The 144,179-nt window shown below is 47.1% G+C and overlaps 1 protein-coding gene across 2 annotated transcripts; it reads right to left on the reverse strand.

Moving 5' to 3' along the window:
• Positions 1-18,203: 18,203 nt before the first annotated feature.
• LOC119448295 (uncharacterized) lies at positions 18,204-58,499 on the reverse strand. Of its 2 annotated transcripts, none has more exons than XM_037711677.2 (3): positions 58,342-58,499; positions 38,952-39,498; positions 18,204-20,026 (listed from the first exon to the last, which is right to left on the reverse strand). In XM_037711677.2, the coding sequence occupies exons 2-3, from the start codon at positions 39,482-39,484 to the stop codon at positions 19,819-19,821; spliced, it is 741 nt and encodes a 246-aa protein (XP_037567605.1). In that variant the 5' UTR covers positions 39,485-39,498; positions 58,342-58,499; the 3' UTR covers positions 18,204-19,818. The 2 variants fall into 2 exon arrangements, with proteins under 2 accessions (XP_037567605.1, XP_049522057.1); XM_049666100.1 differs by lacking the exon at positions 58,342-58,499 and adding an exon at positions 39,779-39,850.
• Between the last annotated feature and the right edge of the window lie 85,680 nt (positions 58,500-144,179).

Raw genomic sequence — 144,179 nt, forward strand, 5'->3', positions numbered from 1 at the left:
TGCTGCAGCTTCCCGCGCCCTAGACTCAGGATCCGCTTGTTGTCTGCGTCGCCGTGCTGCAGCAGGTTTGCGAGCCCGCGACTGCGCTTGCAGTTGAGCCGCCACTCTCGCCTTTTCATCTATAGCAGGTGCACCGTTATCAGATGCGACCGTTATCATCCATGGCTGAAGAGAGAAAAATAGCGTGCGTCGGTAACGAGGGCTTATATAGCCCTTGTGCACCGCAGCGCCCCTAGCGGACTCCATGCAAACCAGAGCTACGGACGACGAGGGAGGGACAAGGCTCTGCCCTAAGGTGCTTCGCCCCTAAAACGAAACTACTGTTCTCGGCAACCGCTGCGGAGAAAGCCGCGCCCTCTATCGACGCGATCGTGGATGGCGACTACGCAGTTACGAAAGCCCGCGGCCAACGCGGTGTTATGCGCTGTGGTAAACGCAAGAATACCGGCTTTAAAGACACATAGATTCAAAGCGTTCCGGCGTTGCTGTCATTCACGTACGATTTCAACTGATGGCTGTGGCGATGTGGACTCCGCCGCTTCGTTTCGGTTGGACGCTAGCGCCGTTCTTGCTCTTTTGCGTCGCACATTTGCAGCGCTCCTCAGTCACCGAGCTCCGAAAGTAGTCCGAATTAACCAATGTGCGGCCAAATAGATCCGAATTAGCGAGAGTTTGATTGCATTGAATAATGCATACGCCGGCCGGGACTAGAGGACGAGTCCGAATTAACCGATTTTCCGAATTAACGAGGGTTGAATTAACGAGGTTTTACTGTATATATAGCTACAAACTAAATTTGCGGAACACTGCTTAAATTGACAGCGTCGCTCGCGCGATATCTGCACTTCACGACACGCATCGCGACGGGTGCACAGAAACTGAAGCCGCGTTCAGTGCAAAACGCACCGCCGATAAGCAGCCGACCAAAAGGTTTCTCCGTCGCATAGGCAACCTACGCACGCATTTTTTTTCTGTTCGTTTGCTCCGCGTCTCATGCTCCTCCTCCGCATCGCCCTCGTTGATTTCCTCTGCCATCGGTGGGCACACCTTGTTGAGAAGCGTGCTCGCTGCCGCCCTTGTCGGCGAACCGCGGAAGCCGCATTATAACCGGTATTTCGTCTCACGCGGCTGCACTGTAAGCGGTATGCGTATACATGGAGTTCTATGGGAGGGTACACGGAAGTCGGAAAAGGCCGCGTTGCAACCAGGTCTTTACTATAAACGGTTACATTATAAGTGATCTATACTGTATACGAATATAGGCGCGCACTTTAAACATGCTTGCAGCATTTCCTTACTTAATTACCTCCAAACTTTCAGACAACAAGGCGTATCTTCATATATGTGAAAGCCAGCCACAGGTTAGAAACGAAAAAAAGTGTGTTTTTACTGAAAGCACTTGGGCCAACTCTACACGAAAATTGTTATCAGCCACTGCACAAAACGTTGAGAGGTGTCTGAAATGTGCTACAGCCATTTTTAGCACGAAGTTAGCTCGTTATTTTTTGAGTTCCCACCATTCAGTCACTCGAGCCGCATGTGATCGCTCTTGGGGATCAGACCCATGGGTCCTTTTCTGAATATTCCGTCATCATCCTCTGGACGAAACATAGGCGTGATGCGCTCATCATGGCGCAATCGCCAAACGTCAACATGCTATTCGCTTTCGTACCGTGAAGCAGCCTTGACATTTCGCCAAACGTTTCCTTAATAAGCTGTCATGGGAGCAGCGGACCATACGCTCTTCATCGAGGAAAGCTGTCTGGCTATTCACCAAAAAAGTGTGCAGTTTCACCCGAAGGGCGACGCATTAACAGCAATAGCAATGTGTAGCGTTGTCATTGAACTGCTCGGACGGTGTTCTCTTCATACGCGAATGCGACGTGTTGGTAGTGACGCAACACGACAGGCAACTCCTGCTGGGTAAAAGGGACAACGCTCTCGCAACTAACAAGCGTCTGCCAACGCTGGCGTAAAACCCCTGCATCTCATAAATGTAGCGAGAGCTGCCGGCAGCACCTCGTGGTTTTTGCAAAGAGAAAGCGTTGCCCGTGCCTCATAGCACCGTGTTAGATTAAAATACCGTGGGACATAAGGCGAGAAATCCGCTCGTTCGGCATGTCTTTCAATGAAATTAGCTCCTTTCCCTTTTTCTTCGCGTGAAAAAGGGGAGAACCTTCTAACCTTCCGCGGGGGACGCTGTACGTCTAGAACAGCAGCGCCCAGCGCTCTATACGCGGTTGTACGGGACTGGCGGCCAAGCGTCGTTACGCAACTTCCCAAATAACAATAGGAGTTGGTTTTGGCACTTAACTTGGTAGAGCAGTAAACGAGGGATCCAAAACAAGTGCGATTGTTCGGCAAATATGTCTTTCTCTATAGTCCTTGCAGAGCTAATTAAAAAAAAAACGCTACTAGAAATCGTTATTTTACACTTTCGCTTGTTTACTTTTTCTTGGCAGTGTCCTTCCTGCGCTTCTTTCCTGTGTGAGTCCATTTGACATGGTTCTTTGTTTGCCAAGTAAAGGAGAGGGGTATCTCACAGGCGTACCTGTGAGATACACTATATTTCGTTTCTCTTTTGCAGGTTTACGCGCCTTTATGGCAAACGGTGGGCATTATTCATGTTTGTGTTGGTAAAGTTATACCCAACCCCCTCATTTGCAAAGATAGAAACTTTATTGATGAAAAAGGAATGAGGATTTGGGGAATGGAGTCCTCTAGTCCAGGGTCACGCTGGCTTTGGCCACCCGCTGTTCCTGATCCAGGAGAGCCAGCTGCTGCTCCAGGTTCGAGCTGGCCAGTTGCACCTCCCAGTGCTCCGGGCTTAGGATTTTCTATATGCTTAACTGTGTGTTAATTGTCTGTGGCTTCTGTGTGTGCAGCCCCATGACACGTGACGTAAAGTGAGGCTACTCACGCACCACGGGCATTTAACGTTAGGGTGCCGGTCAGGAAACATGGTGTTTTGTCGTTTCAGGTGCGGAAAACACCCGTTCGTATTTTTCTATAGCTATCGCAATGAAAAGTTACCTTGAGTTGCCCCCACCCCCCCCCCCCCCCCCAAAAAAAAAAAAGGTCCTGGGTACGTGCCTGGTATCACATGTGCTTTGAGATTATTACAATTTTAACATGCTGTTGCTGTGTTATTTTCTTTTGAAATTTGAATCTACTACTTGTCATGTAATCTGGTAATGTTTTGTTTATGTCCTTGAACCCGTACTAACCTTTACGGCTATGGGTTCAATCATGATGAAATTCTGTAGACTTCATAAAGCTCTGAATAAACTTCGAACTTGAAACCGTTTGTCAAGGGTATCTTTGTGATTGCTTCTTTTCTACTTACTTAACTTTATTCAGTTGATACTCTTGTAAATTTTCTTTACTATGACTGCCTGACTCACGCGGCGTTCCTTACCGAAAGGCTCGAGTGTTCCAGCTGTGAGTTTTTGCGCACTTGTAGCACAAGTCTCAATCACGAATAGAAAACTAAGAGAGCCGCGGCGCTAGTGGTAGTACCGCAATCTGATGCCAGAAGGTGAAAGGCCATCGTCGTTTTAATGAATGCATGACAAGACATAGCCAAAGGCACATACGACTGTATAACACGTAGTCGCTGATGACGTCACAATCCGTTTTTCTCTCGCTTACGTCCTCGTTCAGCCAGTATACTCATGTAGAGCCCAACAACAGACATGTCGCAAGCGCGCGTCGAAAGGCCAGAGTAGTAATTATGCCATCGGCGTCACACAATCGTTGTCACCGTCGTCTTGCGGCTGTCGTCAAACACACGCTCGCTTCACAAAAATATCTGGTCGTCTTACCCAAACACCTTGATCCACCTGGTAAAGCTTTGCCTAATCCCAAGCGATGGTGGTTAACCGACTACCCGCAAAATGCTTTGCCTTACAACAATTCCTACAGTCTGTAAAAACGCTCTAGTTGCTTTTTTCTTCCATTTTTTTATGTTTTTGGTTAAATCCAAACACGAAGAGCCCTAGTTATATTGGCATTAGAAATTGGCTTCAAGTGTTTGTCGCCGGCTGAGCATATTGCTCGAGCAGCGCAGAACGACGCACAATTGGAAGGCTTTAGCCTGGTGAGTGTAAGATTATGTGTGTTAAAAGAAGAAAAAAAAAGATTAAAAAACTACGCGAAGGCTCTCGCTATCAGTCCAATATGCCACCACGGAAGAACACGCTCGCCATCGGTAGCAAGTATATGGCCGGGCGCGATGTGTGTCATCGCTTACGTTTCTATAGGACCACGTGAGACTACCTCCTGGAATGTGTTACCAATATCACGCGGATATATACTTTCAAACGTATTGAGACGTCGGAGGCGCATAAACGCTGTTCACAGCATTTGTGCACGGTAATGAAATTCAGTTGAGCGAATTGAGGGAATCAATAATTTACTTAACTCATTGGTGACAGTATTTTTTTTTCAGTTGATTTAAGTTGAAATGCTTGTATAATGACTCCGGCCCACCCAATTCTCTACATTTTTAGGTGATCCTGAGGGTGATTAGAAGTTAATGAACCAATGCAAAATTTTGTTTCCGTATCGCTTGTTCGGTCCGTAGTTCCTCGGTTTCGTTCTGCAGCGACGCATTATTTCATCCCTTTATCGCCTGTAATGTATTGCCCTCAACGCAACTGCTACTTCACCATGTTCATAACGCACCCGTCTTGAGCATTAAACTTCGTCGCCGCGTCTTCAATTTCAGGTTACTCTCTTCGCACACGTTTTCTCTTTTTCTTCCCCTCCCTCTCACTCTCCCCCACTTCTTCCAGCTGATCATCATTTACGCGACGCAGCCCGTACATAGAAAAAAAAAAGAAAGTGAATGAACGGACCAAGTAAACGGAGTGGACAGAAGGCGGATGGTCAACGGTCCGCTGCCGCATTGCCGCCACCGCCGTCGCCTTGGGCGCCGCATATCGTCGACTTTAGCGGCTCCTTCCTGGAGTCGGCTGGGCGGCCGCTGACCCAGATGAGCGGGGAAATGGCGGGTCGTTCCTCCTGAGCATGCAGCAGGAAACTCGGCCGCGACGCCCAAGGGGCCGAGCTGCTGCCGCCGCCGCTCTCTAATTCGGACGATGACGACCGCCATTGTTGTCTTCGGCCTGGCCGCCGAGGTTGACGCCATGACTCGCGCTCGAACGCCGACGATGAAGACAGTGTCGTTCAGGCCGGTCCTCTAAGAGCGCCCACTTGGCGACGCGATCGCGCGCTACTCGCATCGGTATTACGAGTGCCGAATCTTCGTTTCTTCCGTGAAGTGCAGATAGGAATTGATTCGTAGCAGACTCGACGGGGACTCCGTTACCTCATAGCGGGTCCCGTAGAACTCGGGATGGCCGAGAGGAACCATGCAGTGCGTACGCTTTCCCTCCGCAGCCATCGAAAGAAGCATCTGGGGCATTTGGCGGGAACCGATGGACCGCGCGGGAACGTACTGCTGTGTCCGCCACAGTTGATGTCTGTAAAGTTTTAAAGTCTTCCTTGTCGGCGCAGAGTTCGTTCGTGGCTCAAATTGGTTTCGAAGCCGGCGCCTAAGGCAGGTCGGTCGCAAATGTACTATTATGATCATATGTATGTCTTCGTAGCGCATGAATACACTGTAGCTGCTTTACTTGATTTATATTTATGTAAATTTTTACATACTTATTTGATTTTATTTTATCTGCTGCTTATCAAAACGAGCTACGAAATTTCCTTGGTGACACGTCGGGGCGTCACCTAGCAATGCGCCGAATCACTATAGCGGTTCCCGCATACTGTTGTTCATTGAAAGCCCAAAATATGCATACTAAACTCCTACCGATGCTGTTCTTTGTTTTTCTTTCTCAACATTTTCTATTCGTGCTTGTGGGAACTTCACCACTTATCGCAGTTATGCTCGGTAATTTTACAAATGTGAACCAAACGCTTTCGAGAACTGAGCGTGTAGCAGTTTAGAAAGTAATCTTCAAAATGTTCTACTCTTCTCAGTAAAATGAACACCTCGGGCAGGGTGCAGATTCAATTTCAGGGAATGAACAGTAATTACAAAGTGGTGGTTATCCCCGTCCCACATCTAAAGCCTGAAAAAACTCCTCCTGCGGTGTAGTGCTCCTAGGTAAATCCGGAGGAATCCAGTTGTGCTGAGGACGAAATCAATTGAATTATTGTGTTTAGCAGAGAGAGAGGCCAAAGCGGCATGATTGTTGAATTCGTCGTAAAGTCACCAACCACTGCAGGACCATATTTGCCTCCATGGAGTGGCAAATATGGTCCTGCAGTGGTTGGTAACTTTACGGCAATGCAGCGCCTCAGGCAACACGCTGCATTGGATTTTGCGAAGTGAGTACTCCAAGGCTTCCCATTAAAAGTGAGCCTTTATTTTTCGGGGGGGGGGGGGGGGGGGGGTAGAGTGCTTCGTTAATACTATACTTATAACAATATCCGATATTGATAATGTTTCTGCAGCTGCGCTTTCTTACATGAAAGCCTGAGTTTGGCTCCTCTCTTTAATGACGACTATTTCAGTTGCAATTTGGAGCTGCACCCCGAAGGCGGCTAGTCGTGATATTGTGATGTCTTGATGTTCCCTGCAGTACCATCCAAAAAGACACACGGGGGAAAATAAATATGAGCAGTGTGTTTCGTTTGCGTGGTGACACCTGTGCTAGTCGAGGCTCCCATCAGGAAAGCTCGCATCGGTGTTTACCCAAATCATTCTCAACCCATATGCTTTCAAATAGCATACCAAGTCCTTATTCGCCATTCGCGCCAGCCAGGAGAGACATATTCACTCGTATTAGCCTCGTACGTCAAAAAAAAAAAAAAAACATCTATAGTTTTCCCATCGGGACCCTGTGGTCTCGCGAAGACGCGCGGTATTCTCCATTCATGGAGCGAGGGGAGGTCAGCTTGCACGTACGCGTATACTCACGAAAAACCCGACGGGCCGCTTGAGAATCCAAACAGCCTCAGTGGCCACCGTCGCTATGCTAAGCGCGCGGCAGCGAAAGCGACGCGGATTTACATACGCGGCCCAGACGAGAGTGAGAAGACCGTTTTCGTCCCGTCATTACGCGCGTGGAAGCGAACGCCCGCCGCCACTCCCGTTGCAACCCTTGCTGGCCGGCCACCCGCTAGCGCCGTCGTTGTGCTGGAAAGCGCAACAATGGGGCCGGCTGATCGGCCCGATGCACTCAATGGGGCTCCCCCCGGGGAGCACACGCGATGTGGGGAGGAGGGGGGGCCCCACTCTCCCGGGACCCCCGTGCCCGCGCCCTGCGGCTCGGACAGCGTATGCAGTGCTGGCGGCGGTCGCTGGTGTCCCTTTTCGTGGCCGCTTTTGTCCGCTGCGTCGGCCGCGCGTGCGGAGAAACGAACGGGGGCAATCGAGAAAGTGAGGGGGAGGCGGGTGAAAGGGTGAGGTGCAGCCGGGTGACAACGAAGTGGGGTCCCTCCTGCTGGGACCGGCGAAGCGATCGCGACGCAGCGCCAAGATGACGAACGCGGAACGTGCCTTGGCTTCCGAACTTGATCTTCCGGCTTGCGCAGCAACGACCGCACTTGAACACTAGCAAAAGATCTAGCGTTCTAGTGCGACCGTGTGGAGGAGGAGGAGAAGGAGGGAAAGAAGGAAGGAAAGGAAGGGGAGTCAACCAGACGAACGTTCGGTTTGCTACCCTACACAGGGGAAAGGGTTTAAAGGGATGAAAAGAAAGAAAGGGGATAGAGGGGAGAAGGTACTCTCAGCGGTCGTCCAAGACTTCGCAATCGGTCATTGAGGCCAGTCGAGTTCATGAATCGTAGCAATGCCCGCGTCGCCTTGAAAGCCTGTGACGCGCGGGGCCATGGTCCAAGAATCTTTGTCTCTGAAGATGGTCTGCTGTCTAATCGGTTTAACACACTGCGAAGAACGCCGCGTTCGATGTCATAAAGATTACAAAAACACTACACATGTCAGTAATCAGTAAAAAGGGTGGCAGGGTAGGAGGTTGTGGGACAATGACAGCGTGGGTACATTTAAGTTCTATAAGGTGTTGTAAAGCGGCGCCCGTATTCACAAAAAAGCTCTTACGCTATAGAATTGTTCGTAAGAGAACATTTCAGACAATTAGGATGCTACACATATCATTAGCGAAGGTTATCAGCCACTGGAAAAGAGCACTTACGAACGAAGAGCTTGTAAACTCGGCCCCAGTATCTCTGAAGCTGAAGTGGTCCACGCACTCCGGGAGGTCCTGGAGAGGGGTCAACGGGGGATTCTAAGCACCGCTCTAGGAATGCACCGTTTACATCTTAAACATGCTTGCGATGACATTTCTCCGCAAAGTTGCATCATCCGCATCGAACGGCGCCAAATGGGGCAGAGCATCTGTTAAAGTGAGTTTGGTACTTGGGCTGCCTTCTATTGTACGAAGTGTCTGTCTTCTTCGTTTACTGCGTGTTCAAATACAATCCTGATCTATCGTATAGGGTTAGGGACATATATACAAATATACAGTTAATGCGCAATCTGAGAATCTGCATATATAATTTGTATTTATATATTGTAGTTCCTGCCTTGATACCTTCTTTTTCTTAATACGTTCGCTCAAAAACACACAAAAAAAATTCCAGGGGTCCCCCGACGGCGTCCGATAGGTCAAAAAACCCATGCTAGCTAAAGGTTTCTGAAGTATGATTGCAGTTAGCAATTTGGTTGAGATGTTACATTTGGAACAGCTGCTACTTGCAGCCCGACTAATCCTTACCGGCATAAAATGGTTCCATTTTATGAAAAATTCCTTTTAGCATAACTCTTGCACCGTCAGCATGACTACAGACGCAGACAATAGCAGAACAGAGTCAGCATTTTAATTACTTCCGCGACACGCCTTTCTGCGTATTTATTCTGACAAGTAGTGGTGCTTATTAATCGTTTTTTTTCCTGCACCTGTCCAATCACAGTTGTATTATATACAAGGCGTACGCATCACGTCATAAGCGTCATTACTCTCGTTAATGATTACACCTGTGAAGTAATTATCTTAACGTTTGAAAAACCAGTTGTCTTAAGTGACTTAAATTCACAGCACTTAAAGCAGGAGGGAACGAATGCACCTTTAATAATACGCAACTATCAAATGAAATCAACTATCAAATGATAAATGAAAAATCTTAGGAGTAACGTTAAGAGACAGGAAGAGAGCGGTGTGGATCAGAGAACAAACGGGGGTAGACGATATTCTAGTTGACATTAAGCGGAAGAAATGGAGCTGGGCAGGCCATGTAATGCGTAGGATGGATAACCGGTGGACCATTAGGGTTACAGAATGGATACCAAGAGAAGGGAAGCGCAGTCGAGGACGGCAGAAAGTCAGGTGGGATGATGAGGTTAGGAAATTCGCAGGCGCAAGTTGGAATACGCTAGCGCAAGACAGAGGTAATTGGAGATCGCAGGGAGAGGCCTTCGTCCTGCAGTGGACATAAATATAGGATGATGCTGATGAGGATGATGATGATGATGATGATGATGATGAACTATCAAATGCTCAAGGACTGATTCAGTTCTCACAATTTCTATTTTGGGGGTCTTATTGCTATTCGCGACTCCAGCAATTCATGCGACACCTAGCGGCGAGCACCGGAAACCTCGTACGGAGGTCGGAGCATCGGAGCAGACGCTCCGTCCGTAGCCTTCGCACTGCGATCGGGTGCGCGTCACCATCAACGAAACTCCGCACGGCCGTGGAATTATGCTGCGCTTTGCAGTTTTGCGGCGTCGAAGAGCCACATGGATTGCGAATCTTATCATAAGCTGCGACAACGGCAATTGTTAGGTTCGCAACGTCTTGCTCGAGAAAGTTCTTTTTTTTTTCAGCCGAGTTTCGGTTTGTTGTTTGTGTGAAGAGAACGCGATACTGTTGCTTGTACTATGTTTGCAGTAAAGCGCTATAGCGAACTTCAGGAAGTTTGCGTTGAGGTTGTTACTGCCATCGTGATAACGTTCAGCGTATTGCTGCAACATGCAGTTTCATGTGATAGCCGGCGTGGTAATGCAGTTTAGGATGCAAATGTCGCCGCGGTACTCAAGCTTTCCTTCATCAAAGTTGTTATATCGGATACATGCGGCGCACAACGTGGAACTACCGAGTATGGTACATCAGCGAAAATCGTTACATCGGAGTTTCAGATACTCCCGGGTAACGTCGGTAAATCATTCTATGTAAACACATGTACGCGCCAGCGTGTAAACTAACTATGGGATGGCATAGCGGTACGCCTTCCTTGCGACCCGGACACGCTACCCGTGTAACTTGTGCAAATTAGTAGGCGCTCGTTTGAAAATGCGTAATTATCAAAGCAATTGTATCTCTTATCAGTGTCTGAAGGAAATTGGCAGTTCAGAGGCGAACACAGTTTTGGCCACTTAAAGTGCACGCTTTGTAAATTATAGAATAACATGAAAAATTAATTAGATTCATAATGCAGTAGCTTAGTTAACATTAATTTACACAGATACATTTGTTTGATTTCATTAGTACACAGCAGCCATAAGCGACATGTTCGTAGACAGCGGGGAGTAATCAATCATGGTCAGATCACGCAGCACAAGCCATACATGTACATGGTGTGCAAATGTGTTTTTATTGTAGTAAGCAGATCTTTCAGTTTCTTATTTATCGTTTTGTTCTCTACAAGAGAAAAAATGGTTCGCCACAGATTCGTAGTGCATGCTGGCGATAAAGTGCAAAGCTTGATTTTAAGTTCGCTTGCTCTCTGGACTGAAAAGAGCGTGCAGAGTTTGCGCCTTCACCGAACGAAAATGTGGCAACAACAATGAGAAAGTGCGCGCCGGCTGCGCATTTATCCGCATTTACAGCGGCAACAGCTGATCGAGCAAGTCGGTGCGCTGCTGCGGGCCATGTTAAACGTACCAAACTGAGCAGGTTGTAATATTTCGGCAATCCTGGCGAGGCCAGCGTGACGTATTCAACTTCGCCAGCCGCTGTCTCGCACGCTCGAAACACCGGACTATCTATCCACGCCTTAACAGTGACTCAAAGCAGCAGAAACGTGCTTGTACTTTTCCGGCCATCCAACAGTGCACGAGCACTTCGGTTCCAGGACCAATGGGTTCAAGAATCAGAATCTCGTGCGGGTCCGCTGTCACGCCAGATGTTTGCACACACCGCGCGACCACTTCAGCCTCATTACCCACTGTGCCTCTCTCAGATCGGCTAAAATGATTTGGCCGGCGTAATCTACTCGCTTTCCTTCCACAAAACAGCGCAAACCGGCATCACAATGCACGAAAATCATCAAACTACAGTGTACTGTGCATCCAACACAGCGGTTGCGGCGATGGGGGGACCTCCGTATAGCCGCCATGTTGCACAGTGTAGCCAGACGCGGCCAGTTTTCGCAGCGCCCCCTGCAGTTCATTTGAGTTGCGAATATCTACTATTCAGGAGGTCATTGTAACATTCCAGCAAGGAAAAGACCTTCCTGCGTAGAGTAAGAGGCGTTGGACAGGATCGTCAATACCAAACCGATAGTTCCTCCTGTTGTATCGCCAATTTCGGTTTCAGAATTCCCTGCAAGTTGTCATACTAGAGCATCATTCTCTACGCCAAGCTGTAACGGAACATATCTTTATATATATATATATATATTGGTGCACGCCGCACGCAACCACAGGGATTGCCTCAGCCATGCCGCTACACGGAAGAATGCCCTGACTACGTCTTGATGTTGGAGCACTACCAGCGCCAAAGTTTTTCATCGACCCTGCTCCTGAGCTTCAGGTCCTCCTTTACAGGATGAAGAACAGGCAAGAATACAGAAGACCTTCACGGATGATCGCAGAGCTGCGAAGACGCCGAATGTTCCTGCCAGTGATCCTGCTCGAGCGAAGGAACCTGCAGTCTCATCAATGGTGACCTGTTATTCGACAGTCCCCGGAAAGGGAGGGGCCATCAAAGACCGTCTTCGCCAATTAAGTCTCTATCACGGCGTTCGATCTGTGTAAGGTTCCTTAGAGCCCTCGCAAACCGGGAGAGAGAGAGAGAATAAACTTTATTGCAATATCGTGGTGACCATTTGTGCCTCGAAGGTGGAGCCCTTAGTCCGAGGCCCCATAGGTAGCAGCCACCACCTCGGCACGGTCGACCAGCCATTGCTGGCCAGTCGCCGTCGTGTCGGTCAGAGCTCCTCCCAGGAGGTGAGGGTGGGGTTTGGAACGGGAGGGACGTTGGGAATGTCTCGGCAACGCCAGACCATATTCAGTAGGGTGGGGCGGTCACCGCAGTGCGGGCATTGAGCTGGACCACGGGAGGGGTAGAGGTAGGAATAGAAAAGGGGTGTCGGGAAAGTATTCGTCTGTAGTTGTCGCGAACAGGTCTCTCCTCCAGATCGAAGACGAACTAACCTTTCAAACCTGGAGGAACTTGGACTCCTGTACTCCTCGACTACCGACATCCGGCCATCACAGCGGAGGGATAGCTTTGCTGTCCCGACGCCCTCTGCCGTCCGGCACCTGTTGCACAGCAACCTGTCACCCTGGAGCCAGTCGCACGGACCCAATGGATGCAGCCACCGAAAAGCAATAGAGCTCCTAATCGATACGGCTACAAATATACGTGCTAAATTTTCGCAAAACTTGTAAACGTCTGTTCTTGACTTGAAATTCCCAAACACTACTCTAAAACACGTTCTCTTATTTGCAGTCTATCTTTCACGGCGTAAAGTAGCGTACGTGTTTTAAAAGAGAGAGAGATTATAGTTGGAAAGGGTGAAAGATTGGGTTAGATAACTGTCTCTCAATAGAGGACACCTCAACCGCGCTGCACAGGGGGATGGGGACTGAAAGAAAACAGAAGGGAAAGAGGTCGCAGGCACAGGAGCGGAAGCAGCAGCAGCGTCATCTAAGGCGCCGCAGGCGCGTGGGGTTTACGTCGCACACTGTCGGAAACGAGAACAGGTCGTAAGGAAAAAAAAGATTATAAAAATAAAAAATATATATAAAATAATATAAAATAATAATAATAATAATAATAATAATAATAATAATAATTATTATTATTATTATTATTATTATTATTATTATTATTATTATTATTATTATTATTATAAATGTTTTATATTTGTCTAGGTCCAGAGAGAGAGAGAGAGAATGATTTAATGAAAGGCAGGGAGGTTAACCAGGACTGAGGCCGGTTGGCTACGACCGAGCTCAGTCTCAACCGATACTGGGGGAAGGGAAAAGGGGAGAGAGAGATTAAGAGAAGAATAGAAGGAAGAATAGATCTCTACTCTATCACTGACGATCAATCAGTCCGGATCATAGACGGTCACTCAGTCCTGTAGTTTTCAAAAATCGCAGCAGCGCTTTTGTGGCCTTTTCCAGCTGTGATATTCAAGGCCATGGTCCCAAGATCTTGCTCAAGGTGAACGGTCTTCTATCCAGCCTATTGAGAACGTTGCAGAGGTCATTTCTTTCATTTTGAAACGATTGGCAGTAGAACACAGTAGGTGTTCTATAGTCTCATCGACACCGCAGGCATTACACTCAGCGCTATCAGCCATTCCAATCAAACACGTGTAAGCATTGGTGAATGCAGCACCCGAGCGTAAGCGCACAGCATTGTCTCCTCACTTCGCGAAAATCCAGGCAACAGCCGCAGCTGCATATATGGGTCGATAGAATGCAACCGATGCTGCGCGAATGTCTGCGCCCAAGTTTTCACTGTTTGTATGGGGTGAGTGCCTCCTGTAACTCAGCCTTATGTCCTTTGAGACAGTATTAGCCTACCGGCGCTTATAATACTAACGAACTAAATTTTCTTAGGGGGAAGGGGCGATATGGGGCACTATCAGTCTCGGTTCTGTCTTGCTTTCACTTCCCCATGTCTTCTGCCAACATTGTGCACGCTGGTGGCGCTAGTGTCCTCCTGTTTATATACCACCTACGTCATTAAATATTCGTTGTTTGTCTGAGTCCAATTCAGCCTCCTCGCGTTTCTTATGCGGCGCCAGCCATCGGTATCACTAGCCCTTTGGCATCTTTCCTCTTCCTTTTTAGAATAGAACACACGCAGTTTCGTTGTCAATAAAAAAAGATGGCAGTCAGTCATATGTCTCCTCCTTTCTTGTTCCTATCCTGCTTCGGGATTAAACTATGAGCTTACCGTATCATGTACACCATCTGGCTCATATTTTGTTTTTAAATCTTTTGCTGCACATTAAAGAACCACAGGCGAGCCTCATTATTTCAGAGGCCCCCACCCTTGTTTTTCACAGCGCCCTGTTTTGCCCTGTATCTTTAAGCTTCACTAATCAATCAACTCTGCCAATATTGATCTTGTCAATGCCAAGTCATTCATATTTGCCTGAAGGCACATATAAAACTGGTCGACTTGTGAATAATCAAACGCACTGACGCGTTTAACCATAATGAGAATGCACGTACGCGCTTTAAGAATCCTGCATGTGTGGGAGGAAACTGGCCGACTAGGTTCAAACGGTTTTGAAAGTATGGACTTGTCAATGCCTGACGCATCAACGCACACAGTGTCATTCCACGGTCATTTCTGGCAGCTTCCCAGGGTTGCTGTTTACTAGTGAAAGAGTAATTCAACCTATTCTGCATCGGATTGCTGTGCAAACAACGCGTTGCTAAATTTTTACTGTGTCGCTATAGTCCTAATTCTCTATTTTCTGGCACCTTTAAATCAGGTGTGGCATCAGGCAAAAGAAAGTCCTGTTGTCATTTAATTAAGTTTATTTAAGTTATTTCAGGTAAACTGGCTATTACCTGCCACTTCTGAGTCGCTCGCACGGTAAGAAACATTCAATTTATCAAACCAGTAATTCACTAATGCACAAAGAGTGCCGACACTTGACGTGTTTCCAGAAGTTAAAGCTAATCATTTCCGCGTGGAAGCCACAAAGAAGGAAAGGAAGCGCAAACAGAGACAGTCGCTTGATAATCGAGAGTTTCTTAACAGTAAACAATGGAAGCCATGTTTACAAATTTATTTGTGTTTTGTTAATGAAAAAAATAAGCAGAAGAAATAGAGAAAACAAGATGGCTGTTCGGTTCTTTTTGACTGTGAATGTTCCAGCTATAGCGTCATGACTTTCACCGCCGTTCATTTTGACACCGCCCAACATAATTTCATGCCTTGCTTTGCATATTGCACAGGTATATGTGTCGACCATGTCAGTTAAAGCATCGATGCGAGCAGTACGTTGCTCTAAGCCGGAAGTCTTCCTCGATTCTCTCTGGTCATGTACTGCAGTCCCACTCCTGTTGGCCTTACTTTTGCTTTCTCCATTCAGAGTAATATCTACAGTCTCTTAAAGCGAGTTTATTATATCATATTAGCATTCTCGGCTTAGCATCTCTTTTTGCCGACGACTTCCAGCCAGGAGCGAGAAGCCGATGCCCACTCCTAGTTTCCTTCCAGTAACTTCCTCTGTTCTGCTGTTACCTCTATCGCATGATCAGCCAGCTTTGCCCAAGAATGGTATTGGAGTGCTTGCATACTAGAGATTCGTCTTTACGTTCCGTGTTTGGTAAAGTAAGTTTTATTGAGCAGTGCGTCTTGACCTCTCGTGCCTCCACGCTAATGTGTGATGTCTCACGGGAACTTAGAGAAGAAAGCTTTCCGCGTGTTTCCTGCAAAGCACCTCGGGAATGTCAACGCCCTGAAGAAGAAGAAGGACCAAGAGGAAGGGGCAAGATAACAGCAGGACCCTCTGAAGCGGGGCGCCTCGCTGAGAGATGGCAAGCCGCCCTCCTCAGCGAGGCACCCGAGGACCAGGAGTGGGCCGTCCAGCGGGCCAGGACCATTGCCGAGGATCTCGAAAGATTTTTCTCCGGCGATGCACCCCTGGCAGCCTAGCCCCGGGCACCAACAGCCTTAACCGCTGGACAAATAAAGTTTATTCCTATCCTATCCTATCCACCTCGTCTTCAGGGAGTGTGCATTGTAGTTCAAAAGGAAGTATCACGTGCACCTGCTGCCTTCCTTATTCACACTGGCCAGTTGAATGAATAGTGACAAGCATCAGACACAATTCTAAAAGGCTTTCCGGCCTCAAAATTGGTGTGTTAGTTGGTCAAGTTAATCCACACTTACCACTAGATTAACGACTAGCATAACCACTTCATTTTCACATTTTTAGTGCGATAAAAAATATGGTTTATCAAGGCTGAATGCTACCAAAATAATGATAAAATGCATTACATGACAGAAAAGCATCTGTAATGGATACTCGGATTCAATAATAATGCAATAAATCGAGCCGGGTGAAATGCAACGCGCATTATGAAATGATGAAGAAAACCTTTGTTATAAAAACTTGTCAATGCCCACATTTGGCGTTTTTGACGTAACGTCGACGTGGTTTAGGCTGTGTCTGCACGTACGTATCACTCGCATACACCTTTAGCGCTGGCTTCTCCGCAGTAAGAGCCTTTGTGAGGAGAAGCTACTCTTACTGTGTATAAGATCGCCCCTGTCCGCCTAATCGATGAATTCTTTCATGACAATTGTAAATGTTTTCAAAGGTATTAATTAAAAAATGCAAATAAATACATATTAGCAGATCGACAGCGTCAGACCCTGACGCTGTCGGTTGTTATGATGGCGCTCAACCGCGAGCACTTAGCGAAATGACTGACACTTCATGCGAAGGATCTGTTATGTCACGATCTGTCACTGACAACGACAAAAGCTCGAAACGGTATCCCAGGTAGCGACAAACAGCGCGTATTGAAGACTCCAAGAAGCGCAACCAATACATTTGATTAGGCGCATTGAAAGGCCATCAAAAGTAAACAAGTGATCACACATAGCGAAAGCAATCTCAATGAAGGCTGTAAATGCAATGCTAACGCAGTTTGTGTCCAGTGCGTGGTTATCGAAGCCATCTAAACTGAGTGCAGTGGGAAAGTGCACGAGCTTTAGGAAATCTGTCAGGTGTCCACTGTTTGACGAGAGTGTGACACCGCAGTGTACTTTTCCTTCGAAGGCGGATGCAACGTTTGGACTGAAAATCACAATAGAATAGATTAAAACGATACGAAAGGAAAAAGATTGCCATCCTCTCGTACGTAGCACAAAGCTATCAACAATGGTCGCGCATTAAATCAAATAAAGTATCAAGAATGGTTGAACAAAATGTCCCACATGAGACGCTGGTACCGGGCTCGATCCTTGAAGGTACCTGGGGTGCTAAGCAGGATGCCCAGAGTTTCTCACCAACCTGAGCTCGCTCGATGGCAGTCAGTGAACAAAGATAGCGCGGAACGCGCGAAACTAGCAGACAATAAAATATCGAGATAAAGCCACTTATTTGAACACGAGCGCACCTTGCTCACGGCGCTTCCCTCGTTTCAAGCACAGAAGACTGGGCAATGTTACGCGCCAGCGCCGCTCATTGTTATCAACTTAATATCGCAATATCGGAATACCGTGAATGGCTCGCTATCTATGTACACAATCAGCGCAAGCAGCTTGCCACGCCCGTCTGGGGCGCAGCCCGGGCGTGTCACCTCTTTCTGACATTATCTGTATCTCCACCGTCGATTACGAACAGTTCAGACATGGTGTGCATTCTCACTTTCCTTTTTCTTTAGAATACGTTATAATGTACTTACTTGCCCAGGTGATGCACTGTGTTGAACGATAAAGAAATTAAACAAGGCACCGCGATGATGTTACCACCTGTCTGTTTTGCCAAACTCGGGCCTACCTGCATAGCACCCCTGTATCGGTTTTCTTATCAGTTTCTTGCCGCCCCCCGACCTTGCGGATTTCTGCAGAGTTGATTAGATTTACACGATATGCAGTTTATCGTTTAAAAAACGCGATAGGCTGGCAGCTACATAGAAGCACCTTTTTGTGGAACAAGGGGGCGCTGCTGTGATCTTGTGTGCCGCAAAGGCGCGAAACAAGAAAGACAGAGTTTATTTGCTAAGTTTTGAGCACTTGTTTGTTGCTGTGAACTAACAGGCGAACGCGCGATCCCGTCTCAAAAGGGAGAACGCAACCGTTGCGCCTGCCCTTGCGGTGTAATCGGAAGATTTTATAACTATGTCAACGCATATATTCGCCGATGTAATGAGGCGTTGGGTGGGAAAAATGTATTTCATAATATTTCATGCTGTTTCTCCGCTTCTACAGAAGAAGTCAGGTGACAACTTTTTTTTTTAAATACAACAACGTTTTCTTTATTTGACATAATTGGTAATAATAAAAAAATAAACAGGAGTAAAAATGAATTACATATATACACAACTCAGAGGAATGACAGGAGCAAAGCGCGCAAGTACACTCGTCTCGGCATAATCGAGTATTGCAATTCTCTAATAAGCCTTAACACACATCGCAAGAAAACACATGCGCATGCAAATTTTCTCATTTCGCGGACCGATTTTTCTTCGCGGTATACATACAGCGTGTGGCCGGTTTCTGCGACAGCAAGCAGAGAAAATGTTTGGTATACATGTACATCATTTCATTAGGAATGCTCAACGACAACCGTCAGCCACCAAAGGCGGTGAGCCCGACGGCGCGCGAACTATTTGAAATTGCACGTGCTCCTATGACAAAAAACTAAAGAACAAAACGTGAAAGGTAAAACAGGTGAAAAAGAAAAGGAAAGGCGAGGAAGAAAATACAGCCGAAAGGTTCTTTTTACAGAAGCATGAACGCTGCAAGTGCCTGCGAAGAACAGGAAACAACAGAAGACATGGATGCTAAGGACAGGAACGGAAGGACTCCACGGTCACTTTCTGACTGACCCAGAGTGCTCGTTGTGACAAGAAAAGAGAGTGAGGGAAAGGGGGTGGGGGAGGGGGCAGAGTGGAGTGGTGGGGGGGGGGGGGGAGGGCAGGCATTCAAGGAGGCTCGAAAGAAGACTGTGCGTCTGAGGAAGCGAGGCGTAAAGACACGTACTAGTATACAAGACGCATCCCCCTGTTCTCGGGTTCCTTCCTACTGGAAGTCAAGAGCTAGCTTTACACTTTCAGTTTAGTCTGGGAACGCGAAAGAGAAAAAAAATTAACAAACACAACATTGACTGTGCTGGCAACAAGCAATATATTTAACTAAACTGTCGGGGTCGTGACCCGGTTTCATAAGCACTTTTTTTTTTGCATGCTTCCGCTTTACAAAAACGCGGAGTTTTATTTTCCGAGGCGCCTTCGCGTACTCGACTTCTCAATCATTATCGTTTTCCTTTCACACCGCGTGAATGACGGTCTGTCTGTCGTCCGCGAGCGCGTTCTCGATGAAGAGCTTTGGAAACAAAGTCTTGCGAGTGACGTCAACGCGGCTTGCTCGAATTTGCGAACTGAGACGCAAATCAAGCAACAAACTGCCAATGGCACTTCTCAATCATCCCCCGCCCCCATGTTTTTTTGGGCTGTAAATAACACGAACACGTGTGCGTCAGTAATTAAAAGAACCCTAATGGCGAAAATATACGTATGTGGTTGCGATAGTTTTCTACCATTGCAAAAAAAGAAGAAAGACAAGCTTCAACAAAATTTGAGGGAGCGCTCCCTTCCGAGAAAGGAGTACGACTGAGTAATCTCTTTCTCTCCTCACTCTTCCCCACTCTCCACTCGTCGCCGCGACCATCATTTCTTGACGTCATCACGCGAGGATTCAGACATGGCGCGAAGGGCGAGCGATGGCGAGTGGAAAATGGGGAGTCCCGTCCCGGCGTTGGTTTTCTTTCTTGTCCCTAAGATCCCTGCTGGGGTTGATCCGAACGCGTCTAGAGCGGTCGTGGCACTTTCTGGACTGTTGCAGATCTTCAGTGCCAGCCGTGGCCTCCTCCGTAGCCGCCGCCTCCGCCGCCGCCGTAGCCACCTCCGAAGCCGCCGCCTCCGTAGCCGCCACCGCCGTAGCCGCCGCCGCCGTAGCCGCCGCCGCCGAAGCCGCCGCCGCCGAATCCGCCTCCTCCGAAGCCGCCACCGCCGTAGCCTCCGCCTCCGTAGTGCGTGTGCTTCTTAATGTAGACTCTGCAAGGACAAATTAGAGAGAGGAAAGAAGAAAACCCACAGGTTAGGAAAGCTGGTAATATGGTATACAGCATATGGTACATCATGGGAATCTTAATGAGTACAAATGTAGAAAGAAAGAAAAAAAAAAACGATCGGATTCACACTGTGACTATGTACTTCTGCACTTTTAGTCGGATTGCCATTAACGCCCTTTCATCTTAGAAAGAAGTTATCATACATAGAGATGTTAGCTTTCAGAGGTACAAACAAAAGACAATCAGAACAGTTATCGGTTTCATGGTAACTGATGCGATCTGGCTTTAATGAAGCACGTCTCGGTTTGATTGTCGTCTTCTTCACGGCACCTTTGTACGTACTGGCATATCAGTTCTGCGGTATCCCGCAAGTTTAAGGACGGTTCATGAAATTTTTGACAATGACAATTTTTTTTCTCTCACGAAGTACCTATTGAAGGGGATCACAGTCACTAACCAAGTCTGATCTATAATTCGACGTTTCGGAACCGCGGACGGGTTCCTTGTTCACTGAGTTGGACAGGAAAAGAAGAAAACCCACAATTGCGCAGCTTTTACAGTGCACTTCAAGAAACGCCCCCATAACACCATTTGTTAAAACGACACACGAATTGGGCGCGTATACCGCAATATGTGGCAATAGGGCCCCGTTAGCCTCTACAGCCGGCATTTGGAACGCCTGCTTCTGTAAGCTCTCTTGAATCGCTCTTTCAGGATTTCGCCCTCACCGTCTTCAGTAACGCGAACATTTTTTTCGTCGTTCCCATGAATCTGATAAGAACAACACCAGGTGCAAATAAGGCCGACTGGCAGTGCACCGACCAAAAGAAGCCAGTAGAGGCACGCGTAAATGTAACTCGTGCCATAGTGACCATAACAAACTCAAATGTGTGCTTCTGAAGTAAATAAGGAAAAACAAGCAAGACAAGGCGGTTCGTTACAAGAGACTATCACGGACGTGCCACGTACGCTTCTGCAAGGAACGAGCACGTCACGTGCGTCGTTTGAGAGTCGCACAGCGAAGGAAACGAAGCCGAGAAAGTTGCACAAAAACTGATAATACAAAAAGAACTCTGCTACAGATTAGCTTTCTCCGTCCCCAAGTGTCGCATATACGCCATCCTCCGCCAGTATCCTTTTCTTTCTTTTTTTGCGTGAATTTTCCTTTCCCCCTCACTCATCCTTTTCTTAGTTGTGGTATTTTTCTGGGTTTCCGGCCAAAGACGCCACCATTCCCTTCGTGGGACACGCTCGTGATGTCGGAACGCACGCCGTCACGTCGCGTGGCGGAGGAAATATGAAGCTCCAACTGCAGGTGCCGGGGTGGCCGGAAAAAGCAGCGAGCTGCCTTGCAATGCAATAAGGCATTTCCGGGAACCTGCCGGCCGCTGCGATGCACAGAATGGAACGAACGAGTTGAGGAAGTCGTCGTGGTGCCTGGTGCGCCATAAGAAAGCCTGCACCGACCAACTTGGCCCCGACGATATGTACTCGCTACGTCTACCCGAGGATTTGTTATTCCGTGACGAGGAAGACGTCCGGCACAGACTGGCATATACGATGGCGCATAGTACTGGGACAGAATTATCGAAACAAACACTTTCCCGCTGCTTTCAGTTTTTGCACGTTGGTTGACTTGTTTTTGGAAGTTGCACAATGTGTACTCACAGGAACAACTTATGCTGCTCTAATGGGAAGCTCTTAAGGGGCAAAATTGGGCAGAAAGCGTTCCTGGCATTCGGATGCAACAATCTGAAATGTTTCAATTAAGTATTGGTGTTTATGCCAAATACTGAATGATGAAACATTTTCGACATTCTCGAGCCATTAAGGTAGCGACATAACCGTGCGTCGTCCTTTCCTCTTTTGAAAGAAGTTTCTTCAAAGTTAACGAAAATTTGTGCATTGAAGGGAGTGTTGCGACATTGTGTCCACGATGCACACTGAAGGAGAAAATATAATTGCGCGAGCGTTGGTAAATAATTTATAAATAATAGTAATACTTAAAGTAAAAGGCGTGTTATAGGACACTCGCGTGAGCTCACCTTCATACTCACGCTTACCAATACTCGCTGCACACCCTGATGTAAACGTAGCGTATTTCAGGTCTAGGTGCCAGAATTTATCTTCGACGAAATGGGTTACTTAAGAACCTCGCTTACACTCACCGCCGCCGTACCACATGATTTGAACGGCATAATTCCCGTCACGGAACCTTAACACACACAACGCACAGAGACTAGAAGAAAATCATAAGGTACACAGGCGCGTGCCTTCTGTTCGCGCGAAAAAGCCTTTTACGAAACACAACGTGTTACTAATGACTTGGCGTTTCGCCTCCTATAGCCGGAGATTGCAAGTGCGATGAATGTACACCCACGCCTAAATGAGCCTAACAATTAGCACTACTGTCGCAAGCCGTAAGTGAAAGTCAAACGCTGCAGTTGAATCTCTAAGCCGAGCAGCAATCAATATGATAAGACACTGCGCAACCAAGGATGATCGTGTGAATGGAAATGATGTGGTGGCGCAACACGGCGTATGAATGTGGCGCGCTTAGCCATGTGTAAAGGCTTCCTTTTCATTAAATGATGTTGTCAGTCCGCAGGTGACGCTCGTGACCATCACAACGTGCTGTTGAACACACTACAAGGTCCACTGCACCAAGGAAAACAAATCAAAAGTAAAGAAGAACTACGACCTAATTGTGCCCTTCGGCTAATTGCACATCCGTGAGGCAGTATTCTCGTGAAGCTTCATACGAACACCCCCTGCAGACATCCACAAGCGTTCTCGGTATCGTTGTGGCTCGTCTTTGCACACGCTGAACCGAGAGAATAAATATTAGCTTGGAGGGCCATGTCTTTTCTGGTACCCTATAAGCCAGACGCACCTATTTAGACACTGGCGGAGTTGCTAATTTGCTGCAACAGGCTATTGAACAAAAGCGCTAGAAGCACCGCACGAGCGCTATCAAACGTGGACAACTAACAAGCCGCAGTGAAAAACTAATCCATTTTTGTGCGCAGCATTTATGGAAGTTATCGCTTGTTCATTACACGCTTAACGACGTCCCTAAGTTGTTAGTCAGCTACGGGCGGGATTTTTCAATGGAATCCGTATGTTCTTTCAATGAGATAATGCTGTTAAAATCACGAGAGTTAACGAGATAAGCTTGCGAGTGCAGTGCTAAAGAAAAGTATCACTGTTGCCGACTGCGGACGGGTGGCAAGTACAGGCATACTTGCGCAATCATTAGAAAAAACGAAAGCGACAACCTAGCGAAAATATCTCGCTTACACTGAAAAAGTGCAATGGCTCAAGAAACATTTCCACTTGCAATAGATACGAAGCCCCGGAAACTCTGACACCAGTGAAAATAAACTAACGAAGTTTAAGCTGGATTGAGGCGAAGAGCTCGATAACGCCAGGTCAGTGATTGAGAGAGTGAGCTGTTCCCGATGAAGAGCGACGTTAGCGTTACGGTAGGTTAACTCTTGCGCCAGCGAAAAAATAACACGCGGAAAGAAAGCGAAGAACGAAATAGGTGTAACAAATCGAGACAAACGCGATGCAGCTAATCAGCCAGGAAGTGAAACTGGACGGGTCAATGTCTTCCCCGACACAAACCAGAACCGGCCAGTCCTCCTGGTTATCGAAATGACCAAGAGGAAACGCCAGCTACAGAACACGCAGTCGAGGAAAGGAAGTGGGGCGATGTTTTCCGCGAGCTATTTAACGTGCTGGATGCGCCGCTTCCACTTGCGAGTCCCCGCGCTCCTCTCGCTCATACAGCGTATTCTCTATATAGCGAACCTATATTTGCGCACCGATGTGGACTGACGTGGAGCGTCCGGACAGCTGGTAGCGGGTTTCGCGAACGATAAGAATCGGAAAAGGAGGTCGTTACGAGAAATTCCCATAACCTAATGCGCGCCCCATTTCTCTCCACACTGCGGTCGCTTTTTCCTTCGTGCGCACATACCAGCAATTCCTGAATGCAAATGCCACTCAGTTCCGGGATGCTTCCGGAGTTGGTTCCAGCGGCCAGTCCGGAAGTATACGACCGGCTGCCCGGCTTCTCCACCGCATGGTTGGAGGAAGGGACGTTGCAAGGCGCCTTCAGAGATCGCCGCATTACCAAACGTACGTTGCGGCAGCTCGTGCGAGGGTGGCTGAACAAGCGTGTTCTAAACAAGGCAGGCCGCGATGCTGCAGCGAGTGTTTAGGAATGCGGACAGCAACCCCGCCGGCCAAAGGGGGCCGTGGGCGAGCAAGCGAAGAGGCGCTCTCCCCTCTCCGCCACCTTCCATCGAACACGTTACTGCGCATTGTTTTTGCACGCACTGAAGTCGTCACGCGCCAAGGAATATGCGTGCCTGGCTCGTTTGTATGCCCGTTTTTGGAAGGCGCGCGCTTTCTAGCGAGTATTTGCAGCCGGTAATCGGACCAGGATAAGTGGCGCCGTTGCGAGTCCCGCAAGTACAACTTTTTTATTTTTTTATTTTTTTTGTATGTATGCTGTGGAATCTCGTTTGGCGCAGGGAAAACCTGTATGGAGTGTAAATAGTATCCATTTGCAGAAGTAATGGGAAATTGTTAATAAACTAAAACTTGCACATGGAAACCGAGTGGGTGCTATTAAATTGGAAATTCCAGTGATGCAAAGGAGATGGAAGTATTTAGAGTGGAGGGAACAAAGGCTATGCGAGGAGAAGTAATGTCAAGAGCACCGCTCCACAAGTATCCTTCCGCAGGCTAAGCGAATCTGTCGTATTAACCATATCCATGTTTAAAGCTACTACATTCGAAACTGACTTCTACGTCTGGGGTTGTGAGCGGCCACTACTGACGCTAAATAAAGATGAAATTTATTTAAGTTTGAACTAGCGCTTTTACTTCGTACGCAACGATGAACCCAGAAGAGTTCACTGGAGGTGTGCCGCGGATTTAATTATACACTGCGAATCCAAGAACAACCTTCTACAAAATATACTAGCCTTTTTGTAGCTTGCAGTGTGAAGGCACTGTGAAGGCCAAGATGGCACCCATAGACTGCCAGAAGCTGAATCTAATTCTGAAGTGCTTCAGACCTTCTCGTTTTGAATCGCCGATGTTAATTGCAAACTAGCGGTACAGCCCCAAGATTACTTGGCAACCCAATAAAGTGAGTCAATCATAACTCCACGACAAGGTACCTCGTCGGCGTCTTCCCTCTGTAAATTGGATCGGGAGCCCGGTCGCAGAGAGAACATGGTTTCTGTATAGCGTTCAGGGTGGCCGATATAGGGCGTAAGATATTTCGTGGGCGCCGATAATCGCTAAAGCGCAGGAAGGACAAAAATGAGGTAATCTATGGGCCACGTAAGTGTGGCCACAAGCCGATGCGCCGCGGAAAACTGATCACCCTCCGGTAGGCGCTTTCAAAATATAACGACGCGGTCGCGGATCAATTTTGCGGGGTCTTTTCGAGCGACGTCCCACTGGCACCGAGGATGCCCGTAGGCACGGGTCCCGAAATAATCCTGGTAGCGGCAAAATCGTTCGACAAAGGCGAGATGCACGGCTGGCGCATGGGTGGAGAAAAAGCGCGCCTCCCGTGAACGACAATTACGATGAAAAAAAAAATGCGTATACGAATGCAGGTTAGAAGCAACGTGGTCCTTCGGCATCTGCCATATATAAAGACACGGGGAAGGTCCTGCTGCTTTCTTTCTTTTCCCTTTCCGTCCAATGCGAGGCCCACTACGCGAAGAAACCCGCGAGGCGAGTAGATGATCGAAAAGCGTGTGAGCCGTCCATCCGAGAAAAGAACGCGACGGTCCCTCATCATAAAAGAAGAGTAACATAACGGGGACGCCAACTTTGGGGGGTCCGCGCCGTTTCTTTTTCTCTTTGCGTCTCGCTTTTCGCGATTCTTTCTTTCGTTCTCCGCACACCTTCCAGGCATCGAGCGATTTAGAATCGCCGCCCTCCCTTGAGCGCACACCGTAAGACACAAGAGCAAGAATAGAAATGCCTGCTCGCGAATACGAGCACAGACTTGCTGCTATTAATGTCTTCGGAACACCTTTTTTTTTTCCTCCCTTTCTTTCTCGAATCGCTTACGACTTTTCCTTTTATGAGCGCGTTGGAATATGAATGTAAGAAGAACAAGAAAAGTAGAGGACCAGACCTCCTCTGAGGAGCAGCTTCAGTTTCTCTTATTTTACGAGGAAACAAACCGTCTCGTATGCGCGCAGTCAACCATTATGTCGACCATTGAATTCGCGCAAAAGTGCTTGCGCGCAAGGACACAGAAAAAAAAAAAAGAAAAATGGCGATACTAGACCTAATGCTTTCGTCTGGCACTATTGGCGGCGAAAACGGCAGGAGTGAGAGGGGCGCTATGGGGCAGTGGGGTGTAGGAAAATACTCTGGGAGCTAGCAGAGAGAAAAAAAAAGGAGATAGAGACGACGCGAGGAACAAGGTCGTGCAAGCTAACGAACCTAAGGCGACCGAAAGGAGGCTTTATAGACCATTTTTACATTGTTGCGTTCGTCCCTTCCAATTCCCTCTTTACTTTTTTTTTGTTTCTTTATTATACGGCACTCGTTCGGTCAAAACCGGCACTCCTCTTTCAGAGAACATTCCTCGCAACTTTCCTTTCATTTTTCCTCCCTTCGTCTTTTGTTCCTGCCCTATTCCGACGCATCTGTGGATTTGGCGATCCACTCGCGACGCAAGAAAGAACGAAGAAATAGCAACAATAAAAAGTGGCTTCTCGGCGTATGGAACGGCGGCGATAGCTTACTCGCGTTCTGGAACGGCTCGGCTTGGCTAGCCGCGCGTGGTCGGCGAGGGGGTGGCCGACGGGCGGGAAGGCGAGAAACAGCCCCCGCTGCTGATGCCTCTCTACGAAGCGTCGGTTCGCGTACTACAAGCCGGCGCAGCCATTCTTTTGACGCCTTCGTCGTGTCCGAAGCGCGAACAAGGTGCGTAGTAGACGCGCATACAAAAGGACGGAGTGAGTAAGAGGGTGCCCTTTGTTACTCTACTCCCCCGAGTCTGGAACGTGGAAGCTTCCTTCGTGACGTCTTCGCTCCAAAGCGCCCGGCCACGTGACGGTGATGCGACGCTCTCAGAAGCTGTACTCTACGATATCTCCACAGATAGGCGTTCTGCATTCACCCTTAGTCGTTAACGCATGAAAGAAGGGATCAAAGAAATAAAAGTGAAAAAAAAGGTCAGCTCACGCTCTGTTGACTTCTAGTGAAACATGTACATCGGCCCCACATAAGTGTAGACGCAAGCGCTTTAAACAGCAGCTCGGCAGAGGAGCGAGGCCGTATTCCAACAAACTGTTCATCGTATACGGAAAACGGAACGTTCGAATCCATGGCGCAAGCCAACTTATTCTAAGTGGCTTAGAGCTAGCGACGTAACAGAGCACAAGAAGCTGCGGCCAGTCTTCAACATGCAGCAGTGGATGCTCGGGTTTCTTGCAGCTGCCATTGCTAAAGTTAAAAGGTGTAGTTTTAGAGCGGTCTTAGTGTTAGCATTGAAGGTGCAAAGTACGTTAGTTTCCGCGCAAATGTCGTCGCAGGACAACACATTGGCTAGAACGAGCAAGTTTCCTGGAAGGCTAACCGGAGGATTTCAAACTCCAACAGTTGAATTAGGCAGTGAATTAGGCAAAGAAAAGAATAAGAGGAATCAACGAAAGCTTTTCTAAGTGAGTCGTATACAGCAATTTTTTAACGCAGGAGCAGATGCGGAATATTGAAACTATTGTTGTTACGCTGTAATAGCCCCCCCCCCCCCTCCGCTCACCCCACCCCCTATCGATCGTGCGCACACGCGAGTGGCTGGACTTCAAGCAATAAAGTGAAATTAGCTTCCGTCTTAATTGCAGGAGCCATTAATTTTTGCGGAGAGATGCGTTCAATGTCGTTCACAATCGTAGCTTTAGCCGCGATCTAAGCTGAGCTGCCTGCCAGTCGGGGCACATACAACTATAAAATAAATGGAACAGGTATAACCTCGCGGCTGCCGAAAACCAAGTCAATGTGCCCGTAATTACATTTTTAGATATTTATGTAGGATAATCTGTACGACGACCTCAGTGTGAACAAGACCTGTTCATAAGAGTGCAACAATAAAGCAAACACAACGAAGCCGCATTAGAAAATGCGGAAATGGCAAGGCAACAGGGAAACACATGAAGGGGCGTCGTGATCTCGCGGGGTGCGGTGGCGTGACTGGCAATGTTACGCTCAAAGGCTCGAATCCTGTCTAGATGGACACTGCGTTGCGGTTTTGGAAGAAAGCAAACGCGACGATTTGTTTGTGATGCCGCTGTCGTGGAAAATTCGGGATCAGTGTTGTGCGGAAGTATAAGATTGCAAAAACGATGATACCGCTTTCGTTCGCAATTTACCACTATGAGACATGCTCACGTTGCGGTCACTATCACTAGCTGAATTAATCGTGGCACGAAACGTATAGGCTTTGTTCCACAGCTGTCTACCTAAACCTGTTATGCGTCGAGATCATGGTCGTGAAATATGGAAAATAAAAGGTCATGTTGCAATCCACCAATAATCAAAGCAGGCTTAGTCTAATAACTTATGCTGCATTGCTCTCTCTTTTATTTTACTTCCCAAAGCCCATCACAGTTTTCTCGTTTTTTTTTTTAGATGTTGAAATCAACAAAAGAAAGTTCAGCAATTTCCTCCATTTCCGAGATTTCGCGACGCAAGCAAACACTGTGAGAACATGTATTGATTAGAAGTATATTTTTCTTTCTGTGATATCAGCGTACATTATGCAATACGTGGAGGTACTTAGCGGCGTTTGTTTCACAGCCAGGCTTCGGATGTTTATAATACAGATGAATTCACTTTGCTGATAAAATAAGGAGGACTCATTCACCTGACGCATGAAACGATTATCCTTTAAGGTCCTAACCAGGCGTCACTCAAGCGCGACTGTCGAGTCGGGGGAAAACAGCGGTAGTTGATGATTTAGTGGTCGCATCTTATTTTAGTAACCTCGAGGACGGTGGCTTCAGTTCTCCGCGTCTTTCACTTTTTCCTCGTCTGATCTCAACTATTACTTTCCTCGTTTCCTCGGTCTGCTGCTCGCAGCGCTGTTCCACCCGTCTCATGCAAAACGCCGAATAAAGCGGTCTAACTGGTTGCATCAAAACATGTCGTGCGCCGCATATACAAACGGCGGACAACCAGCGTCCGTCAGCATGTGACACTCTCATAGAAAATTTTTTTTTTATTCTATGCTGGTGGACCGGGCCCGGGCTGCGGCATTAGCCGACAGCTTTCTGTACTGAGAGAGCCGCCCACCTAGGGCAAAGAACGAACACTTTCTCTCTGTTTCTAACAATAAACGTTCATTCCTCGTCCTCCTCCCCGATGCTGGTCAGGTGCCGCAGTGAAACCTCTCGAGTCGAATCTTTCGATCTCCTCAAAACGAAATGTAGGCCGCCCTGCATACAATGCGGTGCTCAGTAGCGTACAAAACTTGCGTTTGCTGTCATCGTCGTCTTCAGCGTAATATACGTGGCTCCGTGGCAGAAAACAACGCCGTCCCGCAGTGCGACGCTTCTGTTCCATAACCCTGTTGAACGCGGGCAGATTGTCTGGCGCAGCGTGCGTCTTTTTTTTTTTCCCCCTTTCGAGGTCACTTCGCCGCCGAGGCACATTACGTACGGGCCTCACTCTCTCGACAACGGCGGGGCCAGGGGAGCCCAGCGACGACGACTTCAGCGCGACGTAGTCAAGTTCAAGGACGAGGCCGATCGCTCTCTTTGCGAGAGTTCGCCGCTGACGGCGGACAGGCAGCGTCGTCGGCTCGGCCAGACCTCTGGAGATATACCGCTTGTCGAGGGAGGGCCACGCGGTGAGCGACAGGGTCTGTTCGAAGGGGACAGCCTTGTCTCTTCTCCTCCGGCCACGGAGGGCCCGCCGGGGGCCAGCCGGCAGGCCCGCTTTGCTCTCTGCGAAACGAGGTCGCCGATTCTCCCGCCACGCAGGGCCGTGCACGCTCCACTGCTGCGAGACACGGATCGACACACGCCAAGATGGCGGAACGGCCCCTTCTTCCCTTCTCTTCTGTTTTCGTTCGGAGAGCTATGCGATGCCACCGACTCTCTGTCGCGTCCACCCACCCGACTTGCCTAATACGAATGTTCGCCCCGTATCCCCCGCTGCTCCTTCCACTCTCTTTTTCCAGTTCCCTCTCGCCTGCCAGCTACACACCCACTTAAAGCGACGTCGTCTTCTGATGCTCAACGACTTCGGCCGCGAGAGAAGTGCCGTTTGTCGGTCAAGGGCTGACTGACCCTTTCTTGGTCGCTGCAGCGAGTGACCGGGAGGTCCACTGTAGGCACCCCCGGGCGGCGGCGGCGTCGCTTTCTGCTTCTGGATTCCATAGCCGTAATGTATGTACGCTCCGCGCTTGCAGCTGCCGGCGTTGCACATCCGCGTGCCTCTCGCGAGCCGGCAAGCGCGCGCTTGTGTTTCGCTTTTGAGCAGAGCTCTCGAAGCGTGCGGCTCAGAACAAGTTCACGCGGGTCGAAATGGAAAAGACACGACTCCCTCTTTGAAGCCGCGCCGTTGCTCCGGCTGACCTACAACGGACTCTTATTGCCTTCGCTGACACTAACTGGAGATACTTCTTACTGCGGAGAAGTAGCTGGCTGTGTTTAGGTGGCGGGAAAGAGAAGTTAGGGAGAGGACGCCGATGGAGAGAGAGAGAGAGCAGAGCAGTGCGGCGCTCCTCTAGAAGAGACGTCGGGGGCAGAGGCGGACCTCACGGCAGCAGAACTTTCCCAAACGGGGACGCACGAGGGCGCCGAACAAGACGAGGCATTCGCTGAATGACGGGGCGGACGAGGCTCGCCGCTTGTTTGAAAAGCGGATCGAGAGAACCGTGTAGTGGGGACAGCGTACAAGCCTCTCGACGGCGGCGTCTTTTCGCTGCCGAAACGTTGCGACGTTGACAGGCCGAGGTTAGCGTGGCGGGAAAGACGGCCCGAAGAGCCACTTGTCTGCACGATGGCTGGGGAGATACAGGCAGCGGTGACGCCCCGCCTAATATCGAGGGTTGCAACAGCGAACGGCGGCCGAGGTGTGATGTGTGAACAGGCGGCACGAGCGAATAAGAAAAGCAGGAAAAAGCGAACGGTATCAATGACTTCCACTGTGCCGTGCAAAAAGGTGTTTCATTGTGAGTGAACGTAAATACGCCCTACAGCAAATGTAAATGACAGTTAAATTCGCCTGTCTAGTCTTGTAAAATAGAAGTTCTAGGTTCCAAATAAGAAGATTCAACACTGTTACCAAGATTTTGTTTCCTGCCTGATTTGCGCGGTGGTTTCCTGCCTGACTTACACGCATCTAGACAGCGGTAAACGCTAAATAAATTAAAAATCATGAAAGTTTCTTAGATTTTAAGGCGCTATAGAAGTCTTTGACAAGGGCTGTGCTGCCGTCAGAGATTCTCCACCGCGCGGAGTGTCAGGAAGTGGATGAGCCTTCGAAGTGCCCACTGAAAAGAAACTTTCTTTTAGCCAACGCGGTGGTCATGCATTCTAGAAACCCTGTCAGGCTTTTACAAAAGTTTCCAAATGTCTTAAGAGGAATCAGACACGTACTTATACTTGTCCTACGATACGATGCTGAAAGCAAAATTAGCAAGGAAAGGTGAGGAGGGTTTCATAGTGCCTCCGAATGGTGGTTTCAAATAATATTTAGGGACATTGGTAGGCGATAAAATTAATGTAATATTTTTCACGAAGCCATTCCTCACAGCCCAGGTTTGCCTTCTGAAGCTACAAACATCCTATAGGAGTGGTTATAATGCTCAAATCAAAACGCCCTCGAATTTATAACAACGCTTAAACGGTCAACATATTGAAACCGTACCTACTGAGCATCTTCGACTCCTACCCATTTCTTGTGCTACGCTAGCTACACTGCTGACACAATAGGTATTGTAAGGAAAGTGATAGAACGGCTTTCAATGCCGATACGGTGGCATCATTCGTCTAATTTCTGTTTTCCTAAAGCGCTGTTGAGTAAGTCTCGGTCCAAATAACGATTCTAATTTGTTGTAGCCTGTCATGGCTTGTAGCCCCCTGAATGATCTGCGCTTTTCTTTAAAATTAGCAAGAAAGGCGAGAGTACGTAACGAGGTAGAGCACAAATATTTTCACGCAAGCAAGTAATTAGAAAGTGAGAACATCGAAGTGATAAGCTGATAATGTGCGGGTATCCGCGAAAATGCTGGCCATTTGCAAAAGTCCTGCCTCAGAGCCTGCTACATGGCGTAATTTCCCACTCGATAGCAGTTGCAAACTTGAACCCGTGCTCTCTGTCGAAGCGTGAAGCAGACACGAAAAGATACGGATGACCCCCAGCTCGTAATGCAGGCATGACGTCGCGCAGAACTCACCACGTGACAGATTACGCTCGCGTCGGGACAGACGGCGCTTTGATGCGCTCTTTGGTTTACGCTAGATGTTTATAGGATGTTCATCGTCGGGCTATCCCGCGTTTAAGTGAATAACTATGTTAAGGAGGTATACGTAGCAAGTTTTCGGTCGAATGTTATGTCGAATCGAAGAGTTCGTCGAATGACCCGAATTACACCAACTTCAAAATATCTTATCGTCACGGCTTTAGATAAACAGGCAGCATAGCGTACGCGACGGCTGAGTTTTTCTACCTTTGACAAGCGTCTTTCTGTGTTTAGGCGTACGTGCCTCAAATAGGGTGCAACATCGACGAAAAAAATAAAGATAGAGAGAGTGAAAGAGTGAAACCGTTCCTACCGGTACATCGACCGAGAATGTGCGCAAAACGGCAAACAGAAACACCATGAAGCACTGACCTGAAAGGGGAGACGTAGAAGGACGCATAAAAATTCATTTCGCGTCGCGTTTCATAGGTCTGTAGGTGTTTCGCTTTTCCACTCTTTACCTCCTGAGGCGGCATACTGGCTTTTTTTAACTCTCACCTTAGAGGAGAATAGCAGCTAAAGGAAAAAAGAGAGCGAGGGGGGAGGGAGAAAGAATGTGTAGCGAGTCGAAAGGAATCGGGCACGTCCCGCATTATGGCTACCACGCGATGCCACTCCAGACATGGCGCTTGAGTCAACGAGCCTCTGGAGTCATTGACCCATACAAAAAGGCGACACCGAAGGGTGCCCATTCCAGGTCCTGGCGGGAAGGGCTGTATTTGAAGACGCCTTGCTTCAAGTTCGGCAGTGAAATGTTACTTCCTCGAAAGAAAAAAAAAAAGCGACGAGGCAGGGGGACGTGTGAAGCGAAGTAAAGGAGAGACGTCACAGAACCGAACTGTCTGACAGGTCAGAATCGCTCACGTGAATTCCTTCTTCATCCTCGACTGAGCGCAGTGTAGAAGCCTCAAACTCACTACCACCACCATTTTTTCCAGGCGACCATTTGCTGGATGCGGCGGAGAAAATAAAGTGACGTAGGAGGTGACAGGATCGAATATGTACTGCAGCCGTTTCAGAGCAGCTTTCAGAAGAGATCGCAAATTAGTTTTTTTTTTCATTGTGGGAAAAACAGAGAAACTGGTTCTGAGCCGATCTATTCGCTGTGATCATGCCTCGCGTGTCCACAGATTTTTCTACGCCTGCTTGCTTTTGTTTGTTTTTTAATTTTTTTTTCGTTCCTGAGTTGTCGCTTTCTGACCTGACGCGTTTATATACAGGACGCGGAAGCAAAGCGCAACCGAAGAGGCCGGTGTTTGCATCGCTGTATAGTGGTGGTTGCCGAGTAGGATGGAAGGGGGGAGCGGCCAAGCTCATACAGGGCACGGCCGTTCTCGGAACGGGTTCTTTCGTTTTCACTGCTAAGTCGAGCAGCAGCACAACGCCCCTATCTGTCGGCTCGCTTCCTGCTTTAGTTTATTTTCTTTTACGCCTCATAGGCGGTTTGTGGGAGCGCGCGAAAGCCGGAGCAAAACATGACCTATAGACGGTAGAATGCTGCGAATGTGGGTGAAGGTGGAAGTTATTTCTCTAGACAGCCTTGTTGGGTTCAAGCGCTCGTATTACGTATGTCGTTACTCCGTCCTTCCCTTCTTTCATTTCATTTTTGTTGCTCTCCTGGTCATACATTTCGCAAGCGTACGCAAACGTAAACGTACGCATTTTCTCCTAAGTTCTACTTTAGAATTGCATAAAACGTGAACTATGTACCTGTGGTCAATACGGAACAGTGCCAATGCAACGCATACCACATGTCACGAACCACAGCGCTTGGTCACAAACTTTCCGTAATTCCCATCAAGGACACGAATCCGTGTACGCAAGTCATCGATGCGGCTATGGTGCCTAGTGAATATTCCCATTAGGCGATCGTTTAGAGCAGGATTTCAAAAAGCCATCAAGCAAGCTCCCAGGCACGGTTATTGCTTAAGTGCTGCTTTCCCTCCAATACAAGTGCCGCGCCACTGTGTAAGAGTAAAATTATACGTTAATTCGTCTGTTGTAGCGAAGTCTTTCGCTTTTCGATGGTGTTCAGTTCTTTTAATGCTCCGTCCCAATTAGGTCTATACGCAGCCTCCTACTTCATAACAGGCATCCATAAAGGAAGATAAAGAAAATGAAAAATTTTGTCACTGATCAAGTCAAAACAAAAAAAAAATGAGCCTTGTCGCTTCGAGTGTAATACGGAACTCGAAACAATGGTGCCTGCTTCCAGGAAGTTTTTGCTTTGAGCTCGTCAGCGGCCAAATTCTTTCAATTTCGTTTTTAACTAACAAAACTATATTCTGTCACACGCTTGATTTCCTCGAAATCATATAAATGTGTACCAGGCATCACGGGTATTGCCACCGTTGGTAACAGTGACGTCTATTTGTTTAAACACGATAGACTGCCTACCTTTTCGATGGAACAGGACGAGGGCTTGCTAACGTACGGCTATGTGCAAGTGTTATCCTTACTACCGACCGAGAATAGGAGTAGTCCTTGGGCTGGAATCACGGGGGACGTGAATCACGCTCACTGGGTTCCAAAGCTAAGTCCGAATACAGAGCGAAGCGAATACCCCCGAAGCGACAGTCAGTGAAAGCCTTCTTGGTTTCGTTGTCATTGCTACCTGACTGAAGTGAACATGGGTAATAGCTTCGCGTTCTGAACACTGCCCAATCGAACGACAAAAAAGAAAACCAAAACAACAAAGAAATAAAGAAAGTAGCGAGGACGACTGAAAGAAAACATCGCGGCACCCGACACAAGCTCAGTGGAACGACGGCTGTCTGGCGTACCCTCGCCGACGGCTCTCCTGAAGAGCGGTCGTTTGCTCCTTTCAATGACCATCATTAAGGACCACGAAGAAGGAAGATTCGAAGCGCAGGACTGGAGAAGCGCTCTGATCGCGCTTTGCGCGCTTTCTTTTTCTTGCCTTGCGATGTACTTCTTCGTTGTCGCTTTCTCGAGTGCGGCGGCAGGCCGTCATACATGCGAACGCGGCCGCCCGCGTCACAGAGGAGAGTCAGGGGGTCAGGCAATCATTGGGACCCGCCAGAGAGGCCAGGAGTGCCGCTCGGGCAGCGATCTCTCTTTCTGTTGCCTCAGAGATGCTGGCCAGTCGGGAGGAGGGGGAATCAGCGTGTAGAACCAAACAAACAAGATAAAGGAATGGAGAAAAAATGCCGCACTTGGCCTATCGCGGCGCACGCATTGCTGTCGTTCAAGGAGGAGAAACGAATCGGACGGCTAAGTCACGCGCCAGTGGTCACGAGCTGTATTTGCAATTGGGGTGAACAGCGCTGTCAAGGACCTCTCGGGATATTCGACGTGACCAGATGTCTCGTCTCACTGTGACCCGCCGCCTTTCTTTATCGAACCTCGAACGTTTAAACCCTCTCCTCGCGACGTCCAAGCTACAAGTGATGAAATGCCGAGACGCACTGGCGTACCATAAAGAACGGTTGATTTCTGCGGCAAAATTAGACACGAGCCCGTGAAATTGTGGACGGGCAGTCTGGTGAAACATTCGCCAACAGGCGTAGGAGCGCCAGAAGTACTTTAGATATCCTGAAATGAAACGAATAAAGTAAATGCCAGTTGTGAAAGAATTCGGCAGAATCCATCTCAAGATGACTGTAGATGGTGATGCGTGTAGCATTGAATCAATAAAGCGGCGCAACGTGTTGCCACCGTCGAAACGAGTTATGTATTAGGCGTGTACTGCCGCAGTACTCTTCTTTCGCGATTCCCTGAGAACACTTGGCGCCATCTAGCGCCGCCGCCGCGAAGCCCGCGCGTGGCCTCCGAAATGCATGGCGCGCCGGTGCGTGCGAACACTTCGAAACGCGTCATGCGGCAACTGGGCTCCTCTCTCGCCTTTCTTTCTGGACATGCTGTACCATTCAGTGGCGCTTCTCCGAGACGACAAGCGTGGCGCGCCGTGTCTGCGAACGCTGAGAATCGATCACTCGCTTGCCGCACGCCCAGTGGCGAATACTAAGTGACCCAAGTTAGCGAGAGGTCCAACGAAGAGCGGCACATACCCAGCGCAACTTATAGAGTGGCACATACCTAGTCACCCAAGTTGGCGTCAAAGACGTCCATTGGACAGCCGGACACACCTACTGGCACGTATCCAGTGACCCAAGTCGGCGTCAAAGAGGTTCATCGAAAAGCGGTACCTACCCTGTCCAGCGTCTATTGTGACCCCTGCCGGCGGGAACGAGGTTCGTTGAAGAGCAGCCCATACACACTGCCACATATACAGTGACCCAAGTTGACCCGATGGTTGGGTTCGCACCCTGTTTCCTCAGCACAGCAGCCCGATGCGCTACCCATCGACCACGAACTACCCAGTGACCCAGCTAAGCAGCAAAATTAGATACAAACAAGCAGAAACTTAGATATATACTTGGCCCACGGCTAAGATTGCTATCGCACTAAAACGATCATTAGACCATCACCCATAAACGTGTGCCCTACCGTTAACACCGCCAGGTTGGTCAACTATAGGACTTCAACACCTGGACGAGGCAAATATAAATCATTTCACGGATGGTTGTTGTTCGCCGCAGAGTCTTCTGCAACATTGTGGTCAACAATCAACTTCTTGTTCCTCTCCTGAGCACAGGACTACGTGTTCATAGGGGGCCGAATTCACTCAAGCTTTTTGTTCCTAAGTGTTCTTTCGCATTGGCTGGTTGGCTAAGCTAATAATATGTCTTGAATCAGGGTTGGAAGAAATTTTTCCTTACGTACGAATCTAACGTAACAGCTTTTTTTTTCAATACGGTCCCAAGTCTGCGAGTGAAGAAATTATAATTACTAAAAACGAAAAAAAGAAGACACATTAGCCAAGCGATTCTAAGGCGGAGGCGATATCAGTTCAATGCGTAGATTCAACTTATGCTGTTTCTCAATGCAAGTTTCTTATCCTTAAAAGTGCCAACAAATGTTGCGCGGTAAAAAAAGAAATGAAAAGAATGTAAATGTATTTAAGGGCATTTAATTTAATGATACTTTCTTTCCACACTCGCGGACAGTATTCTGTGGGAATGAAGGGAAAGATAGAGTTAGCTAGAGTTAGTTAACACAAGTTTGACTGCCCCAAGTAGTCCTGGCAGAGCTTGACAGCGCTTTTGGTTTCTTGGAGCATCTACAGAATCAACCGTAGCTTCCTCGAGACGTTTTTCCCATTTGCGCAAACGCGGGAGAGAAGCAGAATAATAAGTCAAATCGAACACTTAGTGATGCACTATGCCTTATTTTTGATGTTGTATATACGATGGTAGTTATTTCTCTTCCCCAGCTTAAAACTAAAGTGGATCAGAATGTGGGGACTTTCTTCAAGAGCGCTCCAGTTTGCGCGAGCTTTGCCTCCGTAGCTTTTCTCTCATTGCCACAGAAACTTGCCAGCAAGTACAGGTGTGAACATCTACCGACCTTCTCATCACACTTCTTGATAATGTAAAATCTTGGTTATATCAGCCTATCGGGGCCCCAAGGTTCTAGAACGGGCTTAAATTTGCACTGCTTACTATACAAATGAATTGTGCATGATACAAATTAATTACTATCAGAAGAAATAAATAAATAGGGGTGATAGATGAGGCACGACATATTGTACAATACTTCATGTTGCTTTAGTGTTCGAATTTCCAAGGAAATCACTGAATAAAGTGAAATTGAGCAACAAGAAAATGCGCGGCAGCAAAATTATGAGATGCGTGAATCGGCAACTGCTTGCGGTATTCCTTAATACGCTGCAACATGCACGGCACCTAAATACTTTTCGAGGCGCGATGTCAGGTTACAAAAAGCGCGACTTTTCATTAATGGCCCAAACGTGCATGAGAGCGCAATGGATCAAAACTGCGACGAAATTAAGTACAACGCGCACAATCCCGGGCAGAGCCTGTCAGCAGTGTCATTCACATTTATTACTCCATATCTCGGCTGCTAATATAGCCTATGCAATTCGTGTTCCTCTCGGAGAGTGTGACAACTTTCTCCGTTCTATAGCAGCACAACGCCCGCGCAAGGTCGAATTACGCACGAAACCTTTAGACAAAGATGCAAACAGAAAGCTGCAGGCTACAAGTATCCCTGGCACTTCAACGTTAAACTGCCATGCAAGTTCGAGTGCAATGTCAATTCCATTGTTGATAAACGCTTCACGTCACGTTAATACAATGCGACAAGGGCTCGATCAGGAAGCTATAATGGCCATCTTTTCAACAGCGTGCATTAGAAACGAGCGTTCAAGGAAGTGCTCAAGATCATCAGATTGCCTATTAATTTGGTGCCAAATTTCCGGATAGTCACTTCCGTACTCGAGACGGCGGAGCGGTCGTTGATAAGGTAAGAAATGCAGCGGGTCGAAGGTACAATGGTTACTCACGGGACGGGCACTTCGACGGGCTTCTTGACGATGATCTCCTTGAAGACGGGCACCTTGACAGGCACAGCGACAGGCCTGGGCACGTGGATGATCTTGTGCACGGGGACAGGCACCAGCTTAGGCACCTTGACGGGCACCGGCACCGGCACGACGCGTGGTACCGGCACGTGCTTGTAGATGGGCACCGGCACGTGCTTGATGACCGGCACGGGCACGCCTACGCTCACGTAGTGCGGCACGGGCACGGGCTTCGGGATGTGGATGGTCTTGGCCACAGGGACCAGCTTGGGGATCCTCTTGATGACTGGCACCTTGACCGGTACGGGCACCGCGTGTGGCACGTGGACCACATGTGGCACGTGGATCACCTTGGGCACCGGAAAGGGTTTGGGCACCGGTACAGGGTGCGGGTACGGGACCACCTTGTGGACCAGCTTCACGATCTCGTCCGGCTTCCAGGGCTGGTGGTAGCCGGCTGTGGCCGCGCCCAGCAGGCAGGCCAGCACGCCCAGACACGCGGCAGCGCTCCTCATCTTCTCTGCTCCTCCTGCACGAGACACGGCACCCACCACGGCTCAGCAACAGAACGTCGTGGCACCATCAGCTCTAATCCTGATCGCCCAAACACCCGCGGCCGAGACACCGCGCGGACCCGCGGCTGTGGGCCCGCGCGGGGTTCAAGCCACGGGCTCGCACCCCTGGCTGATCCCCCACCCACTCAACCCCCTCGCGCTGGCAATCACTTTCGCTGCGTCGTCGTCCCGACGTGTATATCCAGAGGGGCGCTGAATTCCGAGACGGTCGCTGCTGCGGAAGGGGCCACTCACCGTCGACTGCGTGGCCGGCTGTCGAAACTGACTGTTTTTGTGTGGCGCGCGCGTGCTGCTGTAGTGCGCGGTCGGCGAGCGAAGACGTGAGTGTGCTGGCCGGGCCTTTGCCTTAAGTAGTCCCCCCTCCGCGCGCGTCCACTCGGCGCTGACCTACATCGGGATCACTGCTCTAATCCCGATAGGGCAGCCACGGGCGAGGGGGCCCCTCCGCTAGGAGAAGGGGGTTGGGCCCCCTCGCTCGCCCACCTAGGCCCCCTCGGCGCATGCGCACGTGGGTCAGCCACCACGAGGGGGGAAGCCCGAGGTGAGGGGGGGTGGTTTCGCGCCGGTGAAAATATTTTTGGCCGTACGCGCCAGCAGCGCACAGCCGCGACAGCGGTCCCAATTCCTGGAAGCGCGGTGTCCGCTGGTTGGCTCCAGAAACGCCGTGGCGAGGAGCCCGCGCCTGACCCAGTTGCCCAACGCTGTAGCTTAGTCCAAGCTGTCCCCCCTCCTCATGCGTCTGCCCCCCCCCCCCCCTCGAAGGGGGGTTCGCGGGGCTGTGAAAAAGCACGCCGCGGCGAAAGTCGCTTTCCATCTCGACGGCTTCCGCCGGATCTTGCCCGGTCGGCGCGGCTAGCCGGCCAGCTCGCCGGGAGGCGCAACCTGGCCGCTGCTGTGCTGTGATCCACGCGCTGCCAAAATGGCGGCGTCTCTCTCGGAAGCGGTCATTGTGCGCAGCTTGCCCGGCGGCAATCCTTTAGTCCGTGCGCCGTTTCCTCGGAAAGCATTCTGCATCGACAAATCTTAAATTCTCATCGGACGCCGATCCTTCACATCGATTATCAGAACAAATAATCGCAGATATCGCATAACAGGAGAACATGCTCGTAGAAAGAACTCGGTAGCCGGAACTACATGAGACGAATCCCTTATTTTCTCGGAAAGCTTTGAGGAGGTTGAACTGAAGTGTTCCGGAAGGGTTCAATGGTTTTGAATTCAATAAGCCACCAGATGCGTCAAAAGGGATGTTTGCTGTAAATCATGTATCATGTGGGTGTATGTTACATCCTCCACGCCATGCTGCCAGAAACAGCTGCGAACGTTGACGCGTCTTAATCTAGGCCACGTGTCTGGAATACATCTTTCGGGGTGGTATCTCCCTTATGCGCATGTGGATGCAGACACTATACAGCATGAAATGTGGTGTTACATTAGCGCTGCCTCTTCTACGGTCTAACCACGTGGAATTATTTATTCCTGTATGTGGCATTTATGTAAGCTCTTATGAATAAATACAGTGATGAAGATTCATCAAGCGAACGATGTGTGCATCTTAAATCCGATAGTCGCTACGGTGGCTGCGTGCCTGTGGAGATGAAAACGACAGCATGGGTTACATTCCCGGCTGCTATTACCGCATTACGGTAGTAGCGCAATGCTAAGACAAGGCCAGATGGTAAAAACCAATGCCGATGCCGCACATAATGCATCCCTCAAAGCCGACTCTGCAGCGTCAGAATGAAAACTCCATGAAATATAATTCTGCTTGATGTGATCTGGTAAGAGCCTCTCAACCTACTGTTTTACTGTAGTGGTATGCGAATATCAAATAGTAGGTTTCGAATGGAATGAAAAGAAATAAAAAATGAAATTTAATATCCCTAAATTTACCACCAACCTTAATGCTTCACATTTTGTGCATGGAAACGAGCTACCATTTATGACCACGAGTTTCTCCACGTTACGTCATGCAAATGTCGTCAGCTGTCAATAACTTTGTTAAATTGAGGTGCATAGTAGAATGTGGCAGAGTGCTATGGTTAAATGGAACTGCAAATTAATATGAAAGCCACGGTTAAAGCTCAGTTTCTATACCAAGGCATGTAAAACTTTTTATCAATAGAATATCTATATATACGTTGCTTCACATCAAGCGCCTTCTGCTTTTAGAAGTTGAAGAAATGTTTAAATTATGTTGTCCTAGATACCTCATTACGCACTCAGTTCAAGTGTAGGCTACACGTTAATTAAATGTTCTATGCCATAGAAATCAGTGTATTTCTGTTTTCTTCCAGATAATCAACGGTCTTCCCGTCCTTATGACAGAGGTTATCTCAATGGGTTATCTTCAACCTATAGAGGTCCCATCCACGCGACAAACAAAATCGAGAAGGCGGATCACTTGAGTCGACGTCACTGCTCTACACGCAGCTATCGTTGATGCAGCCGGGCACTGCTCTGGTTGGCGTCAAGGAAAACGAGCAGGCGACTTTTCACCTTCGGGGTCACCATCTTTCGCAACCAGACGAGACTGCTGAAAGCAAGTGTCACTGCAATTTCCTGTGCGGACGCACCCCACTCCGGCGTCCGCGCATTGGTCACGTGACATTTCGTGCCCTTCGCGTAAATCAAAAGTTCTTCTTGTGACGGTCCGCTCAAACCTATTCTAGAATAAATCGATGCACCTCCCCAGACGAGGTTCGTAACAGGAGGCCGCGGAACAGGCAGGAACGTCAGGCAGTCCCGCAACAGTAGAATGCAGGAGAAGCACTTACTATTAAAAATTATGGGGTTTTACGTGCCAAAACCATGATCTGATTATGAGGCACGCCGTAGGGAGGAACTCCGGAAATCTGGACCACCTGGGGTTCTTTAACGTTCACTTAAATCTAAGTACACGGGTGTTTTCGCATTTCGCCTCATCGACATGCGGCCGCCGTGGCCGGGATTCGATCCCGCGACCTTGTGCTCAGCAGCCCAGCACCATAGCCCGTGAGCAACTACGGCGGGTAAGCACTTAGTATTGAATGGCACAGGACAATTTCTTGACAACGACGCCTTTTAATAGTCCGGTGGACTGTTCGATCGAAACGTGTGGGCTGTATTCGTTAGGTCTTAGTCTTGGAGTCACCAGCCCTTATCTACAAAACCTGTAGCCCAATGTATAACGGTGATAAAATTTCGGACGCCCTAACAGTGTCTCTATCGATTTTCGGACTTGATTTAAGCGCCCGGCGGCGTAAAGATAGTGGACATGATGAAAGTTTGTGCCAACCCGTGTCTTCCCGGTGTTGGTGAGGCGGTGTCTCAGCGCATTCATCAACTAGCCGCAATACCGCAATTACAATGGCCGTCACCGACAGACTTCGAAGAAGCGCCGGTTATGTCTAATGGCCTAGGCATTGCGACTTTGATGAAAATTCACCGCTGGCCGATGTATAGCGGCAGACACACAAGCTTGCTGCTGCCAGATCGTTCGTTGTGACAAAATCGTTCGCATGAGCGGCTCATTCGTCCCGCGATCTCGCGCTCTACTTACACTGAAAGCGGTAGAAACGTCACTCAAGTTCGCGGGCGAAACCGGCAACTACCCCTAGGCGCGCGCGTAAAAATTTCCTTAGCAAGTTGGGCAAGTCAGTGCTGTAGATCCTTTTCACAGCTGTAAAGCTACCTTTCCTGCGAGGCATTTCGCCCAGCTATAGCGACGGCGTGGTCATTTTTTCCAAGCAGCGTGTACGAGCAGTTTGCTTGTATTATGACGTGGGAAATGTAGACGAGGTTCTCATGATGAAACCATGCGGGAGAGACATGGCGGCGTTCATCCATCAAAGCTTGACGGGGCGGCTTCTCAGAAAGCAGGGTGCGGTTATTACGTGACCGAACACGGGCGCCTCTATAGCGCACTGCATCAAACCTTTGCAAGTCGCATTTCACTTTTGCAATTTCATCAGCGTACGTTCCAGGAGATTCACATTCAAGCTCATAAAGGCTATAAACACTTTTCAACAATTCTTCTCTCCATATTTTTTTTGTAAAATGACTTAATATAACCAGGGTCAGTGGCAACTGATCTAATTTCTTGCTTAAAAAGCTCCCATGCAGCCAATAGTGGCAAATCAAGAGAGAAGTACTTTTTCAGTGCTAAGCATACCTCATCAGTAAAAATTTTATCACCAAATATAGATGAATTTAATTTCCAGAGTGCCCACTGCGGTCGGCAACTAGCACGAGTACCTCCGCCTAGTCGCGTAATTACCATGCAGTGGTCGGAGAAGGAAATAGGGTGATTTTTGCATAGGAGACCTCTAGAAGTCAACGATGACGAAACATATACACGATCGAGTCTAGAATGTGAACTTCCTTGAATGTGCGTATATGAACGAGATGCGCCTATATCTGCAGAACATGCATTTATGCGAACCATATGATTGTGTTCCGAGCGTCGTCGTCTTCGTCGAGAGCTGGTGCGATCACACGCTCGTGCTCTGCGAGGTGAAGAAGAGATTTTACGAGAGATAAAAGAAAATGAGAGTCTGAGAGAGAGAGACGCATTCATGGAGCGGGTCTGCTGGAACGCGTTGTCGGCATTGCAACGCGGTCGAACGCAGTGTCCCCATTGCAACGCGGTGTCGGTGTTGCAAGCTGCGATATGCAACGCGCATTGACGGCCGTAAGTCCGAGACGCGCGAAAAGAAATTATCATCATTATGAGTAATAAGATGAAAAGTTAGCGCGCACTTCCGGAAAATTCTGGGCTACGATCGCCCAGCTTCGCTGTTTCAAGCGTTGCGCGGCCGCTCGAGTGCAAGGTTAAGCGTTTTTCTTTTCCATCATCATCAGCTTATTTTTATGTCCACTGCCGCTCGAAGGCCTCTACCAGTGATCTCCAATTACTCCTCTCTTGCGCTAGCTGATTCCAACTTGCGCATGCAAATTTCTTAATTTTCTGCCGTCCTCGACTGCGCTTCCCTTCTCTTGGTATCCATTCTGTAACTATAATGGTCCACCGGTTATCTATCCTACACATTACATGGCCTACCCATCTCCATTTTCCCGCTTAATTTCAACTAGAATATCGGCTATCTTAGTTTGCTCTCTGATGCACACCGTTCTCTTCCTGTCTCTTAACGTTAGGCCTAACATTTTCCGTTCCATCGCTCTTTCTGCGGTCCTTAAATTGTTCTCGAGCTTCTTTGTTAACATCCAAGTTTCTGCCCCATATGTTAGCACTGGTAGAATACAATGACTGTACACTTTTATTTTCAGCGTCAGTGGTAAGCTCCCAGTCAGGAATTGGTAATGCTTGCCGCTCAATCCACTCAAACCCATTTTTATTCTTCCGTAAATTTCCTTCTTATGATCAGGCTCCCCTGTCAGTAATTGACCTAAATGAACGCACTCCAGTAGTCTCTAGATCCTGAGTGGCGATCCTGAATTCTTGTACCCTTGCCAGACTATTGAAAATTATCTTTGTATTTTGCATACTAATCTTCAACTCTGCTCTTACACTTTCTTGGTTAAGGTCCTCAATTACTTGTTTGAGGACCTTAACACAGAAAGTGCAGTTATTTAACGTGCCCCTAAATATAAGTACACGATCGTTATTGCCGCTATGCCACCACTATGCGCAACACGCAATGTGTCACCATATGGCGTTAGTAAATATACGGCTGATATTTTTTTAAGTTTTACGGAATTTTTAAATATTGCTTGTGGCTGATAGCGTAATTCTTGTTCTTGAGCTGGATTATTTGAAGAGGCGGACATTCTTAGCACGACAAATCTAAACACATATTCAGCTAATTAACAAAAAATTGCTAATGGACATAATTATTTACTTTACGACACATATTGTAATTTACGAATTGTAGCTGGCGAAGTTGCAACACTGTACTGCCACTTGAAATTAACTTGCAGGATGTAACTAGTTTCGAGATATTATTTCCCAAAGTGTGGGACGAAATACTCACTTACTTACTCACTTACTTTCTTACTTACTTACATACTTACTTACTCACTTACTCACTTAATTACTCACTCACTCACTAACTCACCACTTACTTTTGTGCTTCAATGCATAAAAGCGTGTTCTTAAAAAAAGTGCAACACAGCATCGTTAGGGCGAGGTTCACTGCACAGGTCTCCAGACTGATGTAATTCTGGAAATTCATTGCAAGTGGGTACGCCTGGCTAACTCATTGGTTACAATTCGGAAATTGCAATATCTACCGTAAATAAAGAATTAGAAAGTTAATTAGTGAATTTGTGTCAGTTTCGATTTCTCATACGAGGAATATCCGCCTCTTCAAATATTCGAAAGCAAAGTCTAGGTTGTTATCTACAACAGGAAGTTTCTAAAAATTCCGTAAAACTTGAAAAAGATCACAGCGTATAGTAAGTTGACCTATAGCTGCAGCATCATTAGTGTCAACATCGCCTCATTTGAAATGTAACGGTATTTTATTCTTGGAGCATAAAACACAATAGCTACTGCAAAGGTCATATGTGCTCGAGCACTGCACGGGCCGATTTTTTCAGCCCGGGCCCGGCACGGGCCCGCTGTTACGTTAGGCTGCCCGTCTGAGCCCGACCAAAAGTTTTATGGCGAGATCCGGGCCCGGCCCGGGCCCGGAAATAATCTTCGTTACCCGCCCAGCCCGGCCCGCCACCCCTTCACCTTAGGCCCGAGCCCGGCCCGAACCCGGCCCGAGACTGAAAAAGATAACCGAGCGGCATTTAAAAAAGTAAAATAAAGAATTGAATGAAAGGAAGTTATTCTTAAGGCATAAATACATGTCATATGCAATTACGAACATCATTTGAGGGGTCTGAACGCAAATACCAGCGCGCGAAGTAGTACGAATGACCCTGCCGAGCAGTATCGCCAGCAGTTTCCAACGGCGCGACCTTGATGCGGCCCAATCCACTTCTATCCCAGCGCCGCCACAGTATTTTTCCACCTCGGGCTCCTCACTGCAAAGCATGCGCCGCCTCAGCCGCTCGTCCCACTCGACCGTATTCTAGTACGCTCTAGCTGAAGCGCAGCCACGACCGGTTGTGAGCGCAGCGCATGGATGGAGTAAACGGAGAAAGAAAGCTTCTCGGTCCTCCATCGTGCAGCGTCATGCGCTGCTGCTAGGCGGCCGGTTGAGAACATGCGTGCAGTCACGGATGGACGCAATGCCATATTTCAGCCGCGGGACGAATTATCTTATCTTACCAGTCATCGTTTTACCAATTCGCCTTTGAAGAATCCGGAAGTCGCGAACGAGCTTGTACCGCGCAGAAAGCTTTAATTACATTGATTTAGTTAAGGAATACAATGGCATCCTTTGGTTTGAGGCGACTTCAGTCTTTCTGGACTTTTACATTCTGTTCAAACAGCGCAAAATACGAAGGAAGGAGAAAAGGGAAGTACACAGGAGTAGCACTGCTAGCTTTCAGCTGCGCACGGGGAAAAGGTTTGCCAGAGTCGAGAAGCGCGAGGATAACTCGCTGCACGTTACATGCACAACACCAGAAAGTCTGAGCCCGGCCCGGGCCCGGGTCAAAAAGCACATGCCGCGCCCGAGCCCGTGAAAAACTGCCTTACCCGGCCCGACCCGGCCCTTTCGGGTAAGCCCGAGCCCGTGCAGTGCTCTAATATGTGCGACGAATGCAAGTAGCAGAAACGGGCTTACGTATATATATATATATATATATATATATATATATATATATATATATACAGGGTGTTTCAGCGAACACTTTCAAAATTTACTTAAGGATGCCTGTGGCAGATAGCCCTATTCTAGTTAATGAGCTGGCCTACTCGAAGAGGCGGACATTACTTGCACAAGAAATTGACATGCATAATCGGATGATTAATAAAAATTCACTAATTAAGTTTTTAACTAATTACCTGATTGCCCATATTGCAATTTACAAATTGTAGCCGTGGAGTTCGCAAGGCGATCCTTGGAAAGAATTCTCGGGATGACACCAGTTTCGAGATAATAATTCCCGAACTTTGCGGAGAAATGCATTGGCGTTCCACTTAGTTGCTTAACAAAACGTCGCTTTATGCATTGAAGCACCAAATTAACTTAACGCCAAAGCATTTCTCCGCAAAATTCGGGAATTAATATCTTGAAACTGGTGTCATCCCGAGAATTCGTTCCAAGTGCCTTGCCAACACCACGGCTACAATTTGTAAATTGCAATATGGGCCATCAGGTAATTAGTTAAAAACTTATTAGTGAACTTTTATTAATCATCCGATTATGCATTTCAATTTCTTGTGCAAGTAATGTCCGCCTCTTCGAGTAGACCACCTGATGAACTAGAATTGTACTATCTACCGCAGGCAACCTTTCATAAGGTTTGAAAGTGTTCGCTGAAACACCCTGTATATATACAAGGTGTCCCAGCTATCACGCAGCACGATTTAAAAAAGAGGGACGGCGTTACGCGAAGCCAACTTAGTGCGTATTGTTTCCAGTGCAATGGAGTAGCCGCCAGTAATTTTTTCGTTACTGAGATTTAATTATTTAATTGTAATTAATTATCTAACTCGAGAAGTACTGTCCTAATTATCAAAGTGCCAATGTGAAAGTTGCAGAGCAACATGAAAAACACCCGATACAGCTTTCTGTTGCTCAATACGTGCTACATAAATGTGTTTTTCCGAGTGTGAAAGAAGCCCGCGAATACACGCAGAATTGCCGCGCGACTGGCCGCTCGAGGCACTTTGCGTGTATTCGTGGGCTTGTTTCACACGCGGAAAAACACTTTTATGTAGCACGTATTGAGCAACGGAAAGCTGTATCGGGAGTTTTTCATGTTTCTCTACAACTTTCTCATTGACACTTTGATAATTAGGACAGTACTTCTCGAGTTAGATAATTAATTACAATAAATAATTAAATCTCAGTAACGAAAAAGTACTGGCGGCTACTCCACTTTACTGGAAACAATACGCACTAGGTTTGCTTCGCGTAACGCCATTCCTCTTTTTTTTTAAATCGTGCTGCGTGATAGCTGGGACACCCTGTATATATATATATATATATATATAGGGTGTTTCAGCGAACACTTTCAAAATTTATTTAAGGGTGCCTGTGGCAGATAGCCCAATGCTAGTTAATGGGCTGGTCTACTCAAAGAGGCGGACATTACTTGCACAAAAATTTGAAATGCATAATCAACTAATTACCAAAACTTTACTAATTACGTTTTTAACTAATTACCTGATGGCCCATATTGCAATTTACAAATTGTAGCCGTGGAGTTCGCAAGGCGGATCCACTTGGAACGAATTATCGGGATGACACCAGTTTCGGGATATTAATTGCCGAACTTTGCGGAGAAATGCATTGGCGTTCCACTTAGTTTCTTAACAAAACGTCGCTTCCTGCGTTGAAGCACAAACTTAACTGGAACATCAATGCATTTTTCCGAAAAGTTCGGGAACTAATATCTCGAAACTGGTGTCCACCTGAGAATTAATTTCAAGTGGATCCGCCTTGCGAACTCCACGGCTACAATTTGCAAATTGCAACATGGGCCATCATGTAATTAATTAATAACTAAATTAGTGAACTTTTGTTAATCATTCGATTATGCATTTCAATTTTTTGTGCAAGTAATGTCCGCCACTTCGAGTAGACTAGATCATTAGCTAGAATTGTGCTATCTGCCACAGGTAACCTTTAAGAATTTTTGAACGTGTTCGCTGAAACACCCTGTATATATATTGTCATGGGTCAGCACTCCGTCTACTTGCCTCCAATTGATAAGGCAGAGTTGGAAGCTTTAGTTCGCCGCTGCAGTAAAATCCCCAACGAAATGAAAAAAAAAAGAGCGTAACCTGCATTCGGGCGCGCAACGCTTGAAAGCCTAGTTGAACCCATAGCGATGTGGAATGAAAGTCAGCTTACGCAACGACGTATACAAGGCGCGCGAGCGTGCTGCCGCCGTTTCCAAAACGTTCTACGGCCGCCGCCGCTGACATTGCCCTCCTCCTCCCCAGCGCCGCCATTGCATTTCCGTCTACGCCCTCCCGCGCCACCACCGATTTTCCCTTCTACTCCGCAGCGCAGTTGTTGCCCTTTCCCTCAACGCCCTCCAGCGTTGAGCGCGAGTATGGGAACGTTGGCTGTGGAAGAAGACGAACGCGCGAGCAGTATCATGAGCGCGAGGTAAGCGCGAGGCGAGCTCACTCACTTTTTCTGTACCTCACCGCGACCTTGAAACAGATTTAAGGTTTTCACCTTAAAAACAGAGATGCTTCAAGGTCCGAAAATTATCGTCTCATATCTGTACTGCTATGTTAACACAAATACTCAAGAATAGTGTGCTAGATGTTATGCACGGCTTCATGCAAAATCGTATCCCATTAGCGTCTTGAGAATACGGTTTCATTCAGGGTAGCGGCACTTACGTGCTTTTTGAGCAACTTTTTTGACTTCTTGGTTGTAACATTTGAACAGAATCAGGTTGCTAGTGCCCTTTTTCTGGATGTATCAAAAGCGTTCAATTCGGTTGATTTATCATTGTTAAGCAAAAGGTTCCCGGCGGTTTATTAAAGTTTTCCTCAATTATTGGTTACGTATTTGTAACCGTATTTGTAATTACGCTCCGCATCATGGGCCCGATCTCCTGCCGAAGCGTTGGCCCGACGTCGACGCGATCTCTCCCGCCCCTGATCTCGGTGGCTCATACCCACATATCCAACGCGGGTATGAGCCACACATGGTTTCTTTCTTACCTTCCTTCTTTCTTACTTTCCCTGTTTGTTTCTTTCCTTTCTGCTTTCTTTCTTTCTTGTCCCTGGCTCATACCCGCATATCCAACGCCGGTATGCGTCAAACCTCATTTTATTATCGTTAACCGTGACGTAACTGACAAGCATCTGATGTCATGAATTATCAGTCATGTTAGTCATACATTCATAAATTTCCATGCCAATTTTGGTATATAGCAAGTGAACGAGACGAGAGTACCCGCCGCCGAAAATTGTTGTTCTACGCGTTGTTTTGTCCGCGGACGCGATCCACCAGAACCTAGCCATATACAGCTTCGCTGTAATAACTTTGGACAGTAAATTGAACGCTGTCAGGATTGCTCTCTTTAAACTAATTGATAATCTAGAAAACCGTTCTGGACACAAAAATGTCGTTATCAGAGGGATAAAGGCGATGCACAGGAAACAGAAGAGGCATTACAAAAGAAGGTCAACTATGGTTTTGTTAATGCTGTCTGGAGCTGAATGGATCCACTGCTTAGGAAAGGGGCAAGAATCGCCCATCATCATCAGGGTTTCAGATTTCAGAGATAAACGAAAATCCTGGACAACTACTTTAAGCTCTGCGATAAAGAAATCACCATTGATGAGGATTTTTCAAAACGAATTGGTGAGACGCGCAAACACCTGTGGTAGACTACTGTTGAGGAGAGAAACAGGGGGCCAAGGTGGAACTTATGTTTGACAAAATAAAGGAAGCTGGAGGAGGAGGAAAGAGAAAAGCAGAACCAGGGAGGTTAACCTGAATAACGTCCGGTTGGCTACCCTGCACTGGGGGAATGTGAAAGCGGAACACAAAGGTGACAGGGAGAGAGAGGAGGGAAGGAAAGAAGGGAAATGAGTGGTTAGTTTGCTGACAAAATCAAAACAAATAATGTGGTCAATGGTAAGAATGAGGCTACTGATAAGAGGTACGAATGCAAAGCATTTCCTGAAACACGTAATGATTGACCTCGTGGCTGTGCTTCGGTCTCAACTGCTGGATTTGACTCAAGTTGTGCTATAAATTCTGCTATAATTCTGCTATAATTCTATATATTCTGCTATAATGCTGCAAATTCTGCTATAATTTGACTCAAGTTGTCTAAGCTTGCACTCGTTCGAGTCCGACTGCTTCGACCTCAGTCCTTGATTGAAATATCCTTCTCTGATTGTTTATTGCCATTTCTCAACTGTGAAATTGATGAAGGCTTGTCCAATCTTAGAATGGATGTAATGTCTTTAGATTTGTCTCCCAATGTGTCGCACCAGCACCATAGAATTATGATTGTTAACTTCAATGCCGCAAATTATCCAGCTATATTGGAACACTTGAAGCAGTCTTATGATTCGTTTCTGTATCGGTACAGATCTAGTTGTACTGAAGAATTATGGGAATTTTTGCAATGGTAATACTGGTGTCAAGAGTACCGATACATATGTTCCTACCCAAACTCAGAGTCTCCTCTGCTGTCGGGTAATGCGATACGAGCCATGCTAGGCTTCGGCAGACCCGCCCAATCACTGTGTATATTTGAAGAATAAGCAAAGATCATTATTACTGTTGTTGGACTTCGGGAGAGTTTCAAACCATGAATGATAATGGCTGCTCCTCCCTGCTTAATTGAACAGTGCCTATCAAAGTTTGGGTGCCTCAAACACACACTCACGCAAAATTAATCCAGATTCAACGCACGTTTTAGAATCTGTGTGAAGCGATGTTTCAGCAAAGCGAATAATTAACCCCACAAAGCCTAAACACCATTCCACATCAAAGACAATTAAAACAGCTGTTTTACGTTTATTTCTGGCCATGGAGATATGTTTGTTGGTAAAAGGAAAACAATGAAATGTTATTGAGTAAAGATTAATTAGTACGGTAATTACCTAATTTGTAATTTATTTGTTGTACTATCACGACTCTAAACGCCCTCCAGCACATCAAAAACCCCAGTACGGGCTCTAGTTTAGGTCATTAGCACATAAATTTGAATTTTTAAGCATCAAATTCAGCGTATCGAAAATGATACGTTGGGCTTTGTGGGGTTAAATATTTTACAGTTGACGGTGATGCGTAAAAATTTGCTTACTGTCGTCCTATGCAACGAGTAATCTCGTGGAATATTTATGCTTATCCACCACAAAGGTCACAGCTTTATTGCCATGCAATTTGTATGTTTCTGCTCTGCATCATCGTTCACAGGCTATGCCGAAACGCGAACCACCAATTCTGGTGGATGCACACTGTGAGCCGTATACGCAGCGATGTGACAAGGACGAAGGCGATGTATGATGCTTGTTCGGGGAAGTGCGATGGCGGATGTAAGCGCAGATAAGTACGTCGCGTATGACGCACAATTTAGGTATTCTGCCACCTGTTGAGCCACAGTGGTACATACCTATTGTGGGAGATTGGACAAGAATGGGCACACCTCCAGTGGCCCGTATAAAAAATAAATAACAATTTCAAAGAGTTCGTGAAATATTATTCACGTATGTATTATTCACCATTGAGGGGGCCATGAAACGCCTATCTAACCAATCATAGTGTGCCCTCACTAAAGGGATGCCGTCTCAGGAATCGAGATGCCACAAAAATTTAAGAGACGTTACCGCACCGATACGCGGCATTCTCTCTCCTTTCGTCCTCGTTAGCACGCTGGAAGCCACACCGGGCAGTAGCCAAGGAGGCTAAAGCGCCACTAAAAAGTTTGGCTACGCGGTGAAAGGGTTCGTCGCGGCACCCCGTGGCGGCCGCAGTGGACTACGCTGCGCAACACGCAAATTAAACCATCTGTTAAATATAATTGAATATTTCATTGGCAGAATAACATCCCACATTACATGTATAGAGCTGATGTACGAAGTTATACATTTCTTCTTTTTTTCAAATTTTTCTTCTACATTTTTTTCTACAGTTCTACATTTCCATACAAGGACTTCGCTAGCAGTTTCATAGAACATTTGTATATATATCCCCACACATATCTCCAACGATAGCGACCAACCCAACAGCTTGTGTTCGCGACGGATTTCGCCCGTGGACGTTTTATTCCGTTGCTGTGAAACTGATGTGCGCAATATATACTTTTTGTAGTATTTCATTTCTATTAGTAGTTCTTGAGAACTCCCTGTTTTCGTGTCTGTTGTTATGTCACTGTCGCGAATCGTTGATCTCTGTTGATTTGATAAATTCTGTTAAGTCTATTGAACTTCTATTTACGGACCAGTAGCGCCAACAGCCAGGCAGCTACGCGAATCCCGGGAAAGTTCACAAAGGAAGCTTCGCTTTACTAAAATAAATGTCTCGCTGCTTTAAAGAATACGGCCGGGCGGGGTACAGCCGGCACTAAAGCATGCAGCTTGCCAAGGGTACTAAAAATAGTCCCGAAGTCTGCGGGAATTATTAATGTGAAGTTTTTTTTTCTCATTTTATTTACCTAGCCTCCATGGTGTGGTGTGGCTGCTGTTGGCGGGTCGGTCAGTATCTTGGTAGATATTGTGTATTTCGTGTGGTAGATATTGTGTAGATATAATATATTTGTGTATAAATACGGAGAAGATTGTATGTGCGCCGAATGCAAGTATACAGCTAACTGGGGGTTATATAACCCTGTATGCTGACGGACAAAGTAGTGACACTAAGCGCACCTCTGTTCTGAACCTGAACATAAATTTTCGGCTCCCAGGTGTTTCCAAAGCCCACCTACATCTTAACGAAGATTCACTTTGGCTAAATTAGCAGTAAATTAGTAGTATATACTACTGGAGCAATAATACAAAACCTGTAAGGCTCTTAATTGTCTCACTTTCTTATTAGCAGCCTTTTAATATCGTCTAAGCAGACGACGCGTGCACCTGTGACGTGCAGCTATGACGTACGTACAAGCCTGTCGCCTCCGAGATGTTTTTCATCGCGCCGCTAATCTCGGAGGTCATGCCGAATAATCGCGCGATCGAAGTCAAACGTCACTTCCGGGAAGCTGCAATAGCGGCGTTTTTTTTTTTTGCCTTTTTCCGTATCAAATACGCTCACTTTTACGAATGTTTTCTGACACATACACTCAGTTTTCAAGCGTGAAATTTTGCATAGAGGCTGTTTTGAATCACGGAGGCTTTCTACGTGACCAAAAATCTCGTTGCAGTTGGCTTTTAATAGAGCAGTGCATTACTAGCAACGGACTCTTTGCTTAGCTTGATTTTCCTTCATTTAACCATTTGGTATGCCCCATTGCGCGTGTGCCTATTCTTGGTCGATTCACCACAAACACGTACCCGAATCTATTCATCCTCCACAAAATCCATCCAGAGCAATACCCGGACACATGTCCGTGGTGTTGGGAGCGGCCATCTCTCACCCACATAACGTGGACGTGTAAACTCGGGCCACCCTGAAATTAACTCACCCTTGTTAGATAGAAACCCATTTAAAACGCAGCGGGAGGTCTGGCTTGCCAGCGAGGATCGCGAGAGCCAAATTGGTCTACTGGACCAAGCCCAGCGAGTCGCACAGGCCCGTGGAGCCGACAACGAGACCCACCAATCTTTGCCCTAGTACGCCAAAGTTAAACTTTCTACTTCACATAAAAGGTATGGGCCACTGTGACCGAAGAGGTACATAATTCTTAAAACAACCTAGACATATGTACTGCACCTCTGTGCAAGCATCTGTCATCGCCATTCTACCCTCGACTATCATGATCAAGCGCCTTCCTCCTCGGGACATCGCCCTGCATCCGCTTGCTACGGCGGCTTCAAACGGCTTGGTAACTTTTGGGCATTGTTCATTTTTTGACAAAATATTACGCTATAAACGCAACAATTCGCAATAATCCTGTTAGTGCTTGGATTCATATTGCCTTCCGTGTTTAGAAATCTAGAATTGCTTCGATATTTAGGCCGATAAAGGCACGGTAAATAGAGTGAAAAGAACATCTGAAGTCACAAGCATGAAGGTCACACTAAGTCAATGCACATGACAATTACTCCCAACCTAGCTCAAAGATCACAGTGCCAGTGTTCTTTCTAGTAATTTTACTAGGAAATTGTGGTTTGCCTTGCCAAACGCCTGGCATGCTACTCAAGGTTCACAAGGGTGACAATGAAGCGGCCCACTCATACAAAGTGCACACGCACACAACACACACAAGCACATAGGCTGACAGGAAAGAGTGTCTGATGCAGTCCATAGTCCTGGAGAGAGAAAGAGCGCCTTCATCGCGCGCGAAGCACTGGTAGCTCTGCTCTAATGTGCTGGAACACACTGCCAATAAAATGAGTCACCACGTAATTGACTTGAGAATAACTTTCTGGCCGTGAAGTAGAGCACTGCACGGGCCGATTTTTGCGGCCCGGGCCCGTTTTTACATTGGGTGGCCCGCCCGAGCCCGATAAAAACTTTTATGGCGAGACCCGGGCCCGGCCCGGGCCCGGAAATAATCTACGTTACCTGCCCGGCCCGGCCCGCCACCCCTTTATCTCAAGCCCGAACCCGGCCAGAGCCCGACTCGAAACTGGCCCGAACCCGACCCGAGACCGAAAAATACATGTTTTTTTCAGATTTGAGAAGCCCGAGAATAACTCGCAGAAAGCCCGAGCCCGGCCCGGGCCCGCGTCAAAAAACTCGAGCCCGGCCCGGGCCCGGGTCAAAAAGCACACGCGGTGCCCGAGCCCGGCCCGAGCCCGTGAAAAAACTGCTCTACCCGGCCCGGCCCGGCCCACAGGCCGGGCCCGGGCTTTCGGGTAAGCCCGAGCCCGTGCAGTGCTCTACCGTGAAGTGCGCGCAGGCATACAAAAATGAAACAATGTTTTCTTCTTTTTTCTTTGTTTTTTTCTTTCCAACTCCGCGACTGGTTTTCTTTACAACGAGAAATACTTATTACTGTAATTTCCATCGTCTTTCTGGCAAATGCGTGTGACGGCACACGTATAATCGATTTGCTTATGAAATTCCTCTGTTCAGCAGCGAGTGATTCATTGTATAACAATTCTCTAATTTGAATATTCCGCATGAAGGAAACTAAAGTAACATTGATGAAACGTAGAACAATCATTCGCCCGAATTAAGCATGAGTTTACAAACAAAACCTGATACAGGTTGTCGAGAAGGAATGTCAGAAAAGAAGTCAATCCTGGTCCGAGGATCGAATTCGCCACCATCGCGACTTCCGCGGTAGTCGCTGTACCAACTGCACTAACAAGAAGGCTAGGTGATGGTACGTCGTGAGCAAATTAAATGACAACTCGAAGCACAGGAACTTTGAATTAGCAAATACTGTAAGCTCTCGCAATATCCGCAAGGTGTAGAAAGTTTCTTGAAAAGGAAATACCTCGTAGACCAACAAATATCACGAAGCTTATATGTATACTTTAGGGTCCATGACTAATTTTCATTTCATGAAACTACTTGCAGGTTGCGGATTTCGACTGAATTTACTTGCTAAAGTACAATAGCTAGGCTGCCGAAAGAACAACAGTTCGCAAGCTGGTCAACCTTTTAAAAGTGTGAAGGCATAAAAAACATGACCTCGTCACTGTTCTTGTCATTATGTCCTTTAAAGCGCAAAGCAACACGGCAGCGAAAACAGCTGCGCAATTTCGACACAGCGTAATCAGCACGTCATCAAGGGAGAAAACTACGGAATGACAACGTCAGCACAACGATGGCAAAGACGATGACGTCATGACGACGGCCGCGTGAGAAAAACAATGGCACAGTGACCACGTGACCGAAGATGACGGCGACACTTTTTGACTTGTACTTACCACGACGAGTTCTTTTTGTGGCAAGAAAGCTGATTGTGACCGGTGTGCTGGAAGTGCCACAGCAAAGGACCGCGCTTCACTTGGCCTTGGATTAGCTTATATTCAGCGACTAATTAAACTTCGAAATCTTGAAAATTTGCAAGTCGCATTTTCAGATTTGCGACGCTGTCTATAGGCCAATCATCACCTGTGTATGTCTGTTAGCCTGACCAAGAGCATTTGACGTTACACTGCTGTGTGACCTCATGGACGCACAGTGAGATTCTGATGCCTGCTTACCGTAGTGAAGCAAACATGAATATTTAATTTGATTTTGCCATTTTATTAAGTGACAGCTAATTCACTATGGCATGAATGAATGAATCTAATAATGTGAAAATATACCGGTCTGGTTCAATGTAATGGATTTACATTTGTGTTCCTTTTCATACTTGATTTAATATCTGTTGAATGAGATGGTGGTTCCTGCAACGGCTCCGCCTACTTCTTAGAATTGGCACATATATGCAAAACGATTTTAATGTTTCAAGGAAGCATAAAAAAGAACATTATGCACGACTCAACGCAAAAACTAAAAAATTATGTGAAGCGAAGTTTTTGCCAAGCGGTGTGTATTAAATCTTACACAACTAACTTGGCGATGTGTACATTTGTGTTCACTTTCATCCTATGCAGTGTGCAGCCTCATGCAATGTGTTTGTTTATCCACCCACAGCGGTCAGAACTTTATTCTCACGAAACTTTATATATGAAATTATATCTCACGCAAATTTGTTACAATCTTTCAAAACTCTTAGTCACGAATAAGTGGCATGTGCAAGATTGGTGCATAATACATCAATTTGGTCCGATTTAGATGAATTATTATGTGCAGTTCGCAGAGTCGTGATATCGTTTTTCATTGCTTAGTTACACGAGTTGCAAACTTGATCGTCCTTTTTAGAAATTTTGCAATTTTCAACATTCTTTATCAAAAATCCAAGATCTGAACAAAGATATGATTCCTACAGCCTCTAGCTCCTAACATTTCTTTTAAGTGTAACAAACCTCATCAACTTCGATGCAATGGTTGCCGCGAAAACTCATTTCTCCTTCCCCACGTATTTTTAAAGAAGGTTTACTGAAAACCGGATCGACGTTTCCCGAATGAGTAACATTTTAAAAAACGCACAGTCAAAAGCGATCGCGCAACACAACATTTAAGCTTTCTTTCCCCTTGGGTGAATTTAGTCGAAATTGTATCAAATTGTACCAAACACGACGCACATACCTTGAGATCGGACCTACGAGGTCCGATGTTGCCAGGGTGAAGCGGCGACGTCGTGTCGGCCGCAGATGCGTTCGTTGTGGCTCACGCGAGAACGTGGATCGTCAGCCGAACCTTCGCGAACCTTCGCAGACTGCGGTGGACAATCCAGTCACGTGACAAAAAAAGCCGCCCAGTTCCACTCGCACATCATAACAAGAGCTAAGGAACGCGAACACAATGAAGAGACTACTGAGTGGTTCGTTTGGAAAGGAAAGGTTTGCGCTATCTTCTGCAGCCCTTGAGGAGCACGGCTCAGGGACATATAGACTGGACGGGAGCTAGTTCCACTCACTTCTCTCTTTGTACGGACACCGCGACGCGCCTTCTAGTCGCCCGTTCCCTTCTGAAAGTCGAGGGCCCCCTGACAACACAAAGCAGGGGACTCTCACCCCGTCCGCACCTGCCCTTGCCAGTTCCACTTGAACCTAGATGGCGGGCGTTCGAAAGGATCATGTCAATCACTTCGACCTGTTCGTACACGCTTTTCAAGGTATCGCGTAGAAAGAGGGGAACTCTGTGCCTCCTATTGTCGGCATGGACTATACCGTCCAGCGCAGTGAACTGCCTCGTTTGTCAAGCGCGTCCTTTCGGCGCTGCTTGACTTCTTCAACGGAGAGGGAGAGGCAGGAAAAATGATAAGGAGATGTATACAAAAATGCCAGATAAAAAACATGTATATCATATCTCATTAAATCAAGCAGGCTAGGTGACTATTTGTCACTGCCTCGTTTCAAAGGGGGAATCATTAAATCATCATCGTCATCAATGCAATCAACCTGAGAGCGCGGCTGAGCCCCGCAATCGCTTCTCCTTCCTTTTTTTCCTTTTTTTTTACTTGCCGCCCTCTTTCTGCCTCCTCTCTCCTCCCTCTCTCTCTCATTTTACTCCCCTTTAACGCGCAGCGCTCACTACACTTCTGTCTTCAGTCCAGATCCCCCTGTGCAGTGCGCTTGAGGTGTCCTCTATTGAGAGGTAGTTATCGCGCTGCACTTAACCTAAACTTTCACCCCTTCCAACTATAATCTCCTTCTCTGTCTTCATACTTGCTCCCAAAAGACACCACTACTATTGCGTAGGCCCCGGTGAAAAAAAAAATAGCCAGAGATAGAGACTGAGAAAGAAAGCGCTGCCACAAGGCTAAGCTTTATGCGAGTCATAAATAGAAAAGTCGCAAAGGTTACCAACAAACTGAGCACAATGGGCTCCCATTATTTGATCTGAGACTAAGCAAAATAGCTCCAAATTATCTGTTTAAATTAGATGTTTTGCATCTTGATATTCATGTTGCTGGCGTCCCGATTACGGAGTTACCGTACTCTTATAATCTTCATGATAACTTGCTTCTTCTTAAACCATTTTTGCGTGGAAGTGAGTGATTAATATAGTATCAGCATTACCTGTCAGCGATGCCTCCTACATTGGTGTTTTGTCCATGGACAAAAAAAATATAAAGTGAAGGTTACAAAAATCAGCCATCGCTTGCAGGCGAAAATACAAAAACGGGGGTTCAGATGAATAAAAACACGATTGCCGTACATCTCGTACCGTGGTTCCTTCTCATCGTATCGAAGGTCTAACCGTTCCGTTTAATCAACAAATTACCGTTCTTTTCGGAAAATCGCGAGATTGTGTCATCAACGAAATGATCTTCAGGCTGCCGGTATCGGGAGCAGTTGAATTCCCACGCGTCACCGTCATGCGCTCACGGCAGCTGCTTTGCGTGTAATATGGTAAAACTTCAAAAAAGCTGGCCAAACTGTCTAGCATTTTATTCTCATCTCAAAAGTGCCCTGCTGTTGGGAAGAGTAATAAGAGAGGATAGAGAGAGAGAGAGAAGGAGATGTCAAAGGTCGTTGTGAAGGTTCGCTTTGATTGAGTCATGTATGCATCCTTTTTGTTTAGTTGGAACGTGTGGTCACTCGTCTTCTCTGTGGTTTCTGTGTGTGTATTTGTTGCCTTGCAATGTTGTGCTGCTTGATCGCACCCGAGTCGCTTCCCGAGGACGCCTTCAAAGCGTCGGTGGCCGGACGGGGTTCGACGAAAAAGGGAGCCGCAGGGTTTCTCGTGCACTGGGTCTTGCGAGCGCCATAAATCGCACGGCGCGCCGCCAGCGGCATCTGAAGAAGGGAATTTTTGGGGCGTGTTTGGGTCGGGGGCGAGACGGCGCCGGCATCTCGGCAGGTTCGAGTGGCGCCCACCGCAGGTGTGAATCATGGAGCCCGGACACGTGGTCCAGAGGTTGGGGGTGAGAATGTGCGCGGCTGAAGGGGCAGTGTGGTCTGAGACTTCAGGGACAACGGACCGATTTCCCAAGTGCCCGATCGGGGCGACGGACTGCCCGAGGCCTTTTCTCAGCCGCATTCATTAATGTGTACTCGCAGCGTAACTTCTGTCTGTCTGAAAATTAATGCAGTTCCAATTATTGACATCCACGATTTTGAGTCCCAGAATATATATATATATATATATATATATATATATATATATATATACCGAAACTCGATAACAGTGCAACGGCTTAAGAAAAGCCGAAGAAAAGCCGACAGCGACTACGAAGACAAACTAAAACACCAAGAAAGAAGAACCCGGCGGTGGAAGAAAGAAGAAAAACTTACTGGCGCAGCCCGGGCAGCACATCTGTTCTCGGTAAGCCTTCGGCGGACGGCAGCGGCAGCCACGGGAGGTATCTGATCAGAATTCACGAACGTAACCGAACTGCGACTACGTCACTATTGTGCCTGGTCAGGCGAAGATGCGAAAAGCGAGGGTGCTGCTCACGTGAAGGCGAGTAGCGAAGATCAGCGTCAACGGCCCAACGGACCAAGCCCAGACAGTGCGTCGACGGACTGACGAACGGGGAGAGCTCACTTATGGATTGTGAGTGCGCATCGGACAGTGCAATCCACTGATGGACTAGTGGCTGCACTGCATCAGCCTCTGATGGACTAGAGGAAACTCGTCGAAAGCTGCGTGGTGGTGACGACCGGGGAAAAGCGACTCCTTTCATCGGCTTCCAGGGACTGGAAACAAGGTGGGTGGCTTCGCTGCATGGTTCACGGAGACCACTAGCTGTAATCATCTTAGGACTAGTGGGTGCTCATCATGAGTAGTGAAGGAGAAGCTACCGGGCCGACTGATGAGGTCCCGTCGGGCACCGGCGCAGACAGACAAAACTCGGATTTCAGAATGAAACTCAGATAGCCTCAATGGAATTGGAATGTTTGAAGATTCAATTGCAAATTGAGCAGCAGAGAACATGGCAGCTTGAAATGCGATAAAGTATAGATGATAGAACACCGAACAGACGTCCAGAATCTCGCGAGGAGACCCTGGGTCGTTTTTCTAAAATGCCCAGAAGCCTTCTAACTCCGATCCCATCGGATCCTGAGGTTCTGGTGTGGTTGGAGGGCATTGAGGGCGTCTTCCGGTCGTACGGAGTGCCCGAGAGTGTCAAAAGCCACCTGATACTACCGCTGATCGCAGGGAAGATTCGGTACATTTTTTCGAAGCTGTCGACTGACTAACTGAAGAGCTACGATAAAGTAAATGAGACCATTTTGTCCGAGCTGAGGCTGTCGCCGGGCGATTATCTCAGACAGATCCGGTTTGCAACACGGATGCGAGACGAAACCTGGGAGCATTTTGCATCTAGGCTTGTGAGCTATTATGCCTTCTATACAGCGGTGCAGAACGTAAAGACTTTCGGAGAGCTTTTTACGCTTCAAGTCGCCTACCAAATTAAACATTGAGCCAGGAAGCGTGGAAACACGTTAAGCGTGAAAAGGGTAACGGGTGGGCAATGCCGCACACAGTTGCAAAGTTCGTTGAAGCTTACGAATATATCGAGGGTGAGGGGTCTGCGCGGAGGCAGGTGACAACATCGAAAACAGCGGGAGAACACGAGCGCGCAGCGAGCACAACAAATGACGCGAGCGTTGTTGCACAGAGTGTGCCGTCGGTGAAAAAGGGAGTCGCTCTGCAGAAAACGCAGCTCGCCTGTGTTGTATGCAATGGACCGCACTACGCACGAAACTGCCCCGAGAAAGTGGCGACCCAGGCAAAAACCGTGCACCAGGTTGTCAGACCGGAATCGGAAGCGGTGCCCGGTCGTCAACAGGCGGTGTCTCTCGAAAGCAGTGAGCTTGGGCCCGCCTTCGGTGGCACATCAACCAAAAATAAGAGAGGACGAGATCTACCTGCGGTGTAGTATGCTAACTTAAGGTGCGGCGATGTTCCCGTTAAGGCACTGGTTGATACGAGTTGATTACGTTGCTCCGAGAAAGCGCCGTGCCCGAAAGCGCGAAACATGAGATGGGAAATGTGACGCTGGTAGCAGCTTTCGGCGCAAAAGTCTTGGCGGAGTTTGCGCGCGTGGGGCTAAACCTGGATGTGGGTGGGAGTGGCCACATCGCAAGGGAAGTGCCCGTAGTGTGCGCGTTTACTGAGGAATTAGCGACGGACGAACCTGACTGTCTGCTCTCGGCGGAGGCATGACACATGATTAAAGGAGCATGCACCGGTATTGAAACCCTGCGATTGTTCGAGGCTGGTTTGGACCTCACCTCCGATATTTGGGGAGAGGAGCAGAGCTTAGGTGGCCCTGCGCAGACGTAGACCAAGCTGCCAAAGTTGGGTTAGGTTAGGTTAGGTTAGGTTTGAGAATTGTGCCCTGAATTGGTCTCTGGGAATTGTGCCCGGGAGCCACCCGGAGAGACTGCATGTGCTTTCATATGAAATGTGCTTAACAGTGTTTGACATCATGCCATTACGGTATGTCTTTATTGTTAATGGAGCGGTGTACATATACGCGATATTCAATGTCGTGTTTTGTTTTCATTCTCAAACTTTTCATGCTCCCAACTGTGTTTTTATGTAACCAATTCATTACTTCTCATTTCATTGTTCCCTTTTGTGGTTTGTTTCCACGTGTGTGCATGCATCATTCATGACGACACCTCGAGTTAATCGTGCATAATAACCAGTTGGGTTGTAATAACCATCTTGGGAGCGGGGTGTAAGGTCGTTGTTGGACTGCCCCGAAACCTGTGCTGAGCAGCATTCATTAATGGGTACTCGCTTTCCTTGTGTACTGTGTACTCGCAGTGTAACCTCTGTCTGTCTGCAATTAAATTCAGTTCCAATCATTGACATCCACAATTTTGAGTCCCTGTATATATATATATATATATATATATATATATATAAGCTCGAGCACAGTGCAGCTGCTTAAGAAAAGTCGACAACGACTTCGAAGACAAACTAAAACACCAAGAAAGAAGAACCCGGCGGTGGAACAAAGAAGGAAAATTTACGAGATGTATAAGCTGAGAGGGAAGTATTATCGGGTTACCTATTACACGACAGGTGTGCTGTTGAGGCGACCGCTGTCTTATTACCGCTACTGATCATGCCAGCCCCGAGTGCGAAATTCCGTGTACGACTGCCAAGTCTCATTCGGCCGAAATTTCATTAAGCGCGTATGCGGCAATCTTTTACCTTTTCCATTCGAAAGTAAAAAGAAAAAACAAGATACAGCAAAAGTATGGACAGCTAGGGGCAAGTTGGTATACGGTTGCGCATTCCTCAAAAATGTAGTTGAAGACGGGCCGAAAGCTGGAAGATTGATGAGGATGAGCACGCACTCACAAATGATTTGTTGAAACGGAACGTCACACTACGTACGTGGGCTGGAAGACCCTCCTACGTGGACCATCTGGCCACTCGTAAGCAGAAGAAAAAAAATGCTGAAAACCAGGTGGTCTCTGTAGGAGGGGCTACCAGCTTGTATATTTTGTGACTGTTCGTTTCAGCAAGCCAGTCGCCAGTCTGTGCTCACCCCTGTCAATCTTACCGGGAGCAACGTACTGGATGATTAAGGATCGATATGTACACTATGGGACACAGGATCTCAAATGCTACGTCTTCTTCCCATCTGACAACGGCTCCTTACTCTCGTCTCGTCTTTAAGTTCACAGTTTGTTAGAGGAGGATGAATAAACTTTATTTGCAAAAGTAAGTAAACCGTAGAATCGTCTGACGTGGGCGGCGTCCCTATAGTCCAGGGTGCCGTGACGCCAAGCTTGGCCCTGTTCACCAGATGATGCTGGTCTTCAGGGCTCGAGCTAGTCAGTTCCGCCTCCCACTGATCGCCGATTGGTCCGCTGATGCGTGGTCTCGGCGGGTTGCACCCATGATCCCATGTCATGTGGTAGAGGGTACCAGCCGCCGATCAGAAGGTACAGTTGTAGTTGTAATTTGCGGGGTAAGCTGCTGCGCGGCAGCGTTCCGGAAACTGCAGTGTTCAAGAACTAAAACAAAAAAGCAGTATTACACGCGCGCAAGGAGTAAACTAAAGCAACATAAGTAAAGTGGCCGTTAAAATTACCATCGCTGTCACGCTCGCGTTTTCCACGGTTCCTCTCAATAAGCAGGAAACCAGTTCTGCTATGGTTCGTCGCCTTTACAGACAGCTGATAGGTGGCATGCACTTTTTCTAAAGCTTGGCATGAGATACGTCTCTTCGGGATTACATAACGACGATGTAGCTTTAGATGCAGCATTACAGGCAGCAGTAAGCTTGGAGCAGCAGAGACTGACAGGCGACACACTGTCTTCCTAGGTCACATCAACATTTTTAGCGACTGTTGCCCATTTCACCTGCTTCAGGAACTTGGCTGTACGAACTTGCTCAAAGCAAGTGCCCCTCTGGTGCGCTATCGCCGTCAGAATACTTCCAATGGAGCATTCGGAGACAACGAGCAAAAAAACTTTTTCGCGAACATAGTTCACTTTTTTGTAAACTTGACGCAGCATTCCTAAAATCCTAAAACCAACCCAAACTTGTAAACTTTACGGAGAATACGGAAGAATAGGCATGCGTGCATTAGCTACAACGTGGCTCTGATTTTCTCTAAATATTAACTCGGTGCCCGATTTAATTCTTCCAGGACGGCGGCCAAGCACTTCATGCGGTTCGCAAACCGCGCCTATAATGCTTTGGAAGTTTTGTGTATGTTATTTACTGGCGAAGGCCGTAATAAACCTTAACATTTCAGACTTTGCCTGCACATAACCCATAGCACCTCCTCTATTTCCAGCAAATCGGTAGCGTAGAAAGCATGGCGGCCATGACTTTTTTCCGGCTCTGTAGAAAGAGAAAGATAAGAAGGTTTAATAAGAAGAAAACTTTAAAGGCTGGCCAAAAGGAGCGTGTCTATGGCCTGCTATACTGCACACTGGAGTAAAGGGGAAGGAGAAAATACGGAAAAGTAGAAAAAAAGAACATGTTCTTAGATTTAGGTTAGCTTTATAGAACTCCAGATGGTTAAAGTTAATCCAGCGCCTTCTCATAACCGGGGTGTTGATTTAAGACGTCAAACCCCAAGAATGAATTGATTGTTATGAGTATGTAATCAATCCATTGATTGGCGGGTTAGCAACCCATTTTATTGGCGAATGGTACAGTGCGTTTCGTAATTGCACGCATATTACGCACATTGGTATTAAAGGAAGGAAAACCAACAAAATCTTCTAAAATGAAATTTCCATTTCACTACAACAAAATAAGCCTTGTCAGACTTGACAACCGAGAAACACAGATTACCAAAAAAAAAAGAAAAAGTTCCTTGACGCAAATATTTCGCTTTTACTATTGTAAGCGAGAATGGGTTCCAAATATATTCACCGTTTTGTTTCCAACTACAATGACCTCCGTAGACGCGAACTGGCGCTGGACATCTGTGCTGGACAAATCACGTCGCGTCACGGAAGACGAGCCGCAAATCTCGGGCCATGCGCTGACGTTTTAGCGCGGAACAGCGGCATATAATTAGACCGCAGCATTGTTTCCGTCGCGGCCTCACGGAGCCAACAGGGCGCCCTAATTTTAATCGTCCGAGTGCCGGCTTCCGTTGGGCGGTGATTTCGTTTTTTGTCCACGCGTTGAGCTCTTCCGACAAAACGCAAACCGACGCGTAACCCCTCCTCACGAAACTGAAGGCTGGTTTTATTCTGCTGGACAACCGTTTTTTTTTTTTTTTTTTGCGAGGAAAGCAGTTTTGACAGTTCCGTCCCTCAGTACCTTTTTTTTATTCAGTCGTATATGCGTTCCGTGTATTCCTCCACGTCGTCACACCATAAAAAGCCGGTGATTTTTCTTATTTCGGTATACTATTAGAACAATGGTTCCGGGGAAATAGTGTAGGCCCAAAACAAAAAAAAGCAAACAAAAATATGTTTTCTTTTGCTCTTCGGAAACTTATGCTTGAAAGTAGTAGTAGTTAGTTTATTTCACAAGTCATGTTGGAGTTACATGTGAAAGAAGTATAACAGCAGGAGGTCCAGAGTTTAGAAAAAAGAAGTCTGACAGGGGACTCCTATGATTACATAAATAGGGTATTTGTACAACGAGAGCCAGCAGTCATAAAAAGTGTGGACAATTGAAAAAAAGCCAACATACTTCCGCTTTTCCTTCGGCTACGACCTTATTTACTCCGATAGCAGCATTCTCCCACATTGAAAGACCACCATCTCATTCTTGATCGCAACTTCATTGTCGCTAATATTGCGGTCGATTACTGGAGGAAAAAACCCTATTAATCTCACGTTCTCAGTTTTTAAATTTCGCGCTGAAGTCCCAGCCACGCCATGTCACTGTGACTTCATGTATTTCGAAGTACTACTTTATCGTATTTCAGCCATGCTCTCTGAACTTGCTAAGTTCAGTTCGTATTCCATATGTTCCACGTTTACAGAGGAAAATATTCACTACACTCAATTAGACACCATAGAAATCCATGACATCACGATGATCTTGCGCGGGAACTTCCGAGGCGGAGTCGCCAGTCATATTTTGTTTTTGTATCTCTTCTGGCATTTCAGGTCTCCTCTTCAAAATAAGAGTGGGTTCGTTGTATTGTAGAAGTGTAATTTTACTAAGAAAGCTTACCTTATTTTTTCACTTAAGTATCCCTTTAAGAGAACACGACAAGACTTAGAGGAGTAATTGATAAGTCTCGGCCCGGTTAAAGGTGCCATTCACGCGCATTCATGTGAACTGGAAGAACAGGGTGGCGGTATAGGGGCCGTATTCTGAAACGTTCGCCTAGGCGAAATTTCTTTTTTCGCTTTCAGGCGTGCGCCGATTGGCTGTTTTAGCAAAATTTGATGAGCTGATTGGGTGGTTGAGCCCGACGTCATTCAATTTTGCTCAACCAGCCAATCAGCGCGCACGCTGATTTCGCCTAGGCGAACGTTTCAGAATACGGCCCTAGGTGTAGTGCTGATTTACTCGCGAAACCGCCGTGATGTTTTCGCATTCCGAAAACCACAATGACGTCATATACATGTACACTCCAAAGACCTATAAACATCCTCAAGGCGGCAGCGTAATCAAATCAAGGCAACATAAAGAAGGTACGCACGAAGGTGTTAAGTATAATGACAACAGCTTCCAGAGTTACTCAAGAGCGTAAAGAAAAAGTAATTATAAAAAGTATAAGGGTATGTATTGGAGGCACAAGTAGCCTCACATCTCCGGAACGTGGCTTCGAAAATAAAAATTTGCGAGAAGGTTCCAAGTTTGTTTTTACTTGACATTCATTTTTTTTGTCAGTAATAGAGTTTTACATTCCAGCATGCACCACCACCTATCCCAATATTCTGTGTTTTGTCAAAACGCATCCTTAATGCTAATTCCTCTTCACACCTGCTACAATAGTTAACACTACTAGTAATACTGCATGAATCACAAATAATAATAATAATAATAATAATAATAATAATAATAATAATAATAATAATAATAATAATAATAATAATAATAATAATAATAATAATAATAATAATAATAATAATAATAATGTTATTATTATTATTATTAATAATAAAGCAGCAGCTTGGACTTCAAGGCGGCTTTCTTTCTCCAAAGGCCTTCAAAACAGCACGTTAACTCTGAAACTGCTCGTCTTGTGCAATGCCCAAACTAATATCACGAAAGCGCTGATGCTTCTTCGACATACCTCGCAAAATAAGAATGGACACTTCTCTCCGTCGCCTTTGTACACGAGTTGGCTTGAAAAATCCGCGGCGCCACACTTCACCTCATGCATAAGTTCGCTCGCGATGCTGCGACCACAAAGAATAAAGAAAAAGCGAGTAAAAAAAAAAAAAAAGTGGCGCCTCCCTAAAAATACCGACCCAAACGACTACAAGTATGCCATTGACACTGGTCCCCCATTGTATATAGACAACACAGTGAGCGTCCAACCGCGCTGAATGGGAACCTAGAAAACTTCGCCAAGGACGTTTGCAAGCAATGCACGGACCAACGCATTGAAAACACATGCTAGCGACTACTTGCTTTTTATTTGTGCTTTTTTTTTTCAATGGGACTGAGCGCACTCACACTTGACAGGGTCGTCTGTGCTTTAATCCCGGCGCCGTACCTTGACCGGCGTTGAACACCCCAGCTTCGGCAACTTCGCGAAGGAAGTGCTGAAATGCGATCAAGTGTTTGGGGGTTCTGTGAGCATGACAAGCCATGGTTTGACAGAGAAAACGTACGTGCCTGCTCGTTGCTGTCGGTTCTTGGAACCACTGCTGCCGGTTCTCGCAAGACGAATTCGACGAGCACCCGCCGACAGTCGACGGCCGCAGACACAGGGTGTTCAGGACAGGCTGAGATGTCGCATGTGCAGCTGCAAGAGCTCAGAGAAATACCTGTTTTAGACCCCTTCACCGCCTCCCCATTGTTCCTCCGCGCAGACAACGCCTTGAAGGCAGACAACGCCGCTGGAATTTGCAAATCACTCGGGACCGAGACGAATGCCCGTTTCGTGCGGTCGATGAATGGTCGAAAAACTTTTCCCGGCGAAGCTACGGAACCGAACCACGCGTGTTGCACCGCTGTCGGAAATTGTTGTTTTGTAACGTTTTTTTAAAAAGTAATTTTTAGGTTTACTTCCCCATATAACTTTAAGGGAGACGTAATTTTCGCTAGTCAGAATGGTCATTTTAATTTCATCTTCTTCCGTTTCCTCCTCTAAAGTTCGGCACGTGTAGGGTTGCCCCACGTTTTAGGGAGACATTGTTTTCACAATCCGCCTTTTTCATTTTCCTGTGCTGCCCTCTGCCGTGCGCCACTGGAAACGTTTTGGAAGGGTGCTGGGGCTTTCGCCGGTTGATTTGTGAACCTGCGCCCGTGTTAAGTGCGCATCGGTTGTGCGTTTCGTGGATCGCGAATAATTATTAATGGCTTCTGCGGGGCAGCATATCGTTCCTGGAAGCCATGTAGCCCTCACCAACACTATACTTGTAGGGTGAGCAGGCCTGAGTGTGCTGTTTTGTTTATAGTGCGGCCGATAAAGGCACGCTGAGTTCCCTCTGCCGTCGCGGCTGCATTGGAGTTTGTTGTCGCTAACTCCTGCACTTGCACCTCGCTTTGTTTTTGTAATTATTTTTACACATTCTTTAGACATTTCGCATAAATAAGATGTTTTCAAGTGCGCAGCCTTCCGCGTTGGATTAAGCAAAGCGATGCACTTGTTTACATCGGCATCTGCAGGCACAGATCGTTGTTAGCGTCAAAAAATGGTGGAAAGGTGCATATATGAAAAGGCGCTGATATGAAAGAATGTCAAAACGTAGAATAAAACACACATATCTGCTCATATGAGCCGCGTTGTTCCATCGTGAGACGAGTCAGTATGAGCGGCTGAGCCACTTAAACAATGGCGGCTGTGATCCTGTTACAAATATTAGGCTGTTAATTTATTACTGATTCTCGCTTTTCTTTAACTTCGCGATAGTTAGTTTGCGCGTGTCATAAAGCATTATTAGAGGCAAACTGTGCTCGCATAAGCGCTCATTTAAAGGCCGTGTTGTTCTGCAAAAAATGTCACACTTTCGCCATAAGGGCGAAGCAATGAATGTGATAGCAACACAGCAATGCCTATACGAAGTAAGGTGAGCGGCTTTGGTAGCAATATGAATTGTAGTAAACATGAGCTGATTAAGTAAGCAGGCGTGCTGCGCCGTAAGTAGACCGACATGAAGAGAGACTCGATGACCACGAGAAGGCGCCTGTGAAACGGTGGTGTTGATGAGAAGCGCTTCCCGTGGGCAGCGCGTGCGAAGGGGACACACCTGTAGCGCTGCACTGCCGATCCGGGCAGCATGGCATGTGTAGCGTGCGTTGGAAAATGTGGCCCGACTATTACTAACTGACTGAGCAAGCGTGGTGTGAGCGCGCACAAACAAACATGAATAGATCACACTGAATGACTGCAGACAACGACTGTCAAAACGCTGGCAGCAAGCAGCGGGCGAAGGCACATGTCGTGTGGAGATAAGCGACGGTGCGAGCGAGCGACGAGCGCGGTTGCTGGCAGAGTAGAGTGCGCCCCCCCCCCCCCCCCGCCCCCCAACTCCCTCCGGCGCTGGCTTCCCGCTTCCTTGCCTGCGCGTGGGAGATTGAGTGCGTTCGCTCTCCGTGATAGCGCGCGTCCCCGCACGCTTCCGCTCGGGCATACGGCGCGCGTCGAAGATTTTATCTATAGGGAACCAGACGGCGACGACGACGCCGACGGCAGAAATCCGGTTGAAGTGTCCATATAATTGCTATCTCAATAAAACGCGGATGCCATCGCTGACACCGTTGGTATATAACTGAGCGAAGCGGCTGTTTATGCTGCTGTACCGAATGTACCGGCAGAGATAAAGAGTACATCTCAGGAATTACGAAATGTGTCAGCATGCCAACACGTAAAAACCCACCAATCTACGTTGAGAATACGACCAGCAGCCTACGGGAACGGTGACATACAGATGTTGGCAGAGGCGTTGGGCACAGCACTGTGTCCCCGCTTGCAGCTTATTGTGTAAGCGGCGATCGAAGCGAAGGGTAGTTTATTTCAAATCGCTATGGCTAGAATTGGACTATAAAAGCAGTTTTCTTCATTTTAACTTGCTTACTTTTCAGTATCCGGTCCGCCGGTAGCGGGTGCGCGAACTCGACGGCGCCAGGCCTAACCTTCGCTGAACAGGATCAACATTAGCTCAAACTTATGTGCACGGATTGAGAAGAAGAAGAACAACTTTATTGAAACAAAAATCTTACTGGTGTCTATGGGTGGAGCCCCTATTCCAGGGCCCCACTGGCTTCCGCGGCTCGCCGGGCCTGGTCGAGGGTAGCCAGCTGGCTTCCCAAGTCCAGTTCGGTGAGTCGCGCCTCCCACGACCAGTTAACGAGTGAGTTCCTGACTAGCGGCGAGACGGCATATGCCGGGCGCCTCGGGCTTTCGTATGTGATTTGCTGGAGTGTCGGGGTGTCTTCACACCAGGGACATTTGTCTTTGTGTCTGTCGGGGTATATCTTGTGTAGCCTGTGCAAGTGAGGGAAGGTGTTCGTCTGTAGGAGGCGCCATGCAGTCCCTTGCCTGCACCCTATTGAGCTTGGGATGGGGAGGAGCCTTTGTTTGTCGGCCGAGTATTTGCAGCTCCAGTATTTCTCGGGGTAATCGACGGGATGACCGTTTAATCTCCTTTTGTTTATTTTTATTTTACGCTGCAGCTGGGTTAACTTTGGAAAATCAATTACCGGAACAGAGATCTGCCGACTCTGCATGGGCGAGAACCAATCTTTGCATGGTACATTGAATACACGTTGCAACGCAAATAATAATTAAATGTGAGCACCAAAGAGGATTCACGTAAACATGCCACAACAATATGAATACCGACCCAACCTGTTTAGCGACCGCGTACAGGAAGAATAAAAAAAAAGCAGTGCGATCGTTCTACACCAAATAATTTCATGCAAGTGCCTTCTAGGAATGGGCACCTGTTTCGTGAATCCGGCACGGGAATCAAATGTTGGCGCTTTGCCTCATCTCAAGGTAAATACAAAAAAAAAAATGCGTGCTTGTCGTTCCCCAAGCGTCTGACGCAGGAATGGAGAGCCATTTCAAATAAAGTTCTATTCATTAATTCATTCCTCGTCCCGATTCTCGCGACGTTTTTTTTTATTGTTTTTCGCTGCTGTTCTTGGCACCATATACAACAAACCAGCTCATGCACCGCCACCTTCAGCCCATACGATCAGCGAACAGAAGAGGAGAGTTGCTGTTGGGCTGGTTTGTTATATATGGTGCCAAGAACAGCAGCGAAAAACAATAAAAGAAAACGTCGCGAGAATCGCGACGAGGAATGAATTATATGAATAGAACTTTATTTGAAATGGCTCTCCATTCCTGCGTCAGACGCTTGGGGAACAGACAAGCACGCATTTTTTTTTTTATTTACCATGAGATGAGGGAAAGCGCCAACATTTGATTCCCGCGCCACGATTCACGAAACAGGTGTCGATTCCTAGAAGGCACTTGCATGAAATTATTTGGTGTAGAACGATCGCACTGCTTTTTTTTTATTCTTCCTGTACGCGGTCGCTAAACAGGTTGGGTCGGTATTCATATTGTTGTGGCATGTTTACGTGAATCCTCTTTGGTGCTCAGATTTAATTATTATCTCCGTTGCAACGTGTATTCAATGTACCATGCAAAGATTGGTTCTCGTCCATGCAGAGCTGGCCGATCTCTGTTCCGGTAATTGATTTTCTAAAGTTAACCCAGCTGCAGCGTAAAATAAAAATAATCAAAAGATGATTAAACGATCATGCCGTCGATTTACCCCTCTTCTGTTCGCTGATCGTATGGGCTGAAGGTGGCGGTGCATAAGCCCCACTATAGACGGGCGAGTTGTGAAAACAACGTCTCCCCACATTTCACGCGTTTCGCGAAATCAAAATGGTGACCACGTCTTCCGGCGCCCGTTTGCAGTGTGTCAGTCCACTGTTCAACTTACCTCTCACTTCGGGAGACTCTAAGATGACTACCAAGAAATGCACTGAAATAGTGACCAATGGCTGCTATGGCCGCTATTACAGAAGGGACAATCTGTACGATAACACAAAGGGTAACACGAAGGGCTATTTAAGGCTCGAGCCGGTTGCCTAAGGGCCAAAACATACAGGAGCAAATATTTTAGAAACTAGATGAGGCATGTGTAGGCTGCAGCAAAGATCCGGAGACCACTCAGCACATCCTAATGTAATGGAATGCGAAGGGATTAACCCAGTGAGAACAGTAGGTAACGTACACCTTCCAGGAGCGCTTGGGTTTAAAGTGGACGGAAGCATCAACGGGTCAGCAGTCGACATAAGAAAGAGATGGTTAGAGTATTGGTGGGATTAAAAGTATCGAAAAGATTGATAAGACCTGATCTCTTACAGTCATGGGTAACGGTAGAAGTTAGATTTTGGAGGAAAAAAGAAAACGATTAAGGAGATGTATAAAAAAATGCTAGATAAAAGAGATGTACAACATACCTGATTAAATCGAGCAGGTTAGGCAAGTATTTGTCACCGCACCGTTTCAAAGAGGATGCCATTAAATCATCAACATCATCAATCACGGCGCTTGTGTAGCGCGCACTCTAAAGTCACATGTGCCATTTCTTACTGTTGTCGTTAGAAAATAGATAAAAAACACTTAGACAAAAGGACGCGAGCCAGTTTAAGGGACATTAAAGGGGGACAAAATCAGCGGAGCTGTATTAGTAAGTACCCTTCTAGAATGCCGAAAATCCCACGTTCTCTTTTCCTCTTTATTTAAATATTTGTTGCTTGTGAGATGCTAGTACCTATTACTGGCGCCGGCTACTCGCTTTCGCATGCAGATGCCCAAATAACAAAGGTCACATGCATGAAAAAAAGTATTTACTCTTTCTGCAAGATGATACTTGGTAAGCCAGAGAGAGAGAGAGAGAGAGAAACCAGAAGGGAAAGGTATATGACGTGCCCGGTTGGCTACGCTACACTTGGGGAGAGGGAAAGGGGAAGAAGGCAGAAAAGACGCAAGAGGAGGGGCAGGTGGCGATGCCGGCTTTCGTGGTGACATAGTCGCTTTTATTTCATTTTATTTTTTTACCTTATAAAGATTATGCAAACAGTTTACTGCGTCACTGCCTAGCCTCTTCCTTGGCCCTTTTTCCCTGCGCCCCTCAACCACAACCCCAATGCTGACCACTGTTCAGGCACCAGCCGAGTTTTAGATTTTGCGTACGCAAACCGGGTTTGGGTAGCTTTTGCGTGTGAAAAGTAGGAAGTTTCAATGCACACCTCTTCCCCCTGCTTCGTGCACGGAACGGCGGACGACAAGGGCATCTAGGATGGATGCTGTGAGCGTCCCCTTTGAAACGGGGCGGTGGGTTGCGCCGCCAAGATCTTGTTCTTATTTTGCTTAATGACCTACCTATATTTTTACAAAAAACACACAGATACAAAGAATTCCCAGCATCAAACTTTTTGAACGATTACTGGGAACTCTGTCGGAACCATTACTGAGAACTGGAGGCATCCTAACGCGAAGCGCCAAGCCCGGCTTGTGTTCTTTTGTATTCCTTTGTGTTTTTCTTTTGTGTTTTTTTTATATCTTCTTGCATTCCTTTGTAAGCGCGTTGGTTTGCGTCCCTAAACTTTGTGTGGGAAAATCTAAAGCTCCCTACAGCTACACAGTTCCATCTCGATCAGCATTAATTTTCATTACTTTATTTTTCTTCACATTACTTAGAATAAGCAACAAATTACTGCTATACTACCCCAACCAGAAGTTCACAGACATGCCATTCTGGAATTAGGTCATGGATCAGAGCTAGTAATCATGCTATCAGCAAGGAGGGAAATTGAATAGTTTTTGAACAGATAACAGCTAGCTCCTTAAAAAAAAAGCTGTTTAGAATCAGCTTCAGAAGCGATCCTTCCTAAATACGGAACGTATAGCTATATAGTTTCGAGGAGCCGAAATCACAGAGCATTTCATTCGTAAGTGGTATTTAACAGTGACCAGCCGTCTTCGCTAATGATATTTCTATCATCAGGATTTCCGCTGGAATTGCTTTTGCGAACAACTCTGGCATAAGCGCTCTTTGTGAATAAGAGCCGAGAATTTTTAATGCACCACAGTGGCACAAAAAAAAAAAACACGAGACAGTAATTTGAAATCCGTGGTTTCACACTGACGTACCAGCGCAGGGCATTGCGTGCGAAATAAAATTAAAAAATAACTGAAGGTTGACCTCCATTTTCTCGTCTAGTAATCACCCTCTTACTTCGAAATCAACCGATATAGACTTTTGAAATAATAATACATCAGTTGAAATTCGATTTAGTTCTTCTTGTCCCTTTAGGCAACCTTATAGTACATTCTACTGCTCGCTTTCAAACTCTCTAGTGCACTCTCGTGGGGCGGTTTACCTTCGGCTGGTTGAGATCGAACTCTCTGAACACATATTCGACTGTTTCGCTCACAGCACTGCGATCCAACTTAGAGCATCACAGGCGCCCTCACGTTCGAGCTGGGAGCGTGACCGCGATTCGACCGAATTCCGATCACGTGGCTCCTCCGATTGCTCGGTGAGAAGTTGAACATTCGGCTGGGGCGTGCTTTATCTGAATCCAATGTCGAGAGGCCTCTGCATTGGGGCAAACCCCGTCGTAGCACGGAAGGAACCAGTCGAATGTACCGTCAGTAAATTTTACGATCCGCAATAGCAAAATAAGAGAAACATCTGGTGAAGGATGAATGAAGAAAGCGAGAGAGAAATGGCAAGAAGATCAACCATAGACACATTTACTTTTTAATGTACTCTATACAATCAAAGTATGACCATAGAAAAAGAGAGGGGCGAGTAATGAACGATGATAATTATTAATTAATGGACACTTTGCAAAAATGTTACTAGCAATTATATATTTTCCGGCCAAATAAACCAAGACCAAAGGCTAGCAGAACGAACTATTCTTTCTATTCAACACTCGTCCCTGCCCTTCCTTTATTTCGTTTCTCCCTTTCTCTCTGCACACCGCGCAGCTTACAATGAGCAGGGACATTCCCGCAGAAATTTTTTGAAAAGCCTTTTGGTGCTGGTGCGCCTTAGCTGGAACGTGCACGGTTCCAGCACTTACAGCGAGAAAATCAGTCTGTGAACGAGAGTTTTTGGTTGCATGCACTAGAGGCAGAAGAACACTAAACCTAGCTTCATTATTCGTTCAGCGGGATATATTATTACCGGGTTGCGAGTATCTAGTTCATTTGCGCCACAGTATGCTGATGAGAGTCACTGACTGTTATGGCGCGCATTTACAGGGTGCTCTTCAATCCATTGTTCTGTAGACCTGATCGCAGTAAGGAGAAAAATTATCCCCAAAACCTAAACGTGATCGATCCAGAATACGGTTTCAGCTTCGGCTGCAACACTCGGATTCAGCACGCGGTGACGACAGCATCTAGGTATTACGCCGCCATAGGGAGCTGCCGAGAGAAAAACAACGTGCAATTTTACCAGTAATAAGAAGCAGTAAAGCGTTAACTGGTGCAATATTAGGCGCAGTAATTCTTGCACTGTTTTATCTGGTGTCGGTGGGAGTAAATATTCGCAGGTGAACCCGGAGAAATCTCATGTGGAGGAGTAAAAAAAAAGAAAAAAAAAACTTCACTCATTACGGACGTGACATTCCCGGTGCGGTGAAGTGGAGAGACGGCTATTATCCGTCTCTTTCCTATTCTGCCTTTCGCATTTTACCGGTGGTTGCATTTCATTTCTTTCCCCTGGATGCTGATAGTTTAAGGCAAGCTGCATAGCATGGCGTCAGCCAATCATAGCTTCTAGCGGCGTGACCACGCTTTTCAGGCAAATCAACCCTCATAAACAAGGAGAATAAAGAAAATCGGAAGACACCACCAAAGTTGGCAGGACATGGACCTTGTTACACTGCAAGAAAGCCCTAAGTATCGCTTGAGAGCTATCCCGAAAAAAATAACTCTGAGACTAACTGCCGCACATTTATATGCACCAAATCAAGCCCTCCAGCTCTAACTGGTCGGAAAGTGCCATGGCCTCTCATATATTTTCGTAACTGAAATACCATATAAATGTAGAAAAAAATTGTCTCAGAAAAATATTTATAAAGATGTAATATCGATGCTGTTGTCGCCACCATTTTATTGTTAAGTACACATCGGAATACATGACCCGGTGTACTGGCAAGAGTTCGCAAAATGCAAGTTTCCTTTTCCACAGTACCGTTCTTTTACCAGTTATACACTGAATCCTAGGCGTTGAGCAGTGTTCCGTTAGTTAACGTCGAATGATAAGCTTTCGCTGCTCTCCCTTTCCCTTTGGGTGAACAAGCGGAAAAGAGACTGATTCTCTACTTTGATTCCCTTCCGATCTTATCCCTCGCAGCGTCGACAACGTGTTGACCCAGCGGCCAGGAACATCACCCCGCAAGAACGCGGGCACGGTGCAGGATACGGGTAAATCTGCCTAATGTGCCTAGCCGAACGGCAGTGAAGATTGAGTGCGGCCCAGCGCAACCGTGCGCGCCGGATTACCGTCCCTGTCACAACAGTGCCCCTTCTTTCCCCTTAGCGTGAACAAGCGGAGAAGAACCCGCAATTGCGATACCAGAGGGGGGGGGGGGGGGTGCGATGGTATTCTGTAAGAGTTCACCAAGTGGACTGTCGATTTCGGCCGCTGCTGTTTGGCTGCAGCTGTACGAGCGAGAAGGCGACTGGCTGGGGGCACGTGTCTCCTCCACAATCATGTGGCTCCAGCCAATCAGCAGTGGTCGAGATGGACAGTCCACTAGGTGAACTATTACAGAATACACCCCCCCCCCCCCCCCCCCCCTAGCTATCGTCACCGGCAGATCTGGCCGGTCGGAAATGCGCGCTCCGTTTGAGAACGGCTAACGACGCGCGCCAGGCGTCGTCTTCTAGATATCTGCTTTTGGACCGCACCAGGAGGCGCGCTGAAGTTATCGTCCAATCGCGCAGCGCGGCGGCGAGATCAATGCCTTCCGCTGCTTTAAGAAGATACAGGGATTGCAGTGCGCAGATAATATCAGTTCCATTAAACAGTGGAAAAGCAAGGTGTTCATCTCAGGCTCACCGTTCAGTGCAGCGTATTTTCTTGATGTTGATACGTAATAATCGACGGAAGCACTTTGCGCGTCGTGGAAAAAACACGAGTGCTGTTATTGCAGCAATCGGCCCAGTAACATATGAGCAGCTTGTTCTCCCAACGAGATTGTTTGATACCGGTACAGGGTAGCCAACCGGAGATGATCTCTGGTTAACCTCCCAGTCCTTCCTTTGCCTTTCTTTCTCTCTTGATACCAGGTACGCAGTCGCATGGTATTTTACATATTTCGCGGTATTTCTACATTTGCTGGAAAAAGTAAACGTGGTAGGTGCACATTGCAGTGAACACTTCATTTTACGTGTCTTGCCGTTCTCTGCAACCCCTGATTAACATCTTCACAATTAGAAGAACTGAAAACTTAGCTAATTGATTTTATTTACTACTTGTATGTAACTGACTGACAAACAAATTAAAAAGTTGCAGTGACGTTTCACTTCGTGAACGCGGGTTGCGCGCAAACATATAATGCCGCGAACATGCAGAGCGAGAACCACGGCTTCAAAGGACATGCAGCACGAACAGAAAGGGCACGAACGCTGTTGCGGGCGCTACATTTATCTCGACGGTGCAAAGCCTGGTGTGTCACAGAAAAAGGGCACATTAACGCGATAGCGTTAAGCGCCCCGTGTCGCCGAAAATCCCGTGTCGGTGTCGTTGTCCGTGATGTAAAATTTACGCATATATTAAGGTATATGCATATAAGCCACGCCTTGCTATATGACATGCGGTATATGCGAGTTATATTGCCACGCCATTCTATCACAATAGTTGCTCATTCCTTGTCTTACATTCTTGACAAAGATGTCCTCGGAATTTTGGGAATGACAGCCCACAAACAACTGTCATGAAGCAGAACGCCGACAGCGCATGCCTTTTATGTTACAGCTTTTCAGACTGAAATATTAAGAGTGCGAAACAATAATAAAAATGATGCAATTTTGTGGCGTGGCTGTGCACAACCCCAGGATCGGCCCACGCAAGAGGCCGCGTTTCTACCAGAAAGATAAGTTTCCTGCATAGCATTCGACGCAAGCGATTCCCGCTAAACATTACAATTATATTAGCACCGGGAAGCTTGAGAAGCAGTCAGGGATCTTTGAATGCTATCGCGTTCCACTCTTAAAGGCGAAGCTTAAGCGTCCTCCATGGTATAAATGCGTAAGCATTTCTGTCCTTACGCAACGAGAAAACTGTCCGTGTCTCCTTCGCGTAAGACGATCGTTTTTAAGATGGAGCCAGCAGCAATGTTTTCGCCAGCTGCGGAAGAAGACGACGACGGACGCGTGAGCAGTGTCACGAGCGCGTCTCTGTGACCAGCGTGACGTGTGCAATCGGGCCCACACTAGGCGCACCTTTAGCATCCCAGAACTGTGGAACAGCCGTGGCTTCGGATCGGAACGTTATCACGGCACCTGGCGCCGACACCTGCATTAGTTTGCTTGCCTCATCAGTTCAGGTTGCGCCGCCTTTAGCAGCAGTTCGTGTAGCCACAGCGCTGTCGCATTTACCGTAATGGCGCCAACACGACCGCAGCCGCTGAGCAGTACTGGGATTGCCAGAAGTGATAAGTGTGAGCACTCAACACCACGTCCTTACTACGAAATGCTTACGGATCATTCAGATTCCCGAATTCCCTGAGGAGATTATACTTTAATTTTGGCCACACATGCAAAGAGACGCTGTGAATATGCACCGCGGCGTCGAAGCACAAACGGCAAGGACGCGAACGCGGCGATTCTCTTATCCACCTCCATGCGCTTCTTCGGGCGGCCGCTTCCCTCGCGGCGACAAACGTAATTGCGTTGATTTCACGCAATAGCCGCCCCCAGAGGTGGTAATGGTGGTGAAAACATTTATTTGGCTATGGAGGGACACGAAGTATACTTGGGCCAGCCCGTAAGGGACTGGTCCTTAGAAATACTGGGTGGAGCTAGGTCCCTAGTTCGGGACCCCAGTGGCGGTAGCCGCCGCCCGGGCGCGCCCAACTAAGGCTTGTTGGGCCTGTAAGTCGTGGCAGCCGAGCAGGGTTGCCTCCCAGTCTTCCCGGGCTGGGTTAGGGGATGGGGGGGGGGGGGAGGATGGCCGGGTTGGAGGGGCAGGCCCACACCATGTGACAGGCGTCTGAAGACACCGCATCACAGTGTGGGCAGTTGCCACTAAAGGAGGGGACAAAATGTTTTAGAACTGCCGGGCACAGCAAAGTATTGGTTAGAAGGCGGAGAAAGAGCCGCTCATCCTCCTTCCTAAGGCCTGTACATAGGCCAGAGGCACTGGCAACAGTCACCAACGCCGCACGCATTTTGTGCGAACGCGGGCAAAACGCCGACGGCGTCAACAACATTTCTGCGCGTTGCTGGTGCTCCTGCATGTCCAAGTTTATACAGCTGATAAAACTACTATCCTTACTCTGTATAGCTCTCTACTAATTTGCTATCGCAATTGATGCTTCGCCTTTCGGGTGAAACTGCGACAAAATCTTTTATAAAAAAAAGTTGTCGCAGTTTCACCTGAAAGGCGAAGCATCAATTGCGATAGCAAATTTGTAGAGATCTATATGGAGTAATGATATTAGCTTTATCAGCTGTATAAACTTCGACATGCAGCAGCACCGGCAACACGCAGAACTGTTGTCGACGCCGTCGGCGTTTTGCCCGCGTTCGCTCAAAATGCGTGCGGCGTTGGTGACTGTTGCCGGAGCCTCTGATATAAAAAAAGTTGTCGCAGTTTCACCTGAAAGGCGAAGCATCAATTGCGATAGCAAATTTGTAGAGAGCTATACGTAGTAATGATAACAGCTTTATCAGCTGTATAAACTTGGACATGCAGCAGCACCGGCAACACGCAGAACTGTTGTCGACGCCGTCGGCGTTTTGCCCGCGTTCGCACAAAATGCGTGCGGCGTTGTTGACTGTTGCCGGAGCCTCTGATATAAATAGGCACTTGGTGCCGCAGCTAAACGTCGCCTCCCTTCCCTCCCCCCCCCCCCCCCCCCAAGGCCTTTCGTGCGTCAGAAGAAGGCGCGTTTGCTCTACATATATGGTGATTGTAAAGGAGGAAAGAGGCGCCTACTTCTGCAGCCCTTAAGGGAGCACGGCACAGAACGCGCGTTTGTTCTCCGCCGTGCGTTCATTCCCCGTGAAAGCGCGCGTCCCTCGCGCCCTTTCACTCGCACATACAGCGTCCGGCGGCGCGCGGCGGCGATTTCATCTTCATTGACGTCATACGGAACCTCACGGCGACGGCGACGGCGACGCCGACGGCAGAAATCTGCTTTGGAGTGTCCATATAATTGCTATCGCAATAATAGGCACTTGGTGCCGCAGCTAAACCTCTCCTCCCTTCCCTCCCCCTCCCCCCCTCCCCCACGGCCTCTCGCGCGTCGGAAGAAGGCGCGTTTGCTCTACATACATGGTGATTGTAAAGGAGGAAAGAGACGCCTACTTCTGCAGCCCTTAAGCGAGCACGGCGCAGAACGCGCGTTTCTTCTCCGCCGTGCGTTCACTCCCCCTGAGAGCGCGCGCCCCTCGCGCCCTTTCACTCGCACATACAGCGTTCGGCGCGCGGCGACGATTTCATCTCCATTAACGTCATACGGAACCTCAAGGCGACGGCGACGGCAGAAATCTGCTTTTGAGTGTCCATGTAATTGCTATCGCAATAAAAATACGCATTTGGGGCCGCAGCTAAACGTCGCCTCCCATCCCTCTCTCACGTCCCCCCATGGCCTTTCACGCGACGGAAGAAGTCGCGTTTGCTCCCTATGGTGACTGTAAAGGAGGAAAGAGACGCCTAATTCTGCAGTCCTTCAGGGAGCACGGCGCAGAACGCGCGTTTGCTCGCCGACGTGCGTTCGCTCCCCGTGAAAGCGCGCGTCCCTCGCCCCCTTTCACTCGCACATACAGCGTCCGGAGCGCGGCGACGATTTCATCGCCGTTGACGTCATACGGAACCTCACGGTGACGGCGACGACGACGGCGACGCCGATGGCAGAAATACGCTTTGGAGTGTCCATATAATTGCTATCGCAATAACAAAAGAACGAAATGAATGAGTGAAATGAAAGGGACGTTGGAATCGAATAACAAAAAGAAAAAAAAAACTTAAGCAACTTAATGAAAAATAAATAAGTGCTGTTTCTCATACTTTGAAGTTTAGCGTAGCGAATAGATTCTAAAGCTTACTTTGAAAGGTTCATAATTGGTTGCAATGTCTTGAACTTATGGATGAGGTGCGATTTTTCTATATACGTATTCTGTCAGGCGCAGAATGGAAATTTGACTAGTATGCAGAGTTTAAAGGGGTGGAGACACCAAATTATGAGGCTATAAAAAAATTACACCATCTTCCCGTAGGGGAACCCTGAGTAGTATGCGAAGCAGCCATGGGGTCGACACAAGGTAGTTTTATCGGCTGTATAAACTTGGACATGCATCAGCACCAGCAGCGCGCAGAACTGTTATCGACGCCGTCGGCGTTTTGCCCGCGTTCGCACCAAACGCGCGCGGCGTTGGTGACTGTTGCTGGTGCCCCTGGGGCGCTTACCGTCGCGCCTCTAACCTAAGCTGCATCGCATTATCGCCCGCAGAGCCGCAGGTGTTGCCATTCGTTGCGCAATCCGAAGAGGAGCGTCGGAGAGGAGAGGAGGGGGAGGACAATCGCTAGCACGATTGCCACCAACGTCACTTTGTTGTAAGCGTAACTAAAGTTTTAGTGACATCATACCGCATTAGAGTGACGTACAATTCGTGGTCACCCACACCAGCAGGCAAGCCTAGAGAGCCTCGAGTCGCGTGCAGTGTGCCGCATTGGACGCATACGTGGATCCGTAATCGGAGCTGCCGTAGCTAGCCATGACAAATGTCTGCATAGTTTTGTTTGCCTGCGCTGGTACAAAACGTGTGTGCGAGAGCAGACGATGCAGCGGTGCCTGCGTCACAGCTTTGTGGGCCCGCGTAACCAAGCTTGCTAGACAGTGACGTCACTGTCCAACTCAACGCCCAGAAACCGAAACCGAAAATCGTTCATATAAAGAATGCGATATTAAATTATTTATCCAGAATATATGACTCTTCGAGCGTGTATCGTGCTTCCTGGAGCAATAAGAAATGTTTGAAACAAAGAACGCGCATGCCACAAATTCGAGGTCTCAATAACCCCTTCCCGTCCATCAAAATATGACCTGGTTGGTTGAAATGCTCGGCGACGTCTTTGGGAAGTTTTTAAGCTGTGTCTGCGCGATGTCCGTTTAACCTGACGTTTATTTATTGTCTCGTTTCGCCGATATATTGTTTCTTGCAGAAGGAACACTCAACCATATAAATTACATCGGAACTAGTGCAAGTAAAGCTAGTTTTCACTTCGTGCGTATAGCTATTTGCGGTGCTTTTAATTTTAAGGTCACTTTTAAAGTGCCTACAGGTTCTGCCCTGGGGCGAGAGCATGCTTTTATTAAGGGGGAATGATGTTTGCTGACTTTTGCATGCACTAAGATGTCTTTAAAGTTTCTGTTGCGGCGATAGGTAAACCTTGGTGCATCTGGGAACGCTTTTCTCAGACGCTCGTTACTTGATAATATTGGGTGGTATTTTCATAGGATTTGGTTTATGTTTGGGAGGGCATTACAATATTTTGTTATAAAGGCTGGCGGTTTCTTAGCTAATGCCGACTGCCTATCTCATCTTGACTCGACGTCACAAACCCGGTCGAAAGGAATTTGTGGATGGTTTCGTTCCGCTAGCGTTACTTTAAGGTCACTTAGGAGGTGGATATAATCATAGCCTTCGCTACAGATTCTTCTTATTCATTTCCATTGTCCGACAAAACATTCCTCGCTTGCAGGGTCGCGGGTGATGACTGGTGTAGTCTAAATACTGCTGGCTATCCATAGGCTTCTGATAAAGTGTTGTTCTCAGTTTTCCATTTTCTATGTAAACCGTCGTGTCGATGAAGTTTATCTGGCTAGGAGAGTGGTGAGCAGTAAACTTAATACTCGGGTGAAAGCGGTTGAAATGACTAATTAGGTCGGTTAGCGCATTTGTGCCGTGTTCCCATAGTATGAATATGTCGTCAATATAACGTAGGCAGGTGTGGGGTTTTAAAGGGTATGGTTTTATCAGGCTTGCTTCAAGCTGTTCCATAAAAATGTTGGCATACGTGGGAGCAAATGGTGTTGCCATGCTTGTGTCGGATGTTTGTATACGTAGTGAATAGAATCGAATTCGAAATAGTTGAGCGTGAGAACTAACTCGAGAAGTGACAGGTAAACTTCTGGAGCGCGCGCTTCAGGATTGACTGCAGGGAACTTGGACGCGGCTTCTATTCCTTCACTCATGGGTATGTTAGTGCAAAGAGCAGAAACATCTAAAGTTACTACAATAGCGCGGTCGGAGAGGATTTGGTTAGCGTTAATTGAGTCGATAATTCGAAGGAAGTAGGGCGAATCTTGATACTAAAGATGGTAAAGTGGTTGGGATGTTTGACAGATGGTGACATAAGAATTCAGATAGTGACTTGATAGGTGCGTTGTTATTAGAAACTATAGGGTTGCCTGGGACTTCTGCTGTAAATATTCATTCTAGGGGAACCTTATGTATGTTAGAAAGAAGGTACAAGCAGCCGGGCTTCTTTGTTATTGGGCATCATGAAGCGATATTCAGACTGGCTGATTACTTCCTGGGACAGGAGCTCCGCTATTGTACTTAAATTTGCACAAGGTTGCTGTAAACCGAAGTTCGGTTGGAGTCTAGTTTTGTGTAATAGGCGTGGTTGCTCAGTTGATTCAAGGCCTCATTTTTGTGCTTTTCTATGGGCCAGATTACGATTATGCAGGCATAAACGTTTCAAAGGAAGCTTTAGAATCTATTCGCTATGCTAAACTTTAAAGTATAGGCAACAGCACTTATTATTTTTCATTGAGTTACTTAGTTTTATTGCGATAGCAATTATATGGACTCTTCAACCGGATTTCTGCTGTCGCCGTCGCCGTGAGGTTCCATATAAAGTCCAAGGGCGATAAAATCGTCGCCGCGCGCCGTATTCCCCCGCGCGCTATCACGGAGAGCGAAGGCACGGCGGAAAGCAAACGCGACCGTCGCGCGAAAGGCCGTGGGGTTATGGGAGGGAGGGAGGCGGGGCGACGCTGTGCTCCGGGACGAAATGCGTATCGTGGAACCGGGCGCAAGGGGAACTGGCCACTCAAACTCCCACACGAAAGCGGGAAGGCAGCGCGGGAGGGAGGGGGGGGCAGCTTCTACTCTGCCAACAACTGCGTTTGCACTTTGCCTGGCTGTGGCGGTCGCCCGCACCGTCTCTTATCTCCACACGGCTCTGACCTTTGTATGCGCTGTGCATTCGTCGCTCAGTTTCCGTTGAAGCGATAGACCGCACGAACCTGCGCCCACTGCGGCGGCTGCGCTTGCTGCCAGCGTTTTACAGTCGTTGTCTGCGGTCATTCAGTGTGATCTATTCATGTTTCCTTGTGTGCGCTGACACCACGCTTGTTAATTCAGTTAGTAAGCGAATGTCTGCAAGTTTATGCAGCCGATAGAACTACTATCCCTACTCGAAATATCTCTCTATTAATTTGCTATCGCAATTCATGCTTCGCCTTTCGGGCGAAATTGCGACATTTTTTCTTCTTCTTGTTATTCGATTGTCAATAATATTTCCAACCTTCTTTTCCTTTCACTCATGCCTTTCGTTCATTTATATATATATATTTACTCCCCCCCCCCTTTTTTTTCTCATGAGCACCATTTTCTGCCGCTACTTTTATTCTCTCTTTCAGGCACGATAGTTCACTGACCTCCAGCGGAGCAGATAACCCCCACCCCCTTTCCCGTGGTCCAGGCCCCTTCCACGAAAAAAGGAACCTACAATGACACGTCAACCGGCTAACACAAGCGCTGCTTGAAATTTCTCCACCGACTATCAGTAGCACATTATCTTTCGTTTTAATTCTACACCCTAGCCGCTAACGCACTCTCACCAGATACCACGCCCACCAACCTTCCCTTCTCTCCCTTTTAGAAAAACCGTACCTATATATACTGTGCCGAGGAGAGCATATGTCGCCTTGAACAAGACAATTTCACTTTACTCCTGCTCTTACCTTGTTCTCGTGTTGCTCATAAGCTCAAGAGAGCGAGATCAAATCCCGGCAGCGGCGGCAGCATTTCAATGGGGATGAAATGCAAAAATACCAATGTACCGTGCAATGGGTGCACGTTAAAGAACCCTAGGTGGTCTGAATTAATGCGGAGTCCGCCACCACGGCATGCCTCTTAATCATATCGAGGTTTTGGGACTTCAAACCCTGGGATATAGTTCTAATTTGTTTTAACTGACCGAAAGATTACTGGTAGATTCTCAACAAGACCCTGAAGAAAATGCAATTGGTCTTAGTTCAGCGTAAAATAATGTAGGTCTTTTTTTGTCTTTATTATTGTACTTGGTGCACGATGATGGGAACGCAGTATGAACTAATGCCCGAGAAAACCACGATGAAAATGTGTGACTTAATGGCGGATGATGCTGGAGCTCCAAGGTGCCGTCACCACCAGTCTCTTTCTCGCCTTTTACAGCGAAGCTGTCTAAGGCTAGGGTTCTATGCATTTTTAGTGTCCGTCAACAGATCTGCGTGTGCGAAAACTGAGCTCCCAAATTTGTTGCAAAGTCGCTTCATTCTATGCAAAAGCTTATACGTATCATCACTTGGATGTGCGTTTTCAGTAGATTAGTAATAAATAGGCATCATTTTCAAAATAAGTGGACTCTCATGTCGATAATAAGGGTTCCTCAAAGATTTGCCGCTGTGCCACCCGCGTCGGACAGGTTTACGCTCGCACCACCCTCCCTTTGTCGTCGTTCTAAGCGCTAGCGTGCCTAGTTCCTTTCCACTCTCACGGCGTCGCTGTCCAGTCGCGCGTGTCTAGTTTCCTCCGGCTCTCCGAGGTGGTGGTAGTCTTCCACGCGAATGTATGCCGCCGATCAAGACCGCCAATCAAAAAAGAACATTTAAACTTCGGCTGGCATTGAGATAGGTGGCCTGGTCACGGCTGCGCACTGCTGGTATGAAATACACCATTCTATGAGACCAAAATTGGATATTGCGTAATTTTCTGTCATATAGATAAGCGTAATGTTGGTCTTCTCAATACTTATGTCCCACTAAGGTACTCGTTCATCGTATTTGAGGTAGGTGGTGCTAAAATATGGGGGGGGGGGGGAAGAGCCTCATCATAATTTAATTGAAGTAACATTGGACTTGCCTCTACCATTCACAGGAATATCAAAAAAGAAAATCCGGGACTACAACAAAGCCGACTACAACAAAATTAACGTAGAACTCGAAACATTTTTAAATCTAGTTTTACTACCTTCTTTCGACAATCGCTCTGTAAATGAAAACTGGGCACTTTTCAAAGATAAAATGTCCCTGCTCATTGACGAATGTATCCCAATTATCACAATTTCTAACGATAAATCAAACCCTTGGTTCACCAAATCCCTTCGTAAACATAGAAACAGGAAAAAAACGCTTGTACTGTAATGCGAAGCGCGTTGGTGCATCTTCTGCTTGGGAAAAATACAAACAATGCTTGACCAGTTACTGTTCTGCAATATGCAATGCCAAAGATAAATATTTCCACAACGATTTGCCTTCCCTTTTGCAAAATAACCCGAAGAAATTCTGGCGCTTCATATCCCCTGACCAAGGCACAAACCAGTTATCATTACTGGATGATAACAAGCTTCCTCTCTCAGATTCGGAGTGCTCGTCTGCATTTAACACGTTTTTCTCATCTGTATTCACTCGGGAAGATCATTCCGACGTGCCATATGTCCCTGAGCACAACTACCAGTACATGCAGCCCATTGAAATCACGGTGGATGGTATCGCATGTCAAATTAGGCAGCTTAAGGCATCTTCGTCAGCCGGTATCGATGATATTAACTCCAAAATGCTAAAAAATACCGTTTTTATATCGAGCACAATATTATACCACATCTTTCGACAGTCACTATCATCTGGACAACTACCAGACGATTGGAAAATTGCTAAAATAATACCAATTTTTAAATCCGGAAATAAGAATTTGCCTGAAAACTACCGTCCGATATCACTCACATGCATCTGCTGCAAACTTCTTGAGCATATAATCGCCTCCCACATCTACAATCACCTGGAGACTAACAAATTCTTCTTTCCAAACCAGCATGGATTCAGGAAGGGCATGTCATGCGAAACGCAGCTACTGGAATTGACCACTGACCTTCATTCCAACATGAACAATGGCCTACAGACCGATTCCATTTTTCTTGATTTTGCCAAAGCTTTCGATCGCGTCGCCCATTGCCGCCTTATTTCTAAATTATCTGCCCTTCGATTAGATTCTCTCACTTTATCATGGCTTCGGAATTTCCTTTCACTTCGCAAGCAGTTCACGATTGTTAATAATACTTCCTCTCACTCTTCCTACGTCTTTTCTGGCGTTCCACAGGGCAGCGTTCTAGGCCCGCTTCTTTTCCTGATCTATATAAATGACCTGCCAAATAACATATCATCAAGTATTAGAATATTTGCAGATGACTGCATGTTATACAGAGCAATAATCAGTCCCGACGACCACCTGATCCTTCAAGACGACCTCAACATTATCTCTATTTGGTGTAGCACCTGGCTCATGACCCTAAATACTAACAAGTGTAACATTATTTCTTTCGGCCGTAAGCGTGACGCTTCCATTTTTTCCTACCACATACAGGGAGACAAGCTTTCGCGGGCATCATGTTATAAATATCTTGGCGTTTACCTTACACCAGGCCTCTCCTGGTTTGAACACATCACTGCTACGTGCGCGAAAGCCTCAAAATCTTTAGGGTATCTACGACGAAACCTCCGTCATTGCCCCTCAAACGTTCGTAAATTATCCTATTTAACTTTCGTCCGCCCACAACTTGAATATGCCTCATCTGTTTGGTCCCCTTCCGCTCATTATCAAATTAACATGCTTGAAGCAGTTCAGAACAGAGCCGCCCGTTACATTTCAAGGAACTATGACAATCATTCAAGTGTGACTCAACTTAAACTTGATCATTCCCTTCAACCATTGGCCATCCGCCGTCAAATATCTCTCCTATGCCTGTTTCACAAGTACGTCTACAGCAATAAAATAGCCTCGTTACACCTTGAACGCCCTCTTTTCACGTCACGCAGGCTACATAATCACCTCAGCTTCATGCGCATCTTTGGCAATACGAACGCTTTTAACACATCCGCACTTCCACAAGCCATCCGCATGTGGAATGATCTTCCCGATCATATCGCCTCTGATAATAACCTTAACACATTTCGCCAGAAGCTTGAGGTACATATTTTCTGTTAAATAGTGCTGTAACATGGTCTCGGCGTTTAAGTTCTTTTGTTTATTTTGCGATGTGTTGCATTTTTGTTTGTTTTTTTTTCTTCACTTGCACTCAAATGGTCTTTTAGTGCTTATTTCGGAAACGTATTTTTCTTGACTTGCGTTGGAAACTTCTTTTACATTTTGCAATTTACTCTGTTGCGTTGCGTTTTGATGTTCACTTGCATTGTAACCCTGTTCTATACTAGTTTGCGTGTGCTTTCATTGTATTAAGTAAACCCCCCCCCCCCCCCTTACTCAATGCCCTTTGGGCCTGTAAGGTATTTTTAAATAAATAAATAAATAAATAAATAAATAAACACCTCAGAACTACCAAGAAAAACACCGTGCGGCCGAGCCGTCACTAGTGTTATTTTAGGACAAGCTTGATGATGTCTTTTACCATGAAATATTAGCGTTTAACTCCCTCAGCAATTTGGTCATTATGGATGCCTTTCTTACTGTTTTAGTTTTTATTAGTCATTACAGTTAGCACGAGTTAAGTCGTAGGTTCAGTTTGAGCGGTGAATTAAATTTTATGCGTAAGTGTCAAATGACCCAAAGAGCGAAATGCAGCTCCACTAACGTGAAACCTGGGGAGGTGCGAAGCATGCAGTGATGCACCGCTAATGGGCTCATACTGCCTTAAGCAATGGCTCATAACCCCGTAAACGCGGCCTCTCTCCACGACGACAGAAGAGAAGTGAAATTCTACGCTCGAATTATGAGCGGCAACGCAGCCAGCTGCAGCAACACCTGAGCGACCCCCTCCGACGGCAGTGCCTGCTCCTTCACATGATGCTGGTGATTGTGTTGTGCGCACTTGTAGTGGCCGTCGGGTAGTTCCACCCGACCGATTGAACTCGTGCCGAGCGCGAGCACGCGCCGCTTGTTTACCGTGACGACGACGACGACGACGACAGAAGACGCCGACAGCCCGGGCCCATAAATACCTTTCACGACAATGCGAGGTGACTTTATCAAGTTTCCGTTGTAGACTTCCCCGCCTAAATTTTTACCTTCATAGATCCGGTTTATACATAAATAACCTCTGCTCTTTTTGTAATGAACCAGAAACTATGGACCATTTCTTTCTTTCTTGCCGCCGCTTCTCCTAACTCCGCAGAATGCTCCTCATTTATCCTACAAGTAAATTGGGGTTAGCGCTTACTACACCAAACATTTTGTCCTTTGGTGCGTGTCAATTAGGCTCAAGCCATGGGTCAATGATCACTGCTATCCGCAAGTTTATGGAAGCGTCAGGAAGGCTTCACTGCGAGTTACCGACCGTGGAACACTTCACTTCATTTTTTTTTCTAAATTTATGAATAAGTCCTCTCAACATTTATATTGTTATTGAGTTGATTATTGCCTCGTGTTAAATGTTTGCCTTTACCCCCCTGTGCTATTCTGTTTGACGTACATTTCAAACAACCTAATGTGGCCAATGCCCCCTGTGGGTACGAGCCATGTGTGGAGGCAACAACAACAGCAGCAGCGATACGGTGCTTCACACCTAATAAAGGTGTGTGTGTAAGTCTCTTTCTTCGAAAAGACCACCGTCGCCGCTCAAGATATAAAATTTGCTCATACCTTTGATCTACATTCTGTGTCACCTCTATGTCGTGTGCTAAACTGCTTCGCTGGTAATCCGCCTTCATATCAGTGGAATGGCGCGTGATTTTTTTAAATCGAAACTTTCTATGTCTCATTGATTTGTCTGTGGGCACCGAAAACACAGTGCAGGAAAGCCAGCTTACACAATGGAACAATTTGCGTATACAGTCGTAGAACACCACAATTTACATTCGCAATTGTACCGAAACGCCCAATGGGAACTGTACCGCCACGCTCCCCAGACTAACTGTATTTATCTGCATTGCATTACGCGCGTCACGCAGTGCATCCCAGACCGTCACCATGGGTAGGCCACGGGGGCAGCGCACGGCAGAAGGGGCTGCCGTACGCGAACGTAAGCGCGATCGTGCGGGTAAGGCCGATCCCGTGTATTGGCAACGGCATGCAGTCCATGAAAGTGTTAGTGTGTGCGTGTAATCAACGGCTACATGATCTAAAATAAAGGCTATGCAACTAAACGAAATGTGTCTTCATTCAACTTCAACGTTCAAGAATACAATCCCAAACAAGCAATAAAATCACATATGTATCGCATCGGGTCGCTCAGCATTTCGTGGGTTCGTTGCGTGGTCGTTGGACTTTGACTGTGATACAGTTTGCATGGGCGAAAGCTTCACGCTCAACCATCTTTCTTTAAGAAAGGGGCTTTGATTTTTTTTCCTGGCTTCTCATGCGTGTTTCGAAGAAAATCATTTTTCTTCTCTTTCTTTTTTTTACGAAAAAGCATTCTTTGGCTCATCCCAGGTACTGTGCGGGAGGTAGGTGTGTACTTTCTGTCTCGCCTGTCAAGACGGTGGGATGGAGCCTCAGCTGCCGAGCACAGCAGCGCGAAGCTCAAACAGTTACGTCACGGCCACACACATGTTTCGCTCGCGCCAACGCCTGTACAGTCCGGGCCGCGTATTTCTATTTCAGCCCCCGTACAGCGCTCGACCGCTGGCGCCGCGCTGCGCCGCTCGCGCGTACCATGTTTCTAGCCGCCGCTGTTGGAACGGAGGAGGCGTTGACGGAGAACACGCTGGGTTGGGGGTGACTAGCCTGCTGTTAGGGGATCGGTGGTATTCCTAAATAAACGCGTACGGGCCGGACTGTAATAGCTCTTTCAGGCGACTGGCACGTGTGTCACGTCACATAACACGATCTAGAGCACTGCACGGGCGCAAGTTGGCCCGGAATCCCGGGCTAGGCGGGGTTTTGGGCCACTGTGCAAATCGGTACTGGTTCCCGTTATTTTTCTTCCCTATTTGTTCAAGCAAGTTGAATATGCTGTCATAGTTTATTGCACAATTAGTCGAACTAATTAAATTTCGACTTTCAAGTGTCCATTTTTCTTGGATATATACTTTAAGCCTACGCGGATGCAGCAGAATTTGGCAACATTGGTGAGATGGATGTTGATTATATGTAGACTCGTTAGGGATCTGTGTCTGCTTGTCGAAGTACCAGCGCAATGTGAACGGCACGCTAATCTTGAGACACGGTCGATATGTTTAACAGGCAATAAGCGACACTGTGTACGTTCGCTGGACTGATTTGAAGTATTTTTCCAGTCTTACTTGTTATCGTGCTAATTTTGTGACTGGTTTTCAGTCTTCTAATCTACTGTGCTTGAAGAACTATGCGGTACCCCTCCTTGTTACAGAAAAAAGAATCAATTATTTTATTTTTTCGATCCCGGTCGCGACAGCCGCGTTTCTGTCGGCGTGAAATGTAAAAACGTCCGTGTATCGTGCAACAAGCACGCACTCCCTGTTGCATACGCACGACTGTCATATTTGCGCGGTGCGTGAATTGTTGTGTTCAAGAATGCCATTTACGTTTTTACGAGGGGCGCGCAAGACGTGCGGACCGCGCGACTGAAAAATACAACGAAAGACTCAGGAATACTGATACGACTGCCTTCGTCCTAAATAAACTCAAAATTCCTATGGGATTTCCCTTGAACGTGCGACGTCTGTACATACCGCCATTCAATAGTAACACCTTCAGCGCTGCATGAATTAACGAAGGTCGCAATAAATGAGATAGCCGGTGTTCAGAACTTCCTGGTCGTCTATTTTAAGCACGGGCTGCTTTGTTTTTTGCAGGTTTGAAGGTGATCCATCATGTCTGCTAAGGACACCTGCTTCGCAAGGTAGTGTCATCGCTACCTTCTTCCGCCGCCGATGCAAATTAACTCGACGTGCTACGACACGGACGCGCACTCGGCAGTGTCGATAATCTCTGTGCCGGACATCATAGATCACCTCGTGCGCCACATATAGTCTGTGTGCATTGCGACCTGTCGGCGACAATCTAGAATCGGTGAAAACCTAAGAATTACCAGCGAGTTCCACCCCCATAAACCCAAACGCAGCTGCTCTTCACCTCTCAAAATAGAGCCAAGGCAGCGGGAGCCCGCTCACAGCTGGAGTCCGCACACAGATTCAGGATCCCATAAAATTTACCTGGGCCTTCAGGTTTCATTCTGAAACCAGAGACACAAATACTCACCTGAACAGAGAAAGACAGTTGTTCAAATACGAGAAATCGCTTGATGTCATGTAATTAATCTTACCTTATTGGCCCATAGGGATGAGTTGGGCAATGCATACATATAACCTTTTAATTATTAGGTTGTGACCGAATATAAGAATGAAAAGGCTAGATGTACGCTGTCCAACTGAAGCACAATTTGCATAGATGCGCAAGCCAATTAGGCTTGCTTATTTGCTTGACGTCAAACGGTTTCGCGTGTTTGAAACACCTGTTTCCGCCCTATATACAGGTTTGCCTTTGTATGACTGGCTTCACGACGAAACCTGGCCCGTAATTTTGTGTTCTTTAATGGTCAAAGTGACGCTGGGAGCGTCGCTTTGACCACTGGCAAACGCTAAAAGTGCCGAAAGTGATTAGCTTTGGGAAATGGAATCGCTACAATATCGCGGCCCTTGAAGCCGATAGTCGAGTACAACTTAAGAAGGCCGGAAAGGCCCTGAGAGGACAGAAGAGCAGCAGCCGATTGCCTCGTGAATAAATAAATCATCATTATCATCTGCCTATATCTATGTCCACTGCAGGACGAGGGCCTCTCCCTGCGATCTCCATTTACTATTGTCTTGCGCCTGCAGGTTTCCGAACTTCATCACTCACCTAGTTTTCTGCCCTCCTCGACTGCGCTTCCCTTTTCTTGGTGCCCATGCTGTAGCTCTAATAGTCCACCAGTTATCCATCCTATGCATTACACGACCTGCCCAACTCCATTTTTAACAGCAAAGCTTATTAAGCCAGCCGTAATTTGTGGTGCGTAGCAAGAAACTACCAAGAAGCAAAAGAAAAGAAACTTTCTTGCCAAGGTGGGATTCGAACCCGCGTACCCCCCGGTTTCAAGACGAGCGTCCTGACCACATAGGCTATACAACCACGCCTGCAGAGCCTGCTGATGATGATAAACTTCTTTCATTTATGTGAACCATATGATTGCTTTCGAGCGTCGTCGTCTTCGTCCACAGCTGGCACGTTCGTACGCTCGTGCTCTGCGATTGGAGATTGTTGTGGAAAGGGGTGAAAAGTTCGGTTAAGTGCAACGCGATAACTGTCTCTCAATAGAGGACACCTCAACCGCGTTGCACAGAGGGGAAGTGGGATTGACAGTAGGAGAGAAAGATCGCAGAGGGAGCAGCAGCAGCATCCGAGGCGCCGGAGGCGCGGGAAAAGGGAGGTCAAAGTTTAGACACGGTCAGTGAGGCCGGTGTCGTCAACAAAGCTCAGGAGGGCACGGTAGAGCTTCAGGTGACTTGAAGAGCAGCCCGAGGGGTGCAGAATTTCGTGTGTTGAGGAACATGGGAGGCCGTGCGCACGGTAAATGCGGGCGAGGGTGGCGCGCGCCGAGGTGAAGAGGTTTTGCGCGCTATGAGAGCGAGAGAGAGACGCATTCACGGAGCGTGTCTCCTAAACATTAATTTTCCAATTAGCCGTAAATTTACACTAGCAAATCAAAATCACTAAGCTGTGAGTGGTCTCCGGCTGAGTTGGCTCTCTTTCAGAGGTGAAAAACAGGTGTACGGCATTTTTTGCGGGTGGAGCTTGTTTGTAATTCTTACGTTGTCACCGACTAAGAGCGCATGTGTGCGCACAAATTACCGTTACGGTCACAGACTTGCCACTCTACCTTGCGTCACGAGCGCAAGCGTATCCATTTATCCGATTCTTGCGTCGTGGCACCTAGTAAATTGAGATGCTCTGTAAGGCTGCACCCCTAAGGGACCTACCCAGGGTGTAACATGTTTCTTCCCTGAAAAAAAAAAGAAGAAAAATAGCTGTCGTAACGTGATCGCCATCATACTATCGTCGTCGCCTTGCTTCTGTCGTCGCACACAGGCTCGCGTCAAACACACCTGCTTGCTTTTGCACAAAGACGTTCCTGCATCTCGTAACTCTTTCAAGAATCCAAAACGGTGTTGGATAGCCAGCTACCTGCAAAATGCTTCACATAACATGGATTGCCATAGTGCACGCGACTAGCATAATGTCTCTTTTTTTTTGGTATTGTAGAAGAGTAATTTACAAATACAGCTCCAAGTGCTTTTTCTTTACTGTTCCGTTAACCTTATGGGATATTATGCAGCCGTATGGATTAGAGAGCTAACTTGGGTGACTCTATAGTTAATCTCGTATTAAAGGCGTCCTGAACCACTCCTCGGGCATGCTGAAAAAATTCAGGCCACGGATAGGATACGTTGCTGTGAACATCTCAGCAAAATTTTGGAGTTGTGCGCGGCGCCTAAAGCTCGCAAAAGGAGAGCAAAGTCACCATTTTCTCAGACACTCTCTTTTCAACAGAGGCCTTCTCCTCAACCGTATCGAAGCATCTGCTTCCGGCGCGTTGAATAAGTCGGCATATGCAAGGTTCCCATACCCGGCTGCAATTGGTTGATAGCTGAAAGGAATCAAGAAGGATTTTCGGATCAGTGCGCGTCGTCCGACTTTTACTACGTATATTTATTGACGCAGTTTGATAAACAGGCATGATGGTAAGGGGAAAATGTGCGTTTCGAACTTCGATAAGAATTACGTGCTTCCAGAAGAAGCCGACTATCGCCTGCTCAGGCTCAGCCGCAGCCGCCCGCGTTGGAATTAAACTTTGCCCATACTGCTTCTTGATGTCGTAACGGTCGGTTTCGCTAATCGACAGCACTTAAAAATGTGCACTTTGGATGTGGTTAATATCTGCCGGTCAAAGCTTTTGCAGGACAAAGCTGGTCCGCACTTCAACCGTGCACCTGGTGTTCTTTAACGTGCACACAATGCACAGCACACGGGCGTTTTTGCGTTTCACCCCCATCGAGATGCCACCGCCGCGGCCGGGATTTGATCCCACGACCTCGTGATTTGCAGCGCAACGCCAAAGGAACTAAGCAACCACGGCGGGTTCTTCAGCGTTTAGTGCAATACGAGAGTGATGCGTCGATGTTAGAATATACCTTGCGTGCGCCAACTGTTTGTTTATTTTATTGCGATAGCAATTATATGGACACTTCAACCGGATTTCTGCCGTCGGCGTCGCCGTCGCCGTCGCCGTGAGGTTCCGTATAGATAAAATCTTTGCCGCGCGCCGTATGCCCGAGCGGAAGCGTGCGGGGACGCACGCTATCACGGAGAGCGAACGCACTTAATCTCCCACGCGCAAGCAAGGAAGCGGGAATCCAGCGCCGGAGGGAGCGGGGGGGGGGGGCACTTCTACTCTGCCAACAACCGCGCTCGTCGCTCGCCCGCACCGTCTCTTATCTCCACACGACTCTGACCTTTGTATGCGCTGTGCATTCGCCGCTCAGTTTCCGTTGAAGCGATAGACCGCACGTACCTTCGCCCGCTACGGCGTATGCGGTTGCTGCCAGCGTTTTGACAGTCGTTGTCTGCAGTCATTCAGTGTGATCTATTCATGTTTGTTTGTGCGCGCTCACACCACGCTTGTTCATTCAGTTAGTAATAGTCGGGCTACATTTTTCAACACACGCTACACATGCAATGCTGCCCGGATCGGCAGTGCAGCGCTACAGGTGTGTCCCTCCGCACGCGCTGCCCACGGGTAGCGCTTCTCATCAACACCACCGTTTCACACGCGCCTTCTCGTGGTCATCGAGTCTCTCTTCATGTCGGTCTACTTACGCCGCCGCACACCTGCTTACTTAATCAGCTCATGTTTACTACAATTCATATTGCTACCAAAGCCGCTCACCTTACTTCGTATGACATTGCTGTGTTGCTATCGCATTCATTGATTCGCCCTTAGGACGAAACTGTGAGATTTTTTATTTAACATACCTTACAGGGGGCCCCCTTATGGGCATTGAGGAAATGGGGCTCAATAACGTTATACCAATGAAATAAAAACGTAACATCAGATGCACACGTAAATAAGCGAAAACTGGAGCCATGGGAACAAACCAGAAACAACCCCAACGGAAATGCAACATAAACACTATATGCTCATATTACTGCAAGGGAGGATGAGGAGGAATAACTTCATTTTCGTCAGATATTACAGTTCTTCGAATTACTGGGTTCCTTCTTCTGCCAAGTGGCGTTAGGTGGCCGTGATCCCTTGACTTTCCGCTACCTCCAAAGCCCAGTTGATCGTCCGCAGCTGAATCGCGAGATCCGAGCTGGACACCGCTACCTCCCAGTCCAAAGTGTCATTAAGTGGTAGTTCCGCCCTAGGCTTTAGGCTGGGGCAGTCGCTCAATATATGTATCAGGTCCACTTTATGGGCATCGCAGTTTTTGCATTTAGGTGAGAAGCAGCCCGGATATATTAGTGAATACTTGTAAAGGTTGGCAAATGGCCCAGTCTGCAACTGTCTCCAGGTAACCTGTGGGAACGAAAGAAAAGCAAAAGGATCGTACTAAACACAATTCAATAAACATATACATATGATAACGTGGAGAAAATATGGAATACTGTAACCCATTAGCCATCGCGAAAAAAGAACAAAGCACGCGAGAAAAAAAAAAGGATAAGAAACGATAGCAACTGATGACATGTGCGTTAAGTGACTGCCAAAACATTTCTTGGTTAGTTTGTGCGGCTATGTTTTCAGGAAGGCTATCGTACAGACGTATTTCCCGTGGAAGCGCTGAGGAGTTGAACGCGTCAATATCTCCGTAGATGTGCATGAAACTTGGGTGATTGTGTAATCTCCGTGACGTGTACGACTATGTTTCCAAGCGTAAGAGATGGTGAATGAATTGATGCACGTATTTTGAAACATCGGCAAAAGGGTTATGTCACGGCGGTTGCTTAGCAGCTGCAGGGACAGGGAAAGTTTAATTTGTGTTACGCTTGAACGCTTCAGTGGTAGTCATAATTCATAATTTCGAGCGGCTCTATTTTGATTTGTTTCTTACATAGTGGACAAGTAGTGTTGATAGGGAGACCAGATCGCAGAGGAAAACTCAAGTTGTGGGCACACGAATGTTTGAAAATCTAGTTTATGGCGAGATTCTAAGGTTGTGATGCAGACAGACAGACAGACAGACAGACAGACAGACAGACAGACAGACAGACAGACAGACAGACAGACAGACAGACAGACAGACAGACAGACAGACAGACAGACAGACAGACAGACAGACAGACAGACAGACAGACAGACAGACAGACAGACAGACAGACAGACAGACAGACAGACAGACAGACAGACAGCCGACAGACAGACAGACAGACAGACAGACAGCAGACAGACAGACAGAACAGACAGACAGCAGACAGACAGACAGACAGACGAGACAGACAGACAGACAGACAGACAGACAGACAGACAGACAGACAGACAGACAGACAGACAGACAGACAGACAGAGACAGACAGACAAGACAGACAGACAGACAGACAGACAGACAGAAGACAGACAGACAGACAGACAGACAGACAGACAGACAGACAGACAGACAGACAGACAGACAGACAGACAGACAGACAGCCAGACAGACGAGACAGACAGACAGACAGACAGACAGACAGACAGACAGACAGACAGACAGACAGACAGACAGACAGACAGAAGACAGACAGACAGACAGACAGACAGACAGAACAGACAGACAGCAGACGACAGACAGACAGACAGACAGACAGACAGACAGACAGACAGACAGACAGAGACAGACAGACAGACAGACAGACAGACAGACAGACAGACAGACAGACAGACAGACAGACAGACAGACAGACAGACAGACAGACAGACAGACAGACAGACAGACAGACAGACAGACAGACAGACAGACAGACAGACAGACAGACAGACAGACAGACAGACAGACAGACAGACAGACAGACAGACAGACAGACAGACAGACAGACAGACAGACAGACAGACAGACAGACAGACAGACAGACAGACAGACAGACAGACAGACAGACAGACAGACAGACAGACAGACAGACAGACAGACAGACAGACAGACAGACAGACAGACAGACAGACAGACAGACAGACAGACAGACAGACAGACAGACAGACAGACAGACAGACAGACAGACAGACAGATCGATTTCTATTTAAGATGAGTGTCCCCGTTAGGGGTGTCGTCTGCGGGCCGCACCCACGATGGAGCCGGGAGGTTGAGTCTCTTGGCGATCTCGCGGGGTCTCTGGACAGCCCTTAGCAGACAGACAGACAGACAGACAGACAGACCGACCGGATCGATGCCTTCTATAAATTTTGAATAAATAAATGGAGACGGATACGTCTCCGTCTGCAGCATTCGCAGGGTGATTGCCTATGGTCTGTTTAGGTGTGGGTGTGTAAGCGGACGCCCCAATTGATAGTGCTTGCAGATCTCGTTAAATGTGAGGAGAGGGTCCCTTTGCCACTGCCCTTCCCCGGCCGCCGATTGCCCACTTCCGGCGCAGCGAGTGAGACCTCGCTCCTGGGAGTGTGCAAGTTCGTTGGCGTTGGGGACGGCTTTTTGAGCAAAGCTGCCCATGTGACCGGGGAACCAGATTAAGTGCTTTTTGTCTGTCCAGGATGCAGCTGAGAGAACGCGAGCGGCTTCCTTGCATACCGAGCCTTTCATGAATGCTCTTGTGGCAGCTCGCGAGTCTGTGAAGATAGTGGAACGATTCGTGGTGGCCATGGCGATGGCTACGGCCACCTGTTCGGCTTTGTCGGCGTTCGTATTTTAAGCGTAAGCGACGTCAGCAGCTCCCCCCGCAGCGAGGTAGCCACCGAAACAAAGTGATTGGAAGCTGCGTATTGACCAGCGTCAACGAAGGCGACGTTGACGCAAATACCCAATGATATTGGGTATAAATTGGCGCACACTGTGGTAATATGGCGACGTATTCTGGGACGATCCCTTTCGGCGATACTATCGCCTCCGCGTGACGTAGTGCACAACCAGCCAATCAGCGCGCGCCTGAAGGCCCAGGCGATAGTATCGCCGAAAGTGATCATCGCAGAATACGTCCCATGGAAAGTCCAGGAGAGGTTTGGAGTAACGATGACGCCGAGGTATTTAAGTGATGAGCTTGAGATAATGTGGTGCTTTTTATGCCGCACGGAAACATATAATTAGAACGTTTTCGGCTAAAATACATTACTTTGTATTCAGTTGAGTTTACATTCATTAGCTAGGTGTCACACCAATCACTGATAGGTTAAATGCTTTGGAAAAATTAAGAAAGATTCACTCAGTTTGCTTCGCCTTACGGCGGAAACTGCAACTTTTTTCTAGTCTATAGGAATCTGACCAGTCGTTAGTTATTTCCGGAAAACGTCGAGAACAGTTTTGCTAAAAACCAAGGCTGTATTTCTATGGAAATTTGGAATTAATCTTATCGATACCTGCTAAAGTGGATAGTTTAACATAATACTTACCTGAGCAATACCATCAGTAGAGATATCTATAGGTGTCCTATACCGGTAATATAGATCTGTAACCTCAGGTAGATTAGTAAAACGTTTTATGAAATAAAATACCTTATTGAACACTCATAAATACTAGCTGACTGGAAGAGGAGCAGTGTTATCACAGTGTAACGAGATATGATTAGCGTGACTAGTCGCAGGTAAGATTTGCCAGAATTTCTGGATGTTAGATTTGAGCACCGATGAAATATCTTGAGAAAAATTGTTCTTTTTTCTTTTTGCAGTAGAGAGAGAGGAACACTAACTATTCATGCAGATCTTTTTTTTTTTCACAAGCTGACAGGGTGGACACGCCTTTCGCGGTTTTGTATAAACGTTTCTTTTTTGTTAGAGTTGACGAAGACTGTTGGTGAACGATAGATTGTTTTTTTATCTCTGGTTATTTTGATTAGCGGGACGTGTTAGTTAACCAACGCGCATGGCTTATTTCTGAACATGATCCAGTTCTGGTTAAAGAAGGAATCAAATCCTTTTATTTATTTCGGCAGAGTTACCCTTGTTATAATCTTCTGTTGTCTTTGTTGAGACTCCTGCAAATTGTAATTGAACAATTATGATTACTTGGAGTAAATTGTGATCGCTGGAACCGTCTAAGTGTGTTATCTGCCCTGTAGTCTCTCGGTAACTCGTGAGAATTAGGTCTAACTGGTTTGTGCCACGAGTCGGCTGATTAGCAATTTGGGATAAATTATAGTCTAGAGTTAGGTTGATTGATTCGGATGAGAAATGGCATGGAGAAGACAACTGTGGCTAATCCGTCAGATGAAACTCCAAGTCACCGAGAAGATAACTGAATTCGGCCGGACAGAGCGGGGTTTTTATTTTTTGACCCTATAGACCGAGCTCACTAGTGAAGCCATCTGTGGTTTCTGGAGGATGATAACAAATACAAATCAAAACCTTCGGAGAACAACTCAGGCATACGGCCCAGAGAACCTCCAGATCAGAATTGGTGTCCATGAGATGGGAAGTGATTGTTCATTTAATTGCCAACAGGACACCACCACCTCATGGTCGTTGCGGTCACAGAGATGTATGTTATACCTGTTCAGGTTTAGAAGAATTGCACTGTCCGCCATATCAGGGTGCAGCCAAGTTTCAGTGAGGGCAACAATATCATAATTACAGGCGTCAAGAAAGGAGGCAAGTTGATCGCGCTTCGGCATTAGACTTGAAATATTCGTGAATGATAGTGACAAGGATGCAGCAATGCGATGTGATTGCGACAGTGCACACGTCCGGGTATTTAGCTGTCTGGTCAGTTCCACAATTGAGCCAGAAGTAACATCGTACGCATACTTTTTGTCGCAGCCGGTCCTCTAGCAGTTTGAAAGGTTTACCGTGTGTCCTCGCAGGCCTAAGCAATTTTTTTTCGCGCCTGCCGTATAGCCAATGAAAAGTATTCCCGAATATATAAACCTGAACCCTTCAGCTTTCGCGCAGAAGCCAAGATGCGTTCTTTATCTTTAGATAAGTCAACTTGGCAATAATGGGTCTGCATTTTGCATCTGAGAATTTCCTAATATGTGTGCTCTATCGAACTGTGCGCCCGCTGCAGCGATACCAAGTTCATCAGAGCAGAAATTATATTCCTTTCCTATGCAGCCCAGCGCCATCGTCTATTCCAAAGAACAGTAGGCTCAGACGACGCATTTTATTTTCGGTATCATTGCAAATAGAAGCAATTTCTTCTATCGTATCAGAAATGTTGCGCAATGAATCCGACCCAGTGCTCGAATCATTTGTGGAATATAACATCGTGTATTGGTCTGCGTAGTGCAGATAACACACAGCAAGACGTGTTCGCTTGATGCGTTGTTGTACGCCAATTGTTTGTAGTCGGCGAGAAGATTACCTTAGGCCCGAACCCGACTCGAGACCGAAAAAGACATGTTTTTCAGAGTCGAGACGTGCAAGGATACCTCGCTGCACGTTACACGCACAACACCTGAAAACCCGAGCCCGGCCCGAATCAAAAAGCATATGCCGTACCCGAGCCTGGCCCAAGCCCGTGAAAAAAACTGCCCTACCCAGCCCGTGGGCCGGGCCGGGCCCGGGCTTTCGGGTAAGCCCGAGCCCGTGCAGTGCTCTACCTGAAGTAAAGCCCTTCCACACTGCTACTACTGCTGTCAGTTAAGTAGCGGCAACCTGCTATCCTCCTCCCCTTTCCCGCCTCTTCAACCGATTCAAGCGGAAGTTCCGCCATGATGTTTCTACTCGACCTTTCCGCCCCAGCGCCCATGACTGCGCAGCTGCTGCTTTCTTCGCGACCGTACCAATGGTTGTACGCGCATAAGCTGAAGGGTGGTTGTGTTTTTTCTTCGATGAAGCTTTATCATGCCCTGATAACGCTAAAGGTTTGCATCGTGTGAGGTGAGTTCACGCAACGTGTATGGTATGAATGGACACTGCGTGGAAAATGGAGGTGGTCATCCGTAGGTGCGTGGCATTGCAGAAGCATTGAGCGAAGAACTTATTTGCTCATTTGGGGCTAAGCAACAGCCTATGAATGTACTGACACTCGGGAAGCACGACTGCGTATAGATTGCTTGAGAGCGTACGTATTATCGGCCAGCGCGGAAACAACATGGAAGGCCCCGACGGAAGAAAGCAGCGCAGAAACTTCCCACCCGAAGCTGCGGATAACTGGAAAAAGGTGACTGTGGAACCAGAACTAGGCGGCGGCTCTTCGAAGGTTGGCGCTAATTAAAAAACTGTCAGCCCTTCCACTGGGGTGGAGATGGAAGACCAGCGAAGCTGTACTACTGGTGGGAATTATGTATTCCTAATTATGACATTTAAGATGTGATGGTGTAATTGGTTATTTGAACTATGAAAGAATGAGAAATATATATGATCCGGTGGTTTTCATTTATTTAGTAACCACAGGGACCATGGCCTTATGGTCGCTATGGTACACCGCCATAGGGTGTACGGCCAAGGTTGGCACGTTCTTTGCAACATAGGAATAATAACAAAAAGTTAAAAAAAAGCCGAGGAAAGTACGCGTGCATTTTTACTTCTATTTCTGTCTTCCGTCAGGATGGTAAGGTTAAGGAAGGAAGGGCATACATTCAAGAAACGGCCATATTTGGCTAATCTCTGTGATCATTTCGGCGTGTGTAGCTTGCAGAGCACTCGAGCGAATGATAGAAACGGAGGAAAAGCCAGACGGAGTTGCAGCTGTCGATGTGCCTTCAACTTCGCATAGGGAGCTAGGAGGAACGCTAGCAGCATCCCAACACGCCGCGGTAGCTTTGGGGCCATGGCCTTTCGCTGCTGAGCTCGAGGTGAAGGGTTCGATCCCGGCAGCGACGGCCGCATTCCGATGGGTGCGGAATGCAAAAACGCTCGTTTACTTAGATTTAGGCGTAGTGCAAAGAATTCCGGATGGACAAAGTTTATTCCGGAGTCCCCCACTACCGCATGCCTATGGTTCTGGTACGCGAAACGTTATGGTTTGAAGATATGGTTCTGGCACGGGAAACATTAGAATTTCATAATTTTTTTTCAAACGTTAGCATTTTTAGTTCTTTCCCCAGTTCCGTGCCACTGGCGCCGCCCGCAGCGAGATAGATTAGCGACAGAGGTGAGAGAGAAGCGCACCCGACGCGGCGTTGTTATGCCAGAAAGCAGTGACGGAAGCGTCAATGGTGATCACAACGGGGCTACCTCGGAGGTGCCGGCAACGGAAGACAACAAAGCGGAGGGTGACGATAAGACAGGAGGGGAGGGCGACGCGGCCTCAGGTGCAGCTTTCGGTGGCGAGGAGGAGGTAAAGCGTCGAGTTGTCTTTGTTGGGGATTCCAACATGTGTAAAGTAGAACCGGCGATTGCAGAGAAGGTAGGTGCAGGCGAACGAGTCCAGCTTAGCGCGCTTCCGGGAAAACCGATTAGAGAGGTGATAGCAAAAGCCAAGAAACGCATGTGGGACACAATAGAGGAGAGGCGCCAAGAGGTGGTAATGGACGGAGTGATTGACGTACTGCAGCTAAAGGGGCACCGACCTCTGGAATGCTTCAACGGAAGTACAAATCGACGGTGTGCATGGTGCCAGAGGTTGAAAAGCAGGGGTATGCATTTTAAAGGGCAGTGCTTGCAGTAAAAAGGGAACCTTGGACGCTAGCTAAAGCAATGAATTTTACGGTCATTGACATCCACCGAGAAGGGCGCCGAGCAGGCCGCGAAAGCGCTTTTGTGCATGACAGGCTACATTTTACTGAAAGCTTATGCGCATTTGTTTGCTCTTATATATTTCAAACCCACCTGCTGTAATGCCTTCGGGCGAATGTAGGTATTGAAATAAATAAATAAATAAATAAATAAATAAATAAATAAATAAATAAATAAATAAACACCGATTGCACATCAATTCGCTGCGCGGGCAGTAGGTTTTTTAGGTGGGCCCTAGACAATCAGGAAGCAAGATTAAGTATATTGAATGTAGCGACACATCAGTAAAGGGTAGAATTAGACGACAAGGAGCTAGGAAAAGACGCACAAAGGGTGATAGGGAGGGTAAAATTTGTTACATGAACATGCAGGGTGGTCGCAAACAGGAAAATTGGCTGGAAATTCAAACGCAGCTGAATTACGAAGCGATTAGTGTGTACGCCTCGACCGAAACGCATCTACGAGATTGGGAGCAGCCGCCTGTTGACAATTTTGTGTGGGAACGGTGCAAAAGAATGACCGGGTAGGGAGAGGGATGAAGGGAAGGTGGAGGCGTAGGCATACTAATTAGGCGAGGTCTGAAGTGGCAAAGGGTAAAAGAGACATGTCAGAAGTACAGGTAATACGGAGCGCAAACAACTGGGACACAGCGCTGCTTGCAACTGAACGTTTATTCGAAAAGTTAGGGACTATATAAACCCTACATGTCCTACGTCGTCAAAAAGTCATCAAAGAGCAGGTAAAAACGGAGAATATTAATCGATGTTAGCATGCAAAACACTGCCACGTGTTAGGTCACATCTAAAAGAGCCACTTCAGTATCGTGAAACGCAATAGAAGGACGGCTGACAGACCCTGCCCCTCTTTTCTTTATCTCGCGGACTTCTACAACATCGCTTGTCGTTTGATCTTTGGGCTTAGAAAGGGCTGTTGTGTTTTTAAACAGGGGTCTGCATTTATCTTGGGACTTACAGTCGCTTACATGTATAGGGAGATGCGTGTGCGCATTGCATCTTGTGGAATTCTGCTGCTCAATCAGCCTGGTGTTGATACATCTGCCGGTTAGGCCCACATATGTATTCCCACACGAGAAAGGCACCGAATATACCACAGAAGTTGAGCAAGAAACAATTTTTTTTACATGTTTAACACTGCATTCCCACCGATTACGATTACTTGCATCAGTAGTAGCTGTTCAATCTATCACTGCGCTTACGCACAGCGGTGAACAGGTGCAGCGAGCCTGTTTTTCGCAGAGAAAACGACTTTCACTCCATAGCTAGAAGCTATCTTCTTCAGCCTACGCGAAAAGCAGTGGACATAGAGGATGACGCACAACTTTTTCTTGTCGGTCCCCTTAGCTTCGTGCGTTTTCTCATCTACTCTCTGCTTCCTTAATCCTTCGAGCAATTTTTTTACACGAGGCAGACATGACAGCCTGTGGGAACCACGCTAACTGGAGCCGGGCTTCTTGCCCCGACAAGCTGTCACCTACTTTCTGGAGGCACGACTTCACCAATGCAAGCACAAAGATCACCAGCACCAGCACAAAGATCTAACGACAAGAGAACTTGTAGAAGACCACGACATAAAGAAAAGGGGGACAGGGTCTGTCAGCCGTCCTTCTATTGCGTTTCACGATACTGAAGCGGCCTTTTTTTAGATGTGACCTAACACGTGGCAGTGTTTTGCATGCTAACATCGGTTACTCTTTTCCGTTTTTACCTGCTCTTGGCTGACGTTTTGACGACGTATGACATGTAGAGTTTCATCATCACCATCCTCATCAGCCTATATTTATGTCCACTGCCAGACGAAGGCCTCTCCCTGCGATCTCCAATTACCCATGTCTTGCGCCAGCTGATTCCAGCTTGCCCCTGCAAATTTCCTAACTTCGATCATCCACCCACCTGGCATTCTGCCGTCCTCGACTGCACTTCCCTTCTCTTGGTATTCACTCTGTAACTCTAATGGTCTACGGATTATCCATCCTACGCATTACATACCTGCCCAGCTGCATTCTTTAACAGCGGAGCTGTTTAAGCCGGCCGTGAATCCGTTAGTCGTCCACAATAAATGTGGGCCGATCTTGGCGGTAGTGCAGAAAGGGTCCAAGCGCAGTGTGGCCAGGTTTGGCTATATAATGCCAAATTGGGCTACAGAAAAAACATTTTGGCGTCGACTTCGACGAGTTGGCTATGTGGCTATGTTTCGGCTACTGAAAAATCTGCGACTTGGCTTTGTTTGGGCTATATGTGGCGCCCTAATCTACACTCCCGAGGGGCTCTGATAGAGTACAAACAAATCTCGAAGGCTATGTTTTAGCTGACTGAGCCGGCAGCGCGCCTGTGCGTGTGTGCGTGCGCGAAATGCCATCTGCCCCCTCTCCCCCTCCATTCTCTGCGCCGTTGTCTGAGCTGGTGGCTTTGCTCTTTGATGTACTTAAACTTACATTGCGCTACACCGTGAGACACCCGATCCCCAGGGCATCAGGATGAGCCTGGGAGTAGAGGGTTTTTCACAGTATACACTGTACTAACATCGCTATGCTCAGAGAGTAAAAAAAATAGGTTTGGGCGATCGTGGCGCCGACATGAATGAAGCACGGGTAGATGACACGTTCCAGTGTGTTCACGGCCATGGCTTCTTGGTGAACTATCGCGCCGGGCACAGCTTTCGATCTGCTTCACGTTTCTCACCCTAAGCTTTACTGTCATTTTCTTTTTCCTGCGAGATGAGTTTTTGTTTGTGCTTAATTTCGAGATTCATTTCCATAGGTTGTATTTAAGATCGGATCCTCCTCGGATAGAAGAATCGAACCATGGGGGAGTGGGCAAAGTTGGCGAGAAAGTATAAATTAACGAAAGTATATTAAAAATTATTATAAAAAATCTAATTAACGAGAAAACAAACTATGACGATGAGAGAAATAGCGCAATACACTGGCTTTGGCTCATAAAAAAGAAGCCGTGGGCGCGTCACCTTCGCATACCGCAGGACAGCTGAAGTTTTTCTACGCCGCAGGTGTATGTCACGCGAGAGCTCAATGATGCTGAACATTATTTTGCGTTCACGTGAGCTAAATAGCAGAGTTCGTAGTTACTGTTACTGCATATAACTAAAAATAATAACTTAGTACTATCTGTTATAAAATAAAAGCACTGTGATTTCGCCTGCTGCAGCGATTCGCTGCAAGCGTGATGTCGACCGTCACGGCGGCAAGTAGATCTGGTTACAACGGGTTGTGAAAAAAAATATTGCGTTGTTAAATGTGAAAATTTATATACAAATAAAACTGCAAATAAAAATGGCTATATTTGGCTATGAAATATTTTGCTCTCTTTTTGCGTTTGGCTACATTTGGGCTACAATTACTCTAACTTTGGGCTACGTCGCCTCGTCCGACCTGGCAACACTGCATGCCCCTGTAAACTAGCGAAGCATGAGCCTGGTTAAGTCTACCTAGCCATGCTTGGGACTACTTAAGCTTAGTCAGTGAGTGGCGGGGAGCAGAGGTAGAATACCAGGCCTCAAATCTGAAGGTGGTAAGTTCGAATCCTACTCCAGTCCACTACATTTTCAGGCATGGAGTGGTGCCTGACACCGGCCAGAAAAAAAAATATATTGCCGAGAGCTAGTGGGGCTATACAAGTTAAGGTGCAACCAAACTAGGAAGGCCCACTAAGCTTAATCAAAGTCAATACCTCACGAGAACAGGAATTGGCCTCCCTGGTGCAGCATTCGGCCACTACCTCTCCTCATGACTCCGACAATTAACCCTTGGCCCCAGGTCCCCAGCGGCTGCGGAGCACCTGACCAAGGCGGCGGTCAGACCTGCTACGCGGCAGAGGGTGCTAAGAATCTCTGGGTCCGGACAGGCCGCCAATGGAAACTGAACCTGGCAACGCTCAACACATGCACCCTCACGAGTGAGGCTAGCTTAGCAGGACTATTTGAAGAATTATCAGGCATTGCCTGGGATATTATTGGCCTTAATGAAGTTAGAAGAACTGGTGAGGCTAACACAGTGCTGACTAACGGCCACGTCCTCTGCTACACAAATTTCTGTATAAGAGAGAATCCGGGGTAGGATTTCTAGTCCATAACAACATAGCGGGTAACGTTGATGAATTCTACAGCATTAATGAGCGGGTAGCAGTCGTCGTAATAAAGCTGAACAGGAGATACAAAATGAAGGTAGTACAAGCCTACGCCCCAACCTGTAGTCACGATGATGAAGAAATAGAACAGTTTTATGAAGGTGTTGAATTAGCAATCAGAAAGGTGCAAACTCAGTATACTGTAGTCATGGGCGATTTCAATGCAAAAGTGGGGAAAAAGCAGGTTGGTGAGCAAGCAATTGGCAACTACGGCATCGATTCTAGGAATGCAAAAGGAGAGATGTTAGTAGAATTCGCGGAAAGGAATAGGCTCCGAATATTGAATACCTTCTTCAGGAAGCGCAGCAACAGGAAGTGGCCCTGGAAAAGCCCTAATGGAGAAACAAGAAATGAAATAGATTTCATACTCTCTGCCGATCCAAGCATAGTGCAGGAGGTAGAAGTGTAAGGTAGAAGTGTAAGTGTAGAAGTGTAGAAGATTAAGGTAAAGTGCAGGGACCATAGGTTAGTGAGGTCTAGGATTTCTCTCAATTTGAAGAGAGAAAGAGTGAAATTAGTCAAGAGGAAGCAAGCCAACCTAGAGGCAGTAAGGGTAAAAGCAGACCAATTCAGGCTGGTGCTCGCAAACAAATATGCAGCTTTAGAAAATGACGATAAAGACAACATAGAGGTAATGGATGCAACCGTAACTAGATTGATCTCAGAAGCAGCAATTGAAGTAGGAGGTAAGGCAACCAGTAGGTAAGCTCTCCCTAAAACAAAGGACCTAATAAAGAAACGACAAAACTTTAAAGTGTCCAACTGAAGAGATCAGATAGAATTGGCTTAACTGTCAAAAAAGATCAACAAGAAGAAAGTACGGGATATTCGAAAATATAACATGGGAAAGATTGAGGAAGCCGTAAAACAAGGACGCAACATTATATCCGTAAGAAGAAAGCTTGGCATAGGACAAGGCAAGATCTATGCACTGAAAGATAAACAGGATAATATCATCAGCAATTTCGATAACATAGTAAAAGCAGCGGAAGAATTCTATACTGACCTGTACATCGCCCAAAACAGCCAAGCTACTTTCATTCGAAATAGTGATGAACCGGATACAGAGGCTCCTTCTATAACTAGCGATGAAGTTAGAAGGGCCTTGAAAGACATGAGCAGGGGAAAAGCTGCTGGAGAAGATGGAATAACAGTAGATTCAATCAAAGATGGAGGAGATATCATGCTTGAAAAGCTTACAGCCCTTTATACGCAATGCCTCACAACTTCAAGTGTACCAGAGAGCTGGAATAACGCCAACATTATACTAATCCATAAGAAGGGAGACGTTAAAGAATTAAAGAATTACAGACCCATTAGCTTGCTTTCAGTATTGTATAAAATATTGACCAAGATAATTTCCAATAGAATCAGGGCAACACTTGACTTCCGACAACCAAGAGAACAGGCTCGCTTCAGGAAGGGATATTCTACGATGGATCATATTCATGTCATCAATCAGGTAATCGACAAATCTGCGGAGTACAATCAACCTCTCTATATGGCTTACATAGATTATGAAAAGGCATTTGATTCAGTAGAGATACCAGCAGTCATAGAGGTATTGCATAATCAAGGAGTACAGGAGGCATACGTGAATATCTTAGCAAATATCTACAAGGATTCCACAGCTACCTTGGTTCTCCATAAGAAAAGTAGGAAGTTACCTATCAAGAAAGGGGTCAGGCAAGGAGACACAATCTCTCCAATGCTACTCACTGCATGCTTAGAAGAAGTATTCAAGCTCTTAGACTGGGAAGGCTTAGGAGTGAGGATCAACGGCGAATATCTCAGCCACCTTCGATTTGCAGTTGACATTGTCTTATTCAGCAACAATGGAGACGAATTACAGCAAATGATTGAGGACCTTAATCGGGAAAGTGTAAGAATTGGGTTGAAGATGAATATGCAGAAGACAAACATAATGTTCAATAGCCTGGCAAGAGAACAAGAATTCAGGATCGCCAGTCAGCCTCTAGAGTCTTTAAAGGAGTACGTTTATCTAGATCAATTACTAACAGGGGACCTTGATCATGAGAAAGAAATTTACAGAAGAATAAAATTGGGCTCGAGTGCATACGGCAGGCATTGCCCAATCCTGACTGGGAGCTTACCACTGTCGTTGAAAAGAAAAGTGTTCAATCATTGCATTCTACCGGTGCTAACATATGGGGCAGAAACTTGAAGTTAACAAAGAAGCTCGAGTTCAAGTTAAGGACCGCACAAAGAGCGATGGAACGAAAAATCTTAAGACTAACGTTAAGAGACAGGAAGAGAGCTGTGTGGATCAGAGAGCAAACGGGGATAGCTGATATTTTAGTTGACATTAAGCGGAAGAAATAGAGCTGGGCAGGCCATGTAATGCGTAGGACGGATAACAGGTGGACCATTATATAGGGTTACAGAGTGGATACCAAGAGAAGGGAAGCGCAGTCGAGGTCGGCGGAAAACCAGATGTGGTGATGAAGTTAGGAAATTTGCAGGCGCAAGTTGGGATACCCTAGCGCAGGACAGGGGTAGTTGGAGATCACAGGGACAGGCCCTCGTCCTGCAGTGGACATAAAATATGGGCTGATGACAATGAAGCTTAGTCAGTCGTCGATAACCAATAATAGCAAATCGATAATCTATCAATAATCGATAAATTCCGGAAAATGCTGGGGATAACTTGGTACTACTTAGCCTAGCCCGAATACGTAGCCAATACCTTGAAATAACCAATCGATAGCCAATCATTAGCTAATCAATAATCGCTCAATAATCAATATATTCCGGAAAATGCTGGGGATGATTTGGTAGTGCTTAGCTTAGCCCAAAAGCTAGGCCTAGCTAGGTGCCCATCAGCTCCGCTGTCTCTTTAGCATTGCGCCTCCAGTGCTAGCTACGCAAGTTTTTTTCTCAATGTAAATTAGAGAATCGGCTATCCAAGTTCGCTGTCTGATCTACACCGCTCTCTTCCTATCCCTTAATGTTAGGCCTAACATTTTTTGTTCCATCGCTCTTTGTGCGGTTCTTACCTTGTTCTCGAGCTTCTTTCTTAACCTCCAAGTTTCTGCCCCATATGTTAGCACTGGCAGAATGCAATAATTGTACACTTTCCTTTTAAAAGACAGTGGTAAACTCCCAGTCAGGATTTGTCAATGCCTGCCGTATGCAGACCAACCCAATTTTACTCTTCTGTAAATTTTCGTCTCATGATCAGTGTCCGCTGTGAGTAATTGACCTAGATAAACGTACTCCTTTACATACTCTAGAGGTTGACTCGCGATCCTGAATTCTTGTTTCCTTGCCAGGCTATTGAACATTATCTGTGTCTTCTGCATATTAATCTTCAACCGCACTCTTACACTTTCTCGGTTAAGGTCCTCAGTCAGTTGTTGTAATTCGTCCCCATTGTTGCTGAATAGGACAATGTCATCTGCGAACCAAACGTTGCTGAGATATTCGCCCTTGATCCTCACTCCTAAGCCTTGCCAGTTTAAGAGCTTAAACACTTCTATGAAAACAGTGAATGGCATTGGAGATATTTTGTCGCCTTGCCTGACCCCTTTCTTTATAGGTAACTTACTACTTTTCTTGTGGAGAACCAAGGTAGCTGTGGGATCTTTGTAGATATTTCCCAATATATTTATGTATGCCCCCTGTACTCCTGATTACGCAATGAATCTATGACTGCTGGTATCTCTACTGAATAAAATGCCGTTTAAATATCTATGAAAGCCATAGAGAGAGGTTGATTGTACTCCGCAGATTTCTCGATTACCCGATGGATGACATGGATATGATTTGTTGTAGAATATCTCTTCCTGCTGAAGTCAGGAGGAGGAAGAAAGAGAACGGGAGAAGGCAGGGAGGTTAATCAGAATAACGTCCGGTTGGCTACCCTACACCGCTGAATGGGAAAGGGGAACACGAAGATGACAGGGAGAGAGAGGAGGGAAGGAAAGAAGGGAAATTAGTGGTGAGTTTGCTGACGCGTGTGTTATTGCACTAATAGTCACAGACGTTGGCACAAGCCCGTCGTCCTCAAGAAGCACAAAAGTGCCTTCCCCGCTTTATGGGCCGACGAGCGATGGGGGCGGTGTACCAGCAGCACCTTACGGAAAGCGTCCGATTGTCCAGGTTTTTTAGCGCGTTAGCAAGTTCTTGTCTTTCTGGAGCATATCGTGGACAGTGGCACAGCAGGTGGTCGATAGTTTCGTCGGTGCCGCAGACCTCGCATGCTGCACTGTCGGTCACTCCAATTGATGTAGACTATGCCTTTGTAAAGGCAACTCCTAACCAAAGGCGACAGAGAAGCGAAGCTTCACGTCGAGGAAGTCCGAGTGGAGGTCGGAGTTGCAATGAGGGGTTTAATCCGATGCAGTTGTATAAGGCTTAAGTTTGGCGAGTGCCACTCGTTCAGTGAGCGACTGCGTGCGAGATGTCGAAGCTGCCTTGCGGCGTCTGTGCTCGAAAGCGGAATTGGAACGCAGTGCTCCTCTTGGTGTGATGTGCGAGCAGCGTTATCTGCGGAATCATTGCCACTGATTCCAGAATGACCAGGTACACATTGAAAGACAACCTCGTGGCATTTTTGTTGCACGTGATGGTGAAGTTTCACGGTTTCGTATGCCAACTGTTCATGACAGGCGCGTCGGAAAACTCACTGCATGCACTGTAATGCCAGTTTTGAGTCAGAAAACACAGCCCATTTTCTAGGTCTTTCAAAATGAATGAATTTTAGTGCACGACGCAGAGCCGTTAGTTATGCCGCCGTTGAGGTCGTGACATGCAATGTCTTGAACCGCAGTGTTATACCTCGCGTTGGTATAACCACTGCACCACCAGAACTGGACGACGTAGTCCATCCATCGGTATAGACGTGCACGTGGTTGCTGTACTTTTCATGCAAGAGGAGTAAGCGCAGTTGTTTTAGAGCAGGGGCAGGTAGATCTGACTTCTTCCATAGTCCTGGAATCGTTATATGTACTTGTGGATGGCTCAAACACCACGGAGGAAACACTGGCTTGGCCGCAGGTGCGTACCCTGAAGTAAACGATGCACGATGTGCACTGATAGTAGCGCTAAATGTCGAGCAGGTCTTTTCAGCAGTGATGCTCGCCAGGTGGTGGAAAGGGGTCCCAGCATAGTATCTGAGGTGCGTACTCATTGTCTCAACGGTAATGTGCGTCGTGATTGGGTAATCCTGGGCAATGGCAATGGTTTCAGCCGTTGACGCACTGCGTGGTAAGCCAAGACTTTAGCTTAAGGGCTTGGGCTTGAATGCTCTGAATCGTACGCAGGTAGTCTTGCAGGTGTTGGATATTGCAGGCCGGCTGTATCGCAGCAATCCAACCAACAATACCATGTACAGCTGTAACATACCGTGTATGGATACTCCCCAACTTTTTCCTGCAAGAAACCTGAACAGGTGACAGATAGCAGTCAGCCGCCATACAGCCGCTGCTGTATGGCGCTATCCTCGCATTCACCAGGATAGCGCCATACAGCAGAAGTCAGACTTCTGTATTTATGTTCGTTCTATGTACAGCCGAATATTTACCCCTGTTTTGTTTGATGAGGTCATCTCTTCCATTGAAAGTGTAATATCCTCCCATAGTAAGCACAAAGTAATTCTTCTTGGTGATTTTAATACACCAGACATTGATTGGAACACACTTGGATATTCTCATTACAATCATTACACAGAGAAGAAATGCAGCCTGTTGGACTTTCTGTCCTTCTGTTTCCTTGAGCAGCATAACATCATCACCAATTCCTGTGGCAACGCCTTAGATCTTTGCATCTCGAATGCTCAAATTTTAGATGTCTCTCGCTCCGAAATTTGCCTTGTGCGTATCGATAAGTTTCATCCACCACTAAAGGTCACTGCCTTTGTGTCAGCACTGAGGCAGAGCTCCTCCAGTGGCGTAAATGAATCCCCTCGCTTTGCTTTCAAGCATGGTGATTATCTTGGTTTATATATTTCCTTGTCCACCACCGACTGGTAACTGGTTACAGACAAAAACAATGTTGATGACCAAGTAGATCAGTTTACGGAGCTTGTTTTGAGCAGTATGCGCAAATACATTCTCCAGTACAGGCCTAGATATCCCCACTGGTTATCATCTGAACTCACAATTGCCCTAAAGCATAAAGATCGCGCACACTGAAAATCTAGAATTCCGTTGCCTAATGAGTGCAGAGAAGAATTCCGCTTTTCTCGGCCTCTCTGTAAACGTCTCTATAAGCGGGATCAAGACTAATATATGGCATTTTTGGAAAAGAGCGCCTCCGACCAGCCGGCGGAATTTTGGAAGTATATCCATAAGCGTTCCAATAAAAGTGGGGAGGGTTTTCGCTTACTTGACTCTAGAGGCGCAGAAGTCCAAGCAGTTGCGGATTGTTTTGCAGCCCATTTCTCTTCCTTATATAAAGATGCAGGTTTCAATGATGGTGTCAGTCAGCAGCACACGACGGTTCCTACATCTAGTGCGGTGTTGTTGAATGAAAAGCTTGTCCACGAATGCCTTAAGCGCTTGAAGCCTTCCCTATCCTGCGGCCCTGATGGCATCCCCTCCGCAATTCCAAAAGCTTATGGCAGTATATTTTCTCCACTATTGACATCTATATTTAATAACTCTTTGACTACTTCACTTTTCCTCACATGTGGAAAACTGCTCCTGTTTTTCCTGTATATAAGTCTCGATGTAAATCAGATGTCTCGAATTATCGCCCAATTTCTCTTCTCTGTGCTACGTCCAAGATTTTTGTAGTTGCTCTTCACAACATATTGTCTTTTACTGTGAAGAACTCGCTCATTCCGAATCAGCATGGATTTCTCACCACCCGCTCCACTATCACAAATCTCGCAAGTTTCATGGCACAGGTCTCCATGCCGGTACTTCAAAGGGGGCAAGTTGACACCATTTATTGTGATCTCAGCAAGGCTTTTGATGCAGTCAGCCACTCGCTGCTTCTGATCAAGCTTACGCACTTTGATGTTGACTCATCAGTTGTAATTCTCTTGCGCAGTTATCTTCTTGATAGATCGTGTTATGTTAACGTCAATGACCAAACGTCTTCTTCTTACATGGCAACTAGCGGCGTCACTCAAGGGTCAGTATTAGTACCACTCCTTTTTAATTTTTATGAATGACGTTCTTACTGTTATTCGGAACTCTTGTTTCCTTATATATGCCGATGACATCAAGATTTTAAAGAAAATTGACACTGTTGATTACAGTCGCGCCCTGCAGTCTGACCTGTTTTCCTTTTCTAAATGGTGCAAGGATAATAACCTTACCTTGAATGCTGCTAAGACCAAAGTCATGACTTACACATGCAAAACAGCAACTATTTCTTTTTGTTATTCTGTAGATTCTGTGCCGTTGTGTAAGGTCTGCAAGATCAATGATCTTGGTGTAATTTTCGATGCAACCTTACACTTTTCGGCTCACACTAAACGTTTTGCAATGCGGGGTATGCACTCTCTTGGTTCTGTATGCAGACTATCGAGGGAATTAAAGTCTCCTACACCGTTCCACAAATTGTACACAACCATCTGTCTTCCCCAACTCGAATATGCGTAGGTCGTCTGGAATGGCTCTTCAACAGTGACATTATAGATCGTGTCCAGAAAAAGTTTCTAAGCATATATAATCACCGCTTTGCAAACCTGGACTTTGCACCCTGTACTAGCACTGTTGGATTCTTGTCGTTGCCCTCACTTTGCGACCGACGTAATCGCGCTGACCTTCTGTTTCTCTTCAAACTCCTTCACCGTAACCTCACGTGTCCCGAACTACTCAGCTGTGTCATGTTTCGTATCCCGCGCAAGATCACCAGAGAGCATAAACCTTTCCATGTTCCTGCCTGTCATCACGAACACTCAACTGTCCACAGGATACAGAGTCCTTATAACGCTTACTTTCGTGATCTTGATATCTTTCACAACTCCTTGTCATCGTTTTTTTTTTTTCGAGCTTTGCTTGTGTTATAATGTCATGCATTGTTCAAGTGCCTTTCTCCCACTTTTTCTTTTGTATTTACTTTGCGCTTTGTTGTCGGTACTCTCTTCTTTTCACAATTTTAATTTTTATTCATTTATTTTTTAATGATATTTCCCTGCAGTGCCTTGTTTTTGGTTTGTAATATATGCTTGCGCCACCACTCAGACCTTAGGGTTGTTCCTGGGCACGTTAAATAAACATGATTGATTGATAATAATAATAATAATAATAATAATAATAATAATATAATAATATAAAATATTATTATTATTATTATTATTATTATTATTATTATTATTATTATTATTATTATTATTATTATTATTATTATTATTATTATTATTATTATTATTATTATTATTATTATTATTATTATTACTTGGTTTGTACACATATACACACAAGGACACGAAGGAAATAGGAAGGGAGCAAGATAACAACTGCCACCGATAGGGGCACAACACCTGCCTACTCCTTCAGGAAGTGGGTATAGTGGAAATGCAAATAGGAGGACAGAAAGGGGAAAATAAAGAAATGACGGAGACATAGAACGAACCAAACCAAAACACAAATAATATCTATAAACGGGAGGCCAAGTCAGTATCCATTAGAAATGTTAGCAGGGTTCGATGCGTCTAGTCACGTCGAGCAGCGCACCCCTTGGAAACAGGCAATCGTGAAGGGTCGCACATTGCAGCCCAATAAGTGTATATTCCTTAATTAGCCATGCGTGCGGCGCAACGAATGCTGAAAACTATAAAAACGAGATGTTTAAGTGTCTCACAAGAGCCACAAAACGTACACGATGTGCTGTCCAACTATTAGACGTCATGCGGCAGGAAAAAAGGCAGACACGGCAAAAAAAATTGTTGGATTGGAAAGAGGAAACCACGTAAATGGTGCAACAAGGAAATAAAGCAAGCTATAAAAGAGCGTAAGCAAGCGTCTAGGGATCATCGAGAAGCCAAAAAGTTGGGATTACACAAAGAGGTGCTACTTAGATGGAACAAATTCCGAGAAAAGGGTGGCGAGTGAGCTCGTGCAAGAGAAAATTAAATGCGCAAGTGAACGTTGGGTGCCTAACATTCGCAAAAGAGACAAAGGCGCCCCAAAAAGGTTCTGGAACCCTATAAAGGCACTCGGAGCTCCAACTAAAAACTCCCACACGGCTATATAAGGGATGAAGGCGGTGACATCTACGAAGGAGACGATGCTCTGCGGTACAGAAAGCGTAGTTCAGACAACAGATACATCAACAACAAAGAAGCCCGAGAGGTGAAGTTTACCATAGAAAGCTTTTATTGGAAAAAGGCAGAAGAAAATGTCCATAATAACACGGCTGCAGGACCCTATGATATCCCCATAGAACTAATCAAAAACCTCGGTCCAAAGAGCAAGGCACTGCTGACTAATGCCATAGAGCAAGGGATTAGAACGACAAAAATTCCGGTTATATGGCGCGAAAGCAAGATGAACCGCATCTACAGAATCAAAGGAGATAAGGATAAGACGAGCTGAAGTTACAGTAACGTCGGTGATATATAGAATGGCAATGCAAGTCAAAATTAGAACGGTCGAACTGGCTGGAGAAAAATGATGTACTGGGGGAACTGCAGAATGCATTCAGGCCAGGCAGACGCTTAGAGGATAACATGTTTGTGCTAACTCAGTGCATTGAGATTTCAGTAGCTCAGAATAAATAGCATTTCTAGATAGTAAAGGAGCCTATGACAACGTAGACCCGGAATTGTTATGGCATATTCTTAAGAATTGAGAATCGCCAATCAGCCTCTAGAGTCTTTAAAGGAGTACGTTTATCTAGGTCAATTACTAACAGGGGACCCTGATCATGAGAAAGAAATTTACAGAAGAATAAAATTGGGTTCGAGTGCATACGGCAGGCATTGCCAAATCCTGACTGGGAGCTTACCACTGTCGTTGAAAAGAAAAGTTTACAATCATTGCATTCTACCGGTGCTAACATATGGGGGCAGAAACTTGGAGGTTAACAAAGAAGCTCGAGAACAAGTTAAGGGCAGCACAAAGAGCAACGGAACGAAAAATGTTTGGCGTAACGTTAAGAGACAGGAAGAGAGCGGTGGGATCAGAGAGCAAACGGGGATAACCGATATTCTAATTGACATTAGGAAAAAATGGAACTGGGCAGGCCATGTAATGCGTAGGGTAGATAACCGATGGACTACTGAAGTTAAAGAATGGGTGCCAAGAGAAGGGAAGCACAGTCGAGGACCGCAGAAAACTAGGTGGGGTGGTGAAGTTAGGAAATTTCCAGGTAGAAATTGTAATGAGCTAGCGCAGGACAGGCGTAACTGGAGATCGCAGGGAGACCCCTTCGTCCTGCAGTGGACATAAAAAAGGGCTGATGAAAATGATGAGTCTTAAGCACGAAGGCATATGTGACTATTTCGTGCAGTTGCTCATGGAGATATATAGAGACAACGGAGTGCAAGTTGTATGGGAACGTCGAGAAGGTAATGAAGTTGTAGGAATTCACCAAGGACTGAAGCATGGGTGCCCTCTGTTTCCATTGTTATTCACGCTTTATGTTAAGGGCATAGACAGACGACTAGAAAAGAACAAATTAGGGTTTGATTTATCCTACATGCGTAATGGCCAAATGGTGCAACAGAAGTGCCCTTGACTGATGTATGCGTATGACATAGCGCTACTAGCGGACAATACAAGAGATTTACAGACACTTGCGCATATCTGTGGCAACGCAGCGACAAATCTAGGCCTTAAGTTTAACACAGAGAAATCAGGAATTATGATCTTTAATGAGGAGACGAGTAATTACCTGGTGTCAATTCAACAGCAAGTCATACCCATAGCCAAGCAATACAAGCACCTCGGCGTGTACCTAAACGAAGGAAAGACTTACTCAAGCACCCCTCCAGATAATCTGAAAATAAAGGGGAAGCGAAGCGGAATGCAGCAATAATGAAACACAGAGCACTGTGGGGGCGACATTAAGTACGAGGTGGTGCGTGGAATCTCGAAAGGGGTAATGGTGCCAGCGCTAACGTTCTCAAATGCCATTGTATGCTTAAAATCGGATATCTTTTCGCGGTTGGAAGTTAACCAAAAATCAGTAGGCCGGTTGACTTTGGGAGCGCACGGTAAAACCAAGAAGTAGGCAGTGCAACGCGACGTGGTTTGGGCTTCTTTTGAAGAAAGAGAGGCACAGAGAAAAATTAGTTTTGAAGATAGGCTCAGGAACATGGATCAAAATAAATGGGCGGCTAAAGTGCACAAGTATCTGTACCTGAAAAGCGTGGACACAGAATGGAGCAAGAGGTCAAGAAAGATGGCAACCAAGTACAGGATAATTACAACTGTAAATAGACAACCAGGAGTCAGCAGAAAGAAAGTGAAAGAAATAAAGACAGTGGATTGGATGCAGAGAATCGATACAAAAAGGACTACGGAGATTTACAAGAATGAGAAGAAAGAAATCGGAAGGGAAAATCTGTACGATAACACAAAGTGCAGTGCCTTGCTATTTGAGGCTCGAGCGGGTTGCCTAAGGACCAAACCGTACCGTAGCAAATATTCGGAACTAGATGAGGCATGTGTATGCGGCAGCAAAGATCCGAAGACCACTCAGCGCATCTGAATGGAATGTGAAGGGATTCACCCAGTGAGAACAGTAGGTAAGATACACCTTCCAGAGGCACTTGGGTTTAAAGGGGACACAAGCATCAACTGGTCAGCAGTCGAGATAAACAAGATACGTTTAGAGTATTGGGGGAAAAAAGCGGGGAAGAGATTGGTATGACCTGCTCTCTTGCAGTCATAGGTAGCGGTACAAGGTAGATTTTGAAGGAAAAAAAGAATAATGAAATGTACACAAAAATGCTAGAAAACAAACATGTATAGAATACCTGAATAAATCAAGCAGCTAGGTGACTATTTGTCACCGCCCCATTTCAAAGGGGATGCCATTAAATCATCATCATCACCATCGGTTGGCGCCGTTGGCGTCGTTCGCAGTTGCAGAGCTTGGCAGCGGTCCAGAAGGGGTTTCAATTGGTTGAAGCGCACGCGATGACGCATTCGCCTCCACCAATGAGAGAGGACAGTTTGATCACAATGACGCAAAGCTCGGTTTCCTCGTTCCCTGGAACACCACCAGATGGCGTTGCCCTCCGCACCTCATGGAAGTCGAAACCCACGAATTGCGCCCCTCGTCCTACCAATGACCTCTCATTCATTCTTGGTCATTTCATTGTAACCATGCTGTCGTCATTCATTCTTCAAAATGACGCCGTTGTCATGCCATCGCCGCCGTTGTATAGTCGTCGCCATAGGTCGGCAGTGTGGGGGAATACTCACTCACACTCACTCACCATAATTTTTTCCAGGCCCCGCACTCACGTTCACACTCACCTCCACTCAAACTCACAGCACTCACTCGCACTCGCACTCACCTGCACTCACACTCACTGGTTCTCACTCGCACTCGCACTCACCTCCACTCCCACTGACTGGTACTCACTCGCACTCGCACTCACCTCCACTCACACCCACTGGAACTCACCCGCACTCGCACTCACCTCCACTCACACTCACTGGCACTCACTCGCACTCGCACTCACCTGCACTCACATTCACTGGCACTCACTCGCACTCGCACTCACTTCCACTCACATTCACTGGCACTCACTCGCACTCACCTCCACTCACACACACTCACTCGAACTCACCCCTTTGAAATGAGTGCGAGTGTTAGTGAGTGCACTCTTGAGTAACTGTTCCGATCTATACCGTTCAGAATTCGTGTAGATTCATAACGAAGCTTCCAATTTAGCACCTGTTGCATCGGGAGTGCGCAAAGGCAGTGTTTTGAACCCAGTTTTATTTTTAATATACATAAAAGATTTGCTTCCCGATTACATGGTAACATCCGTCTATTCGCTGACTATTGTATTTCGTACCGCGAAATTAATCACAAGTGATAATCACCATATACAAAATTCGGCCTTTTCTTGGTGTCAGGAGTGACAGATGACTCTAAATGCCCAAAAAACTTTAACGCTACCAGTAAGAAAGAAACAGACATCTGAGTTTACTTACGATTATTAATGACACACCTCTCCCTTGTGCATTTCAGCGTAAATCTTTAGGTGTCACTTTAACATACGCTCTCCGATGGGAAAGCCATGTAAACAAAATAACCTCAAGTGGAAATCAATGTACATGCTAAGCACTAAAGCGACTCTTTCTGAGAAGACACCTTCGTCTTGCGCCCCCGGATAAAATTTTATGGCCTACAAAATGCTTCTTCGAACAGTGCTGGAGCACTCTAATATTGTTTGGTTTCCGTACACAAAAGAACTCATTGCAAGAATGGAAGGGGTGCAGAGGAACGCAATAAGGTACCGTTTTAATAAATACAAGTTAACGTATTCATTGATTGAATTATTAAAGAGAGCTGGTTTATTAACACTGCAAAGTAGAGCAAAACTAGCACGACTAAAGTTTTTGTTTCAATTTTTTCATGGTGACAAACATTGACGTCAGCCCCAACCTCTCTCTGTCCGTTTCTCTGTCATTGACATTAGACGTGTGCATGCTTGGCGCCCATGCTCGCTAAGCTCCCCTTCGGTCGGATTGAGCCAAGAGAGCGGGAAATAGAGGGGGAGATTGAGTGTCCGTATACTTAGTCAACCACTTAACGCCGAAACAAACACAAAAGGGAGAACAAAGCGGTATCTACCATTGCATCTTCGCTTTTTCTCCATATATGCGAGCTTGCCTGTCTGTTATTCAGTGCAAACTTGGCTAGTCCCTCTTCCGCTCTGCCTGTTTATATAAGGAGCATGTACGTGTAGGTTTAAGAGGGAAGCAGAAAGAAAATGAGGAGCAATTCCACCCTCTGAAGGCGGATGACCATCGAAAGTGTAGCAAATCACACGGTAGTAAACGTCTTCTCTCAGTGGAAGTCATGGCAAAATTTGCCGGTCATGATTTGGATATGTCTGCCATCAGCGCTCCAGCCCACATATATTCCTTGGCGTATTAAAGAAAATATCGCAGTTTCGCCCGAAAGGCGAAGCTTCGATTGTAAATAGGAAATTAGTAGAGAGCTATACGAAGCAAGGATAGTAGTTTAATGGGCCGTATAAACTTGTAAACATTCGCCTATACTAACTAACTAGAGAAGCACGGTGTCACGCGTGCACAGGTAAACAAGAACGCATCTCGCTCGATGACCGCGGAAGCTCGCTGCCAGAACGCTGGAGTAAGGAGGGGCAGCTATAGCCGCGTGCGAATTGACCTTCGTGCCGCCTCTCACTTCAAAGCGAACTAAACGTCGAAAACACAGCGCATACGAAGTTACCGGCTCTAGTTGAACATTGTTCACGTCGCAGATCGCTTTCGAGGTACGACACCCACGCGGCTTCTGCCGGAGGAAGACGACCCCCCCCCCCCCCCCCTGCCTGACGCGCGACACAAGCAGCGCGCTTCCGCCCCGTCTTTGCCCTCGCGCGCGCGAGACTGAGCAGCAAGTGTCGGCAGCCCCTCGCAAGCTTGCACACGCAAACGCAGCGTACCGCCGGCACGCGGCGACGATTTTACCGTGTTTGGACTTTATACGGAACCTCACAACGACGTCCACGACCACGGCACACGGCAGAAGTTCGCTTGGAGTGTCCATATAATTTCTAGCGCAATAATCCGCTCATTTCATTATACATTGTCTCACTCATGCCTGAACCTTGGATTAATACGACCTTAGTGAGTGGTTTCTATCTTGGCGTGCACAATCTGCTAGCGCGGTAAGTCATCACCGCGAGTGAGCTTGTACACATGACGTGCCTCCATTTTTCCGTAACCAAGGTGAACCGATATCACCTCTGCTTATCGTTCAAGCACTCACCACGTTCACACTTACTTCCACTCACAAGCACTCACTCATGTTCACATTCACCTACACTCACACTCTGTGATGAGCAGGTTCTTTTGTGTTAATGTTCCTGGCGGTTCTCTGAGGCGGAGCCTCCCAGAACCCAATCGAGGACAAAGCCGTTTGTTGTGAAAAATACACACAAACTTTTAATGAAACTAGAAACGAAAATTAACCCATAAAAACAAACACACAAAGGTAACACGAAAACAGTGTAGCTAGAACGCTCATGATATGAGGCCAGTTCGGGCAGGCTGCGGGTGTGCGTATGCACTACAGTCTCGACGCGGCGAAGCGGAGACGAGACGACGAGATAAGCGGTGTTGGTCTCACCAAAAGACGTTGTGTCGGAGCGTCGTACAGGCTGCCAGAGCGTGGCAGCTCTGGCTCGGTGGAAGAGGACAGGCGGCTCGGTAGCACGGGTCGACAGTGGTGGCGTTCTGGTCGGGCAGCTGATCGTGGCACTCGGGCTCGTAGTCCGACAGCTCACGTTCTGCCCACGGACGCAGACGCTCACCGGCCTCGGGCAGCAGCAGTTGGTTATCGGGCAGGGTTGCGATGCCCGGGAAGGCAGGCGGCTTGGCAGCAGGGGTTGACGGCGGCGGCGTTCTGGCCGGGCAGCTGGTCGTAGAGCTCGGGCCCGTAGCCCGACAGCTCTCGTTCTGCCCACGGGCGCAGACGCTTGCCGGCCTCGGGCAGCAGTTCTCGAACGGATGGAGTAGCGGCGCCCAGGAACGGGTTGGCAGGAGGCCCCGGTCGGGTGAAGTCCTGGTCGCTCGGGACCGGAACCCGACGGCCGTCTTCAACTCCCGATCCGGTGGCCGATCTTGTCCTGGTGCCGCTTCTGGAACTTCTCCCCCTCCCTACTGCCAGCGCGGCTCCTTTTTCTGCTGCTCTGGTCGATTCGTCGACTTCTCATTGGCTGCTCGAGGCTCCGTGTTCCTTTGCGATTGGATTCGCTTTCTTTTGGTGTTGTTCTTGTGCCGCATGTTCACGCGCCGGCCGGTCTTCGGCGTCGTCGTTTTCGGCGCGGCGCGGTAGAGCGGCGCGTGCTCTCCTCGTCTGCTCCTTGTGTCCAACCACCGCACCGCGTCGCGCACCACACTGTCTCCTACCGCCACGCCGTGTCGCGGACTACACATCACACACTCACCTCTATACACCCAGGAGCACTCGCCACGTTAACACTCGCAGCACTCAGTCACGTTCACACTCAGCTCCACTCACACAGCACTCAGTCAGGTTCACACTCACTTCCACTCACACTCATTGGCTCTCACCTGCACTCACACTCGCACTCACCTGCACTCACACTCACTGGCACTCACTCGCACTCACACTCACTGGCACTCACTCGCACTCACCTGCACTCACACTCACTGGCACTCACTCGCACTCGCACTCACCTGCACTCGCACTCACTGGTACTCACTGACTCGCACTCAGCTGCACTCACACTCACTGGCACTCACTCGCGCTCGCACTCACCTGCACTCACACTCACTGGCACTCACTCTCACTCGCACTCACTTCCACTCACACTCACTGGCCCTCACTCGCACTCGCACTCACCTGCACTCACACTCACTAACACTCACTCGCACTCGCACTCATGCCTTTGAAATGGGTGCCAGTGAGTGTGAGTGAGTGCACTCATGAGTGAGCGCGGACCTATGGTCGTCGCACAGTCGTCGTCAGGCAGGAGGCCGTAGTGGTCGTTAATTCCACCACCGTAACTCCAACTTCTTCATCCGATTCTTCTCAAGCCATCGTCGTCATCCTATTCTCCTCATGCCGTCGTCGTCACCCTGTCATTGGTATAGCATCGTCATCACTTCGGAATTGTCATTGAATCGTTGTCACACAGTCAAAACTTCATTCTCGACATGCATCATCGTCATGCCGTTGCTTCATGTGCCTGACACCTTTGCATGAACAGACCACCTCACGGTATGTGACTGCTGGCGAATAACCACGTGACCTAATAATGTTACTAAATAATAACGAGCAGCCAGTCACAATCTGAAAACCATTTCTTTTGAAATGCGTATTGACAGTGTAGAAGTGTGCATGCTTGAGTACGTCCGTGGTGATGTCGCGTGAGTCACAAGTGTTGACGTCATGTTACTGAGTGATTCTGAACAGCTACCCGCCTTTTGAAAACCATTTCGTTATATATGCATGCCAGCAGGTAAATGGGGTTAATACTTGGGTGCGACTGTGGTGACGTCACGTAGAAAGATAATTTATTTGAAAGAAGGCATAGAGGTCGGCCTGAGTTAGCGCGCTCTAGCCTGATACTCTGCACAAGGAGAGGGGGAACGGGGACATAAAGTTGTGATGAAGGATAATGATGACATAGAAAGAGGCATGCACAACGGTGTAAGCAAGTTCTGTTGATGAACATTCAGTCAAATCACTAACGGTTAGGCAATGGGACTGAGTGATACTGAGCAGGGTCGTTAACCTTTGAAAGCCATTTCGTATGGTATCCATGTCAGCAGGTTAGGAGAGTGCATGGTTGCGTAAAAACCGTGATTAAGTCGCGTGAATCACTAGAGACCAAGTCATATGGCTTAGTGATAGTGGGCAGGTTGTTACTCTTTGAAAGCCACGTCCTTTGATATGCGTGTCGGCAGGTTAGGAGAGTGCTCGGTTAGGTAAAAACCATGGTGACGTCAGGTGACTCACTAGTGATCACGTCATTTGACTGGGCGAGAGTGAGCAGGTTGTTAACCTTTAAAAGCCATTTCATTTGACATGCATGTCGGCAGGTTAGGAGAGCTCGTGGTTGGAAAAAACCGTGATGACGTCACGCGAGTCATTAGTGATCACGTAATTTGAATGAGTGATAGTGAGCAGGTTGTTACTGTTTGAAAGCCACTTCGTTTGATATGCATGTTGGCAGGTTAGGAGAGTGCGCAACAGAAGTACAACACAAGTAGCGCAATGTGCGTCATGATTGTGACTCACTTATTTGACTCACTCTTGTCACTTGGAAATGCGACTCGAAAACGAGGAAATGAGTGATATGCTACACATAAGGGTTTGTGAAGCAACCGCGACGACACTGGTAGCGTGGAAACTGTGCTACGTTAGTGCTGACACCAGTACAGTGATTACGTCAATAAAAAGACGGCATTCGTGACGTGTGTTACGACCTCTTTTGCAAAAATTATTCGTTCCTCAATCAATTGTTAAGAGAATTAAATTGGCTGGCACCTGGATTAAAATGAGTGGCACTTGAATTAAAATAGCTGGCGCAAAGATTAAATCAGTTGGCACGCGGATTAATTCGGATGGCGCTGGGATCAAATGTGGCGGCGCCTGGATTAAATTACTGGTACTTGGATTAAAATGCTGGCGCTCTGATTAAAGGGGCTGGCACCTGGATTATTATCAGTGGCGCTTTCATTAAATTGAGCGGGAAAACCTTAGAAAGCACGCCGAGAGAGACGCCCACCAACTTTCAAATGCAGAGGAGCAATGCGCCTGGGCGCCGAGGCCCAAGTGAGGATGATCAGCAGTCGTGTACGGCTCTGGGACTTTCGCCATAACCATATCGCCACCGCTCACCACCACGTGCACGCTTCGTCTGCTTAGGCGCTATTTAAAGGCGATTAATAAGAAAAATTAGACAATTAACAGTCCTGCGGCTTTGCCAAGATTACTTTGATAGTATATGTTATGCATTTATAGCCAATTTATCCCAAGGGAAATTTCGTTACAGTTGGCTGTAAGGTCAGCAGGAGATTATCTTCACTCTAAGACTGCAGCGACTGTGGATATTGATTGAGCTTATGTGAGTTCTGTTGAACACACATTTCGCACTTTCAGTGCCGGTAGGCTGTGGTTTCATTATTGTCACTCTGTATACGGCGTTTGCTTTTACGATAAATATTCGTCAACATGAAATGAACACATCATTATCACTCTGTTATGGTGCATGTCATAAACAGGCATAAAGCTATGCTGTTTTTCCCGTCCACAGCAGTGTGAAAAGTGTTCGGTTATGCTAAACTGTGGACTTTCACGTCCGGAAGATGAATAATGGACTACGAAGGACGCCGTCGTGAAGGCTCTAGATTTATTCTGACGCTTGGGTTTCTTAACTGCGCCCCCAGAACACGGTACACAAGCGTTTTTGCATCAAACCTTTGTCGGAATGCGACCGCAGTGGCTGGTAATCGAACCATGGCCTCGTGCGAAGCCACGCGGATTGATTAAGTAGATGAAATGCGAATTGAAAGCAATGAGTGCAAATTCGGTTCTATTGATAAAAGTCACTTTCGATTATTATTATCCATTTTTTACTGTCAGAAGAGTACGAGTATATCTCTTCTTCCTGTGCTCAAAAAATAAATAAAAATAGGTCCTTGGAATTGATAGGACCTGCTTACACTTGAAGACTCTTGTCTATTTTCTATTCTTACTATCACTTGAAAGAATTTGATGCACCCCGCCCCTCCTCCCCCCCATACCTCCTTTCCGTCGCCAACAAAATTAAACCTCCTCGCTTATGAGCAATTCTACTTTTGTCAACCTGCTCTGCACACGCACTTAGTAATGTCACGGCTGCGTGTTTCCATCGAGCATCCGTCGTAATTGTTGCCTCGACGAAGACAAGTCGCATTGTTTAAAAGTTGGCTCGAGAGACATCTTCATCCACTGCAGATATTTTTCTCGTGAACTGGGGAAAGAAGCAGACATGTGCAAGGCGAGCGGCGTTCAGCTAGCGAAGCAGTATGAGGAGGGCACGGGCCTGAGCCCCCGTGTGAGTTCGTTGTGATCCGCTAGGGGAAAGCCAAGCGCTGGCGTCGGTGGAAAGCGAGCGAAGCGATGGAAAGGGCACGTGCTCTCGGGCAAGGGAGCAGCGGGGAAGAACCAGACGGAGGAGGAGGGGAGGGCACCATTCGCTCGTTCGTTCGCTCTCTCGTTTGTCGCACGTCTCGCTGGCCGCCCGGCGGTGGATAGCCCTCGTGGACAATGCGGCGGACGAGAATCCACAGCGGTTTCTCGTCCACGAAAAATACAGCACAGATACAGGCGAGCGTTCTGTCGAAATCTGACGGCGTTGACGCTGGGAGAGCAAGAAGCGGACACGTTCGTTCTCCACGGCTACCACGAAGGAAATCCGGGAAGGCGAGGAAAGGGCGCGTGCTCTCGAGCAGCGGTGTTCAGAAAATGTGCGGAGAGGAGGGGGCGCGGGGGGGGGGGGGGGGTGCAGTTGCTCCCTCGTTCGTTCAATTGTTCGTTCGGGATATTTGCTTACATTGATAGTCATCGTCGACGGCTTCTGCATAATCTTTTTTTATAGAAGCTCCTTGTCAGCATATTTGCTCAAGCAATACAATGACTGTATTCGTTGTGTGTGTATGTGTGTGCAATGTATTTCGACTTCTTGCATGCACACCTACCAAATACTGTTCCAATAACTATAAATGAGGAACAAACCTGCGAGAAATGGCGCGGTGAGTTCTAATACCGGCTGGCGCGTTTGCCACGCATCTCGTGACGATGGTACCAACTCCAGTGTAAATGCGCCACTTTCAGGCGCCACCATCATCAGCGCATCTGGCACTGACATGTGCAGTACTATGCTTGCGTTTTCAATGCACCTTGCGCCACCGTCCGCACCAGTTCGTGTCGCCATTGCGCTGTCGTTTGTACTGGTCGATCGGATCAAGTGTCATAACACTGATAATGACATGGGGCTGCGTGGAGATGAGCAAGTGGCACAATGCTTACGCATACTTAGACAACTCCCATATTAGTTTCTGCCTGAACTATTCCTAGTTTTTCTTAAACACTTGGAGAATATGCTGACCTATATGCACCAGTTTTATTAAATAAGGCACAATTAAAGTAACGTGCTAAATGTTGGACGCTTCACAGAACAGTTGCCCAGTGACACGCAAAGAGTTGAAGTAGTACGAGTACTCGGCATTGTTTTTGAAAAAGGTGATATCTTGAAAAATAAAACGAATAGCGAAGCAAATAAAAAATGTCACAGTTTCGCCCTAAGGGCGAAGCAATGAATGCGATAGCAACACAGCAATGCCATACGAAGTAAGGTGAGCGGCTTTGGTAGCAATATGAATTGTAGTAAACATGAGCTGATTAAGTAAGCAGGTGTGCTGCGCCGTAAGTAGACCGACATGAAGAGAGACTCGATGACCACGAGAAGGCGCGTGTGAAACGGTGGTGTTCATGAGAAGCGCTTCCCGTGGGCAGCGCGTGCGAAGGGACACACCTGTAGCGCTGCACTGCCGATCCGAGCAGCATTGCATGTGTAGCGTGCGTTGGAAAATGTGGCCCGACTATTACTAACTGATTGAACAAGCGTGGTGTGAGCGCTCACAAACAAACATGAATAGATCACACTGAATGACTGCAGACAACGACTGTCAAAACGCTGGCAGCAAGCAGCGGGCGAAGGTACGTGCGGTCTATCGCTTCAACGGAAACTGAGCGGCGAATGCACGGCGCATAAAGGTCAGAGCCGTGTGGAGATAAGCGACGGTGCGAGCGAGCGACGAGCGCGGTTGCTGGCAGAGTAGAAGTGCGCCCTCCCCCCCCCCCCCCAGCTCCCTCCGGCGCTGGCTTCCCGCTTCCTTGCTTGCGCGTGGGAGATTGAGTGCGTTCGCTCTCCGTGATAGCGCGCGTCCCCGCACGCTTCCGCTCGGGTATACGGCGCGCGGCGAAGATTTTATCTATAGGGAACCTGACGGCGACGACGACGGCGATGCCGACGGCATAAATCCGGTTGAAGTGTCCATATAATTGCTATCGCAATAAAAAGCACTAGTTATGTAATTACTTGAGCACCACACTACAAACTCCCCCTAGTAGCACACGCAGTTGTCGTAAGGACGCAGATGTGTGTGTGTGCATGCTAAGCGTCTCACATAACTTCAGTAAGCTGCCATTATGCTGCCGCTCCCAGTGAATTGTGTTGATGCGATAAACTTGTTGTGGTCTCATTTGAAACTCTTACTTTGCAGGGATATTGAGACAAATCCCGGCCCTACTACTGAAGAAATGCTGCAACTCATTCTTGAGACACAAACACAAATGAATTCTAAGCTTTCTTTCTTTGAACAAAAACTTGATAAAGTGGCGGCGACATGCGCGAGACTGGAAGGTCTCGAAATCACTGTCCGCAACCTGGAACAGACAATTAAACAACAAGGAAAGAAAATTGTTGAATTAGAGGACAGGGCTAGGAGGAACAACATTATTGTGTACGGAGTCCCGGAGAGTCCCAATGAAACAATAGAAGGAATTGAAAACGCAGTTGTGAAAGGTATCTTTTCTGATCGCCTTGGTGTAGAAGTGACGTCGATAGAAAGAATTCATAGGCTGGGGCAAAAGAAAAGAGACCAAGATAGACCTGTTATTTTGAAGCTTTATAATCACAAGGAAAAAGAAGCGATTTTTGAGAACTGTAAGAAACTGAAAGGAACAAACGTGAACCTTTCTCATGATTACTCGTATGAAACGCAACGAAAAAGGAAAGAACTGTGGCGTTCTGCGCAATCAGTAAAAGGGCTGGCGCGAAGGTGAAGCTTGTTAATGACAGGCTTTTTATCAACGGAACGGCCTACACATGGGACCTGTGCAATCATACTCGTGTACAAGTGCCTAAACATTCAGCTTCTGCGTCTCGCGACAATGTATGACATCAAAAGCCACAGGAAATAAGGCTTATAAATGTTAACGCACGAAGCATTGCTAACAAGCATGAACAACTTGAACGCATGTCTTTGTTATATGACCCCCATATAATAGGAATAACGGAAACTTGGTTGCACATTGACATTCAGAGCGATGAGGTATTTCCTAGCGGCTACAACGTTATTCGAAAAGACAGGACGAGTAGGGGCGGTGGCGTTGCATTATTGATTAAAAAAACGTTTAAATATGAGTCGCTCCCGAACATCGATGATCATGAAAGCGTTTGGTGTCGGCTATTTCTCGGTGAGACTATATTACTTATCGGCGTAGTATATAGATCACCAACAAGTTCAGTGGACTTTTTTGAGAAAATTGATGCTTATTTGAGTGCAATCACAAATATGCGAAGCAGAATAGTACTTATGGGCGATTTCAATTTACCGGGTGTTGATTGGAATAGCCGAATTTCAGGTTCCTTAAATCGTTTGCACGCGGACGTAATGTTGGAAATAATGGTAAACCACAGCCTAGTACAAGTAGTGAATTGCCCAACACGGATACAAGACAATTGCCAGTCAATTCTAGACTTAATATTTTTGTCTGATAAAACTTTCACCCATGATGTCACTGTTGAAGATGGGATATCAGACCATAAATCTGTAGTAGTTGTCCTTAGTGCGACAAACGAAAAATTAACTAAAGCCCGAACAGCATACGTGTACGATTTTCAACGAGCTGATGACACATCAATTCTGGATGCTCTGGAAATAGGTTTCGACATGCTTCCACGGGAAAAAGATGTAAATAAATTGTGGGAGCACTTTAAGTCCCTGGTATCACATTGTTTATCTCGGTTTGTTCCCAGGAAAGTTAAGCGAATAGAAAGGGCCAACCCGTGGGTAACCCGCAATATTATTCATTTAAAGCGCCGACTGCGACGTGCTCGAAAAAAAGTTCCAAAGATAGCGGCAACGATTTCGGCGCTTGGCACCCAGATACGAAGAGAGCTGAAAGATGCCCGAACTCGTTTCTTTTCGTCTACGCTGACTGATTACATGGCTCATAACCCGAAAAACTTCTGGAGGTACTTATCTTCTTCAAAGCCAATGATACATGGTGTTTTAGTCAATGAAACCGTCTGTAGCGAACCGGTGAGAATGGCTGAGGCTTTTAACAACTACTTTGTCACTGTGTTTTCCTCTAAGAAAGAATATCTGGTAGAAGAAGCTGGGGTAAATGAAGAACGTACTAGTGACTTCATTATTTCTAAAGACGGAATCGTAGCACTACTTCTAAATCTAGATGTGAGGAAAAGTTCTGGTCCCGATAAAATACCGAATGCGTTTCTGAAACGTTATTGTGAATGGGTTTCTAATTTTTTAGTAGAAATATTCACTGCTTCTCTCGAAATGGGTGCCTTGCCAGATGACTGGTTAGTTGCCCGCGTTGTTCCGATCTTCAAAGCTGGAGACAAGCTAAAATTAAGTAATTATCGTCCCATCTCGATAACATGCACCGTATGCAAACTACTTGAACATGTAATTAACAAATATCTGGTTCAGTATGCCGAAGACAATTTATTCTATGCTAAACAACATGGTTTCCGAAGGCGCTTATCAACCGTTACGCAGCTCTTTGAAACAATTCAGTATTTTGCAGATACTATAAACCAGAAAGAGCAAGTTGACGTTATTGCTCTGGATTTCTCAAAAGCGTTTGATAAAGTCTGCCACGTAAAACTTATTCAAAAACTGAAAACATACGGTATAAATCCCATGGTGGTAAAGTGGATTGAGGCGTACTTGTGTAACAGACGGCAGTTTGTGGAAATAGCTGATGAGTACTCAGCTTCATTGCCTGTCACCTCTGGGGTGCCCCAAGGATCTGTAATAGGACCCCTGCTATTTTTGCTTTACATCAACGATATTGCTAAAGATGTGGACCCACTAATTGAGGTTCGCCTTTTCGCGGACGATTGTCTGTTGTTTTGTCGAGTGAGGAGCGTCCACGACCAATCCCTGCTAAATGATTCCCTAAACGTAATTTCTAATTGGTGTGCAGCATACGACATGGAAATTAACTTTGATAAATCGGTCTGCATGAGCGTTACAGCGAAAAAATCCCCATCGCAATTTAATTACAAAATTGGACTTAAGGAAATTCGACGAACCTTGAAGATGAAATGTCTGGGTGTTACCATCACACATAATTTAAGCTGGAACGAACATGTTGCTAACATTTGTGGATCAGCACAGCGAAAGCTGGGAATGCTTCGGCGGAAATTAAAGCAAGCGTCCCCTGACGTAAAGCTGAAGGCTTACACTACGATTGTTCGAGCTACCCTGGAGTACGCGAGTATAGTGTGTGACCCGTATCGACGAACTCTAATAAATCAGATCGAGCGTATACAGCGTCTTGCTGTGCGCTTTATTTTTTCTAAGTACGAGAGAACTGAATCTGTTACCGCATTGATTGATAAGGCAAACCTTCCAGATTTAGCTTCACGAAGGAAAATAGCCAGGCTAAAATTTTTTATCAATTGTACAATGGCATGTTAAACCTAAATCCCGGACTCTACTTGCGGCCTCCTGGCAGAGTGTCACCTCGGTCCTGTCACCCATACGTTGTTAGACCTTATGTGCCTAGAGTCGATGTTTACAAACATTCGTTTCTGGTCAGAACTATAGAAGAGTGGAACCAACTTAACTCAGAAATATTTGATGGTATGAATTCGCTTGCGAATTTTGAAAGAAACCTAGAATCATTATATGTTTAAATTCAATGTTTTTTGGCATTGTACTGCGATATTTCTGCTGCTGTTTTGTTTATGCTATTGTATGGTGTTTATACATTTTTACTTTCAGTTTTCATTGTGTTGCTTGTATTACACTGTTTGTATATTCGCTCTTAGTATTGTGAATTATCCCACCCTGTGTAACAGCCCGAAAGGGCTCACAGTATTGAAAATAAATAAATAAATAAATAAATAAATAAATAAATAAATAAATAAATAAATAAATAAATAAATAAATAAATAAATAAATAAATAAATAAATAAATAAAGCGCCTTACAGCAAGCATCGCATTAGTTGCAAAATTCATACAGAAGGTCTTCGGTGACCCGGGTTACCCTGAGGGAAAACCTTTTATTAGAGCAGCCTGAGGAGTGGATGCCTTTACCAAAGAGCGATTCCAACGGCCGCAAGCAGAGGCACCGCTGTTTATCTACAAAGCAGCTAGTAAGTTAAAACAACAATTAAGTGCAACCAAACAAATTAAGTCTTCGACGATCTGTCCCAGCAACAAATTATTGAAGAATTAGAAGGGGTGATGATAAACGAGGAAGAGGTAGAAAAAAAAAATGTGGTTGATCCCTCTTATATAGGAATCGGTATAGAACACGAAAGTGAAACGTGTCTTCACAGAAGTAGTGTAATGTTTATTGCACATTGATATATAATGTCTATTGGTGTTTTGTGGCTAAAGCGCCCTTAGGCGTTGATGCACCCACGCTGACGCCTGGTGGCACGTCTCCTCCATCACGACTACCAACGTCGATGACCATGAGCAACCGTCGTGCATATGGAAGCTGCACTACGCTGCACACGCTAGCACAACGCGAAAGACGAAGCACGTAACTGACACACTAATACAACGCGCAAGACAAAGCACGTAACTGAATCGTCACCGAGTCAAATCAGCGCGTACAGCGCGTCGTAATTGCAGGCTCCGCGATCAACTTCAGAAACATTTTCAGAGCTAATTGCGGAGGCCACGCTCCGCTGTGCTGAGTACGGTGAACGCCACCTAGGTGGCGTTGGTAGTGCTTCTTGATGCCAGCGTCCCTTCGAATGCTGGCATCGAGGCGTCGTAGTACTGAGACCACCGAAGCGTTCACTGTCGGTGCGCCTTAAGGCCGGAATACATGGAGCGAATAACCGGCGTCCGAGCGAAGAACTTCGTCGGGCGGCGAACGTCCGACGGCCGGCGTCAAGAAATTTGCCGTCCGCAGCCGATCTGCCTGTCCAAACATTTTCGTCGGGCGAACGCCGCCGCCGGAAGCGTCTAGCGCGCAGCGGTGGACGACAGCCAATCAGGAGGCACTAGTTCCGGTCGCAATGCATGCTGGTGTTTCGCGCGCGCGCGCCTTTTCGCGTCGTCTGCAATCGCGTTGGTGTTGCCGTGTCTGCATGTCTCTGCACCGATTGAGTAGTTCCTAGTATGATCTCTCAGGAATCGCGTTGTATTTGTACATCCCATATCCGCTGATCTGCGAGGAAACAGACAAGCAGTGCAAGCTCTCTACAACAACCTTCAACAGAAATCTTCTGATCTCAGAGGCCACATGCTGTCGTCATGCCTATCTCCCGACTTCCCCGATAGATGGCGTTGGCATCGGATATTTCTTTCGCTAGGCTTAGACGCGTTCGAAACGAGAAGCGATCTCGAAAACTACTCAAGGTTATCCATAATACTCTGTCGTCGAAGCGGCCTGAGACTAAGCGAAAGCCGTTTACGCAGTCATTTGCTTCCAACTAAGTGAATTCTACAAGGGCAACGCCAAATTCAGTTCGAAGCGGGCGGCCGGGACCGCCGCCAACACGGCGGCCAACGCGCGGCGGCGTTCGCCGCATGTATTGCAACACAGCAAACATCCTGCGTCGTGTCGCCGCGTCGTTACTTGACGCGTGAAGTTCGTCGAGAAAGTTCGCTCCATGTATCCCGGGCTTTAGTGTCATAATGCAGTACTTCTCTTTTCTGCTCATAGGCGGCGGCACCGCCCCGAGCAAGAGCGCGGGTACACGGAGGAGTGTTAGATATATAAGGCGCGTCTGTGTAGCTCTCTGCGAATGCGTTTGTGGCGCAATGGGTTAAACGCTCGGCGATCTATCGTCGCGGACCGAGAGGTCGTGGGTTCGATTCCCAAATTTTGCATGTTTGTGGAACTTTTTCTTCTGGTTTCTTTCTTTGTATTATGTTCTATGACGTATTTCCGTGACGGAAATACGTCAGTGAAGTCTTGGTGGACCCCGGAATAAAACACTTTCGTGTTAAAAAGATAATGGAAAACATGGAAGAAAACTGGCCTGCTTGGCACACGTTAAAGAATTCAACTGGCTGAGGAAATGAGGCGTTCTACTCACCGGCCAGCAACCAGCGTGGTTTTGGGTGGTCCCAGATGGTCAGTGCTCTAATTGTGGCAAGGTTGAAACTACGCACCGCGCACTGTTCGAGTACATTGCCACTAAAAGCGTGGGCGTATTACGGTGCAACACAAAGGTCGTTGCACCGTAATACGCCCACGCCTGTAGTACGCCCACGCCTTTGAGAGAGAGCCAAAGCTCTCTCACAAAGGAATCGGAGGCTGTTTGTGCCATTAATTTGGACCTTCACACTATTTGTGCTGTGGCAACGCTGTTGCTTAGCGGAAACATGGCATCAACCGCAGCGAGCTGTCTTTCCAGCAATGCAGGAAGTGTAGTGCAGTCAAGCAAAGCACAAAAGTGTACGGACCACGGGATCTCAGAAAACGTTCAATTTCCGAGCAGCCTGTAACAGTAGTCAGTAAAATCAAACATCACAATGTTGTTCACATCTATTGGTATAGGCTTTACCAGGCGACGTTGTGAGGCAGCGCAGATATTCAGGTTTTTGTCATGTCTTGTGTTCCGTAAAATTTTGTGGTCGACCGAACATATCGAAATATCTAGCTGAACAACTGGTAGCCAATGGGGAGGAATAATTTATGAGGCGATGGCAAACACGCTTTTTCAAAGGGGAAGAGGGATAATTAGAGTTCCCAATGCTATCTTATTGATGTCCTTGTCAGGTTGAGGGCAAGGGCAAATATACAAATGCCCACCCTCTCCCCTGAAGGTTTTTTTTTCTGTTACTGATAAGAAATCTGTTAGTGGTGTCCTGCATGACTCAGTATTGAAATGTGACTATATAACCACAGTGCGGTTACGTTAACTCTCAAAGTGTAGAAGGAAGCCGAGTTTCTGCACCTCTTTGTGCTACCACAACGTTTTAATGCTCAATAAAACTTTCCTTTGTTAAGAGCGCACATGCCAAAGGCGCCTGCGGATTTATTGTCTCTGAGTATGTGCCGCTAGAGACATTCGCTGCAAAACACTTTATAGCAACAATCCTCTACCAAACCAACCATGCTTTACAGTATGAAGTTATCAACTGGAAAATTTTTTGACATAAGAGCGAGCCCTCTAGCTAACGTTACTCTTATTCAGGCTGAAATTGTTCGAGCTGAGACATGAAGCTCTTACTTTCCTGCCGACAAAAGGGCGCCTAAAATACATACGTAAGAGAAAAATTCCACATTGTTGGCGTACTTACTTACTGTGCAACATTGTCTGCAATCCGTAATGAACCACCTTTTTACAGGTTCAAAATAATATCCTTACGTTCTCTCAGCCGTTTATTGAACTCTAAAATAAGAACGCCATCGCGATCAGGTGTACGTGTGGCACCGGTATTATACGGGTGCAACACGTACACTTCTGATCGCGATCGGTACCGATCCGGATCGGATTTCTTGATCGCGATCAACAGCTAGTGGTCACTGCTACACGGTACAATGAACCGGATCATGTTATTATCATCTGTAGATCTTCTGCAACACTCAGATCTGCATAATGCCTAGGCTATAAATGCAGATTTGAAAAATACGCTTAAACTTAGCAAATATTTTTAATTTTACGACTTGCTATTGCTGATAAAACGGTGCCTACTTTTTTTTTTGTTGGGGGGGGAGGGGGGGGGGGCTGCCTTCACTTTTTGTTTTTAGTGTTTTCAGAATACTGCGCTAGAGGGCGCAGATGTCACCCTGCAATGGTGATCAAGAAACATGATCGCGATTCACGGATCGCAATCGTCGGATCGCGGTCACGATCCGACAGTGCCCGTGTAGTAGCACATTGATCCGAATCGAGCTTAATCCGGATTGGCCCCGATCGCGATCAGAAGTTTACGTGTGACACCGGTATTCGGTATTATGCGTCGCACCACCTTCACGCTTAGACGTAATTTGCAGGGGAGTACGCAGTGGCCCGGCCGCTACTTTCTTTTAAGGCGGATGGCATTCCCTGACTCCGTTGCCCGTTTTCGTGGAGGTCAGTGGCCGAACTTTGTCCGCCGATACGAAGGCACTGATGCAAATGGCGCGTGCTCTCAAACCGAGTCGCAGGGGGCGTTCATCGCCGAGCGCCAGTCATAGGCCTTTGAGGCGCAGGTGTTATCGCTGAGAGCATTGGGCCGTCTGAAGGTTTATATGCTGGGGTTGGTGGGGGCAGTGCGTCGTTTTCTCCGGCGCACGGGCTGACGGTTGCGGGGTGCGTTTGCCGACGGAGTCAGCTGTACGTCTGTCGTTGTGCAACGCCTCGTCCAGTCATCTCACCACACTTTCGCTTAGACCACGGTGGAAGAATTGGCAGCTGTCGCAACGATGCCGTCTGCCTGGGGAGTGAGGTTACTACGCCTTTTTTCGCAGGAGCGTAGCCAGAAGAGGGAGGGGGGGGGGGGAGACGCACCGCCTAACATGTATCTTCTGACATGAATGACATGAATTTTGTATTATTACTTGTGTCACGTTATTCATATGTTGTCATGAGTGAGTAGACAGCGTCAACGCACTGCGTAGGAGCGTCTGCTCCAATTAAATACCATCGAGTCGCCGACAAAGACGACGATGTTGGCGGGCGGTGGCACGAGCGACCAGACGAGGGGGAAAGAGAATCGACCAATCAGTGGTCGACACGAAACCACAGGCTGTGGTACGAGGAACGAGGAAGAAGAGACTGGGACGCTCGAAGAGAGATCGCTCGGAGACAGGGGTGAAAGGATCGCTGGTGTCGAGGTCGGTGTCGTCGGGGTCCAGACCCGAACCCGAGAGCCTCAACAGAACCAGCATGGCCCCGGCTGTCCCTGGAGAAATCCACCGAGCGTAAGGCCCGGTTATTCCTGCGGCAGCTGCTGCTGCCGGCGTTCGTGTTCCTGCTGGTGTTCCTGCTCCTCTCGCTGTTCCTGCTGGCGTGCCTGTTCCGGTTGGCGTTCCTGTTGCTGTTCCTGAGCCGCCGTGCGGAGAGCAGAGGTCATCTGGGGGTGACCAGAGGCCTGGAACGACGCTGGCGAGAGGCGCCAGGGCGAAGCCGCGAACCAGGGAACCGGTACGGGTGCCGCTCAGCTACAGCGGTCGGACTTGGTCGGTCTTCGACTCCGACAACCTTGGACTCGGACGTCCGGGTTGGCTCTACCGTGCGTCCGCGTCCCTCGCATGCCACTGCCCGCCACGTCACTACTGCCGTCAACGCAAGTGCTAGTGCACGCCGTCAACGCAAGTGCCCGAGTAACTAAGACTCGATGATTTTTGTTTCTTTGTTTTGATTGAGACTCTTCTCGCGTGGACTAACGGGGTTAATTGTACTTTTGGTTTTTATGTACTTTCTGTGTTCTGTTTAGTGTTCTTTTCTTTTCCTCCCTTTCCTTGCTTTGAATATTAAGTTTGTTTTGAAAAAGAAAATGGCTTTGTCTTTCCTGAACGGAGGCTCTGCCTCAGTGTAACAATTCACACCAGAAGAACCTGACATCACAAAATTGGCGTCCGCTAGGACAGGACAAGACAAAGCCATTTCTTCCAGTTATCATTACCGTGTAGTCATCGAGATGAGTTTGTCAGAGCTTACGGCGTTGGGCGAGCGTATGGGTCTGCAGGGCGCGGAATTGCGAAAGTGGGTAGATGAGAAAGCCGACAGGGCGCAGGAGGAGGCTGCCAAAGCACGTGAGGAACGGCTCGCGGAGCGCGAGGCAACCAAGCAGCGTTTAGAGCTCGAACAGAGGGCACTGGAGCTACGCCTTAAGTTAGCCGAGGCAGGAGGTGGCACAGAATTGGCAACTCCTAGCCGCGAATCGGAAAGAAGTCGCTCATCTTTTGTGAACCCTCACAACTTAATTCCTGTGTTTAATGAGAATCGAGACGACTTAGACGCTTATCTAAAGAGATTTGAGCGTGTCGCCAATGGGCAGGAATGGCCTAAAGAGAAATGGGCCACGGCACTGAGTTTGTGTCTGGATGGGGAAGCGTTGAAGGTGTTTGGCCGCTTGTCGCCTGAGGAGTCGATGGACTATGACAAGGTCAAAATGGCATTGCTCCAGCGCTTTCGTTGTACTGCCGAAGGCTATCGAGAAAAATTTCGTCGGAGTAAGCCCTACGATAATGAGACTGCTAAGCAGTACGCTACTAGGCTTTTCAGTTTTTTCGACAGATGGGTAGAGATGAGTGTCCAGGGGAAATCTTTTGACGCGGTTCGGGACTTAATAGTCGCTGAACAGCTTTTGAATAATTGCCATAGTCGTCTTTCACTGTTTCTTCGTGAGCGGAACTGTCAGACGGTTGAGAAAATCGCAGAAGCGGCTGACCACTTCATGGAAGCCCAGCGACAAAGCAACTTGCTTGTTTTCCGGGAGAAACAAGATGAAAGCAAAGAAAAGGACGCTGGTCAAACTGTGAGGTCGAGCATAAAATGTTTTGTTTGTGGAAAATCAGGACACAAAGCATCAGATTGCCGCGTAAGGGTCAACCAGCCCTATTGCGGGTACTGCCGAAAAACGGGACATGACGCCCAGTCCTGCAAACGAAAAGGGGGCAATGCAAAAGAAGCATCGGCTTGTCTTTCTTCACCTGTCGAAGTTCAATGCAAGAAAGAAGAGCCTAAGTTTGACAGGGAAGACGCGACAGAAGTGTCTCCAAATCAACCGACGGGACTCTACAACTTACCTGTTTTGCCAGGAGAAGTGTATGGAAAAACGGTATCGGTACTACGCGACACGGGCAGCAACAGTCTCGTCGTACGCCGGTCTCTTGTGCCGGATGACGCGATGATCGGCACCAAGGCAACGCTGCTGCTCGCTGATGGAAGTACCATTGAAGTGCCGGAAGCGAAGGTTCACATCTCTTCGCCATATTTTTCAGGTCTTGCCATCGTGAAATGTTTGAGAACCCCACTATACGACGTGATAGTCGGGAATGTTACAGGATCACGGGACCCGACAGATCCCGACCCAGCCTGGAAGCCTCCTAGCAGCACCAGTAACCTCCCTGGAAGTAGAAGGACGGACTGTGGAGAAAAGCACAACCCAGTTATGGTGGGAGCGAAAGTCGCGACTGAGCAGCGCACGACCGTCTTGGACTTGCTTCAAGTATCCAGGCAGGTGTTCCAAAAGGAACAAGAACAAGATGCGAGTTTAGACGTCTGCAGGAAGAAGGTCGGCAAAACGTTTCCTGGCGTGGGATCAACGGCACAGTCGTTTTACATGGATAAAGGGATCTTGTATCGCGATTACCAGTTTTGTCCCGGAAAGACGGTACAACAAGCTGTGGTCCCAAAGAAACTTCGTAGCCAAGTTTTGGTACTCGCGCATGAAAATGCATTGTCCGGACATGGAGGAATTAAGAAGACCACGGAGAAAGTACTTGGTGCATTCTTCTGGCCCGGCGTTCAAGCAGATATCAAAAGATATGTTCGATCTTGCGACTCCTGCCAAAGGACGTTTCCCAAAGGGAAACTCGGCAAAGCTCCTCTCGGTCGCTTGCCGCTCATCGATACACCATTCGAGCGAGTGGCAGTGGACATCATAGGTACCTTTGTCGCCAACTTCTAGTAAAGGCAATCGTTATATATTAACAGTTGGTAGACTTCGCCACGAGGTACCCTGACGCTGTACCGCTAGCGGCTATTGATTCAGCTACAGTAGCTGAAGGTTTGCTAGAAATGTTTTCTAGGATCGGGTTTCCACGAGAAATCCTATGCGATAAGGCTTCCTGTTTTACGTCATCTTTAATGAAAGAAGTGAATGAACTGCTTGCTATTAAACACCTCAGCTCTACTCCTTACCATCCAATGTGCAACGGTTTGGTTGAACGGTTTAACGGCACTCTAAAGGGAATGCTGCGCAAGCTATGTCAAGAGCAACCGAAGATGTGGGACCGATACCTTGCGCCTCTTCTCTTCGCATACAGAGAAGTGCCGCAGACAAGTCTCGGGTTCTCACCCTTCGAACTGATATATGGTCATCAGGCAAGAGGGCCATTGAGCGTCCTGAAGGAGCTGTGGACTAAAGATGAACTCGATGAGGAAGCGAAGACCACTTACGGATATGTACTGGACCTAAGGGAACGATTGGAAAAAACGCTAAAACTAGCGCATGAAAACCTTGCCAAGGCACAAGCATCACAAAAGAAATATTATGACAGAAAGAGTTGTCGCAGACAGCTGAAGGTTGGGGAGCGAGCATTGCTACTGCTCCCAACAGAACATAACAAATTGCTGATGCACTGGAAGGGACCCTTCGTCGTCACGGGAAAGAAAAATGACTTCAACTATTGGTTGGACCTTGGCAACAGCAGGAAGTTGTTTCACATCAATATGTTGAAACGCTACGAAGAACGCAAGCCATTAGAGACAGCCCAAGCATCGACATTCATTGTGCTTAAAGAAGAAGAAACGGATAATCCGATTCCTAGGTTTAAGACTAGAGAAGGACTCTGGAACGATCGAGAAGCATCGCTTTGAAACTATTAAGAGCGCGCTGGCTTCTAAACCTAGCGTCAAGGCGCCGGACATCAATAAGGAATTCCTAGTCCGCTCCGACGCGCCCGACAAATGGATAGGAGGCGTTGTCATGCAAGAATACTCTTTCAAGGTAGAGCACATAAAAGGTTCTGAGAATATATGGAATGGAAAGACTTTATTGAGGTTCTGAGAATGTAGGCGCAGATTTTTTGAGTAGACTACAAGCGTAGCTGGTCTACCCTTTTTACTGTGTGTGTTTATTGTGCATGTGTCGCTTTGCAAC

This window comes from Dermacentor silvarum, chromosome 4 (genome assembly GCF_013339745.2).
Source record: "Dermacentor silvarum isolate Dsil-2018 chromosome 4, BIME_Dsil_1.4, whole genome shotgun sequence".
NCBI lineage: Eukaryota > Metazoa > Arthropoda > Arachnida > Ixodida > Ixodidae > Dermacentor > Dermacentor silvarum.

Excerpts from the sequence above, each read along its gene's own strand:
- LOC119448295 (XM_037711677.2), bottom strand. The coding sequence starts at position 39,484 with ATGAGGAGCGCTGCCGCGTGTCTGGGCGTGCTGGCCTGCCTGCTGGGC. Across the intron at positions 20,027-38,951 it reads CCCGTCGAAGTGCCCGTCCC|AGTCTACATTAAGAAGCACA; the intron begins GTGAGTAACCAT and ends TTGTCCTTGCAG.